Genomic DNA, 144,179 nt, shown 5'->3' on the forward strand with positions numbered 1-144,179 from the left:
GACTGATGGTCGGATATGGCAAGTGTAACAATCGTTAACCAAGTAATAAAGTGATAAGTAGAGTATCGTATCCACAGGGATTGTCCTTTTGTCCAAACAATTCGCGTTACTTATTTTTGTAATATTGACGGTATAAAAGTTTAGTTGCAATTTTTATCTGTTTGCAACAGAGTAAGTTTACCTGTTTTGGTTGCAGAAAAGTAAGCAACAGTTAGGATTTTTCGAATCCCCTCTATATATATTGTTGAATAATAAATGACCGTAATGTCGCGTTTATTTATCTTAGGTAGACTATACAAGTGATGAGGCCGTTGGGACGTTACTAACCTACTTTGGTCTATCCCTCTGATGGCTAACTGCACCTGCTGATCGCACGGTGATCCTTATGTGCGGGGTCTTGCTAATTCAAAGGTAATTGAAACATAAACTTAAATTGGTTTTCCAGTGTTTCCCAAGGCAAAGAAGGCCAAGGTTCCCTTAGGTCTGCCAATCTATGAATCTTAGGACACTCATAACACACTCTCTCTATGCTTTCTTAGTAGTTCTACAAACGGGCAGCCCTAATCTACGTCTACCTTACTAAGGGTTTCAAGAGAATGGTAATATTAAGTTACAGCTTATTTCCTTCAGCTAGGCACTTGTTTCCCTAATTACTAACCAGTTAATTCCTAGGTTCGGTGGGGCACCACCCAGTCTTAATAGTTTTCAGCCACTAAGCACCTACGTCTAGGGTCAACAATTCATGTGGCATCTTTGGCTAATTAATAATCACTTATTTCCTAGATAGATAGTTATCAGTAAAGTGCTATAAATATCAAGATATAAGCATCCAGTTAGTGATAACAATATTAGGCCCTGTCACAACCTAAGTACCTAATCTAGGGTTGAACCTATCACGAAAATAAACTACTTCCAAATAAAACTTAATAGCGAACAAAAGAATAAATAAAATATAAACGATATTAAATTAAATAAATATCCAACAAAAATATACAGAAGTTCATCTTAGAACTCTAACCTAAAAAGATTTAGTTACACATGGTAACTAAAAATAAATTACTAAAGATAAAAACATACCCTGGAAAATCAAGGAGAAGATAGATTCTCTCCTGAAGCTCCAACGTAGGCTTCCTCTTGAACTATCATAGTTCTGAACGAGAAATTCTGAATGATGAAGGCTAGAATTTATAGTGGAGATTTCTAACTGGGTTTGGGCTAAAAATGTGGGTTTTACCCACAAAAAAGAATAAAATTACGCCAGCGCCCCTGCATTTTCAGATGCTTAGGGCGCATCACATATGCCCTAGGCGCATGGTATTGCATTTTCATGCCCTATGCGCATTCTTGTGTGTGTAACACCCCGTTTTTCCCAACTAAAAAAAAATCATCATAAATCAGAGTATTTTAATCACAAACGGAATGTCACATACTTCTTTTAAATCATAAAATGGATAATAATAATTATCTTTCAAATTCAACTTCAAAATCTAAAATCATGCAGCGGAAAATAGTTCAGCATACTAAAGTCTTGGCACGCAGGCCTCATCAAAATCTCATGAGTCTTAGTTCAATATTTATTCAAAAAGGTTCATAAAAGACACGTAAGGAATAGAAGTAAAAGCAAGTCCCCATCCCGTTACGTATCAGAGCACCTAGACACGAGTGAGGAGTCCACTCACGAACACTTCTAGTCTTTATTACCTGCAAGTTATCCATACGAAGGGCAACATTTTCAAGCAGAAGGGGTGAGATTTCACAGTCAATAAATTAAGCATGTAATTCATTAAATGCATTTAGCGACATAAAACCTTATTAACATATCAAACATTTATCACTTAGCATATTATCATTTCATAATCAAATACCATCATCATATATCATCATCATTAAATATCATGTTCAACTTAACACTTGATTCGACAACATGACTCATCTTGACAATGCAACTCTTATTAACTTAACAACTTAACAACTTAAACCATCGTGAACTTCTTGATATGCAAATGCATGTTGTACCATTCAACAACATAAATGAGCGTAATTAGGCTCTTCAACGTGTGAGCATAAAGCTGCCGGGCCTAAAGCCCCCAACGTAGTTTGAGCACAAAGGCTGCCGGGCCTAAAGCCCCCAACTTTAATGAGCACAAAGGCTGTCGGGCCTAAAGCCCCCAACTTTAATGAGTATGCAATGGACTCAATCTTCCTACAACTTAGACAACAACATGAACATCTTATACAACTCCATAATCATGGACAACTTCTTAAATTCTTGCAACTTAGACCGACTCATGCAACTTCAAGACTTTAACAATCAACAGCAGCAACCAACAACAATTACAGCATATAGCAGTGTTTAAAATAACATATCAACATTAAAGGAAATGAATCATGACAACTTATCATCATAAAGCATCATAAATAATTCTTATACATCATTACTACTAATATCAGTCACTTAAACAGACTCTTGGAACTTCTGAAAGTATCCTAAACAACCCTCTTTCTTACTTCTAAGATCAACTCATGACTACACGTGCGAAAGGATCGCATCGGGACAATTTTGGGCAACTAACAGCCTAACTCGCAGTGGCGAGTAACTTTGGTCGCAACGGCGAGCAAAGCGTGCATTCTGGGATTCCTAAAGTCCTTGCTCGCAATGGCGAGCTATCCTGCTCGCAATGGCGAGCTTACAGGTCACTCGCAGTTGGGAGTTGTATTTCTCGCAGTGGCGAGCTCTGGTTCTTAGCTCGCAGTTGCGAGTGTTCTTGCTCGCAGTTGCGAGCGATGAATGTCAGTACGGCCAGAAACCTAAAAATTACAACTTTTCACCTATTTTCATGATTCTTTCATCCAAATAGCATCTAATCAACATTCGAATGTATATCTAAGGTCTGTACACTAATTTTGCATCAATCTAACATCTTTTCATGGTTTAATCATCAAATCAGTCTTTAACCCTAATCCCAATTCTCACCAAAACTCAACCTAATCATGTTAAATTCATTCTACAGAATTAAACCCTTAATAATATTGAAAGTTGGTCTCACCCTTACCCGGTAATAGATCAAAATCAACAGCCTCCTCTTGTTCTTCTCTCTTTCTGACTTTTTCTCCCTTTTCTCCAAAAATGTATGTTCTGCCTAAAAACTTTTCTCAACCTAACTCCTTCTATTTATAACCTCACTTCTAATTTCTCTTTACACCTCTAAAAATACTCTTTTCACATCACAGCCCAAATTCTAATATTTTTATTTTCTTTTCATATCTTATCTTATTTAGTAATAAAATAAGTCACTCAACATAATAATTCACAACATCATATACCTCACATCAATCTTGCAAATCACATAATTCATCTATAAATCATATAATCATATATATATATATATATATATATATATAAATATATATATTAAACTTCGTTGAATTAATTAAATAATTAAGACGGGCGTTACAGTGTGCTTCCGGGCCCAATTTCTCTGATCTTCGTCGTTTTTAGGTCTTCGTCTTCAAATAACTTGCCTCGAAACTTGGGAACAGAATTTCTCCCTATATAAAGTCTCCTGAGGCCTCTTGAATATTCATTCTTGATCTTCCCAAAGTGTTGACAATTCTTCAGATGTTTTTGATTTGCCGATTTGCATGATTTCTTCGTGAATTACTTCAAAAACCCCCTAAAATTGCTATGTTTCGGGAAAACTAGAATTACAGATTCAAATATAGAAAACATTACAAAAGTCCCGAAATCATAAGCAATCGTTCTAATACTCCTCCTTTTTGCTGCTAAAACCTACTGAAATTGACTGAAAAAACATGTTAAGAATAATGTAAGATGACCTGACATCAGGGACCATTGGACTTAATAAGCTTAAAGTTTTCTATTAAGTTTATGGTTCAATAGGTAATTTAATTTATATATGCTTTGCTCTTAATGCTTTTCAACTAGCAGTTGGCCTCATCTTTAGGCTAAGGTTTATGACTTGACTATCCTGTCGGTGTTGAGAAAATATTCATAAATTCCTATTTTAGTTTTAAAGATGAAAAAATATATTTAGATTTTATTTTATAAATGAATTCTGATATTATTGTATTTAACATTTTGTATGAGTATTTTTAGTTGCAGGAACTTAAACTCAAAAGGATTGATATAACCAAGTTCCCTAAAAAATTATTTGAGCATCTCATACAATGATCAAAGCAAGAAATATTTGGTTAAGATTGAATTGGATGAAATTGGACATGCACAAAATTGAGCAGCACGTTGGCATACACAAGCTCAATACAACAACTGGTTTTGAATATTGGTTTTACATGTCTCTAATACCACTTCCTATCCAATCAAATGGTAGCATGCAAGTACAAACAAAATTGGGCTTTAAGCTGTAAAATGGAACAAGAGAAATAGGAAACCAGCTTGCATTGAAAAATATCTTTGTACTACTACCACACAAGCTACTACACGTAGAATTGAATGATACATAGTGAGCTGTTTTGCTCAAAGAATTCTACACGTGAGAAGGAGCAAAGCAAGGATGAATAATATCTTTTGGTAAGCACACGTGGAAGAAAATGAATGGATAAGAACTAAAACAAGGTTCTTTCTTGTTGGCTAATTATGCACATATGGGACCATGGAAAATTTGCAAACGTGAAGAAAGAAAGAGCAGGAACGAGACATACGCTCCTCACGTGGGAGTTAAAAATTATGGCATCTCACACATGCTCACCAAGAAGAGAATTTGCCTATAAATACAAAGCTCTCAGCACAAAGGAAAGTACCGAATTTTTGAGAAAGCAAAGCAATATACACTCAAGCAAAAATACACAAAGCTCTCTCTTTTTATTTCCAGTGAACTAGAAATTGCTCTTTTGTTCTTGAGCTATTTTTAGTAAAGCACTACTCATTTTATTTGATATTTGGTCCAAGTAAGAATTTATTTCTTATTGGGTTGTAAAGCTTGTAGGTAACAAGTGTGTAAACAACAAGGCTTAAATCACTCGTTTGTAGGGATAGATTAGGTAGATCTAGCAAGGGTGATTTGTTCTCGTTTGTTGTTTGGTTGTAAAAGCAAAGGTAGATTTACTCGGTTGCAGGAAAGATCAGTCGGATCTAGCAAAGAGTAAAAGTTACTCATTTGTGTAAAAAGAAGACAAAAGAGGAGTTGTCGTTAACATTACTTAACACAACTACCTAGTGGATAATCTCACAGGATTGTGGGGACTGGACTAACCTATATTGGGTGAACCAGGATACTTCTTGTGTGTGATTTTCTTTTCCCTATCTCTTTTATTTTTGTCTCACACACTTCACAATATTATTTTTATTAATTGACATACTAACCTAATCCAAGTATATATACTTGAGAAATTTTTTATCAGGCATATTTTAAACAGGTCACAATTCAAACCCCCCTTTCTTGTGAAAATATTTTACTTCAATTGGTACCAGAGCACTGCCTCTAAAAAGCCTACGCACCCAACGGTGCAGGAGGAAAAATATCCAGAAGAAAAGTCTCAACACAACCTAAACACCCAACGGTGTAGAAGGAAATTCAAAGCCTAAACACCCAACGGTGTAGAAGATCCAAGAAAAGAAAATATGTCTAAAATAAAATTTATGTCCGAAGGAGGTTCCTCAAACAGACCACCGCTCTTTGAAGGAGCAGACTACTATTACTGGAAAGGAAAAATGGAACTATTTTTACAATCACAAGATAAGCGAATGTAAAGAGATAGGAAGACTGGTCAGAAGAGGAAGGTAAGCGAATGTTATTAAATTTTAAAGCTAAATTGTTTCTAACCATGGCTTTGAGCAGGGAAGAATATGATAGAGTACAAGAATGCAAAAATGCCAAACAAATTTGGGATACACTAAAAATACATCATGAAGGCACCAGTCATGTAAAAGAAACAAGAATTGACATTGGTGTTCGTAAATTTGAACTATTCGAAATGAAAGAAACCGAAACCATAGATGAAATGTATGGAAGGTTTACTATCATTATGAATGAGTTACGTTCTCTTGAAAAGGACTTTACAGTCCATGAGAGAATAAGAAAAATTTTAAGATGTCTCCCAAAATCTTGGAGACATATTGTAACAGCCATAACAGAAGCAAAAGATCTGAAAAAACTCAGATTAGAAGATCTTATCGGATCTCTGAAAGCACATGAAGTTCTTTTGCAAGAGGACAAATCCTCAAACAAAAGCAAAATGATTGCATTCAAGACAAATCTAGAATCACAAAATCAAGAACTAGAAATGGATTTTGACAATCAACAACAAGAACCCGATGAAGAAGATCATCAAGATCAAATCATTCTTCTCACCAAAAAACTTCAAAGAATGATTCAAAGAAGAGATCAAAACAAAAGAAATTTTCCAGCAAGAAAAGAAAACACAAAGACTGAACTTGACAAAAGTCAAGTTACCTGTTACGGCTGCTACAAACTTGGACACTACAAAAATGAATGTCCACTAAACAAAAGAAAATCAAATAACTTCCAATCAAATCAAAGATCCTTCTTAACTACATGGGATGAACCGGAAGAACCAACAAATGAAGATGAACAAGTAGATCTTTGCCTAATGGCAAAATCAGACAATGAAGAGGTAAATCCTGATCCTTGCTCGTCATGTGAAAAAACTGAATATTTGTTTGATAATCTTTTTCATAACTCTCTAATTTTAGAACAAACATGTGAAAGATTGAGAAATGAAAATCTTGAACTAAAAAGGGAAAAAGAAATGTTGGAAAAAGAGAACAAAAATCTGATTGAGAATTCTAAATCAAAAGAAGTCTTTGAAAATAAAAATGACTCTCAAAAGGAAAACATTATTTTAAAAGAAAATGTTTCACAACTAAAAAATGATATCTCAAATTTTGTTAAATCAACTGAAACATTTCAAAAAATCATGGGATCACAAGTAAGTGTTTTTGATAAAGCATGTATAGGGTTCAAAACTAATCAAAAACAAAAACTTTATGAGAATTTTTTTATTCCTGAAAAAGGTACAAAAACATGTGAAAAATACAAATGTACATATTGTGAAAAATATGGACATCTTGAACCTTTTTGTTTCAGAAAAAGAAAGAGACTTGCTTCACAAAAATTGAAAAATAGTTATTCTCATATTCATAAAAAGGAAACTCGTAAAAACAACACTAACCATCAAGGACCCAAAAAAATATGGGTACCTAAGGGATTACTAACTTCTACTGCAGGAATGTCTCATAACAGTCAAGAAAAAGCCTTGGTACTTGGACAGTGGATGCTCAAGACATATGACTGGAGATAAACAAAGCTTTCTCTCCTTCACTAAAAAAGAAGGAGGATTGGTAACCTTTGGTAATAATGAAAAATCTCGGATTAAAGGTATAGGAGTTATTGGTAAGATAAACTCCGCAAAAATTGAAAATGTTCAATATGTAGAAGGATTAAAACATAATTTGATTAGCATCAGTCAATTGTGTGACAGTGGTCTTGAAGTAATATTCAAACCTCACACATGCGAAGTAAGACAAATATCTTCAGGAAAAATCTTGTTTACAGGATCAAGAAATAAAAATGTTTACACTCTATACCTAGATGAACTGCCTGTCGAATCATGTTTTATATCTCTTGAAAAGGATAAATGGATTTGGCATAAAAGGGCTGGCCATATTAGTATGGAAACAATTTCTAAAATATCAAAACTTGATCTAGTAAGAGGACTTCCTAAGATTAACTATGAGAAGGATAAGATATGTGAAGCATGTGTCAGAGGAAAACAAGTCAGAAGTAGTTTTCCTCCAAAAGATTTTATTTCAACAAAAAGATCTCTTGAACTGCTTCACATAGATTTATTTGGACCTATCTCAATAGAAAGTCTTGGTGGAAAAAAAATATGGCTTTGTAATCGTTGATGATTTTTCCAGATTCACTTGGGTTTTATTTTTAAAACACAAAAATGATTCTTTTGAAGCTTTTCAAACCTTTTGCAAAAAAGTTCAAAATGAGAAGGAAACTAACATTATCTCGGTAAGAAGTGATCATGGAGGAGAATTTGAAAACGCCTCTTTTGAACAATTCTTTAGTGATAATGGGATATCTCATAATTTTTCTTGTCCTAGAACTCCTCAACAAAACGGAGTTGTAGAAAGAAAAAATAGAACTTTGCAAGAAATGGCAAGAACCATTTTAAATGAATCAAATGTTGAGAAATATTTTTGGGCAGAAGCCATAAATACATCTTGCTATATTTTAAATAGAGTTTCAATAAGAAGAGTTTTAAACAAAACCCCGTATGAACTCTGGAAAGAAAGAAAGCCAAACATTTCTTATTTTCATATCTTTGGATGTTATTGTTATATTTTAAACAACAAAGATAACCTAGGAAAATTTGACTCAAATCAGACAAAGCTATATTTCTTGGTTACTCTGTTACTTCAAAAGCATACAGGGTGTTTAATTTAAGAACAAAAGTCTTAGAAGAAAGTATGCACATAAAATTTGATGAGTTTGAGGAACTTGAGACTCAAGAAAGATTGAATGAAGAAGATGAGGAAGAAAGTCAAAACAATCCCAACATCGAAAATTCTCTCCAACAACCATCAAATGAAGAAGTATCTCTAAGTCCTCCAAGGTCATGGAGAATTGTGGATCATCACCCTCAAAAACAAATAATTGGTGAAACCGCAGATGGAGTAAGAACAAGAAGATCCTTTCAAACAAATGACTTTGCAATGATATCTCAAATTGAACCGAAATCAATAAAGGAAGCAATCATAGACGATTCATGGATCGAAGCAATGAAAGAAGAACTACATCAATTTGAGAAAAACCAAGTTTGGACTCTTGTACCTAATCCTCAAACTCAATCCATCATTGGTACAAGATGGGTATTCAGAAACAAATTAGATGAAGAAGGAAAAGTGACACGCAACAAAGCCAGATTGGTAGCTCAAGGTTATAATCAACAAGAAGGCATAGACTACGATGAAACCTATGCTCCTGTGGCTAGACTTGAAGCCATAAGAATCCTTCTTGCATATGCATCACATAAATGCATAAAACTTTTTCAAATGGACGTAAAAAGTGCCTTCTTAAATGTTTTTTTAAACGAAGAAGTTTATGTTCATCAACCTCCAGGTTTTGAAAATTTAGAAAAACCAAATCATGTGTTCAAACTAACCAAAGCTCTTTATGGACTTAAACAAGCTCCAAGAGCTTGGTATGAAAGATTGAGCATCTTTTTACTCAAAAATGGTTTTTCACGAGGAAAAATTGATACCACACTTTTTAGAAAAACTGACAAAAATGATTTATTAATCGTACAGGTGTACGTCGATGATATCATTTTTGGAGCTACAAATGAAAAAATGTGTGATGATTTTTCAAAACTCATGGAAAGTGAATTTGAGATGAGCATGATGGGAGAACTTAAATTCTTTTTGGGATTGCAAATCAAACAACATAAAGATGGCATTTTTATTTGTCAGGAAAAATATGTCAATGATCTTCTTAAAAAATATAAGATGAATGAAGCCAAAATTATGACTACTCCCATGCATCCTTCATCAAATCTTGACAAAGATGAAAATGGAAAAGATTTTCCTGAAAAAGAATATAGAGAAATGATTGGATCACTTTTATATTTAACTGCTAGTAGACCTGACATTGTTTTTGCAGTTGGTCTATGTGCTAGATTTCAAACTGCACCAAAAGAATCACACTACATTGCAGTTAAAAGAATTTTCAGATACCTTGTAGGCACTCCAAGTGTCGGTCTATGGTATAAAAAGGGAACACACTTTGACCTCATGGCATATTGTGATGCTGACTACGCCGGAGATAAAATAGAAAGAAAAAGTACAAGTGGCACATGTCAACTCCTCGGAGAAGCTTTAGTCAGCTGGTGTTGTCGAAAGCAAAGTACTATAGCACTATCCACCACAGAGGCTGAATACATTTCCGCTGCAAACTGCTGCTCTCAGGTATTATGGATTAGAAATCAATTAGAGGATTTCTCTTTCAGGTACGCAAATATTCAAATATTATGTGATAATACCAGTGCTATAAATTTATCAAAGAACCCCATTCAGCATTCCAGGTCTAAACACATCGAAATAAAACATCACTTTATTCGTGATCATGTGAATAAAAAGGAAGTTGAACTTTTATTCATTAACACAGAAAATCAATTAGCTGATATTTTTACAAAACCTTTAGTGGAAGATCGGTTTTTATTTTTAAAAGAAAAATTAAAAATAATTAAGAATCCATGTTTTATTTAATCAATTTTTTTTTACGTGAACTTTTGATTTTTACAAAACCTTTATTTTTTTAAATGTATATTTTGAAGTGTTAATGACTTTTAATTGTCTTTCCTACCTTCACGTGAATTAAAGAAGGAAATTCTTTAATTATATTTCTCTTAGCACTCATGCTTCAAAACCAATTTTCTTCTACCATCACACTCGACCAGATTGTTTTGTATATGTTTGTTTTAAATTTTTTAATACTGCATTTTTTTCTTTCCATAAAAATCGTTCCTTTACTCCACCTAATTTTCATTTGAGCTAATTTCTCTCCTTTTTTATCTCAACTCACCTATATCTCTCTCTTCCATTTTCAAAACACTAATCCGACAAGATCCTTTCCCCTAAACAAATCTTGACCGTTCATTTCTTTGATCTCCCCTTAAACAAAAGGCTAACCTAAAAAATTCATCATTTTCTTTTCTGGTTACGCAGACATAACTCTGCGCTTAACATCAACTCAAAACCATCAATCTTGTCCACTCCACCAATCCTTCTCCTCCCCATAAAAATCCTTTCATCCATAGTCATTCACCTTATTCTCAAAACCTAACCAAATGGAAAACTCAAAACAAACCCTCTCTGAACTTCTTCTTTCGGTTGATCAAACCACTCTTTCCTCTCCTAATTGTTCACCACCATCGACCCCTCCAGCTTCTTTCACCTATCTCTCTGAATCACTCTCCATTCCTTCAAACATCATTCTTAAATCACACAAGGATCCTTACTCTTTCTCACCACCAAAAAGCATCACAACTTCAGCTCCAGTGAAAACTGAAACCTTTGATGAGTTTTTCAAACCAACACCAAACGACAAACCTAAACAATCCTTCTCAAATGAACTCAGACAATCCATTCGACTATCAACTAAACCCTCAAAAGTTTCCTTCATTGATCTTGAAAATGAATCAAACTCTTGCATCCAAGCTCAACACCCTGCCAAACGACTCAAAACATCTCCCTTAGCCTTTTTACCGTACGATCGAAAAGTGGCCAAGAAAGAAAAATTGTTGGAAGATATCATCTCAAAACCTGTCAACACTAAAGAAAAAATGATCTTGAATCCTTATCTAACAAACCCAGCTCCTGGAATTTTTTCAAGACCTCTTTGCGAAAGCAAATCCTTTGACTTTGAGGATATGAAATCTAAGAAAATCGTGATTGATGATGTAATGACCAGTATTGGGTGGAAAGAGTTTTGCGAGTTAGATGAAGTAATCTATCCAAATCTTGTTCAACAATTCTACTCATCTGCTGAAGTGCTTGAAGGACATGATGTTATCATCTGCTTCATGAATCAAACTCAAATCATTGTAACCACTGACATCCTTGCTAAAGTTCTCAATATACCTAACTCTGGTGTAAAACTGTTTGGAAGGAAATGGTATGATAAGGTTATTTCTGACAGGAACACTGTGTTAAATGAGTTTTTTGGTAATGTCAAGCCAGCCAAAGACTTTGTTGTAACTTCTTTGAAAAACGAGTACAAGATTCTGCATAATATATGCACTCACTGTCTCATGCCTCGCAGCAGCAACAGGTATAGAGTTAATGATAATGATCTCATGATCTTGTATCATTTAACTCGTGGAAAAAGGATCAACCTTCCATATTTGATCATTAGACACATGATCGGTGCAATCAAAGACACAAAAGGGAACGGTGGTCTCCCCTACTCTATGGCTCTTACCAAAATTTTCCATGAATTCAAACTTTCCTTCATAGGCGAAACAACCGAAGAGAATCTAAAACCATTCAATCGTAGGAACATCGCTCACATCAAACTTCATGACGGTACTGAAACCCTAGGTTTGCATCAGATTCCACTTTCACAAGAAAAATTTCTCAAAGAGGAAGAAGAAGAAAATCCACTCCTAAGTCTCGTGAATGCAGTTATCGTGGAAAGTCACTTGTCCACACAATCCGCTCCTCTAGATGTTCCTAACACTTATCATCACTTTGTTGATCCAAACGTCTCAACTGATCTTAAACTGTCATTTGAAGAAAATGTCGAACCAACTCCTATTCCTACAGTTCCTCTGCCTAACTGCGAAAATTCTGCTCTGTTTGGTTCCTCTTGCTTAAACAGGTTCATTCATTCTCCAAAGGATGACAAACCTCTTTTGAGTGATATTCCCATTCCTTCGCATTTCAGCTCTTTTGACAGCTTTAAGTCCACTGAAACTTCTCCAAAAAGGGATACTCCAATCGAACCAACAAACTCAATCATCTCCAATGAGATGATACTTGTTGAGGTTGCCTCTCTTCGAGGAGATGTGAACAATTTGCGTGAGTGCTTTGTGTCATTCATGTTTCAATACTTTGGCATGTCTGCTCCTGCTCCTGGCTATGATCCTGGTTCTTCATCCAACCCACCTCCAAATCAGCAGTAGCATGCTATGTCTATGGTATCTTGTGCTATCTTTTTGAAGATGACAAAAAGGGGGAGAAAGCAAAGCAAGTGTCTTACGTTAATACTTGCATGAAATGAATTTGAAAATTTGAAAATGCCCTTTATATGTTTTGGTTGTAGACCCTTAAGCACATGGGTGCCTTATCCTTTAGTATTTATATGTCTTTCTGTTTCTAGCTAAGAATCTTAGAAATGGTCTTTTGTACTTTAGCAGGTTATTGCTAAAAATGGAATCTCTAAGTTATATGTATTTTGGTCCTTATCCATGTTAAATGCAAGTTCTGAATGTTCTAATAGTCATTTAGCCTATGTAATAATATTTGGAACTTTAATGATTTATGCATCTTAAATATTCTATCTTTGTAAAATACAAGTCATTCTGTTCTAATTAGTCACTTAGCTTCTTTGATTAACATAAATATTATTGTTAAGAAAAGTATGACTATGTTTAAAAAAAAAAAAAGGGTCCCTATCATCCTTTTCAAATCAATTCGGTAAAAAGACTTGTTGTATCTTATTAATATAACTTAATTCTTTTTACAAAGAATATCAAATTGAGGGGGAGCCTAGTTTTTTTTTTTAAAAAAAAAAACAAGTAATCCTTTTCTTTTAAAAAGACCTCAAAAGATTTGCATCAAATTGAGGGGGAGCTTAATCGGAACACATTTATAAATCAAATTCTAATATATTTTGTCATCGTCAAAAAGGGGGAGAATGTTGAGAAAATATTCATAAATTCCTATTTTAGTTTTAAAGATGAAAAAATATATTTAGATTTTATTTTATAAATGAATTCTGATATTATTGTATTTAACATTTTGTATGAGTATTTTTAGTTGCAGGAACTTAAACTCAAAAGGATTGATATAACCAAGTTCCCTAAAAAATTATTTGAGCATCTCATACAATGATCAAAGCAAGAAATATTTGGTTAAGATTGAATTGGATGAAATTGGACATGCACAAAATTGAGCAGCACGTTGGCATACACAAGCTCAATACAACAACTGGTTTTGAATATTGGTTTTACATATCTCTAATACCACTTCCTATGCAATCAAATGGTAGCATGCAAGTACAAACAAAATTGGGCTTTAAGCTGTAAAATGGAACAAGAGAAATAGGAAACCAGCTTGCATTGAAAAATATCTTTGTACTACTACCACACAAGCTACTACACGTAGAATTGAATGATACATAGTGAGCTGTTTTGCTCAAAGAATTCTACACGTGAGAAGGAGCAAAGCAAGGATGAATAATATCTTTTGGTAAGCACACGTGGAAGAAAATGAATGGATAAGAACTAAAACAAGGTTCTTTCTTGTTGGCTAATTATGCACATGTGGGACCATGGAAAATTTGCAAACGTGAAGAAAGAAAGAGCAGGAACGAGACATACGCTCCTCACGTGGGAGTTAAAAATTATGGCATCTCACACATGCTCACCAAGAAGAGAATTTGCCTATAAATACAAAGCTCTCAGCACAAAGGAAAGTACCGAATTTTTGAGAAAGCAAAGCAATATACACTCAAGCAAAAATACACAAAGCTCTCTCTTTTTATTTCCAGTGAACTAGAAATTGCTCTTTTGTTCTTGAGCTATTTTTAGTAAAGCACTACTCATTTTATTTGATATTTGGTCCAAGTAAGAATTTATTTCTTATTGGGTTGTAAAGCTTGTAGGTAACAAGTGTGTAAACAACAAGGCTTAAATCACTCGTTTGTAGGGATAGATTAGGTAGATCTAGCAAGGGTGATTTGTTCTCGTTTGTTGTTTGGTTGTAAAAGCAAAGGTAGATTTACTCGGTTGCAGGAAAGATCAGTCGGATCTAGCAAAGAGTAAAAGTTACTCATTTGTGTAAAAAGAAGACAAAAGAGGAGTTGTCGTTAACATTACTTAACACAACTACCTAGTGGATAATCTCACAGGATTGTGGGGACTGGACTAACCTATATTGGGTGAACCAGGATACTTCTTGTGTGTGATTTTCTTTTCCCTATCTCTTTTATTTTTGTCTCACACACTTCACAATATTATTTTTATTAATTGACATACTAACCTAATCCAAGTATATATACTTGAGAAATTTTTTATCAGGCATATTTTAAACAGGTCACAATTCAAACCCCCCTTTCTTGTGAAAATATTTTACTTCAATTGGTACCAGAGCACTGCCTCTAAAAAGCCTACGCACCCAACGGTGCAGGAGGAAAAATATCCAGAAGAAAAGTCTCAACACAACCTAAACACCCAACGGTGTACAAGGAAATTCAAAGCCTAAACACCCAACGGTGTAGAAGATCCAAGAAAAGAAAATATGTCTAAAATAAAATTTATGTCCGAAGGAGGTTCCTCAAACAGACCACCGCTCTTTGAAGGAGCAGACTACTATTACTGGAAAGGAAAAATGAAACTATTTTTACAATCACAAGATAATCACATGTGGACCATAATTGAAAATGGAGACTATATTCCATATGATGAAGATCTGAATGTAAAGAGTAAGGAAGACTGGTCAGAAGAGGAAGGTAAGCGAATGTTATTAAATTTTAAAGCTAAATTGTTTCTAACCATGGCTTTGAGCAGGGAAGAATATGATAGAGTACAAGAATGCAAAAATGCCAAACAAATTTGGGATACACTAAAAATACATCATGAAGGCACCAGTCATGTAAAAGAAACAAGAATTGACATTGGTGTTCGTAAATTTGAACTATTCGAAATGAAAGAAACCGAAACCATAGATGAAATGTATGGAAGGTTTACTATCATTATGAATGAGTTACGTTCTCTTGAAAAGGACTTTACAGTCCATGAGAGAATAAGAAAAATTTTAAGATGTCTCCCAAAATCTTGGAGACATATTGTAACAGCCATAACAGAAGCAAAAGATCTGAAAAAACTCAGATTAGAAGATCTTATCGGATCTCTGAAAGCACATGAAGTTCTTTTGCAAGAGGACAAATCCTCAAACAAAAGCAAAATGATTGCATTCAAGACAAATCTAGAATCACAAAATCAAGAACTAGAAATGGATTTTGACAATCAACAACAAGAACCCGATGAAGAAGATCATCAAGATCAAATCATTCTTCTCACCAAAAAACTTCAAAGAATGATTCAAAGAAGAGATCAAAACAAAAGAAATTTTCCAGCAAGAAAAGAAAACACAAAGACTGAACTTGACAAAAGTCAAGTTACCTGTTACGGCTGCTACAAACTTGGACACTACAAAAATGAATGTCCACTAAACAAAAGAAAATCAAATAACTTCCAATCAAATCAAAGATCCTTCTTAACTACATGGGATGAACCGGAAGAACCAACAAATGAAGATGAACAAGTAGATCTTTGCCTAATGGCAAAATCAGACAATGAAGAGGTAAATCCTGATCCTTGCTCGTCATGTGAAAAAACTGAATATTTGTTTGATAATCTTTTTTATAACTCTCTAATGTTAGAACAAACATGTGAAAGATTGAGAAATGAAAATCTTGAACTAAAAAGGGAAAAAGAAATGTTGGAAAAAGAGAACAAAAATCTGATTGAGCATTCTAAATCAAAAGAAGTCTTTGAAAATAAAAATGACTCTCAAAAGGAAAACATTATTTTAAAAGAAAATGTTTCACAACTAAAAAATGATATCTCAAATTTTGTTAAATCAACTGAAACATTTCAAAAAATCATGGGATCACAAGTAAGTGTTTTTGATAAAGCATGTATAGGGTTCAAAACTAATCAAAAACAAAAACTTTATGAGAATTTTTTTATTCCTGAAAAAGGTACAAAAACATGTGAAAAATACAAATGTACATATTGTGAAAAATATGGACATCTTGAACCTTTTTGTTTCAGAAAAAGAAAGAGACTTGCTTCACAAAAATTGAAAAATAGTTATTCTCATATTCATAAAAAGGAAACTCGTAAAAACAACACTAACCATCAAGGACCCAAAAAAATATGGGTACCTAAGGGATTACTAACTTCTACTGCAGGAATGTCTCATAACAGTCAAGAAAAAGCCTTGGTACTTGGACAGTGGATGCTCAAGACATATGACTGGAGATAAACAAAGCTTTCTCTCCTTCACTAAAAAAGAAGGAGGATTGGTAACCTTTGGTAATAATGAAAAATCTCGGATTAAAGGTATAGGAGTTATTGGTAAGATAAACTCCGCAAAAATTGAAAATGTTCAATATGTAGAAGGATTAAAACATAATTTGATTAGCATCAGTCAATTGTGTGACAGTGGTCTTGAAGTAATATTCAAACCTCACACATGCGAAGTAAGACAAATATCTTCAGGAAAAATCTTGTTTACAGGATCAAGAAATAAAAATGTTTACACTCTATACCTAGATGAACTGCCTGTCGAATCATGTTTTATATCTCTTGAAAAGGATAAATGGATTTGGCATAAAAGGGCTGGCCATATTAGTATGGAAACAATTTCTAAAATATCAAAACTTGATCTAGTAAGAGGACTTCCTAAGATTAACTATGAGAAGGATAAGATATGTGAAGCATGTGTCAGAGGAAAACAAGTCAGAAGTAGTTTTCCTCCAAAAGATTTTATTTCAACAAAAAGACCTCTTGAACTGCTTCACATAGATTTATTTGGACCTATCTCAATAGAAAGTCTTGGTGGAAAAAAATATGGCTTTGTAATCGTTGATGATTTTTCCAGATTCACTTGGGTTTTATTTTTAAAACACAAAAATGATTCTTTTGAAGCTTTTCAAACCTTTTGCAAAAAAGTTCAAAATGAGAAGGAAACTAACATTATCTCGGTAAGAAGTGATCATGGAGGAGAATTTGAAAACGCCTCTTTTGAACAATTCTTTAGTGATAATGGGATATCTCATAATTTTTCTTGTCCTAGAACTCCTCAACAAAACGGAGTTGTAGAAAGAAAAAATAGAACTTTGCAAGAAATGGCAAGAACCATTTTAAATGAATCAAATGTTGAGAAATATTTTTGGGCAGAAGCCATAAATACATCTTGCTATATTTTAAATAGAGTTTCAATAAGAAGAGTTTTAAACAAAACCCCGTATGAACTCTGGAAAGAAAGAAAGCCAAACATTTCTTATTTTCATATCTTTGGATGTTATTGTTATATTTTAAACAACAAAGATAACCTAGGAAAATTTGACTCAAAATCAGACAAAGCTATATTTCTTGGTTACTCTGTTACTTCAAAAGCATACAGGGTGTTTAATTTAAGAACAAAAGTCTTAGAAGAAAATATGCACATAAAATTTGATGAGTTTGAGGAACTTGAGACTCAAGAAAGATTGAATGAAGAAGATGAGGAAGAAAGTCAAAACAATCCCAACATCGAAAATTCTCTCCAACAACCATCAAATGAAGAAGTATCTCTAAGTCCTCCAAGGTCATGGAGAATTGTGGATCATCACCCTCAAGAACAAATAATTGGTGAAACCGCAGATGGAGTAAGAACAAGAAGATCCTTTCAAACAAATGACTTTGCAATGATATCTCAAATTGAACCGAAATCAATAAAGGAAGCAATCATAGACGAGTCATGGATCGAAGCAATGAAAGAAGAACTACATCAATTTGAGAAAAACCAAGTTTGGACTCTTGTACCTAATCCTCAAACTCAATCCATCATTGGTACAAGATGGGTATTCAGAAACAAATTAGATGAAGAAGGAAAAGTGACACGCAACAAAGCCAGATTGGTAGCTCAAGGTTATAATCAACAAGAAGGCATAGACTACGATGAAACCTATGCTCCTGTGGCTAGACTTGAAGCCATAAGAATCCTTCTTGCATATGCATCACATAAATGCATAAAACTTTTTCAAATGGACGTAAAAAGTGCCTTCTTAAATGTTTTTTTAAACGAAGAAGTTTATGTTCATCAACCTCCAGGTTTTGAAAATTTAGAAAAACCAAATCATATGTTCAAACTAACCAAAGCTCTTTATGGACTTAAACAAGCTCCAAGAGCTTGGTATGAAAGATTGAGCATCTTTTTACTCAAAAATGGTTTTTCACGAGGAAAAATTGATACCACACTTTTTAGAAAAACTGACAAAAATGATTTATTAATCGTACAGGTGTACGTCGATGATATCATTTTTGGAGCTACAAATGAAAAAATGTGTGATGATTTTTCAAAACTCATGGAAAGTGAATTTGAGATGAGCATGATGGGAGAACTTAAATTCTTTTTGGGATTGCAAATCAAACAACATAAAGATGGCATTTTTATTTGTCAGGAAAAATATGTCAATGATCTTCTTAAAAAATATAAGATGAATGAAGCCAAAATTATGACTACTCCCATGCATCCTTCATCAAATCTTGACAAAGATGAAAATGGAAAAGATTTTCCTGAAAAAGAATATAGAGGAATGATTGGATCACTTTTATATTTAACTGCTAGTAGACCTGACATTGTTTTTGCAGTTGGTCTATGTGCTAGATTTCAAACTGCACCAAAAGAATCACACTACATTGCAGTTAAAAGAATTTTCAGATACCTTGTAGGCACTCCAAGTGTCGGTCTATGGTATAAAAAGGGAACACACTTTGACCTCATGGCATATTGTGATGCTGACTACGCCGGAGATAAAATAGAAAGAAAAAGTACAAGTGGCACATGTCAACTCCTCGGAGAAGCTTTAGTCAGCTGGTGTTGTCGAAAGCAAAGTACTATAGCACTATCCACCACAGAGGCTGAATACATTTCCGCTGCAAACTGCTGCTCTCAGGTATTATGGATTAGAAATCAATTAGAGGATTTCTCTTTCAGGTACGCAAATATTCAAATATTATGTGATAATACCAGTGCTATAAATTTATCAAAGAACCCCATTCAGCATTCCAGGTCTAAACACATCGAAATAAAACATCACTTTATTCGTGATCATGTGAATAAAAAGGAAGTTGAACTTTTATTCATTAACACAGAAAATCAATTAGCTGATATTTTTACAAAACCTTTAGTGGAAGATCGGTTTTTATTTTTAAAAGAAAAATTAAAAATAATTAAGAATCCATGTTTTATTTAATCAATTTTTTTTTACGTGAACTTTTGATTTTTACAAAACCTTTATTTTTTTAAATGTATATTTTGAAGTGTTAATGACTTTTAATTGTCTTTCCTACCTTCACGTGAATTAAAGAAGGAAATTCTTTAATTATATTTCTCTTAGCACTCATGCTTCAAAACCAATTTTCTTCTACCATCACACTCGACCAGATTGTTTTGTATATGTTTGTTTTAAATTTTTTAATACTGCATTTTTTCTTTCCATAAAAATCGTTCCTTTACTCCACCTAATTTTCATTTGAGCTAATTTCTCTCCTTTTTTATCTCAACTCACCTATATCTCTCTCTTCCATTTTCAAAACACTAATCCGACAAGATCCTTTCCCCTAAACAAATCTTGACCGTTCATTTCTTTGATCTCCCCTTAAACAAAAGGCTAACCTAAAAAATTCATCATTTTCTTTTCTGGTTACGCAGACATAACTCTGCGCTTAACATCAACTCAAAACCATCAATCTTGTCCACTCCACCAATCCTTCTCCTCCCCATAAAAATCCTTTCATCCATAGTCATTCACCTTATTCTCAAAACCTAACCAAATGGAAAACTCAAAACAAACCCTCTCTGAACTTCTTCTTTCGGTTGATCAAACCACTCTTTCCTCTCCTAATTGTTCACCACCATCGACCCCTCCAGCTTCTTTCACCTATCTCTCTGAATCACTCTCCATTCCTTCAAACATCATTCTTAAATCACACAAGGATCCTTACTCTTTCTCACCACCAAAAAGCATCACAACTTCAGCTCCAGTGAAAACTGAAACCTTTGATGAGTTTTTCAAACCAACACCAAACGACAAACCTAAACAATCCTTCTCAAATGAACTCAGACAATCCATTCGACTATCAACTAAACCCTCAAAAGTTTCCTTCATTGATCTTGAAAATGAATCAAACTCTTGCATCCAAGCTCAACACCCTGCCAAACGACTCAAAACATCTCCCTTAGCCTTTTTACCGTACGATCGAAAAGTGGCCAAGAAAGAAAAATTGTTGGAAGATATCATCTCAAAACCTGTCAACACTAAAGAAAAAATGATCTTGAATCCTTATCTAACAAACCCAGCTCCTGGAATTTTTTCAAGACCTCTTTGCGAAAGCAAATCCTTTGACTTTGAGGATATGAAATCTAAGAAAATCGTGATTGATGATGTAATGACCAGTATTGGGTGGAAAGAGTTTTGCGAGTTAGATGAAGTAATCTATCCAAATCTTGTTCAACAATTCTACTCATCTGCTGAAGTGCTTGAAGGACATGATGTTATCATCTGCTTCATGAATCAAACTCAAATCATTGTAACCACTGACATCCTTGCTAAAGTTCTCAATATACCTAACTCTGGTGTAAAACTGTTTGGAAGGAAATGGTATGATAAGGTTATTTCTGACAGGAACACTGTGTTTAATGAGTTTTTTGGTAATGTCAAGCCAGCCAAAGACTTTGCTGTAACTTCTTTGAAAAACGAGTACAAGATTCTGCATAATATATGCACTCACTGTCTCTTGCCTCGCAGCAGCAACAGGTATAGAGTTAATGATAATGATCTCATGATCTTGTATCATTTAACTCGTGGAAAAAGGATCAACCTTCCATATTTGATCATTAGACACATGATCGGTGCAATCAAAGACACAAAAGGGAACGGTGGTCTCCCCTACTCTATGGCTCTTACCAAAATTTTCCATGAATTCAAACTTTCCTTCATAGGCGAAACAACCGAAGAGAATCTAAAACCATTCAATCGTAGGAACATCGCTCACATCAAACTTCATGACGGTACTGAAACCCTAGGTTTGCATCAGATTCCACTTTCACAAGAAAAATTTCTCAAAGAGGAAGAAGAAGAAAATCCACTCCTAAGTCTCGTGAATGCAGTTATCGTGGAAAGTCACTTGTCCACACAATCCGCTCCTCTAGATGTTCCTAACACTTATCATCACTTTGTTGATCCAAACGTCTCAACTGATCTTAAACTGTCATTTGAAGAAAATGTCGAACCAACTCCTATTCCTACAGTTCCTCTGCCTAACTGCGAAAATTCTGCTCTGTTTGGTTCCTCTTGCTTAAACAGGTTCATTCATTCTCCAAAGGATGACAAACCTCTTTTGAGTGATATTCCCATTCCTTCGCATTTCAGCTCTTTTGACAGCTTTAAGTCCACTGAAACTTCTCCAAAAAGGGATACTCCAATCGAACCAACAAACTCAATCATCTCCAATGAGATGATACTTGTTGAGGTTGCCTCTCTTCGAGGAGATGTGAACAATTTGCGTGAGTGCTTTGTGTCATTCATGTTTCAATACTTTGGCATGTCTGCTCCTGCTCCTGGCTATGATCCTGGTTCTTCACCCAACCCACCTCCAAATCAGCAGTAGCATGCTATGTCTATGGTATCTTGTGCTATCTTTTTGAAGATGACAAAAAGGGGGAGAAAGCAAAGCAAGTGTCTTACGTTAATACTTGCATGAAATGAATTTGAAAATTTGAAAATGCCCTTTATATGTTTTGGTTGTAGACCCTTAAGCACATGGGTGCCTTATCCTTTAGTATTTATATGTCTTTTTGTTTCTAGCTAAGAATCTTAGAAATGGTCTTTTGTACTTTAGCAGGTTATTGCTAAAAATGGAATCTCTAAGTTATATGTATTTTGGTCCTTATCCATGTTAAATGCAAGTTCTGAATGTTCTAATAGTCATTTAGCCTATGTAATAATATTTGGAACTTTAATGATTTATGCATCTTAAATGTTCTATCTTTGTAAAATACAAGTCATTCTGTTCTAATTAGTCACTTAGCTTCTTTGATGAACATAAATATTATTGTTAAGAAAAGTATGACTATGTTTAAAAAAAAAAAAAAGGGTCCCTATCATCCTTTTCAAATCAATTCGGTAAAAAGACTTGTTGTATCTTATTAATATAACTTAATTCTTTTTACAAAGAATATCAAATTGAGGGGGAGCCTAGTTTTTTTTAAAAAAAAAAAAAAACAAGTAATCCTTTTCTTTTAAAAAGACCTCAAAAGATTTGCATCAAATTGAGGGGGAGCTTAATCGGAACACATTTATAAATCAAATTCTAATATATTTTGTCATCGTCAAAAAGGGGGAGAATGTTGAGAAAATATTCATAAATTCCTATTTTAGTTTTAAAGATGAAAAAATATATTTAGATTTTATTTTATAAATGAATTCTGATATTATTGTATTTAACATTTTGTATGAGTATTTTTAGTTGCAGGAACTTAAACTCAAAAGGATTGATATAACCAAGTTCCCTAAAAAATTATTTGAGCATCTCATACAATGATCAAAGCAAGAAATATTTGGTTAAGATTGAATTGGATGAAATTGGACATGCACAAAATTGAGCAGCACGTTGGCATACACAAGCTCAATACAACAACTGGTTTTGAATATTGGTTTTACATGTCTCTAATACCACTTCCTATCCAATCAAATGGTAGCATCCAAGTACAAACAAAATTGGGCTTTAAGCTGTAAAATGGAACAAGAGAAATAGGAAACCAGCTTGCATTGAAAAATATCTTTGTACTACTACCACACAAGCTACTACACGTAGAATTGAATGATACATAGTGAGCTGTTTTGCTCAAAGAATTCTACACGTGAGAAGGAGCAAAGCAAGGATGAATAATATCTTTTGGTAAGCACACGTGGAAGAAAATGAATGGATAAGAACTAAAACAAGGTTCTTTCTTGTTGGCTAATTATGCACATATGGGACCATGGAAAATTTGCAAACGTGAAGAAAGAAAGAGCAGGAACGAGACATACGCTCCTCACGTGGGAGTTAAAAATTATGGCATCTCACACATGCTCACCAAGAAGAGAATTTGCCTATAAATACAAAGCTCTCAGCACAAAGGAAAGTACCGAATTTTTGAGAAAGCAAAGCAATATACACTCAAGCAAAAATACACAAAGCTCTCTCTTTTTATTTCCAGTGAACTAGAAATTGCTCTTTTGTTCTTGAGCTATTTTTAGTAAAGCACTACTCATTTTATTTGATATTTGGTCCAAGTAAGAATTTATTTCTTATTGGGTTGTAAAGCTTGTAGGTAACAAGTGTGTAAACAACAAGGCTTAAATCACTCGTTTGTAGGGATAGATTAGGTAGATCTAGCAAGGGTGATTTGTTCTCGTTTGTTGTTTGGTTGTAAAAGCAAAGGTAGATTTACTCGGTTGCAGGAAAGATCAGTCGGATCTAGCAAAGAGTAAAAGTTACTCATTTGTGTAAAAAGAAGACAAAAGAGGAGTTGTCGTTAACATTACTTAACACAACTACCTAGTGGATAATCTCATAGGATTGTGGGGACTGGACTAACCTATATTGGGTGAACCAGGATACTTCTTGTGTGTGATTTTCTTTTCCCTATCTCTTTTATTTTTGTCTCACACACTTCACAATATTATTTTTATTAATTGACATACTAACCTAATCCAAGTATATATACTTGAGAAATTTTTTATCAGGCATATTTTAAACAGGTCACAATTCAAACCCCCCTTTCTTGTGAAAATATTTTACTTCAGTCGGTGCCCAAACAAGAACACTAGTAAATTGCTTATTATCTAAATTAATCTCTTTTAATTGAATATAAGTACGATTGTTAGGGTTATGACTCATCTTTAGGGGAACGTCGCAATTATAGCCTTTGTTTGGGCAAAAATACTCGAACTTCTCACCGTTACATCACAACGTCATACCTGAACTCTCGTTTATCAAAGCATATCATAAACTAATATTAAATTGAGTTAGTTCCAACAAAGAGGGTATATGGAATTAAAGGAAACCATAATCATAGTTAAATTTCTGAATAAAAATCCAATTTCGCATGGCGCAAGACAATTAAAAACTTGCAAACCCATTAAACTCTTTTACTCTTTTTATTCAAATAAATTTTGTTAATTGCTAAGTTGAATGACAATCCTTGTTAAGACCATAACTTACTATTTAATCACTTGTTACGATTTGGTGCAATTGCAAATTCGTCAATCAGTCCCAAATCATTAGTCGTTTTGGTGAAAAAAATTGTCCCAAATTAAAAGTCTCTTTGCAATACCAACGAAGCAATAATGTTATTTTTCTTATCATACCCTTAACTATTTATTACTTTTTCTTTTTTTCAATTCTTTAGATTATCTTTCCAATATCATTAATAAAAGATAATTTTGTAAAATTACTCGTAATTCTTTTTTGGGAAATGCTTGCATGTGTCCTTACTAAAGATGGAAATTATATATTGCAAATCATGCCAATTTATTTTTCAAACATTTGATATTTACTTTTTTTTCAATAAATACTCACTATTTGTAAAAACTTTATCATGTGCTTTTAGGACACATGTTAACATAACTTAAAACAATTCACATATTCAAACTATATTAATTTCACATCCCTTATACCATTACTAGAAAGAAAGAATAACAAACTAACATTAAAGTGATTTATGACTTTGAATTAGAAAGATTGAATAAATAATCATAGAAGATATATTTTTATAAACTTAAATTAAATGAAAATAACAAAAACAATACACTTAAATAAAAAGGGGGACAGAATATAACCCAAAAATAAAAATAAAAAAAAAAACTACATGAGATAAAACTAGGGGTGGGAATAGGCTAGGCCGAGCTAGGCTTTGCAAAGCCTGAGCCTGGCCTGTCAAATTTTTTTAAGGCCTAAGCCTGACTTACGGCCTGTTATAGGCTTACTTTTTAGGTCTGAATCTGGCCTTCTAAAAGTCTGGTACGACCTGTCAGCCTGTTTAAAAGCCTATTTCATATGAACATATTTAAATAAGCAATGTGATCTAAGTTTAAATAGACTAGCAAACTAATATATCAATTAGATTAAACTCTCTTTTGATAATCAACATGAGTTTTTAGGAAATTTGACTATATATAGTATCATATTTCAATTCTAGTTCATAATAATACATTTAGATATGCAAAAAATTAATGTATACTAATGAGCGTAAATTACTGAAAAAGTTAACAATTTTTTATTTTAATTCAAAGTACAAAATATAATATAATAATAAATAATATTATTCATATTTACTTAAATAGCCTGGCTTAATAGGCCTACGAGGCTTTTTGAATGGCATGTGGTCTGACCTTTTAAGTTAAATAGGCTTTAAAAAAAAAGTCTAGGCCTTCTCTATTTAAGAAAAATAGTCTGGGCTGACATGACCTATCGTAGGCCCCTGTAGGCCGGTCTGGCCTATTCCCATTCCTAGATAAAACTAATAAATTTCGATCCTAAGAAAAAACTTAAGAGAAAATAGGACATGTAGCAAATCTGTATACAAAGAAAAACCCATAAAAGCCTGAGAGTGGACCTGAAAAGAGTGTTACTTTTCCCACCCTATAGATTTCTCGCGTGCCCAATTTTTTTTCCAAAAATACCTCTGTCCGGATTTTGTTTTTCCGAATTACATTGTTAGGATATCCAGGATTTTGAAATCCGGAATGCTCTTTTTCCAGAATTTTTTGATTTTAGCCTTTCAGATTCGTATAATAAAATGTAAATAAACATAAAAAAAAACAGAATTAAAAAGAACACAAAGATAAAAAGAAATCATTTTATTAATATATGAATAATAATTACAATAATGTTGAAGTTTTTTAAGCTTATCACATAAGAACCTAAAACTATTTCTAATCTCCTAAGAGCCTAAAACAAGCTCATTTTATTAATATAAACAGAAAAGTAGAAAAGAAATGAAAAAACCACCAGATAACATACCTCCCTAGAGTAAAACTAAATCTAGTTTTGCCCCAAGAGGGTTGGTCAAATGGGGGGGGGTTGCTACTGAGGTAAGGTTTGTTTTCCGGGTGAAAAAGACATTGATGGTCAGCATGACACCCAGACAAACCGTGCTTCGTTGCAGCGCGTTGCCTTCCCCGTTGACCAGTCATATAACCCTTGATTTTCCAAAGTAGCCCCGTTTTATAAAAGGCCAACGATGAAAACACAATGTGAAGAAGGAAAAGGAGGAGAGAGTGTGATGGTGTGAAGAAATGTGAAACTTTGGATGCTATTTATAGGAAAACAAATTGCCTAGCCATTAATTTTGGTCAAAAACGTGTTCAGAGGAGTTTTACCAGCCATTAATGCTGGTAAAAACCTTTGAAAACTTGTTTCTTGTGGTGCATACCACCGGCCAAAACAAACTGATGCAGTTCGGATTTCATAATTCGGACAACTCTAATGGTTTTCGGATTATGTAATCCGAATTTTTACGATATTGAGGCAAACTGAAGGAAGTTGCGCACCTTCTGTGGGGTGAGGGATATTCCGGATTTTATAATTCGGACAACGTTCATGTATTTTGGAATATAAAATCTGTAACCCCTCAGTTTATTTTGGCTGGTGGCTTTTCACCAACGGTTTGACCGATTAGTGGAGCCATTAATGCATTTTTGGAGGTTAGCATTTAAAAAACGTTTTTATTGGCCGGTTAGTGTTTCTGTATTTTAGTTTCCGGAAACACTAACAATATGGTTCAGATTATATTTTCCGGACCAGGGGTATTTTTGGAATTTTTGCAGGGCGCAGGAGAACACAATAGGGTTGGAAAAGTAATACTCACCTGAAAAAGCCTGAGTGGGCCTGAACTGACAACCCATAAAAACATAAAGAATTTTGCTCTCCACCCAGCACGTTTTGCTCCCACCCTGCAGCCGTTCCATATTTACCCTTGCGCATGTTAACTAACGCAAGTGTCAAACACTGCATGAGTTAACTTGCGTACACATTAAGCACTACGTGAGTTAACTCACGCACAGTCTGTGCATACAACCAGCAGAGTTGGAAACCTCTTTTCTCCCTGTTTTTCCAATCACTCTTTCATACATTCATTCAAGAACAGAATTTTCATCATTCATTCAATAATACATTCAATCAACATCAACTCATAATTATATTACGAAAAATAACGGGATAAAATAAGCGAATAACATAACGGATAATGTCATAAAAACGCTAAAAAGCGTAAGTGTAATCGGAGTACAACGAAATCCAACAAAATGTCAAACAAAAAATAAAACTACACAAGTCATAAAACATAAAAGCCAAGTCATGCTGGTCCATCCCGTGGACTCCTACTCCTCCTCCGCGGTGTCGGCATCTGCTCCAGCATGCTCCACTCAGACTGTATGCCCTGTATGATGCGAAGAACCTCTGGATTACCAAACACATCTGGATGCCCAAGTGCACTGTCCACTCTAGCCCTGATGTTGCTGATGATCTGGTATGGGTCCGGAGGATGTCTGGCCCACTGCTGCTCAACAAGAACCTCCTCGTAAGCAGGGACAGGATGAGGAGGGGCATCAGCTGCGTAGTCAGGAATGGCCGCAGGGGGGTTCACAATAGGATGTGATACTCTAACGAACCATTTCATGTACCCCCTAGTATGAGCCCATGGCTGGTTATCCGGAACCGGATGACCCCTCTGTTGATGGTTGAGGACATGTAGAGCAAACTCAGTGAAGTCATGGGCCACATCATCCGCCGCAAGATCCTCTATGTCTGTAGGAGGCCTGGGAATTCTCTGGACATACCCGTACTGCCTAAGAACCCGCTCTGGCAAGTGACGGACCATCCTGTCTTTGCCGGCCATGATCCATCCTGAGTACCAGCATATATCCTGAAAGGGCGTGAGGTGTCGTCGTCTCTCGTACGGCATCCAGGTGACATGAGAAAGGTCCATCGAATCAATGGCAGCTCGGTAGTGTCCCGGATCAATAAAGCCCCTGGGAGGTTTCCATTTACTCACAAGCGGGGAAACAGTAGGGTCGTAGGCATCATCATCAATCCTCGGAATGATGTTCGAGAAGTGCGCCAAAGTCCATCCCTGCAAACACAAAGAAACAAATATTTATATTACCGCAAGAATTATACAAACAACTAAACATTTACGATCCAATAAGTAAAAAAGAAGAAAAACAATTATTACCACAAGCAATGTCATGTAACCGCCAATGGAGGCCACAGATGAGTCGGAGGTAAGAGATAACTGGTCATATAGGAAAGCAAGACCCATCCCACCCCATGACCAGTTGTCCAACTCGTCCATATCTTGCAGCGCAAGCAGCCAAAGCAGATTAATGTTTTTGCTGTTCTTGGCGGAAAAAATGGTCCAACCAAGCAAGAGCAACAGAAACGCCTTAACGCAGGCTAATCTAACTACAGCTCGCTCGTTCTCCTCCTCCACTGTGTCAACCTCAATAAGCTGATTACACCTATTCAAGAGCTCCTCATATCGCCTCTTCAGTACACCAAAACTGATGTGAGAACCACCCTGTTTTATCAGCTCCTTAGCGGCATCCTCCTCTGTAAACAGTAGGTCTGTCTGCATCATCTCTAACCCCTCCTCACGGGTTAACTCTCTATCAGGAAGGAGTCTCCCAGTGATGGGAATGCCTAGGAGACACGCCACATCATCTAGTGTGATGGTCATCTCTCCAACAGGTAGATGGAAGCTGCTGGTCTCCTCATGCCATCTCTCTGTCATCGCACAGACAAACCCGTGAGATATGTTCTCATACCCACTTGTCAGGAGGGGAGTCAGACCGGACATATTCACTTCACTCCAAAACCACTTATTTTGTTCCCCCGGAATAGGCAATGCCAAATTTTTAATGCTCAGCTTCTTCCCGTGGGAGATACCTTTCACCCTATATTTTCTTCGAAACTGAAATACAAAAACAAAACACAACAAACAATAAGTCGTTAAATAAATAATAAGTAAAACAAACATTAAATATATGCTAACATAAATGTTAATTCTAACATTAAATAAGTAAAATAATAATTAGAATAAGTTGTATAAATAGTAAAAGAAGTAAAATAAACACTAAGAAGTAAAATAAACAACATTATACTTACATCGGCATCAACCCATATCCTACATGCCACATGTCCACCAAAGTTAGGTAAAAGCGAGAGTTCAGAAGGCCCCCCTGCATAGCCGTCCGGACCGGCCTCGTACACCACCCTCGGCACCCCCTGAAAACGAGGCTCGGGCTGCTCATGCTGCTGAGGCTGCTCAGGCTCATCCTTCTGCTGAGGCTCCTCAATAACAGGCGGCTCCTCAACAGCAGGCTCCTCAATAACAAACTGGTACTGGTGAGGTTGAGGCTCATGAAACTGATACGCATCATGCGGTTGCTGATAGACGTCATAATGCTGCTGATACTGCGTCGGGTCCATAGTCTGGGATGGACCCGTCTGGGACGTTGACCCCCCTGCAGCATCATCTCCATCTCTAGCAAGTCTCGTGCCCCCACCTCTCCCTCGACCAGCCATAGGAGGGCGTAGTGCTTGCTTCTCCCTCCGTGCACTACTAGTAGGGGCAGGTCTCCCTAACCTAACTCTATCAGTCCTATTCTGAGGCGGCTCAGGCGGTCTCTGAGACGTATTCCTCCTAGACATATCTGCACAACATTTAAAGAAGCAAAAAATCAATGACACATTTTCACACGGACATTGTGTCATTTCTAACAATTCAACAACAACACTAATATTTCGACAGTGTCATTTCAATCCAAAAAAATTAACAATTTGCTACCACATTGCAGTCAAACATGTTATAATAAAAATTAACAAACCATATGCTAACTAATTTGATAAGTCACAATCTAAAAAACAAAATAATTACCATTGAGACATTTTACCAAACACTTGGTGTGCAATTTTCAAACAACTACCTTAATCTAACAATTTGTAGACCCTAAACTACCACATTCTACTCTAAACAACTTCTAAACAACAATTCCTAAGTTAATTCGTCACTAACAATCATCAAAACTAACATGCAAACCAAATTTATAAAAACCTAAAAATGTCATATTTCTTAAAAAAAAACTAAAATTTCTACAAGTTAAATGCAATTAAGTCGGGTAATCATCACTTACTTGATAATGTGGGAGAAATTGGCTTTGAATGGTGCAAGAATGATGAAAATCGGATATGGGGGGAAAATTTTCGAAGTAGAGAAGTTGGAGAAATGAGGGAAATGTGTTTCTGTGTTGCTGATAAATGACTTAACTAACGCTGCGCAAGTTAACTTGCGCAACGCATGTTAAGTCACGCATAAATCACAACTTGCGCATGTTAAGATGCGCAGCGTGACTTAACTTGCGCAGGGGTAAAAATGGAATGGCTGCAGGGTGCGAGTGATTTGTGCTGGGTGGAGAGCAAAATTCAAACATAAAAAAGCTCGTTACCCGAATAACCAACCACCCAGATCGGAGTGACGAACTCTTTATAAATAGAGACACACCCCTCTTAACTCTCACATCATCGTTTCACCTCAACAAACACAAACATAAACAAATCCATTTTCTTTCACAATCCTTCACTTTTTTTTCTCTTTCTTGTGTATGTCGAGAATCTCTACTCAACACTATTCAAAGACACGTGTCTTTGTTCCTCTAAACTTGTCCCTATCTCTCTCAGTGTCGTATCCAAGACCCTGGTCCAGGGGGTGCAGTAGACAAATAATGTAAATTTTTGATATGGATTCGATTCAATAAAGAATCCTACTAGTTTTTAATAATTTAAAAAAAAATATTATTTTTTTTCTCCATTAATTTTTATTATTGTAAAATTCATTTTTTACTAAAAAAAAAGTAAAAAACCACCTTTGGTCAAATTTTTAGAAATAACACACCTTTTTTTTTTTTGACAAAAGAAATAACACACCTAGAAACTATATTTTTTTTTTTTAAAGAAACACACCTAAAAACTATTATTTATGCAGCTAAATGACCTTAAATAAATTACACACATTTTTTTTTTTTTGAGCAAAATATAAATTACACACATAGATGAATGTGTAGTTGCAAAACTTTTTCAATTTATTCAAAAGACCTGACGCCATACCTCTTCTTCTTCGTCCTGCGCTTCTGTTTCTCTTCAGCAACTACTTCAATCCTTCTATCTTATTTTGTTTTTGCTTCCTCGTTTTTCTATTGACACTGTGTCTGTGTGTGAGAGAAACTCAAGGTGCAATTCTAACTTTCTCTCTCTAAAACCCTCTTTCGTTCTTTCTTCTCTAACTAAAACCCATCCATCCACACTGTAACAAAAGGAACATTGCCGTTATTTAATTTAACGACCCTTCAATTTCCAACAGTATCGGTAAGTTTTATTCCTCTTTCTTTGTGTTCTTCTTTCAAATCACACATTCTAGGGTTTTGTTTTTTTCTTAATTAGTTGTACGAGGTTTCTATTGCTTCCTACTTTGTTGTTTGGTTTTGTTCAAAGATGAATTCTGTTGGAAATTTTATCATGTGAAAATTGAACCTTAGAAAATGTGTTTCTAGGGTTTAATGTTGAAATTGTAATTCTTTGTAGAGATTTAATTGTTGACATTTGATATTATCATAAATTAGAAGAAAATGTATTAGTGTAATGAAAACAAGATTTAATTCGTGGAATAGAAAAATTGAAGAAGGAATGTTAGGGATGGTACATAGTTGTATGAGCTGCGTGCGTGCGTGCGCTATTGTTACGTGATTGGGTCTAAAGCCGGGAGCTGTTGTTGAGCAGTTGTGAATTGGTTAGGAGTTGGTTACAGTTATAAATATAGTTGGAGAAAAGATTAATCAAAATTGAAGTTTGAAGTTAAGGGGTATGAATGGACATGACATGTAGTGACAAACTTTATTCGCAACATAGCTACCAGTTTTGTTATTTGCATATTGGAAAGCCCCAACCATCGATCTGTACTGAACATGGAAGGGTCAGAAAAGTAATTTGCACCCTCTTTAGCCGATGCCAAATAATAAAGTTGTGATAAATAATCAAGCTTTTCCGAAATTGTGAGTAGGTATTTAAATCGGAAAACGGCACCGGAAAACAATGAAGATTAGGGTGCCAGTGGTCTTGTATCTTACCGCAGAACTTGCAATGGTTTGAGATTAATGAGGTGGATGTTGTGGTAGCTAGGATATTCACAGGTCATTTTAGATCAATGACTCCGATACCATGTTATGTAGGATAGAAAATGTAAGAAAGCAAGAGAAAACTTGGAAGAGTATTTTCAGAGCAACTGCTGTTTATTCATACCTGTCTTATCTATGCTATAAGAACCAAGATAAATAGCAGAGCATTTAAATAGTTAGTTACAAACAGTTACAGTAGTTGGTTATGAACAGAAGCTTATAACATCTAACCAAATAACAAAATCTAAAAGGTTCAGGTAACAGAAGGAAGTTATTACTAAGATATTGCACGTTCAACTAACAATTACAAATAAAAAAAAAAAGCATCAGAGCTGTGTTACGTAACCTTGATAGTAGAATACTGCAAATTAAAGAAAAGTCCTCTATTTCTTGAACTGACAAGTGGTGTTATGAGCACTCTCAAAGATCTTTTCTACCAAGAATGGATGAATCAATACATTTAAGCAAAGTTAAATTTGGTAGTTTAAAATGATGTCCTTGTTTCTTTATTTTTGTGTTTTTTTTTCATAAAAAAAAAATCAAGTACTGATGATGACCTTTATCCCTTCAATCAAAATACAGTTCTGGGAGGTACCAGTGTTGTGGGATATGAAAAATCTGCTGTAGCTTCTGTTTCACTCTATCGATTGGACAGGGAAACTGACATGGAGGTTCAAATTCATCAACTTGAGCAAGATGCATACTCTGCCGTCTTGCGTGCTTTTAAAGCTCAGTCTGATGCTCTTACTTGGGTGTGTATATTTAGTTAGTTCCCTCTGTATCTTTTATATTATCTTTATATTGGTCTTGTTTTGAAGAATTATAACCTGTGTTTTATTTTTATTTATTAATCAGGAAAAAGAAGGTTTGATAACTGAGCTCAGAAAAGAGTTAAGGGTTTCAGATGACGAACATAGGGAGCTTCTTGGCAGGGTTAATTCCGATGAAATAATCCACCGCATAAGGTATTGTATTTGTAATTATCTGACTAGTTGTAAATTGTAATGTCTGCTAAAAATATCAAAAGTTTCAGATTCTTTTTTTTCTTTCACAATGTTATCTGATGTGAAATGCTATCAGGGATTGGAGACAAACTGGCATTTACCAACCTCCAAGGCGAACCACATCTCAGCCCGTTCATGACATTTCACCCAGTCCAACCGTTTCAGCTTCCCGCAAAAAACCGAAGACATCACATTCGGTACTACCCTCTCTTGTTTTATATGTGATGTGAGCATTAACAGCGCTGTTAGTATCTTTGTACTCATGCTGCAATTGTATGAGATGGTTTTAATAGCCGGTGGCTAAAAGTCGACTTATTCCATTCTACTTAAATTATTTACTCAACTATTACAAAGAAAAGTAATTTATTGATGTCCATTTAGTTTTTAATTCTACCAAATTTTGCAGGGTCAGTCATTGCCTGGTTTGTCTTCAGTGAAGCCTGTACAGTACGCTTCTACTCCCACTGGGGCTAGGCATTTCGCAAATCGCAATTCTTCTAGTAATCTGCATGCACCTTCTGATCCATTGATTGGGAAGAAAGTTTGGACTAGATGGCCTGAAGACAACCACTTCTATGAAGCTGTCATAACTGATTACAACCCTGCTGAGGTATGTTTAGGTCTTCAGAACTGTCAAAATCCATTATTAACATGTAGATATATTACGAGGTTAGTGTTCCTTGTTGGAGTTTTCTCTGGGTTGATATAGTATTGTGTTTAGGGTTAATTATGCGGATTGGTCTAATTTGTTTTCTCATTTAAGATGCCTTTTTTCTAATGTTCAAGTATAGAAAATCATCCCCCTTTTACCTAGATGTAATGAAAATACTCAAATGTGATTAGGGTCCGAACCTCGAAGTGCAATTTATATTAATCATCTCAAAGAAAAATTAATAACTCCTTAGGGAACTTTTACCTATGAAGCACCGACAAATACACGACGTGGACACCAGACACACCTTTGATCAGAAGTGTTTGTGATATATACACTTTTACTCATTTGTTTTTAATTCTTTGCAGGGCCGGCATGCTTTGGTTTATGATATTTATAAAGCGAATGAGACTTGGGAATGGGTTGATCTCAAAGAGGTATTTATTCCCTATCTTTTGTTGCATAGGGAATAAAGCAAATAACATTGAATGAATAAAGCAATAAATTAAGATATTAATAAAGCAAAAGAGACTTGGAAATGGGTAGAACAATAATTGATTAGGTTTTAACCATTACTTACATCAAATGAAGCACCAGCAGTTAACATCAAACTGTGTGGCACCTCGCTCGATGGCCATTTTCTCCAATGCCCTTCAAGCATAAGAGTCTTTTCCTCACTTATATGTGACACACTTTTTTCGCTTGCTTGTAAACTCATACCCTACTTGCCTATGATCCCACTTTGAGAATAAAGGATCACTGCTTGAACAAAGATTATGGCCAGTTAACATTACAGCATAATCCATTGTAAATGAAATGAAAAGAAACATCATGACTCAAACTGAATTTTTGGATAGAGATGTTTAAGCAGATATAGGTTTAAATGCGGTAATGATTTTAATGTGCTTACACCCTTGGACGTTCTGAATATGAAAACTTTTTGTGCAAAATAAATCTTGTTTATTATTTTGCTACAAGTTTCTGGTTCAAATGAGCTAAAAGCTTATTGATTGCAGATACCACCTGAGGATATACGATGGGAAGGTGAAGAACCGGGCATACTACACAGAGGTGGACATAGCGGGCAAGGTCGTGGAGCTAAGAAATTCTTTGGCCATGGTGGTGATACTTTAGGTGCTGGAAGAGGGAGAGGACATCCAAGATTTCAATCTAGAAAAGAACTCATGCCGCCACAAAATGGTATTGGAAATAGAGTTCCGGACGAAATTGAGTTGCTGAACACAGATTCATTAGTTAAGGAGGTAGATATGACTTGCCTAAGAAATCTTATTGAGAACCGGGTGAAAAGATAAGGAAGTTCTTTAGTTTTTAATGCCACTTATGCTATATAACAGGTGGAAAGGGTTTTTGCTACAAGTCATCCAGATTCTGTGGAGCTTGAGAAAGCAAAGCAAATGCTGAAAGTACAGTCACTAGCCATCATGAAATTACTTATTATCAACTTTAATGCCACATGGTTATTGTTCATGTTTTCTGATTATTGATTGTAATGTTTTATAGGAGCATGAGCAAGCTCTCGTTGACTTAATTTCGAGGATTGCAGATGCATCAGATGGTGAAAGTGGTAATAATTAGATGTCTACATAATTTTGCTTCATACGTTTTGTTCATTGAAACTCAACTTGTATATTGAAATCAACTTTTCTGTTCATGACAAGTTAACGAAAGTTTACTGTTGTTATTGAATGAAATATAAAATATATCATTTTGTAGTGTTGTCCACAAAAACATATTATAGCAGTTCTCCAACTTGAAAATAGACAATAGCTTTTCTGCATTTTGTGTCCAAACCTTGCAAGGAGTGTGAAACCAAGAAAAGGGGAAGTGAGAGGTCAAGATAGTAATCAGTGGACTAATCATTATGGCTAACGTTTGAATTAGTTGCATCGTAATGTGATTGTGTGGAGAAAAGGCAGCAAAAAATTATGAATTATGATTTCTTGTAATTTTTTGCTAGCCAAACTAACACTGAGTGCATATTTGAGAATCAACAAGTGGTGTGTATTATGTTAAGTGGTGGCTTTGTTTGCACAATTGGTTATGCATGCTTGAGGTGTCCATCAAGTGTTAAGGATTAACTCAATAGATTTGTGGCGTATGTTTTTCACAAGTAATTATCATGGTTGTAAATTGCGTAACTATTTTTTTTATTTTTTGCCATATAACAGATGGAGAACAACCGTATTCGCATGGACAATTAATGGAAAGAGGATTAGAGCACGTAAATCAGCTGCATGGTGGAGACAATCGTGACCCTGGAAGATGATTGTTTGCACTCTTGAAGTCTCATGTAGAAGTCTGACTGTGGGTGAAATGTATATGCAACCAAACAGCATAAATTGTTCAAAGATAGTCCTCTTACATATTCACTTTCTGTCATTTTAATTTTAATTTACATTACTTAGACTTTTTTCTCTGAAAATGCCCACATGTGCATTCTGTGTTCAGTTACAATTAAGGATATAGAGACTCGTTTAACTGGCACATAAATTGTTTTATCTGAATGCAAATGTAAAATGTTAAAACTGAAATGAAAAGTAGTTTGGTGCATTTTTCTCTCAATTTGCTTCACTTCAGAGCCTGTCAAATGTCTTGAATCCCTTTCTAAACCTTTAGTACCTGCGACACAAGTATTGAGACCATGGAGAGTATAAGAATATGCATGTAGAATGGAAGGAAAAAGGAAAATGTATGTAATATATAGATTCATAAAGCTAATTTACTGTGCAATACCCGAGAGCTTATAGATGAGTTGACATGGGTCTCATCTACCTTTACCAATGTTCTGGGTTCGAATATAGCCTTGGGTATGCAGCAACGTTAAAAAACTTAGAGAATTAGTTGTCCATTTAAATCCCACAAGGTTCGAGGGATTAGTCTTTGTTGTTGCACGTAGAGGATGACCGATTTATGCCAAAAAAGTTGACCGTGCAATGATGCTTCATCTTAAAGTTGCTTAAAATGGTTTGACATTAATTTGTACGATAATAGAGACTTGCATGTGTGGCAAAATCTACCTCATGTGACCCTTGCGAGAATTTGATGTAGTTGTTAAGTTTTAGGGGTATTCTAAAATGCATATAGAACAATTTTCGGGATTTTAATTAGCTGCAACTACAAAGATTGTGCATCTTCCTTACAGAGATTTGGCTAATCTATTTCGATGTAGGCAATTTTCATGTAGTCAATCCGACTTAGCATTCCACCCCCATAACACTGATGGGTAGTGGTGGTCTGCTGCTATGCTAAAGTTTAGCAAAATGATACAAGAAATTTATATACATAAAAGCTCAAACAAAGTTTTAGCCCCTAAGCATTAGATTGTTACTAATGAATTATTGATTGTTACTAATATTCAACCTCAATATCTATAAAGCAAATAAGTTTTAGCCCCTAAGCATTGGGTAGAGGGAGAGTACTAACACAACAGGATATCAGTCAAAACAACTTGCACAGAGGGGAAACCTATAACAGAACACAGCCTGCGCACAAAATTGTATAAATGAAGTCATCTACAAAGTGCGTAAATGGTTGTTGAAAATATAATAAAGAGTGATGAGTAGACGACTGGGTTTGGCCGTTTTACATAAGAAAACGAGCAAGTATAGAGGGGTTGCACAACCCTATTTCGTTGCTTCGGGATTTTAGGGATAAAAAGATCAAAAGTTCCAAAAAAACACAGCACAGCTATCAATTGTGGGTAAATCAGGTTTTTAATGTGGCCACTACAGCAGTTATTAGATTGTCAGCGCCACTGCTCGTCAAAACTGCAATGTTACAGGTTCTTGCACCACACTATGTAGCGATAGGGGACATATCTAACTAATAAGGTACCAAAATAATGATTGAAACATTCAAAATCAATATAGTAGATGCTAGCAGCACTATCAGTAAAATCAGTAAAATTGATAGCTGTGCTGACAATCTAATAACTGCTGTAGTGGCCACATTAAAAACCCGATTTACCCACAAATCATTAGAAGTAGATGCTAGCAGCACTATCAATTGATGGGAATTGAAGAACTTTAATACAGAAGTAGATGCTAGCAGCACTATCAGTAAAATTAACCATGAGAATAGAAGGCATTCAAGGCAGCAAAAGATCTACTCCTAGAGTCATGAGAGCATGAAAATACTATCTGATTCCATAAGGATGAGTGACAACAATTGGGAATAGTCGCAATCGTCAAAGTTAGTACAGCAACTATGAACCTTCATCATCATCATCATCATCATCATAGGAATTAGTCCTCCTGAACAGAGGAATGAAGAATACCATTTCATTCTACTTTGTATGATAAAGTTGATTCTGTCTGAATCTGAAGGATTGTTATTATATTCACTTCCCTATCCATCAAGATTTGTGTGCTAATTACTTTAAATCCAATCAACTCCTCCCAAATGGATTGTTAAGCTAAGCAATTTATGAAACAAAAACAATCTAAAACAAACAGTTTATCTATGTGGCACGGACACTTCAGATTGAAGGCGTGTTCAGTATCTGACTTATCGGTGCCCGGCACGTTCAATTACTTTTATTCTGTCAAATTATTATTGGTGTCTACGTGTCAGTATCAGTTAGTGTTTCATACAAGTTTACTGTAGTATAAACAATCTATTTGATAATGGATAGCAAATCTAAACAATCAGAGACCACATAATTTACCAAATCTAACATAAAATGTAATCAAAAGATAAGAGCAGTACCTGAAAATTGAGCAATTCCAATTCCAAGAGATCTGTGTTGTGTTTTGTTATGCTGTCGGTGCATATGAAAATTCAAGTCCCTATGATTGAATCCATCACAATTCACTTTTTTTTTTCTTTGATGGAACATTCAAGGCCAAATACAAGATTCATTGGTTAGGTAATTGATGATGGGAATTGGAAATCGGATACAATGGATTTACGTTGTAAATATGAGTGCAAGTCCAAACCTATTTTGTAGAGATAATTCTTTTTTTGAGGGGTTGTAGAGATAATTCTATCTACCGATAATTTGTGTTCAAAATAATTTCAACCGATAACCAAATTGGTACTCAATGTTCAAACACTACTGTACGTATTCTCATGACCCCACAAAAGCTATCATTTTAACAAAAATAAATTGTCTCACTTTATCTTTTTTGAAGAAACAAATAAGTTTCTTTTATATATAAAAGTTTTTCTTATATTACCCCTTACTTTTTATTAATATTTTTTTTATCCTTGTAATATCTTTTTTTAATACTATTCATGAAGTGAACTTTTACAAATTTTTGTATCATAGAAATCTCTTTTTGTTTAAGCGTTGAGTTGGATCAAGCTTAAATGTGATAGAACTTATAAAGAGTCGGTGGATCTTGTTGGATGTGGTTGTTTGTTATGGAGATTGGTACGTGTGATACTCTGCATATTTAAATGTGTAGTTTATACGCAAGAATGGATTTGGCTCAGAGGAGGAGTAACCCACCTCATTGTAGAAAGTGACTCCAAGTTATTGATTGACATAGTCACATGGAGAGGCAATCTTAATGGGGCCACCGGCATCTTAATGTGTCGTATCTAGGGGTGTTCAGAACCGATCCGATCCAAAAAAAAACCGCCAACCGATCCAAAAAAACCGAAAACCGCAAAAAACCGATTTTTTTCGGATGTGTTTGGGCCATATAGATTAAAAACCGACTGGTTCGGTTCAGTTTTCGGTTTATAACTTAAGAACCGGACCGAACCGAACCGAACCACACTTATTTTAATTTTACTAGACTCTTCTACTACTCTAGACCGGTCCATTACCATTTGTTAACTTAAACTCTTCAATAATTCACCAATCACCAATGAATTTTGCTGTTTAATTCATTCACACATGTTTAAGAATTAGATAGTCCATTTCTTAATCCGCCAACACTCCAAACGCTAATCAAAAGTTTCTTTATTAGTTGGCATTGGTTTTTATTGCTACAGGTTACAAAAGTTTTTTTTATAATTGCATGATATTTGCTTAATAAATTGCTATAGGCTATATAATTATATGAAAGAAAAAGTTGTTGCATATGTATAAGGAATGTTTGCAGCAACTTATATGTACACAGTGTGTAATCTATGAAGTATAAGGAATGTTTGCAGCAACTTATATGTACACAGTGTGTAATCTATGAAAAAAGAAATTATAATAAATCTTACTTATACTTTATATGTGTACAACAAAGGAAAAAGCTTCTATCAAAATTATTTTTAATAAGAGCATTACTATCACTTGTTTACAATTTGGATAACCGAAAACCGATCCAAATTAAACCGCGTTAAATTGGATCAGATCGGTTCGGATTTATTTTTTAGCACAAACCGAACCGAGCCGAACCGTACATATTTTATTTTTTGGATCGGTTCACTTTTTGCCTCATAACCGAGCCGAACCGCACCGCGAACACCCCTAGTCGTATCTAGGGGTTCATAAACTTGAATGGTAGACCCAGATCAAGCGCACGTAGCGGAAAGGAAATAGAGTGCAGATTGGTTAGCTAAAGCCTCTCATAGAGTCTTTATTTGATGATCCTTATTTGAGGATTGCATGTCTAAGAATGTGTTTAATTTTTTTTTATATTTTTTTCTCTTTGCTTCAGTTTTATGGAGGAGGTGAGCTCTTTATGCATATGATGAAGAGATATGGTGAGAGGGAATCTCCACGATGGAAGCCTCTCATAGAGTAAACGAGAGTAACTACTTTGTGGTTAATCAGAGAGATTGACTAGACAAATCATCACATAGAAAATCCATTTAGTAGCAAATTCCATCACTCCCATCCCATGACCATGTGTAAGTTATGCTAATATCAAATTTTAAGAACCATATTCCTCTTATTTCCTTTAGACGTGTGTTCCATATAATGGATTTATTCGCATGAGACTATGATATTGGCCAATGTATATCTTTCCTCACCAAAGCCAGAGTGAATGTAATAGATGCGTTTGAGGCATAACAACCACTTTCATACGGTTGGCAAACACCTTGAAAAGTAACCTATAAGCTATGTTGCATAAGGTGATATGGATACGAGTATTTAGTTTCTCATCATGTTAGGATTTTCTACATATGTTATCAAGATCATATATTTGAATCCTTTACATCCATAGAAACAGTGAACGTGTCTAGACACTTGCAGAAAACCGGATTCCTCTAAAAAAAAATGGTAAAAAGTAGAGTTGTACATGGTACAAGAGTGATTTACTTATGCATGTTAGACAAAACCTCATTCAGGGTAACGAAGAACTTGAGACACTACATATTTGAATCCATCCTTCTACTAATTCAGATGTGCCACAATAACCCAAACATGGTATTATCATTTCTTTAATCATGTGGAATTTATGGTGCTCTAATAACAAACTGATTTTGAAGAATGTTCATATCCCTCTAAATTCCTTAGGCACTAAACTCAACTCTGAACTTAAAACCAAGATGGCACGAGTCCATTTTTATTTTTCTTATGTAACAATTAATAGAATTCAAATGTACTTTACCTAATTTTGAAGATGAGGTTTAAAAAACAGTTGGCAGCATTTTTTGAATTTTTCAAATTCAAATGGTCTATTTCCCTCTTACTGAATTATAAAATATTGCCAATAATTGTCTAATTTGCAGCCCTCCATTATTGCAATAGATTTGTCTTATCTGATGTAGCATCTATCTTAATTCATGAACAGAGTAAACATTTAAATTTCAAATGTTACATTATCAGTTATCAATTCAAATTTGATTCCCTTCCCTCTATATTTCTGAACGGAAAATCTTAAGAAATAAATGTAGAAACTATATCTATAATAATCTATTTATTGCTGAAAATACACACAGCACTATTCCTACTGCACAAGTGCATATTATATTGTCAACCAAATCAGCATAATTATTACCAGATCTGAATAATGTTAAGAGACAATAAACAGCTAAAAATGCACGATTTCGAACTGCCATTCAATGGTTCGAATCCAGATCCTCGTAGATTTGGATAGAAGATGCTTCTGTCATGACATAGTTTGCAATCTTGCACCATTGGACTTCTTTGGTCCCCAATGGATGAATTATTTTTCCATCAAAAATGTGTCTGATTAGCTCATTAATCTCATTTGAACAAATAAGCATCCACTGACACTGCAGATTTCTTTCAAAAATGGCTTCACTTTCCAAAACGCAGAAACGTAAAAGGAAGGAATTGCTGTGTTCAAAATAAAACGGATTGAGTGCATTACCAACCTTGAAACAAAATGCACCCTACATTTCTAATGTGATACTTATATCTAAAAAGTGATAAACAAAACCAATTTGATTTCAATTTTGTTCCATCTCTATAGCTGAACTTAAAACCAATGCAGAAAATCACTTAAAACCATTGAACTTAAATATGTCTCTAACATTTTTAGCAGAAAATCATTCAACATTTGTGATCTCTTATTTAAAATTGAAAAAATAAAAACTAAGAACAAGCCTTGGATATGATAAAACCAAATCAACATATTTATATCATCATCATCATTCATATCATCATTATTCATATGACAATAAAGTAAATTTGCAGTTCCAAAACTGACACTAGAAATTTGTGACAGAAAAAACACAATGCTACTCCACCTGAAATATTATAAACAAAATTGTAAAATAAAAGCACGGTTCAACAAGAATTCAAACGGACTTGGATTCTATCTTTCTTAACCTAACAGCCTGCAATTGACTGCATCATAAAGCCGACTACATCTACTTTGAATTCAAGCTCCAACAGCGGTGGCTCCCCTCAAAGCCTTCTCCAATTCCTTGCTCGCATCAGCCTCAGTTGATTTCCCAGGATAACCACTAAAATCCGACCCGGTTTTCTTCTCATTCTTTCTCCCCTCGAAGCTTTTCCCTCCTCCAATCCTTACACTAGCGAATTCTCTCCGAAGATCCTCCACAGCATTCCTCAGCAATCCATTCTCCGCCTGCAAAACCTCCATTTGCCTCTTAACCGCAAAACACGTCTCGGCCACATCAGCACTTGTCGGAACACCAACTCCAGCAGCACCAACCTTTCCTTTCTTCAAATTCTTCAAATCCCCACACTCCGCGGGCAAATGTTCCACCCCGATTTTATCCATCACAAGAAACGGAACCCTTCCAAACGCGCTTTCGCCCTTAACCTCAGCCGGAACCCTAACCCCCCACCTAAAATTCACCGCGGCACGTCCCCTAATCGGAACCCTAGTCCTCGCCGCAACCTCAGTCCCTGAAAACAACCCCGCAATCGCCCCAGCCGACGGCACCTTCCCAACACTAAACCCACCAATCACCGGCGATTCAACAAACTCAAATTTCGCCTCATCATTCCCCAAAACGCCACCGTTTTGCGGAAACGCATAACCCTTAACATCTAAAATCGAACTCTGAGTTTTCTTAAAAGAAAAATCCCCAAACCTAGGTTTAAAATGAAGCATGAAAAGCGGTTGAGGCGAACCGGTTTTATCATTCCGGTTCAGCAAATTGAACTCGCAACTCATCAGCATAGAACTCGACAACGGTGAACCGAACGGTCCAGTACCGGTTTTCACGATCAATGAAAACGGGTTTTGTGAGTCGTTGGGTCGGTAAGCGAGTTTCAACGTTGGACCGGATTGGAAGAAAGTAGAGAGATTAAGTGTTAATTCTTTAGAATCACCAGCTACGATTCCACTTTGGAATGGTGTTCCTAGAATACTTAAGGGTACTTTGGCTCTTAATAAGGGTTTCTTTTGTTCATCACGGAATTTGAGTGAAGCCTTCATTTTGTTGTTGAAAGAGAAGGGGAAAACCTAAGTGAGATTTGAATTGGGATTGGGGTAAGGGTTTTATTTTATAGGGTTGGTTTAGGGGAAATTTTTGAATTGGAATTGAATGTTTTGAAGAAGGGAGAAAGAGATTAGGGATACTTGTTGGGAGAGATCACGCCAAATATTATCGGATTCATTTGGGTTTGGATGGACAGTGAAGTGATGTGCTGTGAATTCACTGTGGAAATTGGGAATCTGTAACGCTGCTTCTTTAGCTGACTCCGCGGGTCAGTTATTGTTTATACATTTTTTTTTTTTTTAAGAAAAGTTATTGTTTATACATAGAGTGGTTAATTCTCCTCTTGTTAGTTGATCCTCTATTTTAAATTTTATCCTCTATTTAATTGTTTTTTTTATTAGGAATGATATTTTGACATCCAATTTTTAACAACTATTAAGGACAATATTTTTCCTCTATTTTTATTGGACAATAAGAATAGAGAAAGAAAAAGGAAGAGAGAGAATAAAAAAGTATAATGAGAGTGTGAAATATAGTTGTCACAAAAGTTGTTGAAAATTGGATGTCAAAATATCATTCCTCTTTTTTTTTTGTTCTATTTGATAAAAGGAATCTATAAGTTAACTGATGACCGACAAGATTACTGATAATCGAAAAGTTAGTTTATGATTGATAGCTTAAAAGCTATTAATTTTAAATTAAGGTGTCTGGTAAATTTAGTTGGAATAACTATAAAATGACCTAAAAGTACATCACAATTTAATTTTAAAAAATAAAAAATATGTCAAAAAATAATAATATAAAATTGAAATTAATCTTGTATGAGTATCCGTGGGTTTACTTCTTAATCTCTTCTTCTTTCCTACCCAATCCCTGACAAAAAGCATGAATTTGATAATCAAGAAGCACCACCCCGCGCAACGCCGTCTAGAAAGCATCGCTCCTCACTACATCTCGTTGTCCTTCACTGGTCATTCTTGCCGTCTCCTCTGCACCACCATCTTATAAAAGGTCTTTCATCAATTCTTAGTCCTCTAGTACGTCCAAGAACTCACATTTTCAGTCCATTTTTTCCTTCTCTCCCAATTCCTCCTCTCATAATCATCAATAACTCTTACAATGGAGGCTTTATTGTTCTTCGTTGTTTTCCAGTAGATCGACCCTTTTGCGAGGTTTTTCTCAATTTCGCGCCCTTACTGTTTTCAATTTTATGTTGTCGTTTTCGTGTAATCAATATCGTTTGTTATGGGTCCATGATGAAGAATTTGTCCGAGTATATCCATACAATCAGGGTGGACCTCATTCGCTCCTTCTCGATAAAGTAGAATTGTTTGACAGTTTTAACTCTGGTTGTGTCAAGGTCGGCACGTTTTGTGGCGATCAGTGAGCCAATCAGCACGTGCTGCAATAATTCTTACTTGTGGGGTTTCCAATTGAATTATTGAGTTGTTCTCTTTATATTTAGTTTGTCTATTAGCGGTTCCTTTGGGTTCGCGTTTTGCTATTTAAGGGTAGTTTGGGTGAGTGTAATCTTCATTCTTTTCTCTCTGCCTTTAATATATATGTTTGTGGGTTTGTTCCCAAAGATGAAGAAGTCAATCGATTTGTTGTCTGTTGTTGTTCTAAGGTCTGAGTCATGGAAAATTAGGGTTAAGGTTGTTCGAATTTGGAAGGTTCCATCATTTTTGAAGCAAGGGAAGATTAATTTGCTCGAAATGGTGCTTATTGATGGCAAGGTGTTTTGTATTGTATCGGTTCACATCCATTGATATTTTAACATTGTTTTTGATGATTTTATTTTTATGAAATATCTTACTTACTAAAGCTTGTCAGGTCAAGCTAACCCTAACCCTAAAGCTAGCATTTTCCCGCTCATTCTAAAGCTTGATGAAAAGAAATGTGACATTCCGTTTGTGTTGAGAAACTCTGATTTATTTTACGAAATTTTTATGTTGGGAAAACGGGGTGTTACAAAAACCAAAGTTCAATCATGCACAAGCATTTTGATTTTGAAGTATAGGTTTTCGTTTAGTCCTATTGTTGATATGCGCAGTCATTTCGTTGAATACGAGTACTTGGTTGGTAAAGTTTATTAATTATTGTGTTGGATTGGTCTTTTCTTGGTATATTTTATTTAGGGTGATTTCTTTTTGTGTGTTGATTGTGAATAGATGTTATTGGGCTAATTAATGGGATGTCTGAAGAGAGGGAATATATTATGGATGGCGACTAAGATGATTGTTCTTGAGATGACTAATCTTAGGTATGGTGTTTTGTTTTGGTGCTTTGGTTTTGATTAATTTTTATATGTTTTGTGTGGTTGATTAAGTTTTGTCATCTGTGTTTTTTGTAGTGGTAAGTGTAACAGCCTGATTTTTGTCAGATTTATTTTATTTGTTTTTATGTGTGATTACTTGTATCTGTGTGTATTTTATTCGAGATTATTGGATTCTGGCTTAAGAATAGTATTTTAGTCATTTTAGACTTATGGGTATTTTGGTCATTTGATGAGCGAAGGTAAATTAGTTTTTTTTAAGAAGGTTATTTTTTTGTGTTTTAGTGAGAATAGTTATTTTTACTAAGATAGAAATAACTAGTTGTAATAATTTAGAGATATTAATTATCCGGTGTTTTAACGGTTTAAGTAAGTGCAGTAACTTTTTGAGAATTTAGTGACATGAGTTTAGAGGCTCATTAAGCTTTAACCTAATTTAGCCCAATATGTGGTGTATATAAGGATATCCCTTAAGAGAAAAATTAGGTCATTTCTCATTATCCCAAATTGTCATAAACATATATATATATATATATATATATATATATATATAGAGAGAGAGAGAGAGAGAGAGAGAGAGAGAGAGAGAGAGAGAGAGAGAGAGAGTGGTAGCAAGAGAAGAGCTTAGAGGAAAGAAGACCAAGAGCTTAGGAGAGGTGAAATTCAAGAGCTAAGGGGAGAGTGAAGTCATAGTTAGTGTTGGTAAAGCTTTGAGGTAAGGGGGTTGGAAACTTATTCTCATAATCACTTTTCTTCTTGCTCTAGCTTATGATTAATTGATGAATTGATGATTTTGTTTGTGAATTTCGTGCTCCTAATTAGTGGGAAATTATGTGTATACTAAGATTTGTTGAATTGGTGAATTAACATGTTCCTAATCATGCTTTTGGTTTATAATAAGATGTTTTTGTGACTTTTGCTTAAAATGATGAAAAATCATGATTGTTGTTGTTGAATGATGAACTCATGACGTGTGTTCTTGCTATGTTAATGGGTATATGGAAGTAGTGAAATTATGTTGATTGGTTATGTTTAAGTCTTATTTGATTGAGTTAAGTTGCGATTGTTGTTGAGACCTTTGATGAAAATTGGCTACTGTGATATTAGGTTCTACGATTCAAATTGAGTTGTTGTGCCTTTTCTATACTACTGCTTGGTCACTGTTGTTCTCTAATTTCAAACCAATTGTTTTGGCATCAATGCCCCATGGTAGTCGATGAATAGCGTGTGCCTTTGGATAAAGAAATTTTAATTCATTGGTGTTTGATATAGCCTTTCAAAAATCTTTGTTTTCTTTTATTTTCTCTTAGTGCCTTGCTCACTTACTCGCGTCATGGTTATGAGTAAATTGGTGTGAAAAGAACTTTTATCCAGTGATACAACTTTCAGCTATGCCTACTAGATTTTTAATAAACATGTAAATTATAGATGTACTTGTTTTGTGAATCAATGCACAATGTTTAACATGAGACCACTGTGCATGACTTTTGGCTATTTGAGAATAAGTAATTCATCTCAATTCAAGTCATGTATGTCCTTACTTATTTTTTTTTTTTGGGAAACCGTAATTTTCTTTTTCTTCTATAAAACAAAAAGAATTCTCATATGTGCTAAAAGTTAATGCTATCTATTATGCCTTTCAACAATAGTATAATTTGTGTGATTCTGCTACGTGTTCTTTTTCTTCTCCCTTCCCATTCCAATTGAAAATTAGTTTGTCTTAAATTGAAGATATGTGACTTCAGTTTTCTTCAAAATCATAGGAAAAGTAGCCGGTCCAATCCCTTGTTATCTACTGTGTTAGATATTTAATTATGTGTTCATTTAGTTTGAGAAGAAAAATATAAATAGATAAACTTTACTGAAAATGAGTTTAGGATCTCAAAATTTGTAATTGACTTTGTATTCATGTTTACATGATAGAATGATGATGAATTAATGTTGTTTGAGTGTTTAATGTGATGAATATCATGATGTTGTTAGATGTCCGTTATATGTGAAATGTGAATTTGGAACCTTGTTGCTTCTTTGAGATGAATGTTATTGATGATGATTTTGGTGTTGGTGATTTGTAATGAAAGGTGAATTCTTACATGCAATTTGGTGATGATACTGATGGTGGTTGCATGTATGAAAGGTGTCGGTGTTCATGTTGGTAAATTATTGTATGAACGTATGCATTGTGGTGTCATATATTCATGCATTCATAAGTGTCCAGAGGCGATGTTTTGAGGCGATGTTTATGATACAATTTCGTATCAAGAGGCGATGTTTTGAGGCGACGACCTTGACGATGATTCAGTACCACATGCATATAAAGTCGTGTCTAGGCGCATTACATACATTCATTAATGTTTAAATGTGCTATGTTTGATATGTGTTTGGTGAACCTTGGTGAATTATGTATATCGATGAAATTTTGGTGATTGCATACTTAGTGAAATTTGGTGATATATAAAGGTGGGAAAGTACACTTGTTATGATATAGCACACTTGTATGATTAATGTTGAATAAATGACGATGAATCCTTGTGAACAATGTGATTAGACGTCGTTAATCATCTGAAATTGGTTATGTCGTTTATTTACATTTGATTATTTTTTAATTGATTTGAATGATGTCTAACCCCCAGTGGTCGTTTGGTTGACCGCCTGCCTTATTCTTATGAATGGGTAGACGGTGTGCAGAATTAGTTGCTTAGCTTGCTTGATAAGATGCTTGAGGATAGCGGAAGCTTCCTCCTTTATCTGCTTTGGAGTTTAGTAGTGCCGACTCTAATTAGGATATCGAGTCTTACTTTTGTCGTTGCTTTATGTTGAGATTTTTATATGATTGTTGAGATATTTCTTATGTTTTGAGCCTTGTTATGGCCTTTGAGATGGTTACTAGATGTACTTGAGAATGATTGTATGTCTCTGAGATTTTTATGTTGATTGTTGAAATTTTTCTCCTGCGATGTTTTTTTTGAAACTGAATATTTGTATGTCTTGAAACGAATGACGACGTGATGTCTAAACCTTTTTTTGGATATTTATTATTTAAAATCGCATGGTTATTGCTTTCGGGGTTTAGGGCGTTACAGTAAGGTTGAGTGTACTTTGTTTGGGGAGTATGTCGATCTTTTGAAGTGTTTGATTGGTGAAAAGTTGGATGGATTGCGGGTGTTGATTATACAATTTGCGAAGGTTAAGATATTTAGAGGTATGTTTTGTATATTTAAAGTTCAGTTTCAGTATATTTTTCATTTAGCGCTAATAGAAAATCCTTTAGGTTAATGTAGATAAAGTTTCTCTTCAAAATGTTAAGAGTGAAATTAGGATTTTCCTTGATCTAGAAGTGCCTGAAACTTTGTCCTTGAAGAATGAGTATGTTGATGTTCAGGTTTATATAGTTGCATGTTTCGTAATTGTTATGAAATTTTTATCTTTTGTTTTCATGCGTTGGTTATTTTTACCAGGATACCTGGTATTGTGTTTCAGTCATCTAAACATGTGGATTTAATGAGTGGATGGTCAAAGTCGTCTCTTGAGAATGTGTTGTTTAGTATGTATCCTAAAAAAAAACTCTTACTCAGTTGAATGAGTTTGTTGATGATAGTGTTTTTGTTGAAAATGCGGTTGTGAGTTAATTTGTTGAAGGAAATGAGTGGTGGTATCCTACGTGTAAGTGTCACATGGGTGTGACTCCAAATTCTAGTTCTTATTATTGTAAGGGTCATTTTCCACAAGGTTCCTAGGTAAGCTGCTAGTTATTGCTATTGGTGTTGTTTTATGTTAAATCTTATTGTTTTTCTGTTGATTATCAGTATTATAGTTTTTCAGGTATAAGTTGAAGTTGATTGTTGAAGATGGCACTGGTGATGCAGTCTTTGTTCACTTTGATAATGATGTTCATTATTTGGTTGAGAGGTAGTGTTCTATCTTCGTGGAAAATCAGCTTCCACCAGCTCATAACCTCCAGTCCACCGAAAGAACGCCAAAAAAGCCCAAAATCAAACTTGAACAAAAAAATTGACTCCCGATCTCGAATCAAAAGTGATCCGCCCACCAGACTTCAGGACTAAACCAGATGGGCGCCCCTAACCCCCGGTTCACTAGAGAATCACCATAGTCAGCCAAACAAGAATGCAGCTAGAGGCCGACTCCCGATCTGGAAGCAAAAGTAACCGGCCCACCAGAATCCAGCACACGATAAGTAATACGCCAACGTAAAAATTGATATACCAACAACACTAATGGGTAATACGCCAATGTGAAAATTGATATTTGGTTTAGGTTCGATCTCCAACCGGTGTGTTGAAAAAAATACTTGTTAGAAGATATCAACCCTTTAAATGAATTTCAGTTACTTTGATGAATTAATCTTCACAATTGCGTGTAGAGAATACTTTGTTTTCAATTAAGATTTATTGTAGTTAACACAAAAAGTCAAACTTTTTTCGGTGCAAAGAATTGAAAATATTTTCTGTTTAAACCAATTGATTGAGCTCAAATGATTAATAAATTTCCATTATTTATGTCATAGAACTTTGGAAGTATCAATATGTTGAACCGTGGTGGGTTTTAGAACAATGTCTCTTTTTGATGATAACAGTGTATGAAAGAACAATTAGGTACTTTAATGTGAGTTCAAATGTACAGGACCATAGAATTAAATTCTAACTTCAAATTCAAGTAATTGGTTCTAATACATCAAGTTATGTACGTAAAGAAAACATTTGCTACTCAAGAGAAGCTCTGATGTCTAAGAAGATTATTTGAAGAAAAATCAACAAAAAGTCAAAGCTCTAATCAGAAGTTGCATCAAGCCTTAGAGACTCCAATAGAACCAGATTTCGATAAGAACAATTTCTGATGGACATGTCAACAATCTGGAGGACTCTGACCAGTTTTATATTATTCTAAAAGAACGTTGCTTTCAAGCTATGATCGTACTGTTTATATTCTTCTAACCACGTGTCAAAACAAATATTTGTAGAGAAAGAAATATGTATATTAGTAAAATGATTTAAATTGATTGATTCCCTACAAAAAAATGTGTTATTGGTATTAATTAAAATATTACCTGCATAAAATATTTTTAGCTATATAAAAAAACAATAAATCAGATGAGTCATGTGTCACGTGAATGCAACACAGTTTAAAAATATACATATGGCTAACTGATATTGAATTTTTGTTTTTCTCAATACAAAATAAATCATAAAAACTAAATTCGATGATAGATTAGAAATGTTGTTAATATTTTTTTTAAAACATGAAATGTTGTTAATTTTAAAGCGACAAAAATATATTTAACCTTATATAATATGCTATTGATATTTTGTAAATGCATAAAATTATTTCTAAATTTTATTTCTTGTATTATTAATTTATTAAATTGAAAAAACTATTTGATTGTTATTAAGTATTTTTTTCTTTAAATTTTGTAATTTCCATTTATGTTACTGAAATACTTATTGAAATTTTATCATATATTAACTTTTTACTTAAGGATAATTTTGTCATTTATAAAATTTGTAATTTCCATATATACTAAAGAACGAACTGATAAGCTGAGTTCGAAATAATAAAAAAAAATATGAAAATATTTTCGGCGCCTTAATTTTAATCAGACTCATTTCAAATTACATAGTTATTACATATGAAATTTTTTTTGGCGCCTTAGTTTTACTCAGATTCGTTTCAAACGAGTGTTTCCAACATTCATTCTGCTAATCAGATATACTTCCTTCTGTCAATCAGATCTACTTTCGGACACTTTCCATTCCTTCAAACAATCTTCATTTCGATTGTGGATAAGCTAAGCTGATGGTAATTTCCCTTTCCCTGATTTTCATTTATGTTTCATATTCAAAATCATTATTTTCTCTCTGTTAGGTTTTCTGTTAGTTTTACCTTCATTTGAATTCATGAGTTGATTGTTTAGTATCTTGTAACTTCATAGTTTTTCATGATTTGATTGTTTAATTTTACCTGCATAATTTTACCGGTCACTAAATAGCACAACCACCAAAGTTTCTTCTGATTATTTCAATTCATAATTTTAAGTGTGGCCTTGTTTGTGGGAATGTGGAAAGGAAATTTGTTGGTTGAACTCTTATATACAAGAAACATGAAACAAACATTATTTAGTAGTGTGACCTGCAAAATTATGTAGGTTGAGTGGGAAAAATTGTGCCATTAATATTACCAATTTCTTATTGTTGCAGTACTAATACTATTGCGATTGATCTTATTGTCTAATTCTAAAGTTAAAATATGTTTATGGTATTATTAAGGGGGTGATATCTTGTGCTAGTGATTAATTTTTAATTTCTTTTATATACAGATTAGAATTTTCACTACAAATAATCAAATTGATGTAGGTTAACATTCATATGAATTTCACTGAAGCACTTTTGTATCACCATGGAGCAGATGGCGTATTAAGCAGACAAGCAAATGACTATTTGGATGGTCTCCATCGGGGAAACCACGCCCAATTCTATGTCCTTCTTGCTGCAAAGTTATCTCAAGAAACAAAACCTCTTGTTAGTAGATTGACGGCTGCTTCGCTTCTCAAAGGCTTGCTCATCTCAGAAGTAGAGAATGTTGATGTATGGGTTAACATGGAACCATCATCTAAAATGCAAATATATCAGTGTTTGATAGCTTCAATTTCATCTCCTTTTGTTGATGTTAAATCAGTTACGTCTGAACTGTTGTTACAAATTGTTGTTATTGAGTTATGTAAGAGCAATTGGCCTGAAGTTTTAGACATTCTCTTAGAAAATTTTCACAGGGTTTTAGACATTCAGCAATCGCTGAAAACCACTCTTGAAACCATCTGTTTCTTTTGCGAGAATGTCTCAGCTAATATGGTACACCAAGAAGGTGTAAACTGTAACGCCCTATTTCTATTAAAGCGATAAAACACGTAAATATAGCAAATATTCAAGAAATAGACGCTATGTCTCGACAAAATCCAACAGACATGCATATAAAATTCTCAACAGTCGCGGCGGAATATAATTCATATATCACCAAAATTACATGTCATAAAACAACACAAGTCATAAAGGTATTCTCCGAAATCCGACAATGGATAAAACTCCTCAACATAAATGATACATAAATCCAAAGACAACTGACACCTAATCAGAGCCTAAACCTAAGACTCAACAACTGACAACGGAGATTAGCTCCAGCTATCCAAGCAAAGCATCAAGCAACTCACCGAAAGCCAACTAATCCTGCACAGCGTCTACCCATCCATACAGACAGGTAGGTGGACAAACCACTAGGGGTAAGCTTTACATTAATCATAATCAATAAATAATAATTGATATGAAGAAATCAATTCAATTCTCAAATAGATTGCATGAATAATTAACTTCCATATATACATTCATACGAACAATCCAAGTATAACAATCAAGCACTCATCAATCACATTTACCATCAACAAACATCATTCACATACCACAATAAGATATCATTTCGATATGCAATGCGCATATACTTGACACATATATGCATGTGGTACCATAACAACAACATTAGATGCCAACTGCACATCTATGTAAGAGTACACCTCCTCTTACAATCAACTATGTAAAAGTACACCTCCTTTTACATCTCAACATATGACTCAATATGATATGATGCATGGACATATAACAACGACCCGATAATGCACAACTTCAACATAACAACTACCAATAACAATGTAAAAGTACACCTCCAATTACATTGACTAGCTCAACAACATTTGCATTATCAAGTATTCATGTCCACACATTCAACAATTCACAATTCAAGTAAGAGTCATCAACATGGATCAACCTACATCGACATTAACTCACAATATCTCACAACAATTCCGTACACTTTCATAAATCAAGTAAAGTGGGACAATACAACATCTCATGATAAACCGCATACTCAACCCTCAACAATCATTCACATACCTTCATCTAATCATATAAGACTATTCATGAAAGATTTAGAAGGTAATTGGCTTCCAAGAACCATTTTCGGCAAAGTCCGTATAAAGTGTTTCGGCCACGGGTTTTCACCATTTTCGCCCCAAAATCGAACATTTGAAACCTTCAATTGTCAAAAATAATCCGAGGCATAACCTGAGGCTCTAACACGTTGAACTCACTCGTTACACGACATTTGAATAAGTTTTGAAATTGATTTAAAAAGGTTTTTCTCAAAACAAAAATGTCTTAACAACAACAATTCATCTCTTCCAATTCAACACAATTCAACAACAACAACTCAACATAATTCATACCCAATTCATGATATGACATTAACAACAACAATCATCAACACACATAAACAATAATTAAATAAATAATAAAATAAATCTAGCGAAAAATCGGGCTGTTACATAAACAAAATATTGTTGGCTATTGTGAAGGCCATGGATTCTGTCCATGAAAATAATTTGGTGCGATTGACAGCTTTACAAGCATTTTGTAAAGCAGTTTGTTTTGCAAAGGAACAAGTATCACATGATGAATCAAGGTCGTTACTGGTCAGATTAATTTGTGAAACAGCAATTTTCCCTGAATCAAGCATTCGTAATGCTGCCTTTGAATGCTTAATTTCAATGACATCGGATTATCAAGAGAAACTGACACCCCATGCAGAGGAAATCTTTAAATATACAACCAACAGTTTGCTGCAAGATGAAGAGTCTATTGCAATCAACACAATTGAGCTCTTAAGCGTAATGAAGGAAAATGATAAACGTTTGCTTCTCAAATCTCAAGTTGAATATCATATTAAGTCAAGCGATTTTTTCCTGTTGGATAGGGGTTGTTAACTTTTAGTACCATTGTTGCTTGAATTAATGGCAAGACAAAATAACAATGAGGAAGTTTGGAGTAGTGCGAAAGCAGCTGACACTTGTCTAACATTGGTAAGTGAATTAATTTCTGACGGGATTCTTAATCTAGTTTTTCCATTTATTCATACATTTATCACATCTGAATATTGGAGGCAGAGAGAGGCATTTTTCTATGCATTTGGATGCATTTTGGATGGCTTGTCACACAAGAGTGTAATGCCAATCATGGATAGTGCTTTACCATACTTCATAGGTGAAATGTATAAGGACCCGGATCAACGTGTAAGAGATACAATTGCGTAAGAGAAATACTCAATCATTAATGACACAACAATACTAAACTTTTTTTATGAACAATCAAAGTAGAGGCATTTCTACATGTTAAACATCCATTTGTCTCGCCATATGTATGACAAATCTTCATTTCCCAATCCATTTCCAATAGTTTTCGAGTTTGCTGCACTAACTTGATTCCCAATACACCAATCTTTGAATTATTACAATGCTTTTTGTTTCCATTAAAGTGTATTAATTTCTTTTACTATTTCGATATAATTGTAGTTGTCAGATTTATCAATTTGATACATTAAATTGCCTCTAACAAACATTTATTAGTAAGTGTTAAAGAACAATACTCAATCATTAACGACAGAACAATACTAAACTTTTTTTATGAACAATCAAAGTAGAGTCATTTCTACATGTTAAAATTCCATTTGTCTCGCCATAAGTATGACAAATCTTCTTTTCCCAATCCATTTCCAATAGTCTACGAGTTTGCTGCACTAACTTGATTCCCACAACACCAATCTTTGAATTGTTACAAGACTTTTTGTTCCATTGAAGTGTATTAATTTCTTTTACTATTTCGATATTATTGTAGCTGTCAGATTTATCAATTTGATATATTAAATTGCCTCTGACAAGCATTTATTAGTAAGTGTTAAAGAGCAATACTCAATCATTAACGACACAACAATACTAAACTTTTTTTATGAACAATCAAAGTAGAGTCATTTCTACATGTTAAACATCCATATGTCTCGCCATAAGTATGACAAATCTTCATTTCTCAATCCATTTCCAATAGTCTATGCGTTTGCTGCACTAATTTGATTCCCACAACACCAATCTTTAAATTGTTACAAGACTTTTTGTTTTCTTTGAAGTGTATTAATTTCTTTTACTCTTTCGATATTATTGTAGTTGTCATATTTCTCAATTTGATACATTAAATTGCCTCTAACAAACATTTATTAGTAAGTGTTAAAAGTAATACTCAATCATTAACGACAGAACAATACTAAACTTTTTTTTATGAACAATCAATGTAGAGCCATTTCTACATGTTAAACATCCATTTGTCTCGCCGTAAGTATGACAAATCTTCATTTCCCAATCCATTTCCAATAGTCTACGAGTTTGCTGCACTAACTTGATTCCCACAACACCAATCTTTGAATTGTTACCAGACTTTTTGTTTCCATTGAAGTGTATTAATTTCTTTTACTCTTTCGATATTATTGTAGTTGTCATATTTCTCAATTTCATACATTAAATTGTCTTTAAAAAACATTTATTAGTAAGTGTTAAAAGCAATACTCACATATTTATCTAACACGTTGAACTCACTCGTTACACGGCATTTGAATAAGTTTTAAAATTGATTTAAAAAGGTTTTTCTCAAAACAACAATGTCTTAACAACAACAATTCATCTCTTCCAATTCAACACAATTCAACAACAACAACTTAAAATAATTCATACCCAATTCATGATATGACATTAACAACAACAATCATCAACACACATAAACAATAATTAAATAAATAATAAATTAAATCTAGCGAAAAATCGGGCTGTTACATAAACAAAATATTGTTGGCTATTGTGAAGGCCGTGGATTCTGTCCATGAAAATAATTTGGTGCGATTGACAGCTTTACAAGTATTTTGTAAAGCAGTTTGTTTTGCAAAGGAACAAGTATCACATGATGAATCAAGGTCGTTACTGGTCAGATTAATTTGTGAAGCAGTAATTTTCCCTAAATCAAGCATTCGTAATGCTGCCTTTGAATGCTTAATTTCAATGGCATCGGATTATCAAGAGAAACTGTCACTCCATGCAGGGGAAATCTTTAAATATACAACCAACAGTTTGCTGCAAGATGAAGAGTCTATTGCAATCAACGCAGTTGAGCTCTTAAGCGTAATGATGGAAAATAATAAACGTTTGCTTCTCAAATCTCAAGTTGAATATCTTATTAAGTCAAGCGATTTTTTCCTGTTGGATAGGGGTTGTCAACTTTTAGTACCGTTGTTGCTTGAATTAATGGCAAGACAAAATAACAATGAGGAAGTTTGGAGTAGTGCGAAAGCAGCTTGCACTTGTCTAACATTGGTAAGTGAATTAATTTCTGACGAGATTCTTACTCTAGTTTTTCCATTTATTCATACATTTATCACATCTGAAGATTGGAGGCAGAGAGAGGCAGTTTTCTATGTCTTTGATGCATTTTGGATGGCTTGTCACACAAGAGTGTAATGCCAATAATGGATAGTGCTTTACCATACTTCATTGGTGAAATGTATAAGGACCCGGATCAACGTGTAAGAGATACAATTGCGTAAGAGAAATACTCAATCATTAATGACACAACAATACTAAACTTTTTTTATGAACAATCAAAGTAGAGTCATGTCTACATGTTAAACATACATTTGTCTCGCCATAAGTATGACAAATCTTCATTTCCCAATCCATTTCCAATAGTTTACGAGTTTGATGCACTAACTTGATTCCCACAACACCAATCTTTGAATTATTACAAGACTTTTTGTTTCCATTGAAGTGTATTAATTTCTTTTACTCTTTCGATATTATTGTAGTTGCTAGATTTATCAATTTGATACATTAAATTGCCTCTAACAAACATTTATTAGTAAGTGTTAAAGAGCAATACTCAATCATTAATGACACAACAATACTAAACTTTTTTTATGAACAATCTAAGTAGAGCCATTTCTACATGTTAATCATCCATTTGTCTCGACATAAGTAGGACAAATCTTCATTTCCCAATCCATTTCCAGTAGTCTACGAGTTTGCTGCACTAACTTGATTCCCACAACACCAATCTTTGAATTGTTACAAGACTTTTTGTTTCCATTGAAGTGTATTAATTTCTTTTACTCTTTCGATATTATTGTAGTTGTCATATTTCTCAATTTGATACATTAAATTGCCTCTAACAAACATTTATTAGTAAGTGTTAAAAGCAATACTCAATCATTAACGACACAACAATACTAAACTTTTTTTATGAACAATCAAAGTAGAGCCATTTCTACATGTTAAACATCCATTTGTCTCGCATAAGTATGACAAATCTTCATTTCCCAATCCATTTCCAATAGTCTACGAGTTTGCTGCACTAACTTGATTCCCACAACACCAATCTTTGAATTGTTACAAGACTTTTTGTTTCCATTGAAGTGTATTAATTTCTTTTACTCTTTCGATATTATTGTAGTTGTCGTATTTCTCAATTTGATACATTAAATCGCCTCTAACAAACATTTATTAGTAAGTGTTAAAGAGCAATACTCAATCATTAACGACACAACAATACTAAACTTTTTTTATGAACAATCAATGTAGAGCCATTTCTACATGTTAAACATCCATTTGTCTCGCCGTAAGTATGACAAATCTTCATTTCCCAATCCATTTCCAATAGTCTACGAGTTTGCTGCACTAACTTGATTCCCACAACACCAATCTTTGAATTGTTACCAGACTTTTTGTTTCCATTGAAGTGTATTAATTTCTTTTACTCTTTCGATATTATTGTAGTTGTCATATTTCTCAATTTCATACATTAAATTGTCTTTAAAAAACATTTATTAGTAAGTGTTAAAAGCAATACTCACATATTTATCTAACACGTTGAACTCACTCGTTACACGGCATTTGAATAAGTTTTAAAATTGATTTAAAAAGGTTTTTCTCAAAACAACAATGTCTTAACAACAACAATTCATCTCTTCCAATTCAACACAATTCAACAACAACAACTTAAAATAATTCATACCCAATTCATGATATGACATTAACAACAACAATCATCAACACACATAAACAATAATTAAATAAATAATAAATTAAATCTAGCGAAAAATCGGGCTGTTACATAAACAAAATATTGTTGGCTATTGTGAAGGCCGTGGATTCTGTCCATGAAAATAATTTGGTGCGATTGACAGCTTTACAAGTATTTTGTAAAGCAGTTTGTTTTGCAAAGGAACAAGTATCACATGATGAATCAAGGTCGTTACTGGTCAGATTAATTTGTGAAGCAGTAATTTTCCCTAAATCAAGCATTCGTAATGCTGCCTTTGAATGCTTAATTTCAATGGCATCGGATTATCAAGAGAAACTGTCACTCCATGCAGGGGAAATCTTTAAATATACAACCAACAGTTTGCTGCAAGATGAAGAGTCTATTGCAATCAACGCAGTTGAGCTCTTAAGCGTAATGATGGAAAATAATAAACGTTTGCTTCTCAAATCTCAAGTTGAATATCTTATTAAGTCAAGCGATTTTTTCCTGTTGGATAGGGGTTGTCAACTTTTAGTACCGTTGTTGCTTGAATTAATGGCAAGACAAAATAACAATGAGGAAGTTTGGAGTAGTGCGAAAGCAGCTTGCACTTGTCTAACATTGGTAAGTGAATTAATTTCTGACGAGATTCTTACTCTAGTTTTTCCATTTATTCATACATTTATCACATCTGAAGATTGGAGGCAGAGAGAGGCAGTTTTCTATGTCTTTGATGCATTTTGGATGGCTTGTCACACAAGAGTGTAATGCCAATAATGGATAGTGCTTTACCATACTTCATTGGTGAAATGTATAAGGACCCGGATCAACGTGTAAGAGATACAATTGCGTAAGAGAAATACTCAATCATTAATGACACAACAATACTAAACTTTTTTTATGAACAATCAAAGTAGAGTCATGTCTACATGTTAAACATACATTTGTCTCGCCATAAGTATGACAAATCTTCATTTCCCAATCCATTTCCAATAGTTTACGAGTTTGATGCACTAACTTGATTCCCACAACACCAATCTTTGAATTATTACAAGACTTTTTGTTTCCATTGAAGTGTATTAATTTCTTTTACTCTTTCGATATTATTGTAGTTGCTAGATTTATCAATTTGATACATTAAATTGCCTCTAACAAACATTTATTAGTAAGTGTTAAAGAGCAATACTCAATCATTAATGACACAACAATACTAAACTTTTTTTATGAACAATCTAAGTAGAGCCATTTCTACATGTTAATCATCCATTTGTCTCGACATAAGTAGGACAAATCTTCATTTCCCAATCCATTTCCAGTAGTCTACGAGTTTGCTGCACTAACTTGATTCCCACAACACCAATCTTTGAATTGTTACAAGACTTTTTGTTTCCATTGAAGTGTATTAATTTCTTTTACTCTTTCGATATTATTGTAGTTGTCATATTTCTCAATTTGATACATTAAATTGCCTCTAACAAACATTTATTAGTAAGTGTTAAAAGCAATACTCAATCATTAACGACACAACAATACTAAACTTTTTTTATGAACAATCAAAGTAGAGCCATTTCTACATGTTAAACATCCATTTGTCTCGCATAAGTATGACAAATCTTCATTTCCCAATCCATTTCCAATAGTCTACGAGTTTGCTGCACTAACTTGATTCCCACAACACCAATCTTTGAATTGTTACAAGACTTTTTGTTTCCATTGAAGTGTATTAATTTCTTTTACTCTTTCGATATTATTGTAGTTGTCGTATTTCTCAATTTGATACATTAAATCGCCTCTAACAAACATTTATTAGTAAGTGTTAAAGAGCAATACTCAATCATTAACGACACAACAATACTAAACTTTTTTTATGAACAATCAATGTAGAGCCATTTCTACATGTTAAACATCCATTTGTCTCGCCGTAAGTATGACAAATCTTCATTTCCCAATCCATTTCCAATAGTCTACGAGTTTGTTGCACTAACTTGATTCCCACAACACCAATCTTTGAATTGTTACAAGACTTTTTGTTTCCATTGAAGTGTATTAATTTCTTTTACTCTTTCGATATTATTGTAGTTGTCAGATTTATCAATTTGATACATTAAATTGCCTTTAACAAACATTTATTAGTAAGTGTTAAAAGCAATACTCACATATTTATCTAACACGATGAACTCACTCGTTACACGGCATTTGAATAAGTTTTGAAATTTATTTAAAAAGGTTTTTCTTAAAACAACAATGTCTTAACAACAACAATTCATCTCTTCCAATTCAACACAATTCAACAACAACAACTTAAAATAATTCATACCCAATTCATGATATGACATTAACAACAACAATCATCAACACACATAAACAATAATTAAATAAATAATAAATTAAATCTAGCGAAAAATCGGGCTGTTACATAAACAAAATATTGTTGGCTATTGTGAAGGCCATGGATTCTGTCCATGAAAATAATTTGGTGCGATTGACAGCTTTACAAGCATTTTGTAAAGCAGTTTGTTTTGCAAAGGAACAAGTATCACATGATGAATCAAGGTCGTTACTGGTCAGATTAATTTGTGAAGCAGCAATTTTCCCTAAATCAAGCATTCGTAATGCTGCCTTTGAATGCTTAATTTCAATGGCATCGGATTATCAAGAGAAACTGTCACTCCATGCAGGGGAAATCTTTAAATATACAACCAACAGTTTGCTGCAAGATGAAGAGTCTATTGCAATCAACACAATTGAGCTCTTAAGCGTAATGATGGAAAATAATAAACGTTTGCTTCTCAAATCTCAAGTTGAATATCTTATTAAGTCAAGCGATTTTTTCATGTTGGATAGGGGTTGTCAACTTTTAGTACCGTTGTTGCTTGAATTAATGGCAAGACAAAATAACAATGAGGAAGTTTGGAGTAGTGCGAAAGCAGCTTGCACTTGTCTAACATTGGTAAGTGAATTAATTTCTGACGAGATTCTTACTCTAGTTTTTCCATTTATTCATACATTTATCACATTTGAAGATTGGAGGCAGAGAGAGGCAGTTTTCTATGCCTTTGATGCATTTTGGATGGCTTGTCACACAAGAGTGTAATGCCAATCATGGATAGTGCTTTACCATACTTCATTGGTGAAATGTATAAGGAGCCGGATCAACGTGTAAGAGATACAATTGCGTAAGAGAAATACTCAATCATTAATGACACAACAATACTAAACTTTTTTTATGAACAATCAAAGTAGAGTCATGTCTACATGTTAAACATACATTTGTCTCGCCATAAGTATGACAAATCTTCATTTCCCAATCCATTTCCAATAGTTTACGAGTTTGATGCACTAACTTGATTCCCACAACACCAATCTTTGAATTATTACAAGACTTTTTGTTTCCATTGAAGTGTATTAATTTCTTTTACTCTTTCGATATTATTGTAGTTGCTAGATTTATCAATTTGATACATTAAATTGCCTCTAACAAACATTTATTAGTAAGTGTTAAAGAGCAATACTCAATCATTAATGACACAACAATACTAAACTTTTTTTATGAACAATCTAAGTAGAGCCATTTCTACATGTTAATCATCCATTTGTCTCGACATAAGTACGACAAATCTTCATTTCCCAATCCATTTCCAGTAGTCTACGAGTTTGCTGCACTAACTTAATTCCCACAACACCAATCTTTGAATTGTTACAAGACTTTTTGTTTCCATTGAAGTGTATTAATTTCTTTTACTCTTTCGATATTATTGTAGTTGTCATATTTCTCAATTTGATACATTAAATTGCCTCTAACAAACATTTATTAGTAAGTGTTAAAAGCAATACTCAATCATTAACGACACAACAATACTAAACTTTTTTTATGAACAATCAAAGTAGAGCCATTTCTACATGTTAAACATCCATTTGTCTCGCATAAGTATGACAAATCTTCATTTCCCAATCCATTTCCAATAGTCTACGAGTTTGCTGCACTAACTTGATTCCCACAACACCAATCTTTGAATTGTTACAAGACTTTTTGTTTCCATTGAAGTGTATTAATTTCTTTTACTCTTTCGATATTATTGTAGTTGTCAGATTTATCAATTTGATACATTAAATTGCCTCTTGTTAGATAATAAAGTATCGGGCTATGTTATTGGGCCTTTATATTAATAAGTTAGAGTCCATTAGGTTTATTATATATTCTCTTATAACATTTTGTAAAATTAAGCAATTGATATTCTAATGAAACCCTAGCCGTCGTTATTGTTATCTCTCTTTCTCTATTTTGTATCTGTATTGTTAACATGGTATCAGAGCCGGGTTAAGGATTGCGATGTGGGAATTTGACCCAGGCCCACGCTAGGCGTGAGGGTGGGTGTTGAAATTGGTTTTGAAGTTGTTTGTAGTTTGTTGTTAGTCCCACATCGCTCAGGTTCCCGGGCTGTCGAGTGTATAAATATGCTTGAGTACCCTCCTCCTTTGAGCTAGCTTTTGGGATGAGTTCCAAGCTTATGCTTATTTAACATGGCATCAAGAGCATGGTTCGATCCGCCTTGAACTCGTTGTCGCTTCCGCTGTCGAGTTCCCAAATGTTTGGGAACGTGTTTGCACCGTTTGTGTTTGCACTGTTTGTCTCTGTTGTTAAAAAAAATAAAAAATAAGGTGTGTTTCGTTCGATATACTTTTGTTGGAGTCTGTGATTCTGTCGTGTTATTTGGTTTTGATTCAGTTGTTATGTGTCTTTGTTGCTCCATTCATGGTGTTTTGCTGGTTCTCGTTGGTTTTTTTTATTTATAAAACCCACAATCTGATCAATTTTTGTTATTGAAGGTGTTTTTTGTCATTTTAAGTCAAAGTTGTCGAAAAAAAATAATTTGATTCTTGGGTGAGTTGCATGCTTCCTTCAATTGATATTTAGGCTCCTTGGGATTGTTTTTTTATTTGCAACCGTGCAATTGGTATATAAGCTCGTTAAGTATGCTAGAATATTGGATTTGGTTTAATGAATTTGTAAAAGGAATAGAACATCTTGGAATAGCCTATATAGTCTATGCGGCTTTGGTTGCATATGGACAGTGATGAATTAGTATTTTGACCTATCAGTATGGTTGTCTTTTTGTAAGTCTTGGGATGTGGGTGTTTTTATGTTTGAGTTTTGTGTTCGAATGAGTCTCAGTTTTCTGTTTTATTTGTTTGAGTCTAGTTCTCTATTTATGGGTTCGGATTGGTTTGTCAATTTGTCTTTGCATGGTTTGTTTGGTTCAGTTTGGTTTGATTTGGATTCGCTTGGTTCAATTTGTTTGGTAGTTTGATGAGTCGAGTGCTCACAATTTGGTTTCTTCTTCCCCCTTTTTGATTCTTCAATTTAGTTGTTTGGTGAGATGAGTTCTCACACTTTGGTTGTTTGGTGAGTGTGTGCTCACAATTTGGTTTCTTCTCCCCCTTTTGATTCTTCAATTTGGTCGTTTGGTGAGACGAGTTCTCACACTTTGGTTGTTTGGTGAGTCGAGTGCTCACAATTTGGTTTCTTCTTCCCCCTTTCTGATTTTTCAATTTGGTTGTTCGGTGAGTCGAGTGCTCACAGTTTGGTTTCTTCCCCCCTTCTGATTCTTCAATTTGGTTGTTTGGTGAGACGAGTTCTCACACTTTGGTTGTTTGGTGAGTTGAGTGCTCACAATTTGGTTTCTTCCCCCCTTTTGATTTTTCTGATTGATTGCACTTCTGCCCCCTTTTGATTCTTCTGATTGCACTTCTCCCACTTTTGATGATTCTTTGGTTGCTCCTCTATTGGTTCTTCTGTATGATTGCTTCTCTCTATCGATTCTTTTGTTTGGATGGTTCTCTTTTTGATTAGTTGATTGTGATGGTTCTTGCTGCTCTCGCTATGAAGATAACTCACTTTGGTTGATGCTCTCCATTGGTTTTGTTACCAGCTGGTTTGGTTTATTTTTCTGGGTTAATTTGTAACAAGCTTAAAGCTTAGTAAGCTTCAGCTTGAGGGGTAATGTTAGAACTTTATATTTATTAGCATGTTTCTTCGTATTTTGTTTGACAAACTCACGATGCTTCTTGGTGATGCATCATGAGTTTGAGGGTAGGTGTTAGATAATAAAGTATCGAGCTATGTTATTGGGCTTTTATATTAGTAAGTTAGAGTCCATTAGGTTTATTATATATTCTCTTATAACATTTTGTAAAATTAAGCAATTGATATTCTAATGAAACCCTAGTCGTCGTTATTGTTATCTCTCTTTCTCTATTTTGTATCTGTATTGTTAACAAACAAACATTTATTAGTAAGTGTTAAAGAGCAATACTCAATCATTAACGACACAACAATACTAAACTTTTTTTTTATGAACAATCAAAGTAGAGCCATTTTTACATGTTAAACATCCATTTGTCTCGCCATAAGTATGACAAATCTTCATTCCCAATTTTCATAAAATATAATCTCTAAATTATTTTATGTCAAAATCACTTTTATTTTAATCCGTAACAAATGAACCCTTATTTTTTATAATTTTCTTTTGATTAAAAAATGAACCCTTATTTTTTATAATTTTCTTTTGATTAAAAAAACAAAAAAAACCGGTGTCCTCGAGATTAGTGACTTTAATCCAATCCAATACGACACCGTTTCATTAAAACTAACAACCTCTCCATTCCACGTCACCATTTAGCTTCTTCTAATTTCACCATCATCGTTTTCTCTCTCTCTTGGTTAGGTTTTTCCATCTTCCTCACTCACACTTTCACCATTCTCAACGCTCTTCACAACCACTTCGTTTCTCTCTTCTCTTCTCTTCTCGTTTCTTCATCATTATCACTATCTCCTTCTTCTTCTCACCGTTTTCCGACGCTAACTTCAACGAACGATTTCTACTTTTTCACTCTTCACGGTACGATTTCTTCATCCGAAACGCTTTTCACGTTTTCTTCACGCATCGAATTAGGTTATTTATCACTGTGAGTTTTATCAGTTTTTTTTTAATTTTTTTTAATTTTATGTAAATAGATATTATAGATGCTTGAGTTTTGGTGAATGCAATGGCGTCGAAAGGTCCAAGGTCGAAGATTGATCCTGAGTATAAAGCTAAACGGCATAAGGTTAGTTATTGATTTTAATTTCTCTGTTATTTTTTTGTTTTATTTTTAAAAAAATTCGGTTTCATGCATTATTTTGATGTGGAATGATGTATATTGTAGTTGATTATTTTGATTATTTTTTGCTATGTTTGTTATTGTTTCTTTAATTTTGAGACTTGGCTTTTTTCGGTTTCATGCATTATTTTCCTCTGGAATGATGTATACCGTAGTTACTGATTTTGATGAGTTTTTTGCTATGTTTGTTATTGTTTCTTTAAATTTGAGGCTTGGTTTTTTTGGTATTTTGGAAATTTATTTCGGCGGATCGCGTAAAAATATTGTTTGTTCAAATTCCGCTACGTGACAGTGCTATAGCTGCTATTTGACAATAATTATGTATTGCGCTTTTTGGTCATTTTGACATATATACTAGTGTTGTCAATTGTGGGTAGCGAAAAATATCTGTGTGTTCAAAATCAAATTCTGCTACACTATATAGCTATAGAGCTGCTATAGCCACTACTTGACAATACTTTGTATTAGATTACGTATCGTGTAACAATAGTGGTTTGTTAAAATTCTGCGATATTATAACACTATAAAGCGCTATAGGTGCTATTTGACGACACTGATTTATTTATATTCAACAAACGGGTGAAATTAGAAATTAGGGTGCAGTAAAACTAACTGATATAAAACTTATTGAGATTGGTGAGTAGAATTGTTTGATGCAAATAAGCACAGAAGAGATTAATAGAGATGAAAAGGTAGAGGTATGGAATTGAGGTTAGGTTTTCGTTGTGTTTATAAAAGGTGTGAAAGTGAGTGATTGCTCTTTAATATGCTAACAACATAGGTTTCTTTGGATGAATCTTTTGCTTTATGGATTAATCCATTTTTTAGTATGAAAGGGTGATATCCTTTCCCTACGTTAAGGTTGTTTGGGCGAGTGTGTGAAATTTAAATTGTTGCTTTTGTGAGAGAATTCAGTGCAGGAAGGAAAGCGAACATAAAATGAAAGGAAGTTATAATTATTATAGGGAGCAGAGAGAAATTAGGATCTGCAAAATTGATCTGAACACCATAGCAGAATCTGACAACTCCATAACAGAACAATAGACTAACATATCTTGTTCCATGACATCTGTAACTAAATTCTGCACTGTATACATGCAGCTTAGTTGAGCGCTAAGCTAAACTAATTGCAATGACATGAATTGTAAGAAGATATTGTTAACACCAGTGGTGGAGTCAGACATGCGAGCTTTTGCTGATATAACTTGAATATACTTCGGTGTTGAGCATATAGATGAGCTTCTCAATAAGGGAAGACTAACTTCGTCATCCTCAAAGACTAGAACCCTAAGGCAGTGGTGAAAATTTGTTAGAACCTATGATGCCTGGATACTTCAAAATAGGAGAAGTATCTGTGTCGGTTACTGATACTCCTAGGATACTTACGGATATGTATCCTCGAAGTATCAGATTGTTTTTACTATTATTTTAAAAATTATATATTACTGAATACGTTTGAGACACTTCATGGATACTCCTAAGATACTTTCGGATAAGTATCATCTCATTTGCTTTAACTGAAAGTTATCTTGATTAGGATTGTAGCAAAACATTCAAACCAATCACGAGGAGCTAGTTTGAGCCCATGGATTCCTTCGTTTAACTTGTAGACTAGGGGTTTGTGTGTGTCTTCAAGTGTAGGGGTTGGTGCATGTGTATTTTAATCTAGGAAGGAATACATTGTTAACATCTAGTTTTGCGATACTTGGATATGCCATTTGTGATTAGATTAGAGCCTTTCGTTGACATCTCCATAATTTTGTGGATTGTTGTTTGCATTCAATCTTAAAGTTTTCTAAGTCAAAATATGGTGTCAAGATCTATTACTTAGTCTATTGATGGAGATCCCCCCTTTTGGGATGGGGTCCTAGTAGATGCAAGAGCCCTTTGGGTTTGAAGCGTGGATTGTAATAGGCTTTCTTACCATGAATTGAAATTTCACTTGTTTATTAGAAGAATGGGTGCAACATGATCGAGCTTTCGTGGTCAATACTCAATAGGGGTTTCGATATCATGTCATGAGCAAACTATTCCAAAAGCTTAGGATGATAACACATGAATTGTTTTATTTTATATTTCTAGTACTAGATATAAATTTCTCTGTCAATCCTTACTCCTTGTGCTAGCTTTGAGGTTGAGTTAGACACAGCCCCTTGGTAATTCAACTATGGTATCAGAGCCTCTCTGGCCAATGATTGAGTTGAGTTAGATCCTTCCCGCTTGTACTCTTCTAAATAAATGTTAAATTTAAGCACAATGTAGGTGGGCATCTGCATTTTCCAAGCTTCAAGTAAGGGGATGTTGCATGAGGAGAGGTGTTAGATATAAAACCATTCATTTGCTTTTACCCAACAACTTAAGCTTTTGGGATAGTTGGTTCATGATGAGAGTTATAAGAAAGGAGATGAGAAATACTCACCCAAAAGAAGAAGAAAGAAATCATCAAATGGGAACTTTTTATTATTTTATTTTTTGCCAGTATTCCTTGCTTCCCATTTTCTTCTTAAATTATTGAATTTTGCCGTGTCAGGCTGTTGAAGCTTCAAGGGAGCCTAGACGACCCAAAACTCATTGGGACCATGTCTTAGAAGAGATGGTGTGGCTATCAAAGGTACCTACTTGTTTCAACTGCAACATCTGAAATGATTTCTACGGTGTATATTTTAGTTTATATGATTTTGCTTGCTATGCTTTTTGTTTCGCAGGACTTCGAGTCAGAGAGGAAATGGAAATTAGCTCAGGCAAAGAAAGTTGCTTTAAAAGCCAGCAAAGAAGGCATGTTAGATCCAGCTACAAGGGGTGAAAAGAAGATGAAGGTTCTGATTTCTCTTCTATAAATAAATTGTTTACAGAAAGCTTTTAATCGTCACTGTGCACGTTTTTTTTTACCCCCACTGCACTGTTGTGTGATGAGAACTGCATCTTGTACAGGAAGAAGAGCAGCGGTTAAGAAAAGTTGCACTAAATATTTCTAAGGATGTTAAGAAGTTTTGGACAAAAATAGAAAAGCTGGTAATATGAATTATTAAAATGATTTGATTGCTGGCATCATTTTCATGATTGCCCTTTGATGTCCTTCATTTCATCCTTTATTGTGTTCCTAGGTTCTTTACAAGCATCAAATGGAACTTGATGAGAAAAAGAAAAAGGCACTTGACAAACAGCTTGAGTTTCTTTTAGGGCAAACTGAGAGGTAGTTTCCTTTTATTTTTGCTGATTTTCTTTTGCAATAACAAGCAGTCTACTTGGCTCTGACATTTTTTTATTTCAAATTTCTTTTGTTTTCAGATACTCAACTATGTTGGCCGAGAATCTTGTGGATGCTAATGCACCAGCAGAGAAAAATTCTGCAGAGCATCAGATGAGTTTTCAATGCAAAGATATAGGCGGAGACATTATCAATGAACCTAAGGAAGCTAATGTTGGTGGGTAGAGAGATGTAGCCTTAAAGTTACAAGTAGAAATTACTTCCTTCTCTAACTTCTCAATCCATTTTGTAGCAGAGTATAAACCTGATGCACCTGATCATGATGAAGAATATGATGTACAATCTGACGATGTATCGGTATTTTTTTTCTTTCCTGAAGACCATTCTCAGATTCTTTACTTTTTTGACATGTTTGCCTAAGATTTTAACTTGTCTCTCAGACGCCCGGATAGATTTTCTACTTTATAATATTTATTTTATTTATTATATCAAGTGCATGCCATCATCATTATTTTGGAATTTATTACAGAACACTGACAGGTTCCTATTGGTGCCATTTCACTCTGCATGAGCTTTAAAATGGCTTTGATGTTTTGTTAATCTGCCCATTGTTTGACTGAAATCCATATTTGTTGGAAAAACTAATACCAGATTCCTGCTTCATATGTTTTGTTACTCTGCACATTGTTTGTTCGACTGAATCCATATTTGTTGGAATAGTTATTACCAGATTCCTGCTGCATGATAATGGAAATTGATCGTGCTTTGCCTTCATTCTGACATTGAAACAAATATTTAGTCTGCTTGCTAGTTTAGATATATAAGGTTCCACTACACAGGTTTATTTTGGCTGTTTTACAACCAGAGATAAAGCTATGTTATTTTGTTTTTATTTTAAAAACATTATTTAATATGCTTTCTGTATTTTCTAATTGTGACATATTTAACTTATTCATATATTATAACGTCATTTGATTCATGTAGTTGAGTCCCTTTAGTGGGATATAAGCTTTTTGGTTGACTTCTAGTTGTTAACTTTGTTTTAAAAAAATAGGGGAAGTGGGAAATTTTATCAGTTAAAAGTGGCACTAATGGCCATTTACAACCGTCCCCGAAGGGATTTGAGCTAAGTACCTTGAAGCTGCAAGGCTAAGCTTTTACAACTGAGTTAGCACCTTAAGTGTGAATTTTCTTTTCTCTTGTTGTTAACTTACCATGTGCTAAAAAAAATTGTATCTTTAAAACAACATTATGTAATAGGATATCTGCATTTTCTAATTAGGAAAATTTTAATTTAACCATCTGCGCATGAAAGAGTATTTTGCAACCATCATTTTTCTATTGGAAGTTGAACAACACCATTACCGTCTTTCTCATCTGATTATCATGTTTATTGTTCCAAATGGGTGAATACTGGTCCAATCTCATATATGGACTTAATATTTTCAGGATGATGATGAGCAAACGCTCGAGGAAGATGAGGCTCTTATAACTAAAGAAGAACGGCAAGAGGAATTGGCAGCTTTGCACAGCGAAATGGATCTTCCAATTGAGGAGTTACTCAAACGTTATGCTGGAGATAAAGGTGATTTTTCGTGATAAGAATTTTTTTCTTTTTTTTGACAGAAGCACAATTAACTCATATCATTAAGAAGAAAAGGTTCAATACAAGTAGGAGAATACTCAAAAACTTGGTGACTAGCCATATTTTCTTGTCACCTGATAAATTTCACCTCGAAGTTGGAATTTATAGATAACTGGTTCTTAATAACAGAAACTATTGCATAAAACTCAGAAGCTCCATGTGGTTGCGTTGAGAGGGCGTTAACCAAAGTACTAGAATCTGATTCAAAAATCACTTTACCCCACCCCTTAGCACGGGCAAATCGGATAGCTTCCAAAAGGGCCATCAAGTCTTCCTCTAAAACCGACATATGTGCTTGCTGCCACATCGTTTGCGCTGCTACAAACGTACCTCCTGATTCACAAAGGCAGCATCCCTAGGATAAGAAATATTCTATTTGGTAGAGGGATAGGATATGAAATTTTTATTATATAAACCAACCTTTTTTTCATTATGGAATTCTTTGTTGTTCTCACTTAGTGGAGGGCAATATAAACGATATAAAAGTTTTACTTAGCGATAGCTAGGATGGTCAATATATACCTTTTTTAAAAGAAAACCATTTGGTGGCCAGCTCTGACGCAGTATATCTAGTGTGATTACCTTAATAGACTGGATCATTTATTATGCCATTGGTTTCTTTGCAATTAGGAGAATTGGCAAGGCAGGAAAGTAGTCCAGAGAGTAGTGAAGATGGTGGACAAATAGTTAGAACTGGTGATCCTGATGGTCAGGAAGAACTTGCATCAGGTATGCGGTCTTTTTAATTTGCACAAGTTATGAACCCACTTAGTGGGATAATGCTTGGTTGTTGTTGTTGTATGCTTGTTTCTGACATAGGCATGTCTAATATATGCAGAAAATGGAGATCATATATCTATCAGCGAAATATGTACAAACGACTCCAGCACGGTCCTCGGTCGACGTTGTGTAAGTTGTATGTGTTTAATTTCACCGCGTTGAATGGCATAGTGAGTTAAGGGCTTAGTGTAATGCTCAGTTTTTAATTACAGGATGACAGTAACGGTGATGTAGCTACACCAACAAATAATCTATCTCAAAATGAGGTTCATCAATCTGAAAATCTCAAAGAGGTTCCCAGTGAGACAGCCAATGAAAATGTTCCATTTGATTTTTCTGACGAAGAGGTGAAATTTCATTTTTCTTGGCAAACATTTACGCTTGATCCATTTTTGGTTCAAGTTTCATTTTTGTCCTCTTTTTTTTTTTTTTTTTTTGTTACAGAGATATAATTCCCATTTGTTTTAGAATTGCTGCAATGCTTTCAAATTGTCAACTCTATTTGAGACACTATGGAATTTTCATATCAGCTCCTATCGGGCACCTCTTCATAATTCATTACTCATATCAATTATGATATAGAATAAATCCATCAGACAACTCAAGTGTCCATCTCTGTTTGATGTCTCAAAAGTCCATATTTGTGTTGACTTCATCTCCCACTGTTCTCTCTCTACCTTCCTCTCTCTCTCTCTCTCTCTCTCTCTCTCTCTCTCATGGAATTTCATTAATTAAGAAAAAAATTGGGAGATTAGTCACTTTAGTCCCTGAATAGGAAAGGAGTCGTCACTTTAGTCCCTGAATGCAGTTAAATTGCAAAATAGTCCCTGAATGTAGACTCTATTAGTCAATTTAGTCCCTGAATGTAGACTCCGTTAGTCAATTTAGTCCCTGAATGTAGGCTCTGTTAGTCACTTTAGTCCCTGAAATTGACCAACAGAGTCTACATTCAGGGACTGCTTTGCAATTTCTCATCATTCAGGGACTAAAGTGACTACTCCTTTCCTATTCAGGGACTAAAGTAACTAATTCCCCCAAAAAATTACTCCAAAATGACATCTTATTTAGTTCTTCAGGGATGGGGAACCACGGGCCAATTATCAAAAGTACATATGACTTCTCAATGCTGTTAGAAAAGAAGAAATGTTCATGCTGTTAGTGCATAATTATTGTTGAATTAATCCATGACTAGTAGTATTTTGCAACTTGACCAACCATTGTTCTAGTTCAGCTGTTCTCTAATTTCAATTTTAGAAAATATCAAGTTCATCTGGTCCTTTTTTTTTTTTTTTAATATATATTATCTTTTTTTAAAATATCACTAATGATACAAATTACTGGAGAACTAGATTGATTGGAGTACTTTTGTGAAAGTAGGCTCTAACCTGTGAGGCAACCCGGCCGACTGTATCTACAGATTTTATCTCAGGTTGATTTGGGCCAACTCACATACATGAGAAGTATAAAAATGTATTTCTCATTTCTCATAAAAAACATATCGCTAATATCTCTGCTTGGATGTAACCATAGGTGCTCTCACAGCTCACACTTGTGTTAAGCCCGTGGTGGACCAACCTGAATGGGCCAGGTTGATCCGTTCTCACAGATCTAGATTCAAGTGTTTGAGTGAATATAGTGAGACCAACTATGTTACTCCATAATGTTGCACTTAGATCTTTGACCTGCTTTACTTATATGTACCACACATTTCTGTTTCAATCAATATGAGCAATATTCTTCTTGCCTCCAATTTATTAGTTATATTTTTAATCTGAGTTTATATTATATCAACAATATCTATCCACTTCCTCACTCCTAAAATATTTTACCCTTTTAGCACTTTTCTTTTGCTATTATCAGCTTCCAACTACTTGCTTATGCTAACTGTTTTGTTGGTGTGTTATGAAATATTGTCAGGAAGACGGTGACTTTTTGTTTGGCACAGAGGATAAGGTACAACTGTGTGTGAGGACATAATTGTCATATTTCCATGTTTATGTTTGTTTTGATTGCTTTTGATCACCAATGAGGTAGATGTTGTTGGTAGTTACAAATGATGATTTTCAGCTGTATGTCTGAGCTGTGCTAAGAGATTTTCATAGCAACCACAACTGCTACCTTATGTCCTGGAAAACGTCAACGTTTTATATTTAATTATAAGATTGAAATAATACCTGAAGTTATGAATGGTATAAGGCTATTGGTATCTCCCTGTTTAATTGCACAAGTGATGCATAGGAACTTACATATACTTTAAACTCACTGGTGCTTACTACAAACAAGGCAGCTGAGGATGTGGGACAATATTTTTTTTTTTTTTTTCTGAGGGGGGTCAGTCTAATGTACTACAATTTGTGGAGAAATGTTCCTACATAATCTTTGACAGCATATCAATTATCAGCATATAACATTATCAATTGATATGAGTAGACGGATAACTTGGAGGTGGGTCCTAAATATCATGGATCCCACAACCTCAGCAAGGTCTTGGGGCAGTGAACCAAGTTCTATTCCCAAGCTAGATATTCACAATTATCCTAATTACTATTTGTTATGATGCTCAGTGTCCTCTAGTATGTGCAAATCAAGGCTTTGCACATGAAGAGAATCAGAGCTTTGCTATTAATTGTGTAACAGATGAACGGCTAGATGTGAAGTGATCGCCTTGTGACAAGACTTTGCTTCATAAGTTGTCAAATTCAAACGTTGTGTGATGAGTTTTTGCTAGTCAGAGTTATAGTTTTCTTCCATTCAAAATAAAGTTTTTCAGAGTCAAGAATGTGTTAAATACTTGTAATGGATAGTATTTTATATTAAAGAAGCCATGCATAATTTGTTTACCTATCTTGAAGGTTTTACTAATTTACTTGTTTTCATCTCTTGGTTGGCAACCTGTGTCTTAACTTTATTACAATGATCAGGACGATGAAACAACCTTATCCGAGGAAGAAAAACTGGACAGAGTTGATGCAATTGATCCAAAGGATGAGGTTAAGCGCTAATCAGCTTATTTTCCTTCTACGATACTTCTGAATAATAATATTTAGAGTTTAAGAATATTTACCAAAGTTTTCTATCCTCATAACAAAGCTATTATATGTAGATTGCATTACTACAAAAAGAGAGTGACATGCCTGTTGAGGAACTGCTTGCAAGGTATAAAAAGGTAGGTGGTATTCTTCTCTAGTTGTTACTTATGGCTGAATTCGTTATTATTAAAACCATCATTTCACTTTTTTCCTCTTTTACTTTTTAGGACCTGAGTGATGATTGGGATCAGGAAGATGAGTCAGATTGTGCTTCTGCTTCATCAGAAGACCAGCAGAATTCACCAGTCCATGATAATGCTAAGCAGAAAGATCCTGATATTTCTGTGGATGAAGTTATGAATTCCGGTGAGAAACTGGCTACCGTACAGACCCAGGCAGAGCAGGGGGAAGCACCTTGTGAAAATTCAGAGGAAAGAGAAAGTGAGGATATAATTGCTGATGCAGCTGCTGCTGCAAGATCAGTACAACCAACTGGAAACACTTTCTCCACAACTAAAGTGCGTACAAAATTTCCCTTTCTACTCAAGTACTCTCTTCGTGAATATCAACATATTGGATTGGATTGGCTCGTAACAATGTATGAAAAAAAGCTGAATGGAATTTTGGCAGATGAAATGGGGCTTGGAAAAACCATTATGACTATAGCTTTGCTAGCACATCTTGCCTGCGAAAAGGGGATTTGGGGTCCACATCTAATTGTGGTGCCAACTAGTGTGATGCTTAACTGGGAGACTGAATTTCTGAAATGGTGTCCTGCGTTCAAAATTTTGACCTATTTCGGAAGCGCAAAGGAGCGAAAAAATAAAAGACAAGGATGGTTAAAACCAAACTCATTTCATGTGTGCATAACAACTTATAGATTAGTTATTCAGGATTCCAAAGTTTTCAAGCGCAAAAAGTGGAAATACTTGATCTTAGATGAAGCTCACCTCATTAAAAATTGGAAATCACAAAGGTGGCAGACACTGTTGAATTTCAATTCAAAACGACGAATTCTGTTGACTGGTACACCACTACAGAATGATCTCATGGAACTGTGGTCTCTCATGCATTTCTTGATGCCCCATGTTTTCCAGTCACACCAAGAGTTTAAGGATTGGTTTTGCAATCCTATATCAGGAATGGTCGAGGGAGAGGAAAAAGTTAATAAGGAGGTTGTAGATCGCCTGCATAATGTCCTTCGTCCGTTCTTACTCCGTCGATTGAAGAGAGATGTAGAAAAGCAACTTCCAATGAAACATGAGCATGTCATATACTGTAGGCTGTCAAAGAGGCAGAGGAATTTGTACGAAGATTTTATTGCTAGCTCAGAGACTCAAGCTACTCTTGCAAATGCCAATTTTTTTGGGATGATTAGTATCATCATGCAACTTCGTAAGGTTTGTAATCATCCTGACCTATTTGAGGGCCGTCCAATCGTCAGTTCTTTTGATATGTGTGGGATTCATACTCAGTTAAGTTCTTCTATTTGCTCCATGCTTTTGCCTAGCTCCTTTTCTACAGTCGACTTAGAAGGTTTGGGTCTTCGATTTACTCATCTTGACTATAGCATGACATCTTGGGAGAGTGATGAAGTGCAAGCTATTGAGACCCCTGCAACTTTAATTATGGAACGCACTGATAGGGCTGACCTGGAAGTAATTAAGCCCGGACTGAAATGTCAGAAAAAGCAGTTAGGAACAAACATTTTTGAAGAGATTCAAAAGGCAATTTGGGAAGAGAGGATAAGAGAGGCAAAGGAACGTGCAACAGCTATTGCATGGTGGAACTCCTTGAGGTGTAAAAAAAGACCCATCTACTCAACGACTCTAAGGGACCTTGTTACCATAAGGCATCCTGTATATGATATTCATCAAAAGAAGGCAAACCCTGTTTCATACTTGTTCCCATCAAAACTGGCTGACATTGTTCTCTCCCCAGTTGAACGATTTCAAAGGATGATTGATGTGGTTGAAAGTTTCATGTTTGCGATTCCTGCCGCCCGAGCATCCCCTCCTGTTTGCTGGTGCAGTAAAAGTGAGACAACAGTGTTTCTGCACCCATCTTACAAGCAGCAATGCTCTGATATTCTGTCACCACTATTGTCACCCATCAGGCCTGCAATTGTTCGTCGGCAAGTATATTTCCCAGACAGGCGACTTATACAATTCGACTGTGGAAAATTGCAGGAGCTAGCGATTTTGCTGAGGAAATTAAAATCAGAAGGTCACCGAGCTCTGATATTCACTCAAATGACTAAGATGCTTGACATATTAGAAGCCTTCATTAATTTGTATGGTTATACTTACATGCGCTTAGATGGATCAACCCAACCAGAGGAGAGGCAGACCTTAATGCAGCGTTTTAACACAAACCCCAAATATTTTCTTTTCATCTTGTCAACTCGTAGTGGGGGTGTTGGTATCAATCTAGTTGGAGCTGACACAGTTATTTTTTATGATAGTGACTGGAATCCTGCTATGGATCAACAAGCTCAAGATCGGTGCCACAGAATTGGCCAGACGCGTGAAGTCCATATATATCGATTGATTAGTGAGAGCACCATTGAGGAGAATATTTTGAAGAAAGCAAAGCAAAAGCGCGCACTTGATGATCTGGTTATACAGAGTGGGGGTTATAATACTGAGTTCTTTAAGAAGCTTGATCCTATGGAACTATTTTCAGGTCATAGAACACTCTCAATTAAAGATACGCCGAAGGAGAAAAACCAGAACAGTGGAGAAGTTTCTGTAACTAATGCAGATGTAGATGCTGCATTAAAACATGTTGAAGATGAGGCAGATTATATGGCCCTGAAGACACGTGAACTGGAAGAAGCTGTGGATAACCAGGAATTTACAGAAGAAGCCAGTGGGAGACTTGAAGAGGATGAGTATGTAAATGAGGATGATGAGCCTCAAGAGTTGGGTGAATCTGTCTCCAATTTGAATAAAGAGAATGAATTAATGTTAAATGGAGGTGATCCTAACGAAGATAAACTACCCGCTGTTGTTGCCAAGGATGATGATGTTGACATGCTGGCAGATGTCAAACAGATGGCGGAAGCTGCAGCTGCAGCTGGACAGGCTTTATCAGCCTTTGAGAATGAGCTACGCCCTATTGACCGATACGCCATTCGTTTTCTAGAGCTGTGGGATCCAATTATAGATAAAGCAGCCTTGGAATCTGAAGCCAGGATTGAGGACACAGAGTGGGAATTGGATCGCATTGAAAGGTATAAGGAGGAGATGGAAGCCGAAATTGACGAAGATGAGGAGCCTCTTGTATATGAAAGTATGCACCTCTCCCTCCGAATCAATTTTTTTTGAAACTGTTGCTATTTATGATATATTTATGGAAGTATCCAAATAATATATCTCCAACATAGTTTTAGCTGATAAATTATAAGACATGCTATATAATAACCTATAGTTTATGTTGTTCTGCACGTTCATCAGACCTGGAACCATTTATAAACCTACTTAAGTTGCTTGTCCTTTTTACAACAACAACAACCAAGTCTTATCCCACTAAGTGGGTTGCTTGTCCTTTTTAAATGAACTTAAAATTTAAAATTGGTCTAAGGGATGAATTTCTATGCTTGTAATGTTTATTACCATATCAACTTATTCAGCTAATTAGTAGTCACAAATAAACTTCCAAATTTGTTTGTTCTGTATGCATGATACAATTGTGGGATTTACTACTATCTTTTCTTGGCCTGTATATTAGGCTGGGATGCTGATTTTGCAACAACGGCTTATCGGCAGCAAGTAGAGGCCTTGGCTCAACATCAGGTCTGTTGGATCAACGTTGATTTCCTTTTGTTCTCTTTCCTGACTTGTGGTTGTGGTTATGGTTTAATATGTTTGCTTTAATGTTCGTGTAGTTAATGGAGGAACTTGAATATGAAGCTAAACTGAAAGAGGAAGCTGAAGCAGATAAAAAGTAAGTCAGCACTGAACTTTCATTGTCTCCTCCTTCATTGGCTTTGAAAAAAATAATCTGTACTACCATCTCTATGGAAACAAACTTTGTCGCCTTATAATGTAATATCATTTTATGGACTGTGTTTACGTTGAGGGTAGGGTTTTTGTATTAATCCTGGCTGAAAATCTGCTTAGTTGTGATAGTTTGAAATAGATGGAAACAAGGTAACACTAAATATGAAAATACCTGAGATATCTGTATCTTCCATTTTTCAGCAGGACTCAAGCACCAAGTGAGTCAAAGCCCAAGCCTAAAAAGAAACCAAAGAAAACAAAGTTCAAATCTCTGAAGAAAGGATCTCTAACCTCTGGTGTAAGAACTGTGAAAGACGAGCTACGAGCAGTGCCAATGGTCATAGATGACGATGATGTTGTCACTAGTCCTGATTTTGTGTCTCCAAGTTCAAGTATGCATAAAAAACGCAAGAAGTCTAAATTAACAGCTGATGGTGAAGAAGAAAAGAGATCTAAGAAGTCCAAAAAGTCCAAGAGGGATCTTATTGACATCTATGATTCAGATTTAGAATCCAACTCGTTAGATATGCAGGATGAACATGCAGAATCAGATCCATATAAAAGTCTGGTTGTGTCAGAACAGAAAACAGTTGGCAGGAGTAGGATGGGAGGAAAAATAACCATCACTCCAATGCCTGTGAAACGTGTGTTTATAATAAAATCAGAAAAACTGAAGAAGGGAAATATTTGGTACAAAGATTGTATTCCATCAGCTGATTTTTGGTTGCCTCAGGAGGATGCAATATTATGTGCAGTTGTTCATGAATATGGTCCTAACTGGAGCTTTGTTAGTGAAATGCTTTATAGCATGACTGCTGGTGGGGCATATAGGGGGAGATTTCGTCATCCTGTCCATTGTTGTGAGAGGTTCAGAGAATTATTCCAAAAATACGTCTTGTTCTCTATGGACAATACAAATCATGAGAAAATAAACTCTACAGCCTCTGGAAAGGCTCTTAAAGTAACAGAGGTTAGACCTGCAATTTTAACATGTCTTGTATTTCCAATTTTATTATTTGCATGTCATAGTAGTGATCTCGTCTATTTTAACCTATCTTTGTATTGCAAATTTTATTTACTATGTTGTTTGAACTTTAAAGTTGTTTAAAGTTGTAGAGATCGGAAAATATAAACTATAAATTTTAGAAGTGTCTAATCTTCTCGTAATTTTAAAAGAACAGAGAGCTATTTATAGAGGCTTAACTGCGGTCTAAGCTTAACAGAATTCTGTTGCTACTAAGCTTAAAAACTCTTACTGGCAGTTGCTGCTGGACCCTTAAGTTATACACATCAGCTACACGGGTAGTCGGGTACACAGATATAAAGATGTACATATAACAGAAAATCTGACTTTGCTGAAAGAGCTTGATATTTCTGTTCAAGCACTCATCTGTGACCTCTTTTTTGTTTAGAAAAAGGTCATCAGCGAGAGCCTTCATATCTTACACATCTCATCTGAACAATAGTGTGCTGGCTTGGCCTATGATACATCTAAAACTAGCAATACAGCTGTCCCTATGTGGCTCGGCCTTGTTCCGCAACCAACATTCCCCCTCAAGTTGGGTCATAGATGTCGATCGTGCCCAACTTGAATCTTAATTTTTCATAGTTGGCTCTAAGGAGTGCCTCGGTCGAGATGTCAGCAGTTTGGTGACTTGAGGATTGTGCTGAAGGAAATTAGCCCATTATCAATCTTCTCCTCGATGAAGTGCCTATCGATTTCCAACTATAAGTGGCTTTTGATCTCAAATATGGCTGAAGTTTTGTCCACATTTGAGTAGGTCTCCTTGGCTGCATTCCATATTTTATGCAGCAGTATCGTAGTACATGAAATTTTCGTTTGACTCATTTGTCATGGAATTGAGTAACCATGATATCACTAAACTGCTCTTTAAGTTTCCACTTTGCGTGGTTTGGATCAGACTTTGCTGGCTGTTTAGCCTCTCCAGCGATGTAGTTGTCTTTACCTTTTCCTTGACGGTAGATGTGAACAGTTATGGCCCAGTAATGAGAATTGTTTTGGCATGCATGGTAGTGTTTCCAGCCCTGGCTGTGGGCTAGCATCAGAGATGCTTGAGCTTCTCAGATCATCGCCCATGAGAAACCTTTATTTTTCTTGTTACGGATCAGAAGTTCAAAACTTTTGCTCTGATACCATGTGAAATTCTCTGTATTTCTCATTGATATGATACAAAACACATTAGGGTATAAATAACCTAGGGTGTATAATCAAATAAGGAAACTAGTTACTCCAAATTAACTCCTATATTTACAAAAAAGAAAAATTCCACACAATTGCAAATGGAAAACAATTATCGCTATGATACAACTAATAATAACAATATAGCTGACTCTTAGTAACTCAGCCTTAATGGGCCTTTGGAGCGGATCCGAAACCAACAATTGATGGGTAGGGATTATAATTCTGTCCACACTTGAAGCATAATGAGTTCTTGGTAAGGCAGATTACATACATGGTACAACCATGGGGAGCCTCTAGAATTTTTTTTAGAAGCATTCCATATGGTTTTGGGCTCCTCTCCAGTCCTTTCAGAAACTGAAAGCGAGATGATCTTTAGGTACTCTCACACTCTTCACCCCACCTACTAACCATGGTACTAGCCAGTGATGATGTCCCCTGAAATCCTCCTTGCTCCCGCCAATTTACAGAGCTTCTTGTCATTGCAATTAAAGAGAACTTCCGCTCTACCAATTGCACAATAGAAACCATCTTAATTGATTGAGAGGTTCAAGGGTTTACACCTCTAATATGATATCTTTCTTCAACAGTATTGAGTTTAACTGGAATTGTTTACAAAGAACAACAGCACAGGCTCACAGCTACTAAGGGCTATATCCCTATGACTATTGGCACCTCCATGCTTTTTTCACCTTTATCAGACCCACTTATGCTCCTTGCTTAACAATTGGCACCTCCTTTCATCTTGGACCTGCAGGAATAGACTTGTAGGACTTTGGGCTTAGGTTTGGGTCCAGTTTACCAATCAGGGCAACCCTTGAAAGGGATCTGTCTTCTTGCTGTTAATCTAAATAAATTTTAATTCTTTCTCAATTTATTTTCCTCTTATCTCTATATCCTTTATTCATCGATCTGTAACATGGTCTCTTTTTGCAGGATAACATTCGAATATTGTTAGATGTTGCTTCTGAGCAGGCAAATAGAGAGTTATTACTGCAGAAGCACTTTTTTGCGTTGCTTTCTTCTGTCTGGAAGGTGGGGTCACGTGTTGACCGCAGGCAAAATCCACCTGCAACTTGCAATGGTCTCTATTTCGATCAGAGTTTTTTCACTTCAATTGGCCAGCACTCACAAAATCCCCCGATCAAACCCTATGAAAGGATGACGTTTGCTAATTCAGCCAAGAGCAAGAAGTTAATTGCAGCTGCACTGGATGACATGAGAAGTAGGCCAGAGAATGACAACATATTCCTCTCTAACCAGGGTGAAGATATGCCGGTGAGTGCAGATCAGGTGGATATCACTCTGGAGTTCCCGAAAGAGGAAAGTGATTCCTTATCCTCATTTCCATCTGTTATAAAGTTATCAATAAAAGGGGATGAAGCGCCACCGTCTTTAAAGCACACAAGAGATGATCATCTTAAAATGTGTTATTCTGCTGCTGAGAATCGTTTCAGGTACGGTTGAATGCATGTAATGGTTTTTAGTTCATGGTATGATGTGTCGATGAAGTTTGGAGTATCTGATTTAGTTTTTATCATTTATAAACTAAAATTCGGTTCAGTGGTGTGGTCTGTTCAAATTTTGCGAAGAATGTATTAGTTTTCATCAAGTTAAATACTACCTCCGTCTCTAATTATAAGACCCTTTTGATCAAATCACAGGAATTAAGAAAGTTGATATTAGTATTAAATTTGTTTGTAATTACAATTGCTTTTACAGTTTTATTCTTTTGAGGGAGAGTATTAGTTTATGTTTTCAACACAGTATTTATTATTGATTGAAGAAAAAGATAAAATAAATAGGGGTATGTTGGCAACGAAATAATTAATGTTGTTGGAAATACCAAAGGGGTCTTTCAAAAATATTTTCAAAAGGGTCTTATAATTAGGGACGGAGTTAGTATCAAATTATATCTTCCAGTAATTTTAGGTTCTTGTGAGTTGTCCGGCCTGGTTTGCTTCCGTATTTGATTTCCAAGAAAGCGTGTCGTTTGGCAAGGAACGGTTGACATATTCAATTATTCATATTATATCCTTTATTGTTTATCTGTACATTGGAGAATTGTTGGTCTTTTTCTTGGTTCTTCTGTTAAAATGTATGAATCAGTATTGAGATAAAAATTTGTCTGGAATATGATGTAACAACAGGGTTGATATTGGTGGTTGGAGACTGATACCCATTTTAGAGTATAAATAAACTGCTTATATTTAATTTCTGTTACATTGATTTGGTTGGAGACTGATACCCACTTTAGAGTATAAACTGTTTATATTTAATTTCTGTTACATTGATCTGTTGAAGAGATACTTTTTGAGTTTTGACCTGTGTTTTTAACTTCACCCTTTGCAATTATGATCTTGGCTTATACAGTTAGCACTGTAGCTAGTTTGACTAGTCTGCTTTATGGGGAAGATCTGCATTTATTTTCACCAAAGTATACCCTTGTCATGCTGAAATGAAAATATTTATATTCTTTATCCAAGGGTGAATGATCCAATGAAGTATATGTTCTTTTTTGCTACTTCAGACCTCATTGAATTTCTTCATAATTTACACTTGTAAATTCTATGTGTACGTGAAATAAATCTCCATTGTTGCAGTTGGCAATTGTTTACCTCAACAAAAAATTAATTATGAAAATAATGTGGTTTTGATAGATCTGTCAATTTCCCTGAATGCTTAGTTTATGAAGTGTTCATTTTTTTCTTGGTTACTGTTGGAGAGTTTCTTATGGTGCTTCTCTTTTTTGTTTGCATGTTTTTCCCTCAGGGATATAACAAAAGCTTGTGAAGAAGACAGTTCTGGATGGGCTTCATCACCATTCCCGACAAATGATGCAAGGTCTCGACCTGGTTCCAAGATACAATCTTCTGGAAAGCAAAGGTCTTCCATCTCCGACATTACTAAGCTGTCAAGGTCAAAGACCAAAAGAGCTTCAGTGGATTCTAATGAAATGCATCGCCATCAGGCTGAGTTATTGCCGCCAGTGCTGTCGCTTCAGGAACTGACACTGGATCTCCCTTCATCCACTATGGACGAATTTGGATTTAACATGGATAACAATTTCACCTTTGATTTGAATGAGGAAAGTTCACTGGAAAGGGAAAATTTTGGAGTGGTCCCCCATGATTATGTAGCTGAGTTAATCCCAGGCCTTGATGATTGTATAGCATTCTCTGAATATACTGATATTGGATAAGGACCAAACCAAGCCTGAAATGCAGTTTTGTACGGCCCTTTGCTATTTAAGTACTGGCATACACTTGACAAGTTAGTCTTGGTCAGTTCATGAGTTACTGTGGGTTTCAATTGAAATTGTGCGTTCTAAAAGGTGCTCTTCTGGGCATGCCATTTTTGGATACACAGATACACAACCAGGTCAAAGTGAACACTGTTTTGCAGCTTGATTACTCTATGAAGTTATGTTGGCAGCGGATTCTAGCAAAACCAGTTTCGGGATGCAATAATATATGAAGATGCAGAATGCTGCCAATTTAAGTTCTCACTGGGAATTCTGTGTTGGTTTGGCTCTCCTGGATGAATTTAACAACACCATTTACCTGTAGGACGACCTAACGTAGGTACTGATTGTTGTAAATGAAAAGGTAAGAAGCCTTCATTTATGTTTAATCACCCTACCACGGCACATGTAGATGTGCCAGAGATAGTCATGCACACGTATATATGTTCTTAATTGAGGCATGCTTCTGGTTTAGTGCAAATTAGTCCTGTAGTGGTTGTTCATAAATCCCATTTAGGTCAATATTTGATTATTCTAATTTGAACGTTAGAAAATGAGTTATATCAATTGGTCATTTATATGCATGGAGTCAATCCTTAGTTTTTCTTTAAACATAGTTATGAATTTGGAGTCGAAGTGTGGTGCGATTTAAGAAACCTACATATCTCTATATCAGTAACGAGCCAACATTATATCAAAAAATAAAGTCACGAGAGCCAACAGGGTGGCAATTACATCCATTAATCCACCATTCAATCAATCCAGTCATTAATCCATGTAATCAATTCAATCAACAAAAAACTAGTTAATGGATGGGGTTATGTCTTTCAAATATTTTTTAAGACCCCATACTTTAAACAATATAAGGAGTTCATTGGACACAAAATTTAACATGTAAATGCGTTTATAAAAAAGTTTAAACTAAAAAAATAGGTGGTGTCTAGGGTGAGCTATCAAATAAGTGGTTCACCGGTGGATCACTTTTAGACACCATCAGATTAATTTAAAAAGTTTGGATGAGTTAGAGACAAGAATGAGAACACGTATTTCCTCACACAATCTCTACCCCACCCCCTCTCCCCCACTCATCTCTCTGCATCTGTTCAACTTCTGCCCTTCTAGAGATATCAATCCACTATCTGATCTACACCCAGATCAATCTGGGCAGCACTTTGGTGCCATTAATGACATTGTGCCATTAAATCTGGGTCATACAAGCACATTGTCATTGCATCTGGGCCACACAAAACATCTATCTTGGTGCCATTAATGATCCAGATTTAATGGCACGGTGCCATTAATGGCACCAATGTGCTACCCGATCAAATCTGGCCAAAAAATTCTTAAAACTCTTCATTTTGGCAATCAAAACCCTTAATTTCATATCTAAGCATTTCATGAAATATAGATTTTGCACAATAAAAAACCTTACTTTCAATTTAAAATTATATGGCTGCTCTTGCATCTCGAAAGAGAAAATAGATTTTTTTAAAAACATAGATTTTTAAACAAACATATCAAACCTTGTTGTTCCTTCACTTTCTATAGTCATCATTCACATCTTAATAAAAGAAAACAGATTTGCGATTTGATTAAATCGGCTGCGGATTTAGACTTTGCAAGGAAGTTCATTCCTGCTGAATTTCCTTTAGTCTTGTTTGAAATAACTCCCATATCCATAAAATACATCTCAAATGGTCGGGGTGAAAGTTGACCGGAAAAAATGTTGAGACAAGGATAACTTGTTGAAGGGATTTGTGACGGTGGTTATGGAGTCTTGGGAGCAAAAGTGTAGGAGGAAAAAGAAGAGAGATGTGATCTGGATGTACGGTGTATAATACAATCTTTGAGCTTGATTAATCCAATGGCTCTTGTTTGTTGTTCAAAGTGGTTCATCGGTGAGGGACTTAATAGAACCCTCACCCTAAAATCCACCAAAAAAGTATCACCAATTAAAATATTTTTTCCTTTCAAAAAAAATAAATAAAATATAGAAATAACTTTCTTTATAAGGAAAATGCATATTTAAATGTTAAAGAATGTTCCTAGGACAACATTAAGGAAATTAAGAGCAATGTTATATGTCACGACAATAAACTTCACGACTTTGTCACGAACGTGGTTCTACTTGCTTTGCCTGCTGCCTGATCAAAAACCAATCTATATTTTATTATTTTTTTGAGAGAATCTATATTTTATTTATGCACCTAGCGTTTCTCCATGTCCTCCCATTAAATCTAAAATTATAAACTAATAAGAAATTATAGTTTTTTTTTTATGTCTTAAAAATTATGAATCGAAGATCCTAGAGTTAAATTAGAATATGAAATCACTAAAAAAAATTAGAATAAGAAATTATAGTTTTTTTAAGGAAGAAATTATAGTTATAAATATAAATTATTATTATTTTTTGTTAATTTAAAAAAAGTGCAAACATAGATAAATATTGTTTGCTTATGCATATATATTAACACATATTTTAACACACTCTTTAATTGATTAAAATTCACATATATCTCATTAAATCATGTGGATCCTATATAAATTTAGTCGAACTCATGAGAATTTTAACCGATAAAAAATAATATGTTAAAATGTGTATTATTACTTGCTAGCATTACTAGTATATTATTCCAAATTTTGGTTTGCGTGTATTTGTTCACACGCATATATTGCTAATATGGTACTAAAATTTATGTCAACCGAGAACGAAAATGCTGCATGCGTTAAAGAGACCAGTGCAGCATACGAGAAAAAAAAGGAAGAAAAGAAAGTAAAATTTTGATGTTCTTTACTTTACAATATTTTGGTGCAAGACAATATAACTTTAGGTAGTACTCCGTTTCAAATTGAGTCCTGATAGGTGAACACCCTAACGTGGCAAACACCCTCCTACCTCCACACAAAAATATGACATGTGGCAATGTGGGGCCCACACTCCCACAACTCTTTCCAACCATTCTCTCTTTCCTCTCTTTTCACGTTCTTCTTCTTCTTCTAAGCACCCAGATTTTTTATTTTCAAAAAAAAAAAAAACCATATTCTTTCTTCATCAATATCCCCACTCTCTCTCTTGCTTCCACAACAAAATCCATAAATAGTACAGCACAAGAGTAAAAAAACAAAACCAGATTCATCAGCATAACCAAATTTACAACAATGCTTCTAAGTTCTTCAACACCGGTGATGAATCCATGGATTCCACATACAAATTCAAAAGATCCATCTCCTGAACCTGAGTTTCTTAACCAAATTCGGAAATCCAGATCTGTCACTCCGGATGCAATTTTCGGCGAGTTAGTTGAGTTTAGTTGGGACTCCGATTTATTTATGATAGAATGCAACAATGGTAAAGGCGATGGATTTGTTGAACTAGGGTTTTACATTATTGTTGAATTAGGGTCATACATCTTTTATCTCTTCCTCGGTGATTCTTCCATCTGCATCTATGTCAACCCTCTAATCAAAATCAATGTTGGTGATATGTTTATGGAGCATTCAACAAATAGAAGATTGAATCAAAAGAAACACTTAGAAGATCGTGGGTTTAAGTTTTGAGTTTAATTTGGTTTAATTTCTGGGTTTTTGTTAAATCTGTTAATTTCTGGGTTTTTCTATTCCGACGTCGTCACCGTCATTGATACAGAAGGTGGAACTGTTGATGCAGATCTGGGTTTAACTGTATGACCACATTTTTACAAATACGTGACCACTATTTTTTCATAAATTAGAACTTGTCCGTCCTTAGGCGTGATAAACTTGCCGATTGTAAAACAAGTTATTTATGGTTGGAAATGTTTTTAGTGCAGTGATCAAATGAGATTATGCGTTCGATTCGTCTAAAACGAAATTATTTACATCTGGGAAATATAAACTAGCCAAATATATGGTCTGTATGACCACATTTTTACACATGTGTGACCACTATTTTTTCATAAATTAGAACTTGTCCGTCCTTAGGCGTGATAAACTAGCCGATTGTAAAACAGGTTATTTATGGTTGGAAATGCTTTTAGTGCAGTGATCAAATGAGATCATGCGTTCGATTCGCCTTAAACGAGATTATTTACATCTGGGAAATATAAACTAGCCAAATATATGGTCAGTATGACCACATTTTTACAAATACGTGACCATTATTTTTTCATAAATTAGAACTTGTCCGTCTTTAGGCGTGATCAAATGAGATCATGCGTTCGATAAAATGGTTACGCCTTTGTAAAATTGGTTTAAACACATGAAAGAAAAAAAACATGGTTACACCTTTGTAAAATTGTGGTTACACACTTCAAATATTTGGTTATACATAATTTTCCTGTGAAACCAATATTATTTTAAGGTGAGTTATCACTGAAATATCAAAAGTGATAAAATGTAGTGAAAACAATATCATTTTAAGGCATTTTAAGGCGATATATGTATTCGAGTTTAAACTATTTACTCATTGTTTGATGATAATAAAGTGAGGTGAATGATCTTCATTGATTGACTGACTTTAGGAAAACTATCCAAAAATGATCTGCGTTTAACCATTTTTTAACAAAGGTGTAACCACATTTTATTTTCATGACCAAATTGTCTTTATCACTATTTCACATGATATTAAGAGTTCAAGAAACATAGAATCTATATCTTTTGATATTTCAGTGATAAATTTCCCATTGATTTACAATAAATAAGGAATGTTTACAATACCTTAATATTACACATCCAAGTCAAAACATTACAAAGAAATCTGTCAATTATCAAAGAATCACTCATTCTTTCTTGAGCCACTATATCATGTTATGGTCCTTCCCATACACTCTTCATCTTTTCTTCTAGTACAACCAATCCCTCCTCTTTGTTAAACTCGTAATACAAAACCTTGACTTTCATGATTCCAAGATCTTTCTTATCTTTCACCTTGGGTATATCAAGTCATGACAATTGACAACAACCTAAATTGAAGCTTCTTTTCAGTTTGTACTGTACCTGATACAATATGGTTCTCCTCTTCACGGTTCCAACATATTCCTCAAGATATTCCTGAACGTGAAATATAAAATTTGTTTTTGATATTCATCCTAAAGATAGCACATTAACACAGATAACACACCTAATCTTTTATGTTAACATGAGAGACTTACACTAACATGAGCAGTTGCAAGAAAAGAAATAGACATATCAACATAAAAATTCATGGGGAGACCATTTCCATGGATTACAGCCCCTCCAACTTCACTCACAAAAGTTGAAATTGCACCATTAGCCAACTTTCCAATGTTGTCCTGTAAGAGAGGTGAAAGTAACAACCTTTTACCATTCAATTCTATATAGAATAATCATGACCAGTTTTTCTTAAATTTAATCTCTAATATCCAAGTAAGATTGTATGACCTCTCACACCCTTAACTAATAAAGGATTATTATTTCTATGGCTGTGAGAAGCATCTTTGAAATATACATGCTCATATATTTATACAAATATCAAATAGGAAATAAAAGATCAATAGATCAATAAATTTGCACGCTTTACTCCTAGAAAAATCAATAGTTGTGTTAGATCATCAACTAGTAACAAACAAAAGATTAAAGAAAATCCAAATCGCAAACAATCCAAACAACATTCAACAAAAATCATAACAAGGCATCAAGAACATCAAATAAAACTTAACAAAATTTATAATTAAAATGAATCATAAACACAAAAACCTTATGAGCAAACAATCCAAACAACATTCAACAAAAATCGAATGAATCTCCTTTTTATTTCAAGTAATTTTTTTATTCTTATAAACAAATAACTGAAGCTTCAGATGAATAAACTTTAGAGGAAAATAAAAGTCTTTACCTTGAGAAAGTGAAGTAGGAGCAAAATCCGATGGCAAAAGCATATTGTATGGTGTGATGGTGACGTGAAAGCCTACGAAGTGAACGACAACCCGACGACAAAACCCAATTTCTCTGGTTCGTGCTTCGTAGTTATTTTATTGAGAAGGTTTTCCTTTACGGTTCGCAAATCCACGAGATATGTATTCCTCTAGATACACAATTTTGACAACCATGCTTCACATTACTCTACACCAAAGTTTAGAAACAAAGTATACTAAAGAGAACAGGTGCGATTGTTGATAACACATTTTATTTATAAGAGCTCAAAATTTGATAATACTGCCTGCAAGGAAACACAATTTTGAAAACCATGTTTTACATTACTCTAAGCTAAAGTTCAGAAATAAAGTAAAGACTAAAGAAAACAGGTACAGTCGTTCATAACACGTTTTATAGGGACAGTCGTTCATAACACGTTTTATAGGGAAGTGGCCAACACTGCACAAAAAATAAATAAATTTGAGAACGGGGTTTATAACTTGTATAGTAAGATCCTATCCAAATAATATAAAACCATAATTCAACATATTCATATATGCATATAAAATAAGACTGATAAGAAAACACAACCCTAAATCATCCTCAGAAAATTTTAAAACTCAACATATGATGGCATAAGTTCTTGGAAAAGAACATCATAGTGATGCAAAACTCAAACTATAATGGAGTTCATAGAATGGCCAAACCAATTGTGATTATGAATCTATTATAGGCAAAGGCTAATTCCATGACTGAAACCCATGACCTAATGACATGACTATATAACTCTAACCATTGCACTGGCACCGAGGTCCCCTTCCTGGAAGAAAACAACCTAATTGCTAAAAGACATAACTTCTTAAAACCCTTAAAAAACTTCTTAAAACCCTTAAAATTAAAACACTACAAGTAAACAACCCAACTACTAAATATCTGTGCTGAAGAAAAAGGAGTAGAGACATCAAAGTAGCGAACAAAACAGGAACAGAAAAATACAGTGCGACGCACAAACTTCATGTCTGGTCACCCAACTCAATACGCTTACATTTGTGGAGTATCACTAATTACAACATCTCTCCCTGTTTCATGTTTCCCCAATGATCCGATCCCATCACAGCATAATCTTCTGAACTAATAATGATTTCTATGTTTAAACTTGAAATTAACAATGGTGTATTGTTTAATTTGAATCTCTTGAATTGAAAATGAAGATTCAACTTCTCAATGCATAAAAAAGAAAATGGGTATCAGAATCTTACCGAAAATCTTGTCGTAGCTGATGAGTTGTTGCAAACCCTAGAACCTTGCGTGCTTGGATTGCGAGAGAATAAGATAAAAGATGAAAATTATGGCTCTGAGATTGCGAGAGAAGATGATGTTGACCTTGAATCGATTGTGGCTCTGAGGGTTTGTGAGATTGAGACCTTCAAACACGGTTGAGAGGGAGAAGAAAGGGAGATCTAAGAGAGAGAAGAGGGTGAGAAAGAGAAAGTTGTGTGAAATTTCAAAAATACCCTTGCCACATAAGGGGTGTATGGAAGAGTGGTATGGAGAAGGGTGTTCACCAATCTTTTTCCTTTCAAACTAGTAAAAATACCCGTGCTGACGCACGGGTGCATTTATAGTTTTATCAATTAAAATTAAATGCATATGTGACTTACTATATGTGAATTACCATTATCACATTGATTATTTACTAAAGTTTATCTAGTGATTATATTGTTGTTGTAGGGATGCATGTAAAGATAGATAAAATTGAAATAAACATTGAAACATTGGTTACAATAAGAATACAGTACTCGGTTGGAAATATCAAAAAGCATAATATATAATACAACGGTAGATAAAATTGAAAAAAAAAATTATTACATTAAATATTATTAAATACGAAAAACATGACAAACATAACTATTGTTGATTGAAAATTTAAATCTAATTCTGCAACCTGGTTGAAATAAATTGGTTCGACAGAATTTATTCCACAAAGGCCCTAATCTTGTAGTTATATTCTGCATCATAGAATTTTTTACGAATATATTAATTAGCATATATGGAATATAATAACATATATATATATATATATATATATATATATATATATATAATTCACAAGTATTGGTTCCATAATTTTTTATATTTATCATTCATATATATTGGTCCTGTATTTTTATATTTATCATTCACAAATCTTAGTCCCGTGTTTTTAATTTTTATTATTCACAAATATTGGTCCCATGATTTATATATTTATCATTCACAAATCTTGGTCCCGTGTTTTTTTTTTATTTATAAGTCACAAATTTTGGTCTCATGCTTTTTGTAATTTATCATTCAGAAATTTTGGTTCCTTTTTTTTTTTATATTTATCATTCACAAATTTTGGTACGTATTTTTTATATTTATCATTAACAAATCTTGGTTATGTACTTTTTATATTTATCATTCATAAATTTTTGTCCCGTGTTTTTTATATTTACCATTCACAAATCTTGATCCCGTGTGTTTCTTATATTTTTATAAGCATGTGTTTGGTTTCAATTCTAAAGGGTAAAAAGTGATTCCAAAGGTTGTATAATTGATTTTATGATGTTTGGATGATTTAAAGTAGAATTGATTTTGCTTGTATAATTGATTCTACTTGAAGCTACAATTTGTAGTTTTTGGTTTTTACAATTGATTTTATCTTTAAATTATTCTAAAATTTATATCAATAACAACATGGCCCGTGTATTATAATTATTATAAACCTTGTATCAACGAAAACATGTCTCGTGTGTCAGTATTAGTTTAGTTAGTTACAATTTAACCCGTGCATTTAAGTTAATTCTGAAATAGGATCACTTAAAACTTTTCAAGTGCATGATAATTTAGTTTAATCAATGTTAACATTTTAGTGCATTTTATTAATGACAGCTTGTCTCATGCATGATATTTCTATTTAATTAATGCCAACTTCTCTCATGCATTTTAGTAATTTCTGAAACTTTAGTATATACCCACTTATAGTACACGTTTTAGTTGATCAGGGTTCAATATCATTAAAGAACTGTGGTGAGGAGATATTCTAATATTATATAAACGTTTTAGCTTGGTCATTAAAGAACTGCAGTGAGATCAATATTCTAACAATTTGTACCGTGTATCAAAGTTAGTTTAGTCAATGACAACTTATCATGTGCATTTGAGTTAATTTCAAAAAATTTAGTCAATCTCACTTCTCCCATGCATTTTAGTTGATAAGGGTTCAATATCATTTTAGAATTGAAGTGATGTTATATTCTAAATAATATAAACGCTTTAGAAGGAACGATTTTTGTATAAATGACAACTTATCCCGTCAATCAAGGTTAGTTTAGTAAGAGACAACTTATCTTAAGCATTTGAAATAATTCTTAAATATTAGTCAATCCCGCTTCTCCCATGTCTATCATGCACCAATCAATGCCCACTTATTCCATGCATTTTAGTTGATGAGGGTCCAATATTATTGTATAATTGAAGTAAATCGATATTCTAAATTGTAGAAACTTTTTAGCGGGAAGAATTTTTTATATCAATGAGACCTTGTCTCGTGTATCAATGTCAACATGTCCCGTGTATAGTACTTATTTTTAACATTTTAGTTCAGTTAGAAATTTTATTTATATGTGACTTTATTTTCATGTTTATATTGAAGTTGTTTGATGTATCAAAGTTAGTTTAGCTAGTGACAATTTATCCCGTGTATATGAGTTTTTACTTCAATTTTAGTCGATTCCCACTTCTCCCATGCATTTCAGTTATCTACGGACCTTTTGTCAATGTACACTTATCCTGTTCATTTTAGTTGATAAGGGTTCAATATAATTGTAATATTGAAGTGAGGTGATATTCTAAATAATATAAACGCTTTAGAAGGAACGATTTTTGTATAAATGACAACTTATCCCGTCATTCAAGGTTAGTTTAGTAAGACACAACTTATCTTAAGCATTTGAAATAATTCTTAAATATTAGTCAATCCTGCTTCTCCCATGTCTATCATGCACCAATCAATGCCCACTTATTCCATGCATTTTAGTTGATGAGGGTCCAATATTATTTTATAATTGAAATAAAGCGATATTCTAAATGTCAACTTATCCCTTTCTTATAAAGTGAGGTGGTATTATAGATAGAAGAAACATTTTAGCAGAACATTTTAGTGAGGTGCACTTATCTCGTGCATATACGTTACTTATGAAACTTTATTCAATGGTCACTTCTCTAATTCATTTAAGTTATCTACGAAATTTTATTCAATATCCACTTATCATGTGTATTTTAGAATTGATATCACATGTTAGATTAATAAGTACCAGTTTATCCACTTCTTGTGTTAGATAATTATTTTCATATCATGAATGAATATGTGTTTAGTAGCGCATTTCCTTCGATCATTATTATTAGTTGTGATAATATTTTAGATTTATTGGATGATTAATATACTTTTAGTTTATATTTATCACAAAATGATATAGTTGCTCAATGAATTTACAAAGTGATATTGAGTTATCCCCAATAATTGATTTTTTCAATTACGACGATGATGAATTATGCTCTCAGACCCCTGTTTGATTTTTCTTAACTTTATTTAATAATCCATCCATCTTAAAATAATTGTCTTTAAGTAAAATATACCCTAATAATTGATTTTTCTAAATAGCCTTTGTTTTTGTAAAATATTTATCAATTAAGTAACTTGTTGTATGACAAAAACACATAGATTTTATTGAGAAAATTTTGACAAATACTACTTTTGAAATATTAATAAAGTTAACAATTAATTTAAGAATGAACCAAATTGATTGTCCCATTAATTAATTAAGGGTCATGTTAACCAGAGCCCCCGGGGCATTGGTTAAGAAAGCAAATATAGTAATATATGCATTGATAGTTGTGTAATCAATGCGTTAAAAGCTTAAAAAATATCTTTTTTGACTTAGAATTTCTTCTTTTAGCATCCTTAACCAGTGCACCGGGGGCACTGGTTAACATTTCCCATTAATTAATTGGAAATATGTTCTAGTGCTATTTGCCACACCACACGTATTCCATCATCACTCTCTCTCTATTCACTCTCAAATCCTCACATGTCTCACATAATTTTATTTATTTAATATTTTTTTTTGAATGATTTATTTAATATTATTTAATAATTTGTTTAATTTTAACAAAATCCTCACACGTCTCCCATCCCTCACATATTTCCCTTCTCTCTCTCTCTCTCTCTCTCCTGAGACCATCCATATCTTTCTCTTCTCCACCATGAACATCTTTCCGGCGACCAACAAATCCGACCAGATCTACATCTTTCCGGCGACCTTTACTAAAAAAAAATTACATATTATTCATCACCTCATTCTCCTCTTTCTTTCTATCAAATTAGATTTTCAAAAGGAAATTTCTTGAGAATTTCTCATTTTAAAAAATGAGATTTCCTGCCACCGTTTGGATGCACCACCACCACCACTAAACTAATCTCTCAATTCTGTATAAAACGCCCTTTTTATTTCTCCGATTTTGTGGCCACCGTGAGCCTCCACAGCAAAAATCAAAACTTTGCTTACCCTAAACATCCACAACAAAACCCACAAAAAGTAAGGCCAGAGGTATTTTTTTGGAGACAACCACAACAACAATTAGCTTCAGTTTCGTCATCAAACATGCAACAATAACATTCAGAAGATGGAATTTGATGTGATTTTCTCGTATTTTCAAGAGATGTAAGAATACTATTTTGTATATTTATGAACCTGTTTTAGGGTTTTTTAGATCTAATACTACTGGCATTCTTCTGTTCTGGATCTTTGATAAAAAAAGCCTTTTTTTTATTGCAAATTAACTGCAGTTTTGATCTTTTTCTGAAGAAAAAAAAATGAAGACTTTTCTGTTTAAGAACTAAGTAGGTTTGTTTACAGATGAATTATATTTTTCTTTGCAAATAAAAAAAAGTTTTTTTCTTTCAATAGTCAATTCTTATTATTTTTATGATTAAACTTTAAATTTATCACAGGTTTTGTTTCTTTCAAAAATTTCTCTTTTAGATAACTTTTTTTTCTGTATAAATAATAACACAGAGACACCAGATTTTTAATATATAACAGATTTTTTTAATAAATTTTCTCTTTCAATAAACCTCAATTTTTTGTATAAAGAAATATAAATAATATTTAGGCCAACTAAAAACATAGATTCTTTCTAAGAGTATCAATACTCTCTAGAAAGTCAGAACATCAGCTCATCAATCTTTTTTTGTAGCTTTGATCTAGAATCTTCAATGACTGTAACAGCAAAGAAAAATCTATAATTTCCAGTTTATTGCTCATCTCAATTCGGACACTTCCTCTCTCCATTGACATATCATCTGATAACACCTCCCTTTTCTGTCAATCATTGATAAAATATTAGATCCACGGCCATGTTTGCAATGAAGATAAAGAAGATACAAATGAGATGTTTTGTATGAAATATGTTTGTTACTTATCTTTTTCTGCTGTGCTTTTTAAAGATCCATTACTTATTTAGATTTTCTTTTTTTGTTGTTGAGATAATAATTGTAAAATTATGTTAGGACTGTTTTTGGATATTTATTTTTTCTTTAAATTCCCACTTCATTATCTTTCCTATTGCCACGTTTTCTTATTTTGCCTTGTATGTTATGTTGATAAGTTTGAACATGAAAGTGTAGTTTGTTAAATAAAAAAAATTAAGATAGAAATAAAAAAAATGATTATTCTAAGAACCATTTGATAGCTTTGTAAAGAGGAAAGGAATAAATTCTTTTACCTGTCCATGTTCTCTTTTCCTGCTCGTGTTCTTATTTTTTCTGCAGTGAGAGAAATTAAAATGGAGTTGAAAGAAATGAGAGAATAAGAGAGCCTTGGATTAACAGAAATTTTATTTTATTTGGCAGAACATTTGTTGGAGAGTCAAGAACTTCATTTCAAGACAAAATATGCAAATAATGAATATGAACATAAAGGTATGGTAACTCTCTTCCTCGTCATTTATTTATACATGTAGTTTGTTAATAAGTTGATCTGGATTTTTTTCTTACAAAAGAACATATAATATATTTTACAGAAGAAATTATAGATGTTATTTTCAGTTGTTGGAGTGTTTAATTGCATCTTTTTTGCTTCTGGATTCTGTTCAAATCGTTTTGTATAATTTTCATAATGATATAGTTGAAGAACCTAAGCAAGAAAAACATGGTAGTATGTTAAAGAACATATGAACAAAATAATAGAATAATGAAGAATGCATGTCTTTCTAAAAAATTGGTGTTATTGTCATTTACTTACCCGTTTCCTTCTTGGTTTTGCAGAGTTGGAAATCTTTCAAGTTTTCTGCATAAAAAAACAATCAACAGTTAGATATTGGAGTTTAAGATACAAAGGGAGGAGGAAAATGAAGAGATGTAGAGATGTAGAGAGAAAAAGAAACTGAAAAAGGGATAAATAGTGTGAAGAAAGAATGAAATTTGTGGGAAACTTTTGTATGAGCAAAAGAAATTTGAATTTCAAATTTGAGAGCCAAAATTTTGTAGAAGGATTGAAATTGAAAAGGTTTTACTGGTTGAGAAGTGTGATATTTTTGAATGGACATATATTGAATAAAGTAGAAAAGAGTACAAAAATAAGTTTAGTTTAGTGATGTCTGTCGTTGGAAACATGTGCAAATAAAGTAAACCAGAAAACAGTGAAAATAATGATATTTTTAATTGATGTTTTAGTTAAGTGATGTCATCATATTAGAAATTTAAGGAAAAGGACCAGATTTACCCCCAAATTTGAGATGTTTGCATTAAAAAGGGACAAGGGCATTAATAAGTTTTCCACATATGTAAGAAAAAATACCAGATTTACCCCAAAATTTGACACCTTTGCATTAAAAAGGGATAAGGGCATAATTAGATTTTCCACAACATGTTCTTTTCTTATATTAAAGGAGATTATCAGAAGTTTCGGACATTTTACACATAATAAAAAATCTAATTAATTTTGTATAGGAAATAGATATTATGAATTATTTTACAATTATTGTCCTTAATAGATTGTATGGAAAATATAAATTAAAGAATTTAAAGAGGGGAGTAAATTTTTTTTTTTTGAAAGAAAAGAGGGGAATAATAAATAGTTATGAGTATAATAGAAAATGTAACACTAAGAGATTTATAATTTACGACAATTTTTTCTCTCTAAATAACTTATAATTTGGGACGGAGAGTATTTTGGATTTGCAAAATTTTAATGCCCTTTACTTGACTATATTTTAATGTCCTTTACTTGACAGAGGCATCAAAGCCAAACAGAATCAATCCAAAATTGCAAAAGACACAACATGAACAAAAGAAGGAGAAGTAAAAAAGCAAATATTTTACATCAAAGAGGAAAACATATGGAGGTACGGTTGAAACAAATAGAGCAACACAGATTCCTCCGGAAGTACAATTTCAAAGGAGCTTATTTAGTCTAAATGAGTAGTCCAATAGTGTACTTCTGAACAAATGATGAGGACAATTCTCTCATTCTCTCATGACTGAATGATTGAAACCTCACACTAGAAGAACCATCTTATTTTTGCTTAATTAAAAAATCTAGCCAATCTAATCACAAATGATTGTTTAACTAGTCCACTGTGATATTCAAGCAGTTAGGTGGAAATCTTCCTTATACTCTGTTCGTTTCAAAATGAGTGTCGCTTTATCCAAAAAAAATTGTTTCAAAATGAATGTCATTTTCAGTTTCCAATACAATAATAACTTTTTCTTTTCAATTGTACCCTCCAATTAATACTCTGCACACTACTTCAAAGTATTACTTTTAAAACTAACCAATAGTTAATAAGGATAATTTGGTAAAATAACCATTCTTTTTTTTTTTAATCATTGCATTTCTTAATATGTGTGTAAACACCTAAAACGACACTCATTTTAAAACGGAGGGAATATTATTTATTAATTCGACGAATAACTTCAAAAAATGATAATGACTATATGTCAATGAACGGAAACAATAATAAACAAGTTTTTTTTTTTTTTACACAAACAAGTTTAAGGCATTTCATTAGCAATAAAACGTTGAATTAAATAAAAAACACTGTGAGAAGCGTAAGATAAAGTTGCCCTTGCAAGAGCATAAGCACTACCATTTGCTTGACGTCTAGTAAACACAACTTTGTAATTATTGCGACGTAAGAGGAGAGTTTTGCAATCTTGCGTCCTCATTGACATCATCAAGAAATAGTCTGCAATCCATTTCCAATATGAGTTGTGGTGTTCCGATTTATCTAACCAATCAAGTGTCCTCTTAAGCCTCCAACATTCTGTCTTTGTAGCTATCATGACAGCGCTGCATATAACTCCCAAAAATTGTCATGTTGCATTACGGAGGCACGCACCTATGCCTAAGCTTTGATCAGCCGCAAAGATTGTCGCATCTATGCTGCATTTGACTTATTTTTGCGGCGGTGGTCGCCATCTGATATTACTCTTGGCCTGGCTAATAGCATTTGCACTCGTACTGATTCAACACGCTTGCTTTAATCCGTGAAAAATTCAAAATTGACGCTGCAACACATTATCGACCGGTTCATGTTAGTTCTCCAGTAATTTAAGATTGCGTTTCTTCCACAAGCTTCAATTGGTCATAGCAAATGTAACTAGTTGTCCCTGACTCATGTTGCCATATCCTAGTAAGTACATCATTGAAGCTCTCAACACTATCCATCAACATTCCTAGAAGACGCCAAAATAATAGACAAAAGTTAAAAAATGTAATTATCCAACATAATAGTTAAAAATGTTGATATTATTTGAATGTCTTTTTTTGACAGGAATATTATTTGAATGTTAACTATCAACTTATTATTGCTCAACATATTAATTATCTTAGACTTTCATATGCTTTTCCATTCTTTGGATTTGGATCATCTCCTGCCCATTCTCTCATGCTAATCATTCTGCCATAATCTTTCTCTCTCTCTCTCTCTCTCTAAAATGTGATCTATATTCATATATTTTATGATCATGAAATACCAATCATTAATTATTTTCTATTGATTTATGCATGTCAATCATAATATTATTCAATTTGAATTAAAATTTTGGATGAAAATGTGATATGTAAACTACTTGTGTGTTTTCTATTATTTCAATGTGATGATCTCAGTGTTTTAGGTCATCAGGAACTCATCATTATGTAGTTGTTGAATTACTTGCACACTATAGTGAATTTGAATCTTCAATGGTATGTTTATGCGGGAGATAGCTATCTAAAACCGTTTTGAGTTAAATATGCTTCATTATTGAATTCCACATTCTTAAATATGAAATAATATGAAACACTCATATGATCCTAAATCACAAACAATCAAAACTATATGAGTAACTCTTATTTGGATAAACGAATTGAAAGACAGCGTAGAGTGGTGATCACAAGACAAAAAATGACGCAAAACTACACATCTCGGTCGGATGAAGAAGAATAGAGATTAAAGAAAAGTTGACATTTCTATGACTAAAAAACTAGGACCGGTTAGAATAAGTTGAAATTTTTGCCATTCTTAAATCCAATAAAAACAAGTTAATTCATTCGGAATATTTTCTATAAATTGGTAATTTTATGACAAAATTTTCGTAACTCTATCAAATAAATAATGATAAAATTATTTTCAAAAGAAATAAATGAGAAAAATAATAAGTATTCGAGAAAGTTCCTAAAAAAACGTAGCAGATACGCACACACCATTGCAAATTTACTCTATTGTGCTTGCGTTTTATTTTCTTTACATCATAAAAGAAGCCAAATAAGCGTAAAATTGAGTGGGACTACGACATCAGAAAGGGCATAAACTTAGGGCTAAAATCGCACATAATAAACCAGGGGGTCAAAATCACACAATTGAGAGAGTGTAGGGTTAAAAGTGCAATTAAGCCAATAATTTAATTTAAATTTGAATCAAATCATTAAATCAATCTCAACAAACTAAATATCAAATAATCTCAATTCAAATTTCTTTGTAAAAAAACATCTCAATTCAAATTTCTTTGTAAAAAAACAAAATCTCAATTCAAATTTAATTTAAAATATATAGTAAATATAATCATACTTAAGTTGGTAAGGACAATGCATAATATATGCAAAGGTCTGAAGTTCAAACTCCTGCCACCACGAAAGAAAATTTTGCATATATTATGCATTGTCCCTACCAACTGAATTAAGCTCACAAGGACATTTAAATAAAATATACAAAGTAATTATGACTTTTTTTTAATGTATAATCCATTAATGAGAATAAAACCATTACCAAAATAAATAAATCCCTTCCATAAAAATAAAATAATAAATAAATAAATCTCTTCCATAAATATAAAATAAAATCTATATAGAACAATAAATATTTTAATATTTTTTGAAAAAATAGAATCGATATCATCAATATTTTTTTTTTGACCCAATATCATCAATATTTAGTACAGTATAAAATTAGTTTTTTTTTTAATAATGATAAAATTAATTAAGATTTGTTTTTTTTATAAACTAAATTTAAGAAGATTGAGTTAAAAAAAAAAAAAACAAAATTTAAGATTGGAAGAGTATTATAAATAATATTATCCTCAGTGTCTTTTGCTGCTTTGTGTTTTTTTTTGGAACCTTTCTTCTCTTCTCTTCTATCGCCTTCGCTTCTCTCATCTCTTTCCAAACCCCATCTTCCTCCGTTCAATTCATCCTTACGGTTAGGGTTAGGGTTAGGGTTTTGCCTCTCAAGCTCTCTATCTCTATCTAGGGTTAGGGTTTCGTTTCACTTTTTCTTCTTCTTTGGATCTCGATCTACTCCTTTCTCTTACTACAATGGATGCCCGCAAACGAGGGAGGGTTGATGCTGCTGTTAATGGCTCCGTCAAGAAAACCAAACAAGGTTTCTTTTTCGCCTCTTCAAACTTTTTATTTATTTATTTATTTATTTATTTTCTGTGTTCTTGAATTTGAAAGGTGTTTGTGATTCTTGAAACTTGTTTGCAATACTTGTTTAAATCTCAGAAACAATAATAAGAAGATACACTTTATTTATTTATTTTTTAAATTTAGTTGTTGGATTTATGTTTGTTTGGATATACATGATATTTTTGCTTATTTTGCTAAAAATTTCCATATAAATAAAATTGTAATTTTTTTTTTTGTTGCTTATTATGTGAAATACACTTCATTGTTATTGCTCTATGCTTGTCATGGTTATGTGAAATTCACCATATGCTTCTTTAGTTGAACTATGAAGCACAGATACGGACACGACACGGACACTGCTAATAATTTGTTAATAATTTGAGAAAATTACATAATTTAGTGTAATTACAAGTGTCGGTGTCGCGTCAGTGTCGGACACCTGGACACGCCTAATCCGAGGAGTGTCCATGCTTCATAGGTTGAAGCAAATATGCTTCTTTAGTTAAAGCAATTAGCGTCCTGAACTTAAAAAACTGTTTAAGCTATACCCTCTGAAACTCTGTTGTCGAAGTAGTCACTGGAATTTGCTATCGATGGTTTTTTCACTCGTAATGAATAGATTGTAAACTGAAAAACAACAACTTTATAAAAAAAACCTCGTTTTAAACACCATATACATCAAATCAAAGCCAATTACCTTTATCTAAAAGAAACCTAAACCCAAAATTCTAAACCGTAATTGCAACAGAGTTGTGTATCAGAGAGTGTTCAAAGTTTAGGATGATTGCTTCAATTGGAAGCACAGGTGGAAAAATTTCACATGACCCTGAGTTGAAGGTTGATATAGTTACTTTCTTTAATTCAAAAAATATTATTACTTAAAAGAAAGAATAAGATTTTTGAAATAATGTGTACTACATTTAATAATTTAGAGGACATTAACTGAGAAAAGATAATTAATGTTTTGCAACAGAAATGGACTCAACTGGTGTAGGAAGCAAAACGAAGCCTTGTACCAAGTTTTTCAGGTTCTAATCTATTCCTATCTAAACAAATATTTTGAATTAAGCGTTTTAATTGTCATAATTCGTAAAACTAAATTATCTAATTCTGCATCTTAACTGGGTATTCTAAGCTTTATACAGGTACATATTGTTCATTGATCTAATCAAATTGTAACAGAATAATGGTTTATTAATGGAGTTGGAAAAAGATAATAAATTGCAGGAAGATCCATGGCAATGGGAACACTAAATCAAAGATAATTGATTAATTTTCTCACAATACACTGTTCCTTAATTACTGTAAATCTTGCTTTCCATTTAATAATGACTTATCAGCTTTAATCTGTTCTATTCTTGATGAACCCACCTTCCAATTGGTAAGCTATTTACAAGATAATAAAATGGTTGGATCAGGTATTTTGTCCAAATTATGCGTCTGTGTCTAAAAGATAACTTCATGGATTTGTAACATACTTTCAAGAGAGAACTTTGTTTATGCATCTGTCCCCCTATTACTTCAACTAAGTAGTTCTATCAAGCTTTTGGTAAAACATTAGAGGTATATCTGATCAAGATTTTGTTCATTATTTTAAACCGCTCTCACCAGATTGTAATTTTTAAAATCTTTCTTCCCCTTTGCTCCAGAGCGATGGTTGCGTCCTGATCAGCTTTGTAGCATTGGTATTGAAGATATAAAAATCCTTTACGACTGTAAATTTTGTTTGGGACTTACCTTTGATTGCTTGTTCTGTGTTTACGTAGGACTGATGTGCATTTGCAATGATTTGTTTAGTCAATTAAGAAATACGGAATTCTTGGTAGAAGGTTCAATATTAGGAATACGAGTCTATGCTGTGTGTTTTGTTCACATAAATCTGGTTCTTTGTGCTTGTTCTCTACCATTGCAGTGTTTTAGTTGTTCTTTTGAGCAGTAGCTAATCTGCTGTTTCCACTGCTCTGGTCCTGTTCTTTCCTTTAGTTTTTCTTGGTCTTCCTCTGCCTCTTCCCTCCTACTGTTGTACTCTCCTCACTATATGCCCAAACCAGCTAAGCCATCTTTTCTTCAATAGGTGCTACTCCAACTCTCTTTAATACTAACATTCTCTTTAACACTAGCACCACAGTCAAGTCTAATCACCTGTTATGTTGCATCAATTAAAGACTTCTGCATCATGTACAAGGGCTCTTACAACTATTTGAAACAGACACCATGAGTTGATCTGGTTTCATCAACTAAAATCCCATTGGAAACCTACCATTGGTTTTTCTCATCTCTTGTAGCATATTATAGGCAATGATATATGGTGTGGTTTCTATGAATTAACTTATAGTGTAGTGTGTTATCTAACCTTTGGTGGATACGATATGGTTCATCAATTTAACCCTCCCTCTGAAAGAAAACCAATTGTTATAGCCATTGATATGTGGCCATAAGCTAACAAATAACATTCCGATAGTCATTGTTCTGATCCGCATTATCTGACTGGTTATAAGCCAACATAGATCATTGCTTCCATGTGTAATTTTCAACTGTTGGGCACTTGGGCTTGCTCTGATGTAGAGTTGCTTTTTTTAAGCTTTGCTCTGATGCAGTTGCGGATTAACTTGGTCTTTTCATATTTTGTTAACTCAGTTGAGAATAGATATATAGTGTTACATTCCTATATTCTTCTTAAGGTGGAAGTTACTTAGTTACTATGTTTATTTTGATAGTAGTTAACAGGAAATGAAAAGGGGAAGATTGCATTTATTTTCATAACAATAATACTTTGGTATGATGATGATCTCATTGTGTTATGCCATGATGTTTTCTTGTTTTGCAGCATTGCTGGCTGTCCATTTGGTGAGGGTTGTCACTTCTCACATCATGTTCCCGGTGGTTATAATGCCGTTGCCCAGATGATGAATCTTAAACCTGCTGCACCTCCTAGAAATGTTGCCGCCCCACCACCAGTCTCTAACAATGGTTCTGCTGTTAAAAGCCGCATATGTAACAAGTTTAATTCTGCTGAAGGCTGCAAATTTGGTGACAAGTGCCATTTTGCCCATGGTGAATGGGAACTCGGTAAACCTTTTGCTCCATCAGTTGATGATCACCGTCCAATGGCACCTACAAATGTTGGTCGTATGCCTGGTCGAGTTGAGGCTCCTTCTGGTCTAGGCGGTACTAGCTTTGGTGCCAATTCCACTGCCAAGATCAGTGTAGAAGCTTCTTTGGCTGGAGCTATCATTGGAAAGGGTGGTGTGCACTCGAAGCAGATATGTCGCCAAACAGGAGTCAAATTTTCAATTCGAGACCATGAATCTGACCCAAATCTTAGAAACATTGAACTTGAGGGAACATTTGATCAAATTGCACAAGCAAGTAACATGGTAAAAGATTTGCTTTTGACTCTATCAGTGTCTGCCCCACCTAAATCCACCCTGGGTGCTCCTGCTGGTGGTGGCCCAGCCGCACCTGGAAGAAACATCAAGACCAAGCTGTGTGAGAATTTTGCTAAAGGATCCTGCACATTTGGAGAAAGATGTCACTTTGCCCATGGAGCCGCTGAATTGCGAAAGATAGGAATCTAAAATTGACCTTGGTCAGGTGTACTTTTTTCTTCTTTTGTTAGCCAGGGCTATTACTACTATTGTTTATTAATAATATTATTATTAATCTTATTGTTGTGGATTGCTACTTAGTAGTGGTACTGACATGACTTCTGATGTCATAGTTTTACTGTTATCAAGTTTATTTTCGAAGCGACTTATTGTTGTTTGTTGCAAATGGGTTTCTACTTTTGTTTGTTACTACTTTTCCTTTATATATGGCTTTCACAATATTAGCTTTGCTCGTAAGTTTTTTTTATTACAAAACTCAATTAGAGAGAATACTAGCATAACAACTTGTTTCCATTAAATGAAGTTGGTTACATGGATTAGATAACGCCTACTATTTTTTTCCTACGTAAAATAATATCTAGAGTGTTTTTCCGGACGCTTAAACTTGTTGTGTTCTTTGGTCTCTCTTCTTCTAACCTATGCTTGTTAAAACCTTTCTATATGTCTAAACCTTTAATTTCCTTCTGTATTTGTCTTGTATGGTCTTCTTCTAATAGTCATCTATGATGTCATCTTGGTAAAATTGATATTGTTTCACAAAATGCTTTTAAAATACTCCTTCATTTCTCACCTTGCTTGAAACCTTTGATAAACGTTCTCTATCCATGTTGTTTTGTATGATGAACCCAAGGTGCGGACACCATGAGACTTTTGGTTTGCTATTTTCTCTAATTTTCACCTCTTAAAAGTGTTACTTGTTAAAATTATATTTCTAGGATGGATCGGTAACTAGTGCTTGAGGAGATAACAATGGCATGTGTTGAAATCAACATTGAGGATCTCACTTTTTTGGAGTCTTTCTAAACTATTCTGCATTTTCTCAGTTTTTACAAATGACAATGTTAAATAACATTTTAAAAGAATCATCTCTTACAAATTAAAATGCAGACCCTACAACAATAAAACTGGGTGTCGGGATAGAAAAAAGAAGAATGATATTTGTACAACCATTTTTGAGATCTAAACTCGAAAAATTAAAAGATGAGTAGAGATATGAATATTTGTTATAGAGATGAAGAGAACAAAACAAACCAGTCACCTTCATTTCCACATATCGTTTGCATTTCTGTGTCTCCCATAACCATCCTTCCAAAGTCTTTCTTGAGTCTCTTATTTAGCCTGTGATTATCACCATTTTATGTTAGAAATGGTACATTGAGTTTTTTACTATTTACATTGACTTGCCTCTTTTCTAGATTATGTCTGTTACATACTAGAGCTTAAATGTGTTCAGTTTCTTTTGAAAGTATTAAAGCTGAAACGTAGTTTCAAAGATCAAAGATGAGAATGCATACAAATTTGATTTAAACAGAGAAGGATCTAACTAGCAGTTTTAAGTTGACGTGGACTGTTTCTACTTAAAAATTTAACCGTCACCAATTATTTTGAAATAACTTTAAAAAAAAAAAAATCTCTTTTTTGAGATGATGATTGCTATATTTTACGAGGATAGGCAAGAATACGTTAAAAAGTTAAAACTATTATTTCCATCTTTAATGGAAATCAAGGGCTGTTATTCTTCATTGGGTATTCCGTAAGAAACAACATTTTCCTTGTGAGATGAACAACAAAACTTTTTTTGTTCATAATTTTTTTTGGCTATTGAAGTAAAATTAGAAGTTTAAATCGACATATTCTATTTACGTGTTAAAGCAAACTAAAACTAAAATTAGATGTTTAAAACAAACAAACTAAATGAAGAACCGATATCAACTGCAATAAAAATTTAAAAACCGTAAACATCACAACCACACTTTCAATTATTTAATGAAACAAGAAACAGACATAACTTTACTACGGTACAAGATGTACCATGTACTTGTACAACACTTGGTCCCATATCTAAATCTAAATAGAGAGACAAACAACGTGTAACTAGCATTAGTACACGAACATAGAGATTTAATAAACAGAAACAACATAAGCCATGAGCATGACCCTAATTAATTAATACAACACAGATGAACATTGAAACTTATAACTAATTATTAGTAGTAGGTCCACTCCCAGGGGCAGTTCCATGCACATGAACATTATGAGACTTGGTTGTGCCACCAATTCCAGTGTTGGTCTCAATTGGGTGTGAGCCCATCACAACCTCTTCATTCCCATGCCCGTGCCCGTGCCCGTGCCCAGGAATTGTTGATGAGTGGTCAGTGGCCAATGATTGTCCAGATCCATAGTCACCAATGGTGGAGTATCCAGTAGCAGTTTCAGTGGCAGGGCCAGTGGTGGTGAGGGTGTGGGGGTGTCCCTCAGTCACGTGACCAACAGCACTTGCAGACATTTTAGCATTATGCTCACGTGCCTCCTGTTTCTCCATCTCTGCTTGGTGGATCCTCTCTTCTTTCTTGTCTGTTGCCATTTCCTTTTGCATTGGGTCACTTGCACTCATTCTCTCACTCTGTAAAACATTCTATACATTGCATCAATTAGAGTCATGATAAACAAATTAATCATTGATATTATTGTATAAACATGTATAATAAATTATCCTTGAATAAAATATCAATTATTTTGGTTTAAATCCATAGCCCAAATAACCAAAGTGAACCAAAATAGTCATCAACATAATTCTTTTTTTGACAGATTCATCATAATATATAAGAAGCTTTCAAATCATCCTATTTTTTTTTTTATGGGATTCAAATCATACTTGAATATAACTGTAAAAATAAATATAAACTTTCATGAGTAAGCCCACATTTTCCTTTCTTAAAAATCAACAATATTTCACAAAAAAAAATTGTAAATTTCTACATCAATATTGATCATAGGAAACATCATTGATTTTTCACAAAAAAGGATGGTAAATTTCAACATTACCGATTATGATAATAAAGAACATGTTGACAAAAAAGATTCTAACAAGAAAAATGATTAGAAAACCTTTTCCTGGACGGTGGCTTTGGTCTTTTCCAAGCCAGACTTGGCAGATGCGCCAATGTTGGCTGCTGTTTCCTTAATGGTCTCAACTGCTTTCCTTGCTGCCTGCATTTTCACTCTCAATAATAATCACAAATCGAAAAATTCTCCAACTTCTTCTTTATTTCTCTATTGGGTCAGTTTCAAGTTTGAACGTTTTGAGGGAAAACTTGTCTTTATATAGATATTCATGAACCTCTATATTCTTCACAAGTGTCCAACACAGAACACGTGGCAAGTTTCTAAATGTTATTCAGATGAAACTAACTGCCACGTCTCCCAATAAAAGTTTATTATTAGCAACTGCCTTTAGGAGGTTAGGAATTGGCTATGGCCGTATCTTGTGCGAGACTCACTCATCTCTAGATAAAAAAAATTACTACTTTAATGATCAATTTGTTAGAAAAATACAATTTAAGGATTATTTTGTTAAAGACATCCAAGTTAAAGAACAACAAAAGATATTAAACATTCAAAATCTCAAAATTTGTAGTGTATGAAAATAGAAAAAAGAACCTTAACAACCTTGAAATGCCAACACCCCAAGCAACAACAAGGCTACAACCATAAATAGGACACCACCACCAAGGAGAAGAAACAAAGCCAGAGACCCCTTCCACACGCAAGAATTTTATCCACAAGTTTCCCAACCTCAACCGGTTTGGCCAATCATTACGATCCTTTCAGATGGTCAACACAGTTAAATGTCAAGGCAAAGTAAAACCAAGCCTACTCCTAACTCTCTCCCCTAGCAAAATGAAAATAGACTTGTATTACAAAAATAGATTTTGTATACAAAGTAAGATTTCATTATGGTAATAGCTAAATTTTTTTTCACTCACATGAGAATTCAAAAATTTATAGTGTATATACTATGTACTATGAATATAAAAAGATAAATTCAAAACCTAGAATTCGATTTTTTTAGCTCATTTTTGTAGAGACTTTTTAGAATTGGAATTTTTAGCTCATTTTTTTTGTAGACTTGTATCACAAAAAATAGAGTGTGTTTGATAATTTTGGTTCCATTATAGTAATGCCTCATTTTTTTTCCCATTAGTATGTGCAAAATCCCAACGTTTGTAGTGTTATGAACATAATATGTTCATCTCTTGTTTGTCTTGTTCTATCTTTAGCTATTCTTTGTATCTTATCTTCAAATATATTTTAGGCTTAAACGCACTTTTCACCCCCTAACTTTGCATAAGTTGCAATTTTGGCCCCCTATTAAAAAAAATGGCAAAAGTTACCCCCCATGTCTACCCTCTTTTGCAAAACGTCAATTTTGACTTGATCAAGCCTATGTGTCTCGCCACCTGTGTATTTATTTTAATTTTCTATTTTCTTTAATTCCATGTGTATAATTAGCTAATAAAAAAAACAAAAAATCACAAAAAAAAAAAACATGGCACGTGAGAGCTTCACTATCCTCTTCTCCTTCCAAACCAAATCTTCATCTTCCTCTTCCAAACCAAATCTGCATCTTCCCCTTTCATCATCTTCTACTTTTATTTTCCAGCAATTGAAAATTTCCGACCCAAACCTTCATCTTCTCCAGCTTCGTGACTTCTATGTACACCCCATCTTCAACCAACGAGTCTGAATCTTCAACTTCATCATCCTCTGTCACCAATAAAGTCCCAGAATCATCGGTGTCGTTTAAGGTGGTTGGGTTGTGTTTGGAAGCGTGATACAAAGAAGGAGTAAAGTTGATGTTTAAGGAACATGACTTGGGTGAGGGTGTGAAATGAAAAGGGGGGTGAGAGAAGAAAAGGGAGGAATGTGGTTGAGGGAGTAGGAAAGCTTGCGTGGAAACTGGAATCGCGCGCATTGTTGTCTTTCTCTTCTATTGTCTTCACCTGTATATTCTCTTTCTCTTATTTAAGCAAAAACAATTAATTGTAATTGTCGCCCATAATTGATAATGCAGGGTATCTAAAGTCTAAACATTGATAATGCAGGTGAAACAAGGAGTGATTTTATTGTTGCTGGAAATCTATTGTAATTTCATGTTAATTGATTTTTTTTGTTTGTTTTGCTGGATTTGGGGTATGAAGAAAATGAATATTGTGCATTTTCTTTAAGAAATGAAGGAAGAAGATGAATGATTTAGACAAAGAAGATGATTTTCTTGTTAAGAAATGGATGAAGAAGAAGGAACTCACGTGCCTCTCCTTTCTTTCCTTTTTTTTATTTTTTTTTAAATTCTGTAAATACACATGTGGCTTTTTTTATTTTTATTAATTCAAAAAATATCCAGGTGGCGTGCCATGTAGGCTTGACCAAGTCAAAATTGACGTTTTGCAAAAGGGGGTAGACATGGGGGGTAACTTTTGCCATTTTTTTTAATAGGGGACCAAAATTGCAACTTATGCAAAGTTAGGGGGTGAAAAGTGCGTTTAAGCCTATATTTTATAAATGCTTTGTTAATTTGAACAAAAGCTCTTTGATAAATAACTTAAACAATAGTATTTAAAACTTTGTTTTCTGTTTAGTGTCTTTCAAAATGTGGTTTGAGTAGAATATTGTTTTCTATTTTAGACTAAATTATATTAATATTAAAATATGAAAAAACAGTTCAAACCCACCATTGCTTGAGTTTTTCAGTACCTTCATTAAACACTATAACAAGATCAAATAATGTTATATTTGTTAAATGCAAAAAGATTAAATTATGCACCAAAGTTTGCAGATTCTTCTCGCTATTTCAGTTTTTACGATGTTGAATTTATATTTTCTACCAATTTTAATGATCGAATACCTTTTTTGTTGTGAAAAGGTAAGATATAATTACTTTTCATTTTAACTATTAACATGATTCTTATATGAAGTTGGGTTTAAAAAAAAAAGGTGTAATATTTTTGTAATATAGGACATGGTAATACCACCAGATTTATGGGATAATTAAACACAATAAACAAAACTATTTTCTACCGAATGTCATTTTATTTTTGTCATCTTAGAGTACAAAACAATAAATACAAGGTCCATGAAATTATAGATAAAAAATACAGTTATTGGGTGCATGCACAAATAATTTATTAGAGCTTGAGGAATATTCTAGAATATATATATATATATATATATATATATATATATATATATATATATATATATATATATATATATATATATATATTGTACAACTATCTTGGTATATGTACACACCAGCCTTTACGACACCTAAGTTTATACCCAAATTCCACTTTTGGACAATCTTTATCTGTTGTACAAGGACGAGACACTACAATGAAAAAATAGAATGAAACATTGTTACTAAAACATAATAAAATTTCATGTATAAACTGTGAAGTAAAGAAGGAAATTTGAGAAGGATGAATGGGTGGATAATAATAATTGATAACTTACCATCAGTTACACTTTGAGTACAATCAGTTACTTTGGTGACAAGAAACATGGAAAGAAATAGAAACATAACATACACAAACTTTAGAGTTTCAGTCATATTTTTTTCTCTTTGCATCTAAATAGTTTTAAAAACCCTTCATAAAACTAGAATCATCACTAAATTCCTTTTAAAGTGTGTGTTGTGTTTGTCCCTTACATCACTAAAAAGGTAATACAGTATATTTTATAATCATAAGAATAAAATATTTTTTTTTACAAAGAATAAAATATTATTCAATTGACTTTTGATTACATTTTTATCCATTATGCCATAAAATAATTAAATGGTTTTATCATTTATGAAATTTTAAAAAACCTTCATAAAATTAGAATCATTACGAAATTCCTTTTAAGTATATTTGTGTGTGTTTCATAAAAAAAAGTATATTTGTGTGTGCATTTGTCCCTTTTTTTTACACTTAGAAAGAAGTTCATATTATATATTTTATAATCATAAGAATTAAATATTATTTAATTGACGTTTCATCACATTTCTAACCTTTCGTGATAGTAAAGGAATATTTTTTTTTGGACCACGGTAATGTTGAGGCAAAATCCCTAATTTATTTTAAAGATAATAAACCTTAATGATTAAAAAATTAATGGACTTTGATTAATGTCTTGGTATTTAACTTGTGCTCTTTAGTATTTAACTAAGATACAAACAATGTTTAAATCTTACCAAAGATACAAGAAATCAAAGGACATTTGCATTCATGAACTAACTCTAAGTTCAGAAAGTTAGTTCAGAATGTTGCCAGTGAGTTGATCAGAATGTTCAAGTAGAGTTCAGAAGGTTTCTCTTATACAAGCCAATAATCTCAAGAACATTATCAAGATCATGCAAGTCACACGTGACATGAATAAATGTCCAGGAAAGTACATTTGCATGAATCAATCAAACAATAGAGGCATTTACAAGGTTAATGTCAAAAAGGATATTTAATGTTCATTTAAGACTATGAACATTGAAGTACTAGGAATATTCCAATAAGAATATCATCCTAGATGTTGCAATCACTGCACTTCAGTTATGTTTTCACTATTAGGATTGATTACATCAAATACAAGTCTTACAAATCATCCTAAGTGAAACAAATGGAACATTATGATGGTCAGAATGTTCAGCTGTGCACATGCTTTATACTGTGAACAAACAGTAGATGAAAAGTTAAAAAGCAATGCAAAATTGAAGTTAAAAAGCAAAGCAAAAGTGAAGATCTTGTCCAAATCAATCAAAGATGGACACACATGAGATTTGTTATTGTACAATATCATGTAAATCTCCTAGAAGCATGGGCCTGAAGCTGCAGAACCACTATTCTCTCTCCTGCGCACAATCCAATGCAGATCTGGAATAACTTTATCCAAGCAACATTATGATGTTTGTGCAAAAGACACAACACATGAATAATGCCCAGAAAATTATAAGGCACACATTGGATAAACCGAAAAACTCATCATACACTCATAAATGATGAACCCAGATGAAGATCATGATGAACATCAACATTCTAATGAAGAAAACAACAACATTCTAATGTTCATCCTGAAGAACACAACAACATTCAGATGGTCAAAATGTTCACCCAGATTTTCAAGTAAAAGCTAGCGGGGTCCAGGACACATGGCACAAGACCATTGGTCACCCTCTAACGGCAACAAGAGCCCAATAACTCTATAAATAGAGATCAAAAGTTCTGCATTACACACACCTTTGGAAACAAACAAGAAAACAACTAAGATTGTTTGAAGCTCTTGCAACCAAAAATTGATCATCACTAAGATTCATAAAATCTCTAAGTGATCATCAATACTATCTTCTCTTCTTATTCTTCTTCCTTCTCTTATCTAAATTCATTCAAACTCCTCTCAAATTGTAAACAAAGTCTCATTTAGTTTTAGGGGTACTAAAGTGTTAGTTTGAGCAAGAAAGGTGTAAAGTCTAAGTGGGTAACTTAGCCAAGAAGGTTGTAAGCCTGTTAAGGCTTAGAGAATACAATTGTGTATATGTTCAGATGAACATTTTTGTAAAGTGCAAGATTTGAGAAGGTATCTCAAATACCATAGTGTAAACTCTCACAAGATTGTGAGGAGTGGACTAACCCACATTGGTTGAACCACTATAAATTCTCTGTGTGTTATTTTTCTCTGCCTCATACTCTTTATTTCAAGTATACACTACACACACTTACACAATTAATTTACTTTAAACTGTTTCTTACATTTAACCTTAAAAACGTTCTGAAGTTATCATACTTACTTATTCATTCCATGTCAACAACTTCAGAATTAATTTAAATGACATGAATAAATTTTAAAAAGGGTCACAATTCAAACTCTCCCTTTCTTTTGACTATTATCTACTTCAGGTAATGTGTCCCTAGAAATAATGCACCAATGGGTGAGAACATGTTTATGCATACATATAATGTATTATAAAATCAATACTGTGCATAATATTCATTGAGGTAAGGTATACTTTGATCTTTTTATAGTGGATAAAATTCATTGTCATAAAAATATTTAAATAGTTTAAGCATTTACAGAATTTTAAAAAATCTTCATAAACATGCACAATAAACTCTTAAAGTGCAATGTCTTTCTCACTCAAGGGTTTCTTGGACGACTTATCAGTCATTTGTTTAAAATATCTGTTTTCATTTTCAATATTTTCCATTTCCAAAATAGTTTTCACATATAGTTTTAACAAACTAACATATCTTTCTTTTAACTCTTTCAACTCTTTGGATCTAGTTTGAAAATGACTGAGAAGTTCTTTGACAGACTCAAGAAGTTCAGATCTAGTTAGTTTAGAGTATACCACATTTTCATCCTCAAAGTCTGTTCTAGATTCTGCATCAGAAGGCACGGTAGCTACTAATCCCATAGTTACATTTGCCTCTTCTTCAGCTTCATCTTTCTCAGATTCACATTCATTGTCTAGATCTTCCCATGTAGCCATCAAACTCTTCTTGATATGCCTTCTGAAATTGTTGGATTTGATATTTTCTTTCTTAGGTTTTTCTTTTGATTTCTCTTTCTGTAAATCAGGACAATCAACAATGAAATGACCAGTTTTATTTGAAGTTGAAGCATCCCTTCTGACTTCTTTTCTTGAACCTTTGTAACCATTGCTTCTTCCCCAGAACCTCTTGTTTTTATTAGCCAAATACTGAAGTATTTTGGAGAGCATAACCATCTCTTCAACTTCTGGATCTTCTTTAGAACCTCCAGTAGGAGATTCATCTTCAGATTCATTAGCTTTGAGAACTTTTGAAGACTTTCCCTTAGACTTCAGTGCTATAGATTTAGACTTTCTCACAGGTTCTTGTTCATTGAGTCCAATCTCATGACACTTGAGAGAGCTTATGAGATCTTCAAGACTTAGAGTGTTTAGATCTTTGGCTTCTTCAATAGTTGTCACCTTAGGTCTCCACTTAACAGGTAAACTCCTTAGAATCTTCTTCACATGATCAGCAATTACATAGCTTTTCTTCAAAATCTGAAGTCTAGAAACTAGAGTCTTAAACCTTGAGTACATAGTTTCAATGTCTTCATCATCTTTCATTCTGAACAGTTCATATTGCTGAACAAGCATGATAGTTTTTGTTTCTCTGACTTTCTTGTTACCTTCATAGTCTGGACACAAAGAAGCAAACATTGCTTTAGCAATAGATTTATCACTCAGCTTCAAGTATTCTTTGTGAGGTAGAGCAGCAACAAGAATGCCTCTGATCTTGTGATGTTTCTTATAGAGCTTCTTCTGAGCAGCAATGGGTTTCTTCCTATCAACAACAACACCTTCTTCATCCATGACCAAATCACCAACACCATCTTTAAGGATATCTCATAATTCTTCATCTAAACCCATGATATGACTATACATCTTGGTTTTTCACCAAGAAAAAGTACCATAATCATATGATACAACAACACAAGATTGTGAGGAGTGGACTAACACACATTGGATGAACCACTATAATTTCTCTGTGTGTTATTTTTCTCTTCCTTATACTCTTTATTTCAAGTATACACTACACACACTTACACAGTTAATTTACTTTAAACTGTTTCTTACATTTAACCTTCAGAACGTTATGAAGTTATCATACTAACTTATTCATTCCAAGTCAAGAACTTTAGAATTAATTTAAGTTACAAGAATAAATTTTAAAAAAGTCATAATTCAAACCCCCCTTTTTTGTGACTATTATCTACTTCAATTGGCATCAGAGCTCTGACTCTAAGGGTTTGAGCACTTTAACAAGTGTTAGAGAAAATATTCAGGAAAAAGTATGTCTAAAGTCAAATACATCACAAAAGGAGGATCATCTAACAAACCACCACTCTTTGATGGATCTAACTATTATTTCTGCAAATGCAAAATGGAACTCTTTCTCATATCTCAAGACACATACATGTGGGCTGTAATCACAGATGGAGATTATGTTCCAAAGACTGCAGAATGGGTTATAAAAGAAAAAGATACATGGACAACTGATGAAAAAGCTAAGGTATTGTTAAATTCTAAAGTTAGCTTATTTTTATCATGTTCACTAACCATGGAAGACAATGAAAGGGTTGATGAATGTACAAATGCAAAAGAAGTGTGGGACACTTTAAAAGTACATCATGAAGGAACCTCTCATGTCAAAGAAACAAGAATTTACATTGGAGTCAGAAAGTTTGAAATCTTTGAAATGAGTGAAAATGAAACCATTGATGAAATGTATGATATATTCACAACAATAGTGAATGAAATGAGATATTTGGGAAAAGTATATACCACTCATGATAGAATCTGGAAGATACTAAGATGTCTTCCAAGTACATGGAGACCAATGATCACTGCAATTACTCAAGTCAAAGATTTAAACTCTTTGACTTTGGAAGAACTCATTGGTTCACTAAGAGCTCATGAAGTTATACTTTAAGGAGATAAACCAATGAGGAAGGTAAAATCACTTGCCTTAAAAGCTTCTCAAGAATCCACATCAGTAACAGAAGATGATGTGCAAGAAACAGAAGAAATAGAAGATGTTCATTAAGGAGAAGTTGAGGAAGAACTTGCACTAATCACCAAAAGAATACAAAGAATGATTATGAGAATAAATCAAATCAAGAAAAGGTTTCCAAACACGTACAACAACACCAAAACTGAAACTGACAAAAGGAAGTTGAGAAACTAAAAAAATGATCTTACATGTTTTATAAAATCTACATAAACTTTTCAAAATATTTTAGGATCAAAAGTGGAACTGCTGAAAAATCTGGTTTAGGGTTTAAAGATCCAAACAAAATTCTCAAAAGTTTTACTCCTCAAAAAGAAGTCAAAATGAAAATAAGATGTTCATACTGTAACAAGACAGGACATCTTGATTCAACTTGTTTTCATAAGAAATTTATTATTAAGAATAATAAGTTTAATCTTAGTTCAGAACGTTATAGTCTTATTAGATCAGAATGTTCACAAAAGGCTGAGAAAACTAAGAAGATATGCTCTTAATGTAACAAGTCTGAATCCTCAAGACAAAATGTTACAATGAGAAGATATCTCTTAGAAGAACTAACCCTCAATAACCCAATATTACGTGGGTACCTAAATTTTTTATCTTGTCAAATGTAGGTCCTTCCTCAAAGTGCAAGAACAATGTCATGATACTTGGATAATGGCTGTTCTAGACACATGACAGGAAATGCTTTATGACCTTTGAGGAGAAGAATGAAGCATAGTTTTGAAAACCAGACCGAACCGCCGGTTAGACCGGTCCGACCGGGAACCGGTGGGGTGACCGGTTCGAGTCACCTAACGGACCGGCCATGCTTTCGAACCGGCATGAACCGGTGTGACTCAGTCAAACTCGCTGAAAATCGGTGAACCGGCGGTTTTGATGAATCAGACCGGTTTGATGTTAGTACAATTTAATTAAATAATTTTAGTAAAAAATGGCATGTGTGGGTGTAGAACCCGTGACCAGTGATCTGCTGTGTAAATGCTTTACCATTGCGCCGCATAAAAAAACTATTATAAAATACAAAATAATTTCATAAGCATTTTACTTGTAAAAAAAAGTTCAAAAACATTTTATTTGATTACAACTATCACACTTAGTTTTTATTTTTGTTGTAGATGTAAAGTGAAATGTTTTTTAATATTTATTTGAATATGTATTATATCTCAAAAAAAATATGCACTTGAATTCAAGGGACATCTATCAAGATGTTTTTATTTATTTTATTTTATTTTTGGATCAAGATGTTTCTATTTATATTATTAAAATGTGCTTCTGTTAAGTGTAAAAAATATATAATTTTTTGAGATCAAAGTCACTCAGTTCATTCTAATTCAATACAAAGAATCTTTTTTTTAAATACCGAGTCATATAACCGAGTCATCTGGTTCAATCCGATTCTGTCATGCGGTTCGACCAATGGCGCAGTGGTTCAACCAATGACCCAGTTACCCAATACCCTTGCCGAGTCCATCACCGGTCCGGTTTTTAAAACTATGGAATGAAGGATTAGTGACATTTGGAAACAATGATCAAGGTAAGATCAGAGGTAAAGGTACTATAGGTAATACTAACTCTGCTAAGGTAGAAAATGTTCAATATATAAAAGGTTTAAAACACAACCTGCTGATCATAAGTCAATTGTGTGACAGTGGATTTGAAGTTGTTTTCAAACCTAAGATATGTGAAATAAGAAAAACCCCCTCTAACAAACTATGTTTCACTGAATCAAGGAAAAAGAACTTATATGTTTTAAATTTAAATGATATGCCTGCTGAATCTTGCTTTATATCTCTTGAAAAAGATAAATGGATTTGGCACAAAAGGGTTGGTCATATAAGCATGAAAACTAATGCTAAACTTTCTTAACTTGATCTAGTTAGAGATTTGCCTAAGATTAGCTTTGAAAAGGACAAGATATGTGAAGCTTGTGTTAAAGGAAAACAAGTCAAAAATAGTTTCAAAATAACTGCATTTATTTCAACTCAGAAACCTTTAGAGCTTTTTCACATTGATCTCTTTGGTCCAGTACAAACTGAAAGTCTAAGTGGCAAAAGATATGGTTTTGTTATTGTTGATGACTTTTTCAGATTTACGTGGGTTCTATTTTTAAAACATAAAGATGAATCTTTTGAGGCATTTCAAATTCTTTGTAAGAAAGTTCAAAATGAGAAAAGCTCCAATATCATCTCAATAAGAAGTGATCATGGAGGTGAATTTGAAAATACATATTTCAAAACATTCTTCGATGAAAATGCTATTAAACATAATTTCTCTTGTGCAAGAACTCCACAACAAAATGGAGTTATTGAAAGAAAAAATAAAACTTTGCAACAAATGGCTAGAACAATGTTAAATTAATCAAATATTGAAGATTATTTTTGGGCAGAAGCCATCAATACATCTTGTTACATTTTGAATAGAGTTTCAATAAGAATTGTTCTCAATAAAACCCCATATGAACTATGGGAAAACATCAAACCTAGCATATCATATTTTCACATATTTTGGCCTATTGCTACATTCTAAACAACAAAGAAAAATTGGGTAAGTTTGATCCTAAATCAGATAAAGTTATCTTTTAAGGATACTCTACAACTTCTAAAGGTTATATAGAGTATACAATCTAAAAACCCAGACAGTTGAAATCAGTATGCACGTCATATTTGATGAGTATGATGAACATTCTCAACCTAAAGAAAATGAAGATTCTGAAGAACCAACACTTTAGAATGTTGTAAACCAAAACACTGTAAGTACAATAGAAAAGCAGGATGATCAGAATGTTGAAATTCTTCAAAGCCCTACTATAAGTTGGAGAATGGTAGTGACCATCCTCTAGATCAAATCATTGGAAGCACAACTGAAGGTGTAAGAACCAGAATGTCCTTTCAAAATAACAACATGGCAATGATCTCTCAAATAGAACCTAAGTCAATCAATGAAGCCATAATTGATGACTCTAGAATTTCTATGATATGAAAGTTGTTAAGAAATTCTAAGTGTTTGATGAACAATAATTTCAACAAAGTTTTGACACTATTTTAAAATGTTGTAGAGTCCTGGTAATCTTCAAGTCTTCATTCCTTTATATAGGTGTGTGGAAGAGACGTCGTAGAGTTGCCAACACATCAAAGAGTCATTACTGAAGCTTGATCAATCACCAATGATCTGTTGTTTGATTTGGTTAATGTCCTAGGAAGGAATAGTTTGAAAACTATTCCTTGTATGGAGAATTAACTAGCAGAGACGCAACTGTAGCTTGTACTATACGCAAACAATAGTGGAGTAGTGGATGTACAATTGTATTATTTGTCATTCCTCTGACCTCCTTTAGTGGATAAGCATCAAATGCCTTATAATTTATCTGAAATAGCCGTTGCTCCAGGCTTTTGTTCCTTCTGCAAACTTGTGTCTTCAAATAATAAATATAACTAACTCTAGGTTATTCACTTCAGACTCTGACGAACTTCAGACTCCGGGTGACTTCAGACTCTGACAGTTAGCTTCTGATGGTCTTTAGACTCTATTGTCTTTAGATTCATACTTGTAACAAATCTTCTCCCGAAAATTCTTTTGCTCTCAATTGTTCTTCCAGAACCAATATCTTGTTTTAAGACTTATAAATTTTAGTCTATGGTCCTGCACACTTGAACAAATATTAGCATATCTAATTGAATTTTTAATACCTTGTTATCATCAAAACTCAAAAAGGCATTGTTATACACATTTTGTTCCAACAGTCACCATGCGCCTGGCGCATTTGGCATGCACCTGGGCGCTTTATAACATTCACAAGGCGCTTTGTAAACCCCTTTTATGCACAAACAAGGTCTCACCAGGCGTGCCAATTTGTTTACCGGTGGTTTTGGTAAACAAGAAGGCCTGATTTTAGCTATTACGAGAAAGATCAAACCAGAAATCCTAGGACATGTTGTGCATTGGTTTTTAAGAAAAAGAGTGAATTTTCATTAAATTCATAGGTTGGTTTATGAATAAGACGAGTCCGGATGGCGTTTCGACAGAAAAAAAGGATAAAACAAAAGGAAATGCAGTAAATGTAGAATAAAAGACTAAAAGTTTAAAACGCATAAACTTAAAGAAAACGTAAATTGCATTGACTTAAAGTATAGGTGGTTCGACAAATCAGTTTACATACATTCTGTATAACTATTTTCTCTCGTGTCGGTACTTCGAGTGCTGTAGAATTTCTATAAGTGATTTGCGATCCGTTTTCCCTATGGAAAACTACTATTTATACATAGAAAAATAACTGGAAAAGCCAAACTCCACAATCAGCACTCCTTTCATTTTGAAACTGCTAGTCTCGCACGTTTCCGTCAAGGAAACCGCTTCTCTTTGCGATTCATATTCTTCCCGCCTCAACAGTAATTGCTTTGACTTTGACGAACTTGCATCATGGCTTATGTCTTGTCAAACTTCAGGACCACTAGACCATTTCACGTGCTTATGTCTTGTCGAAATCCTTATGTTGAAGAGAGAAGACTTTGATTCCTGCAAAAATTCAACCAATGTTGACCGTATTAAATGAGCATGTCGAAATTGCAGGCTAACAGCGCCCAGGCGCTTCAGTGTAAATTCACTGCTGAAATGCCTGTCTTCTTCGCTCGTTTTGGTGTTTTCTTTAATGTAAGATGTTTTGGAACTTGGGAACAGAATTCCTCCCTCTGTAATGTCTTCAGAGGCCTATTGAATCTTCAATCTTTGTCTTCCCAAGGACCACATAAATCTACAGATTTCTTTCTTTGTCGATTTGCATGATTTCTCCGTGAATTACATGAAGAACACCAAAACATTGCTATGTTTCGGGAAAACTCTAATTACAGAATCAAATATAGAAAACATTACAAATGTCCGGAGACTCGCTCATATTTATAGATAAAAAAAATTACTACTTAAATGATCAATTTGTTAGAAAAATACAATTTAAGAATTAATTTGTTTCAGACATCCAAGTTAATGATCAACAAAAGGTATTAAACACTCAAAATCTCAAAATTGTAGTGTATGGAAATCGAAAAAGATCCTTAACAACCTTGAAATGACCAACACCCCAAGCAACAACAAGGCTACAACCACAAATAGAACACCACCACCAAGGAGAAGAAACAAACCCAGAGACCCCTCCCACATGTAAGGATTTTATCCACAAGTTTCCTAACCTCAACCGGCATGACCAATCATTACGATCCTTTTAGATGGTCCACATAGTCAAATTCCAAAGCAAAGTAAAACCAAGCCTACTCCTAACTCTCTCCCATAGCAAAACAAAAATAGACTTGTATTACAAAAGTTGATCGTGTATACAAAGTATGATTCCATTATGGCAAGAGCTCAATTTTTCACTCACACGTGAGAATTCAAAAATTTGTTGTGTACCTACTATGAATATAATATGAAAACTTCAAAACCTAGAATTAGAATTTTTGGATAATTTTTTTGTAGACTTTTTAGAATTGAAAATTTTTTTGGTCATTTTTTTGTAGACTTGTATCACAACAAATAGAGTGTGTTTGATAATTTTTGTTCCATTCTAATAATGCCTCATTTTTTTCTTCTCCCATTAGTATGTGCAAAATCCCAACGTTTGTAGTGTTATGAACATAATGTGTTCATCTCTTGTTTGTCTTGTTTTATCTTTAACTATTCTTTGTATCTTATCTTCAAATATATTTTATAACACACATTTTAGAGGAATGCTAACAATACACATTTTAGCACATACTTTTCAACACACTCTCTTTGATTTGTTAAGATTCACATGGGTCCCACTAAATCAGGTGGGTCCATATCAAGTTGGTGGGTCCTTTGTGAATTTTAACCAATTAAAGAGAGTGTGTTGCTATCATTTCTCATTTTATAAATCCTTTGTTAATTTGAACAAAAGCTCTTTAATAAATAACTTTCTAATAGTATTTAAAACTTTGTTTTCTGTTTAGTGTCTTTCAAAATGTTGTTTGAGTAGAACATTGTTTTCAATTTTAGACTAAATTATATTAATATTAAAATATGAAAAAACAAATCAAACCTGCCATTGTTTGAGTTTTTTAGTATCTTCTTCATTATACACTATAACAGATCAAATAATTTTATATTTGTTACATGTAAAAAGATTAAATTATGCACCAAAGTTTGCAGGTTCTTCTAGCTATTTCAATTTTTACGATGTTGAATTTATGTTTTCTGCAATGTATTCTACCAGTTTTAATGATCGAATACCTATTTTGTTGTGAAAAGTAAGATAATATTACTTTTCATCTTAACTATTAATGTGATTCTTATATGTAGTTGGGTTTGAAAAAAATATGATATTTTTGTAATGTAGGCCATATTGATACCACCATATTTATGAGATAAGTAAACATTATAAATAAAACTATTTTTTACTTAATTTCATTTCATTTTTGTCATCTTAGAGTACAATACAATAAATACAAGGTCCATGAAATTATAGATAAAAAATCCAGTTATTGGGTGCATGCACACATAGTATATTAGAGCTTGCAGAATATTCTAGAAAAGATATATTGTACAACTATTGTGATAGCACAAGAACTCATTATTTTCAGGTTGACATTTTTACATGTGTACACATTGGCCTTTACGACACCTAAGTTTATATCCATATTGCACTTTTGGACAATCTTTATCCATTGTACAAGGACGAGACACTACAATGAAAAAAGAGAATGCAACATTGTTACTAAAACATAATAAAATTTATTTCATGTATATACTATGATGTAAAGAAGGAAATTTGAGAAGGATGAAATGGTTTGGATCACATTAATTGATAACTTACCATCGGTTACTTTCTTTTGAGGGGTACAGTCAGTTACTTTGGTGAAAAGAAACATGGAAAGAAATAGAAACATAACATACGCAAACTTTAGAGTTTTATTCATATTTTTCTCTCTTTGCATCACTAAATTCCTTTTAAGTATACTAGTGTGTTGTGTTTCTCCCTTTATCAATAAATTTATAATCATAAGAATAAAATACTATTTCAATTGACTTTTGATTACATTTTTATCCATTTTGTGATAATAAAAGGAAAAGTTATTTTTTTGGACCATCGTAAAGTTATTCATAGAAATAATGCATCCTTGGGGTGAGATCATATTCATGTATAACATACTGTATCATCATAATAGTGTATAAATTACATTGAAGCAAGATATAATTTGATCTTTTTATAGTGTATAAACTTCTTTATGTCATAAAATATTTACATGGTTTTGTCATTTATGAAATTTTTAAAAATCTTCATGAGATTAGAATCATTACTAAATTCCTTTCAAGTATATTAGTGTGTTTTGTTTGTCCTTTTGCTTACACATAGAAAGGAGTTCATATTATAAACTTTATAATCATAAGAATTAAATATTATTTAGTTGACGTTTCATTTAATTAACCTTTCGAGATAGTAAAGGAAAAATTATTTTTTTGGACCTTGGTAAAGTGTCCCTAGAAATAATGCACCACTAGATGCGAACATATTTATGCATAAGTATAACGTACTGTAAAATCAATATTGTGTATACAAGGTATAATTTGATCTTTTTATAGTGAATACAATTCATTGTCATAAATTTTTAAATAGTTTAATCAGTTACGAAATTTTAAAATCTTCATAAAATTAGAATCATTACTAACTTCCTTTTAAAAGGAAGTTTCTTTTGAACAAAAACCTACCTTATATTTGAAATAAATGGCATCTCTTACCCCTTCTTTCCAAACGGGCGTCTATTTGATTCAACAACAATGCAGTTATCTTCTCTGCTTATGTTTTTTTTGTACAACCCTCTTTATTACTTTATTGCCAGATCCCAGATTCAATCATTTCTTCTCAATTTTATCAACACTGCGCTTACCTACATAACATGAGATTTTGTTCATTGATATAAAAAACTCATATAAGCAACAATTAAACCCATATGTGATGTGACCCAATCTTATATGGTGATCATTTTTAAGTAACACCTTCAATTTTTAAATTTGTTGAAAATAAGAAAAATAGAATCGAGAACTTGTTGCAAATAAAGGTTACCTATTTGAGAATATTTTTTAATTTGGGTATTTTTATTCTACTTTGAAGGGATCAAGCTTTATTTAGTGGAAGCAAAAAAAAAAAACTTTGTTGAGACTCTAACAGGTTTGTTGAGAATATTATGGAAGTTTAAGTTGAAAAACATGGAGAGAGTGTTGGAACAAAATTTGTTAATATTACCACTTTAAGTTTTGATGATAACAAGGTATTAAAAATGTCAATTGGATATGCTAATATTTGTTCAAGTGTGTAGGACCATAGACAAAAATTTATAAGTCTTAAACTCAAGTATTGTTTCTGAAAGAACGAATGAGAGCAATGAAATTTACAAATGAAGCTTGTGTTGCAAGATAGAGTCTGAAGGAGACAGCGTCTGAAGAAAACAACATCTGAAGAAAATAGTGTTTGAAGTCCACCAGAAGCTGACGTCATCAGAGAGTCTGAAGAACATCAGAAGCTGAAGTTCAACAGAGTCTGAAGACTGAAAACTAGAGTTAGTTAAAAGTTGTTATTCTGAATACATATGATTGCAGAAGGAATAAGAGCCTGGAGCAATTACTATTTTAGGAATTGGATGCTTATCCATTGAAGAGCGCAGGAAAAAGACATAGTACAATTGTACAACCACTATCTCCACTACTCCACTCGTCATGTCTGCAGTAGTACAAGGCTACAGTTGTATCTACGCTGTGAAGCCTATCAAGTTTTACTTTATATGTTTTTGATGATATTCTTTAGTTGAGTTTATTGTTTTATAAATTGCACTATGGTTAGCATGTTAAAGCACCCATCATCTATGTGTCGTGATCTAGGATTTAATTGTGTCTTGTGAAAAAGTGTCGTCTGTCATCTTGTGAGCACACAAAACAAGTGCAACTATTGTAGAGAAATTGGGCATACCACTCCTCATTGCCATGTTATGAAAAAATTAGTTCCAAAAGGCATTATGATGTGGGTACCCAAATTGTCTACCTTTGTCACTAATCCCAAGGACCCAACTTGTGTTGGGGACCTACATCTTACCTAAATAATTTGTAGGAATGCCTTGCAACCTCGCAAAGAAAGTGATATTTAGATAGCGATTGCTCAAGGTATATGACGGGGGACACCTCAATGTTTATTGACTTTACGAGAAAAGAAAAAGGGTTTGTCTCCTATGGCGATAACAACCAAGGTAAGATCTTAGGTAAGGGTGTTGTGGGAAATCCCTCCACAACCACCATAAAAGACGTTATGTTAGTTGACGGGATTAAGCATAACTTTCTTAGCATCAGTCAGTTTTGCGACAATACTCAATGTTGCATAATTCAACACAATGATGGCAAGAATTTTATGTTTAAGGGTTTGCGTGTTGAAAATGTATATGTTCTTGATTTAGATGATGTATCATCAAGTGATGCTAAGTGTCTCATAGCTAAAAATGAAGATTCTTGGTTATGGCATAGACGCCTTAGTCATGTTCACTTTGATTTGCAAAACAAAATTGTGTCCAAAGATCTAGTTGTCGGCTTACCTAAAGTAAAATTTGAAAAGGACAAATTATGTGATGGTTGTCAAAAGGGGAAATAAACTAGAGTGTCTTTTAAACCCAAAAATATTGTTTCTACTTCAAAACCTCTAGAGCTTCTCCACCTTGATCTTTTTGGCCTTTCAAGGACAAAAAGTCTCGGTGTCAACATTACGGGTTTGTTATCGTTGATGACTTCTCTGGATTTACTTAGACATTATTTTTGTCTAGCAAGGATGATACATTTGAAGCCTTTATTAAATTTGCCAATGTAATTCAAAATCAACTTTCTTTAAAAATTATCTCTCTTAGAAGTGATCATGGTGGTGAATTTGTTAATCATCGCTTTGAAAACTATTGTGACGAGTTTGACATTTCACATAATTTTTCATGTCCTAGAACTACTCAACAAAATGGTGTGGTTGAAAGGAAAAATAGAGTTTCGGAGGAATTGGCTAGAACTACGATAAATGAAATGAAACTCCCTAAGTATTTTTGGACGGATGCTATTAACACTGCATGCCATGTCTTAAATAGGATTATCATTAGACATATCCTAGATAAGACACCATATGAGCTACTTAAGGGAAGGAAGCCAAACTTGTCATACTTAAGAGTCTTTGGATGTAAATGTTTTAATTTAAACAATGGAAAAGATAAACTTGGCGTGTTTGATGCAAAGGCCGATGACAATATTTTCCTAGGATACTCATCTAATAGCAAGGAATATAAAGTTTTCAATAAACGGACTCTCGCTGTTGAAGAGTCCATTCATGTTTCTTTTGATGAGACGCTTCCCCAAGAAGTTGGGAAAGGTACTTTTGGTTTTGATATTGCAGGAATAGATACCAAGGAGATTGTCAAGGATGGTGTCCAACAAGAAGCTCCTCCAAAAAAATGAGGACAACAAGGACAAGGAATTTGAGGGAGATTTACAAGAGGATGAAAAACAAGAAATCTCACCATCGTCTCCTCATGATTGGATCACCACAAGAGATCATCCATTGGAAAACGTTCTTGGTGATATTCGAAAGGGTGTAAGTACAAGGTCTCAAGTAAGTAACTTTTGTGGTTTTACCGCTTTCGTTTCTCAAATTGAGCCTAAAACCATTAAGGAAGCAATAGTTGACGAATTTTGGACACTTGCCATGCAAGATGAGCTAAATCAATTTAAAAGAAATGAAGTATGGGACCTTGACCCTTGTCCAAAAGGAAAGTCAATTATTGAGACCAAATGGGTTTTTAGAAACAAGTTGGACGAAAATGGGATTATCACAAGAAATAAAGCAAGGTTAGTTGCTAAAGGGTATAACCAAGAGGAAGGGATTGACTATGAGGAAACCTATGCTCCCGTAGCCCGAATTGAAGCTATACGACTACTTTTAGAATTCACGTCTTGTCTTGATTTTAAATTGTTTCCAATGGATGTTAAGTCCGCCTTTTTAAATGGTTTACTAAATGAAGAGGTCTACATTTCCCAACCACCCGAATTTGAGAATATTGAGTATCTGAATCATGTTTACAAATTGAAAAGAGCTTTATACAGACTCAAACAAGCTCCTAGAGCTTGGTATGAACGTTTGAGCAAGTTTTTGTTAGAAAAAGGGTTCTCTCGTGGAAACGTAGACAACACCTTGTTTAGTAAACGTAAAGGTAAAAATATTTTACTAGTTCAAGTCTATGTCGATGATATCATTTTTGGTTCTACTAATGACACTATGTGTCAAGAATTCTCTAAGTTGATGCAGGGGGAGTTTGAGATGTCTCTCATGGAAGAGCTCACTTTTTTCCTTGGTCTTCACATAAAGAAAACTCAAGACGACATCTTCTTATGTCAAACAAAGTATGCACTAGAACTTCTCAAAAAGTTTGATATGCAAGATTGCAAATCAATCTCAACTCCTATGGCATCCACACTATCCATTGACAAAGATGAATCCGATATTGAGGTAGATGGTAAAAGATACCGAGGTATGATCGACTCATTGCTTTATTTAACCTCAAGTAGACCCGATATCATGTTTAGTGTTTGTATGTGTGCTAAGGAATCACACGTAAAAATAGTAAAAATAATTTTTCGATAGGCTAAAATATGATTTTGGTCCCTGCAAATATGGCGAGTTTGAATTTTGGTCCATGGTAATTTTTTTTTTAGAAATTCATCCCTGTAAATTTTTTTATTTTTTAAAACAGTCCCTGGCCCCACTTTACTGATGATTTAGCACATTTTTGCTTACATGGCATTTACTGACTGTGCAAAAACGTACATGTGGCACATAGGTGGCAATTGCCTTATTTAAAATATTTAAAAACCATTTTAATTAAAATTAAATTTAGTTTTCAAAATTAAAAAAAGGTTTAATTTAAATTAAAAACTAATGAATCAACATGCTCTTCCTCTCTTCTCTTCTTCTCCAACCCTTCTCTTCTTCTTCTGTAACATTCTTCACAATTTTTTCCATCACCATTAAAACCAACCAAAACAACATTCAATTGTAGAGAAAAGGGAGAAAGATACCGAGAATCTGAGTAGCAAACCCATAAACGAAATCAAATCTTATCGCAACAAAAATCAAATCTTAAACAAAATCTCGAATTTGAGTAGCAAGCCCATAAACGAAATCAAACGAACACAGAAACGAAAAACGAGTGAGAACGGTAACGTTGTGGCCGTTGCCGACTATGGCGGATCTGGTGGTGGAGGACGGTGGTGCACGTTGTAGCGCGACGAGGATGGTGGCGGAGGAGTCTTAAGTTGCAGTTGCTTGAAAACAAGGTTTTCTACGTTTCCAGTTCTCTTCCATATTCCAATAGAAGTGATTTTGTCCCTCTTGAATTTGTTTTACGTTGGTTTGGTTGCTGTTAGTTTTTGTTTATGGATTGGAAACAAATGATGTTTCGTCATGAATTGAGTTCATGGTTTATTATAGACGGTGATGTGTTGTTGTGTTTCTTACCTCTACCTGTAGTGCTTCTCTCTTGTTGTTACTATTGTAGATCCAAGATGTAGATGGTCTCTCTTGTTGTTTAGTTCTGTTTTTTTTTAAGACCTGGGCTATGAATTTCTGGACAAAGGGATAAATTTATGAATTTTCCCCCTTTTCTGCTGTTTCTTTAAATTTTTAATTACTTAATTAAACTTAATTGGTTTTTTTAAATTAAATATTTTATTTTAATTCTAAAAATATATTTTTTTTGTCTAAAAAATTGGTTTTTAAATAATTAAATTGAAACAATTGCCACGTGGCTGCCAACTGTGCAAAGTTACACAGTCAGCGAATGCCACGTAAGCAAAAATGTGCCAAATCATTATTAAAGTGGGGTCAGGTGTAACACCTTAATTTTACCACGATAATTATTAAATAATAAGAATGTATTTATTAGTAAGGATGTCACAAAACTGGACATTATATCACAGAATAACAATAAAATATATTTTTTTAAGATAAATCCACTAGAGAGGAAGAAAATTATTCACTGATCACATTAATAAATTCATACTTGATGTTCAATAATCATAAATAGGAGAATGACAAAGTTTCCGAGATTCAACTCAAACTGCAACTAACAATTAAATCGTTATCCCCAACCTTAGTGTTACATGCTTATTCAACTACTAAATAACAGAACTAAACGGAGGGCATCCCCTTATCTCCATCTTTTAAAACGTCTCATAGCTACTCCTTGTCAACCTGAGTATCTGTACTCAAGGTACAACCAACCATACAGAAAACAACACAACAAAATAAGGGGTGAGAAATCCTGCCATAACATAATAATAGGGAAAAACACGCATTTAAATAAATATCAAAATAATATAAACTCCACCATATCTTCACTCTCAACAGTTATTATGTATACAACACATCATTTTCACACTACCAACCACCAAGCACAAAACATCATCATATATATGCATATGGACTCTCCTATCGACCTATATGAATGTGGTACCACACCTACTCATCATTTTGCCAGAGTTATGTTACTGGACTTTCACCTACATATTTTGCCAGAGTTATGTTACCTACATAATTTGCCAGAGGAATGTTACTGGAATTTCACCTGCATAATTTTCCAAAGGTATATTACTGGACTTTTCTCGTCATCAATGCACGACATCATGCTCTAGATTCTATATGAATGTAAAGAATTAAATTCAACAAGTATTACACGTATACACTTAATCACTTAACCCACATATTAATGCAAGTCTCCCCCTAAAATGCACGACTCTAATGCAAGCACACAAAACATCATCACCATTCTCATCATCATCATAGATACACATCATCACTCTCATCATCATCATATATTAACCATCAACACTATCATCATCACAACAACATAGACATCATCATTCTCATCATTATTATAATATAACCTTATCATTTTCCATCGTAGTAATTTCTTTACATATATATAATATTAATCGTCATCACTCTCTGTCACAATTATACTACTCCTCATCAATACTCTCTATCATCCGCTTATATCACCACCTTATCATTAATTTCGTCTTCAACAACTTTCATCACTAAGACTACATTATAATTCAAGGTTTCATTCTCTCGATACTAGTCGTTATTATTATCGTCAACCATTATAACTATTACCTCTTATCCTTTTTCCTATTCATCTTGCTCTCTTCTAATCGATCCCCGTTTTATTCACCGTTGTATACCCTAATTTTGGACCTAAAAATACCTGCTCAAAATGTTTTTCCATTTCTGATATGTGTCTATTACTATTGAGTGATTGCCAATTTGATATTGCTTACCTTGATAGTTTACTATGTTTTAGCTGTATGTTTTACTGTCTTTGTTTTGAAAAATCTTCAATTGTGACTTTGTCTATGTTTTCTTGCATTTCAAGTCATCCAAAATGTTTTTCTTGCATATCAAGTCATTTGGAATTGTCTCTAGTCAATTGCATCTTTTTCTGCATTTTATTTCAATATTATTTGCAAAATTCATAAAAAGGGCAGTTTAGTCATTTCCTGTGCTAAAATTCCTTTTAATTTCTGAAAATTGTCTCTGAGTCTTTTCAATTGGTTTGTATAAGCTCTTGTCTTAATTCATGTCAAAATCCATTCCAAAAAATTGCATCTGAGACATTTTGAGTCAGTTTAGTCCCTAGAGGCATTTTGGTCATTTCACATAAAATTTTGGCAGAGAGGTATTTTAGAATACCTCATTTTTGTAATTGTTTCATTTTAGTCCTTTTGTTGATTTTATTTTTAGTTTCACTTTACGTTAATTTTCAATTTACTTTTTTAACCAATTTTAGTTTAATTGCATTTTAAACCTTAGAGTCTTGTTATTTGCCTTTTGGTCCTTTTTTTTAGTCCAACTAATCTTGCAGGTGCCACATGTCCTTATCCTATTGGTCCAACATCCCTTTCATCACCTATAAAGGTCAAAGTCATGGTCAATGTCAAGAGACTAATTTTTTTTCTTCACAAATACACAAAAATCACAAAACCAATTTTCTTTTTTCCTCTTTCTTCCTCCACCGTAACCAACTTTCCACCACCACTTCCTCCACCGTAACAAACTACTTCCACCACCCTAACTACCTTCAACCACCACAACAACCTTCAACCACCATCAAACTTCATCTTCAACCTCCATAAACCAACCTTCACCTTCAACAATCTTCATCATCAAAAACTTCCAAAATCACTACCGTAATCTCCGATTCGTAACCGTTTCACATAATTCACCACTGAATTTTCCGGCGTTCATCAACAACATCAATTGCGAACTCAAAACCATCACTGGAAAATCACTACTCCACCGATTCATTCATCGTCACCAAATCATGTCCACAACCGAATCACGTTCATCACCATATTCAACATCACCGTGTTCAAATCCAGAAGAATGAGCAGAAATTCGGACTGTTCGAAAAAGGAAAGGCCGGATCGTAGTGAAGAACAGAAGAGAAACGGAATCAACAACAACAACGTTTTCATAATCCATAGCTCAAGAACGAGAATCTCAGCCAGGGAAGAAGAAGTGCTAGAGCAAGATCCACAACCGGTTCAATCTCAAGCAAAGAACGCGAGGTAATCCTTTCCACTTTCTACGTGCTGTTTAAATCCCGATCTAGCTTGTATCTGTGTTCCTTTTCAAATTTCGTTTTCAAGATTGAAAGAGGAGAGAATTTCGGTTCCGGTGGTGTGATTTGTTTTTAAAAAACGGTAAAGTGTGAAATTCCAACCACCGCACCGGAGTTCTCTCCAGTCATCTTCTTCGTTGCGTTTGCCGGGGTGTTTTGGTTTGGTTTCACGCGTTCTGGTGTTTTAAGAGAAGCTTAGATTTCGTTTTATTCTGTGCGTGCCTGTGTACCCTATCACCATGCTCCTTAGGCCTTTGTGGTGTTTAGATCTCGGGTTGATCCATGTGGATCAATCCGACGGTCCCTGTGCACCCTGTTTGATCTTGGATTCTGCATGCTTGGGCTTGGGCCCTGTGAACCTTGTTTCTGCTGTTTCTTTATATTTTTACGCTATTTCTACACTGTTTTTGCTAAATACACCACTGTCGCGTTAAAATTTCATGAGAAAATTCCCAAACAAATTTCTATTGTTTTTCTTGATGATTTTTGATTGTTTCTTGATATTTCTTGCATGATAAGTGCTGGAAAAATATGTGAAAATATTTGTCTTTTGTTAACGCATTTCTTTCAAACTTTGTTGAAAAAACTTTGTTGAAAACTTGCAAAAAAAACTTGTGAATTCTCTTGCATTTGTTTTGGATGATCAAGACTTGTTTCTTGTGACTATTTGCATGTTGAAAATTGTTGAAAAATGCATGAGATTTGTTTGTGATTTGTGTTGCTTTTTGTCCAATTTTGTGAAACGTTTTGCATATTTTGGTTCCAATATTTTGGCTCATGATAATTGGTGCTTGATGAGTAACTTTAATATTTTGTTTGTTGTTTGATTTGGAATATTTGGTGCTGTTTGTGATGTGTGATATTGCTTTCTTGTGTTGTAAATTGTTTGAATATTACTATGTGCAAAATTAGTGCAAAATAGGTCTAAAGTGTGCCAAAACTTTGGAAGCTTCATGTCATATGCTGAAATAAAACTCTTTGGAAATTTGCAAAGGATATGAAAATTATAGGTCATAATCTTGCTTTCATGTCATGGTAAATTTTAGGCATATTTCACCACCTTTTAGTGTTAATTCTCATTGATTTGCTTAATATTTCCTTGCCTATCTTTTCTACCATTTTATGCCTTATATTACTAACCATTTTGTTTCATTGTTTCATAAGCATCCCTCATCATCTTCATCTCACTTTCCATTTCTTTTCTATTGCACTCTATTTTTGGCTTTAATTCATGTGAGATTAAGTTCTCATAAGGGAAGTAGTTTGTATTTAGGCAAATGTTGTAAAAGGACAATGGACTCTAATGATGTACACCGACACAAGCACCGACACATGCACACACATCACATGGATACTTTAGGTGTATGCTTAGGGAATGTATGCTTAGATGTATGTTTAGGAACTTTGAAACTTAGGCAAAAATCCTTTTTTCAAAAAAAACACGAACAACTTCACTCAAATAATTTTCCAAAGAAACTTTGGGATCAAAATCCCATTGAATTTTCCCTTTTATTTTCTTAATAAATGATAAATCAATTGCTAAATACTTAGACTAAAGTTTTGTAAATAAATTGACCAACATCACTCTTTTTCAATTCTCATGCCCTTGAGGCCTCTTTCTATTCTTCAAAATTCCATTTTCAAAAATTAAAATCAACCAACAAAAACAAAAACACTTTTTGGAAGAGAACTACATGGAGTTTGATCCCATAAAAGGGTACGTAGGCAAGGAACCAATATTCCTTCAATTCCAATAAAACAAAATTCAAACACTTTCTTCTCCCTCCAATTCTTGACTTAGTAAACTCTTAGGTGTAAATATCATTTTTTAAATAGCATTTAAAAATAAAGCGCGCGCGTAGAAAGTAAAGACGGTTCATATAGGATACTATAGTCGTTATGGGTGCCTAACACCTTCTCGTAACGAAAACAACTCCCGGACCTCGATTCTCAAGGGTTTTTCTTATTTTTCCCTTCCCAAGAAAAAAATGAGATATCAAAGGTTAAAAGGTTCAAACGTAATCAATGTTTGACACCCAAAAACCAAGATAAAACAACCGTTATCATCATTCCTATTATCTTTCATTACTTAATATACAACTCCTCATCTTCCCTTACATTTCATCTTAACGACCCTCTCATCGTTTACAATCATCTAAATTAGACCTCTATATTCTCTATTCATTTTTACACCTTACCCATTACTATCAAACATTCATATTAAGTTCTTTAACTACATTGGCTCCTTTACTCTTTCACTTAACGGTACTCCTAAACTCATTATTGGCTTAAGGAGATTATGTATAACCTCATCAATTACTCAGAAAAGCACCTACTTCATATCCCCTTTTATGATCGTCTTATACCCCTTTTACTAAATCGTGTGTTTTTAGACTCACCACGTACCCACACTATCTGCTCCATTGAAGTCTTGTCTTGTAAACCTTAGTTAACTGGATATCTTTTCTCGCTGTTATTTTCACCATTGACCTTACCCAATGTTTTAACTCCTACTCACAACATAACCCACTTCATCATTTATTCGTCACCCTAAACAAGATACATCATCAATATTTCTCGTCATTCACAAACATCATTTATTACATCATTCATCATCACCATTCAACAATTATCATCTCAACATAGATTTGCATCATACGACAGTAACCTCTCATCATTAAACAATATATTACGCGAACATATGTACACAACACATCCCTTTGTTATTCATTACTAAATTTGGAATCTACTCTTGTCATTCGTTCCCTCCATTACTACCTTTTTCATTCTATTAGTATACATTATTCTCCATTCTAATTTAAGTGTTTACCTCTCTATCAATATTCCTCGTAGCGTCATCCAAATTATCTTGAGGTAATCACTTCTACTTATGCTCGAACACACTCCCTCATATATATATATATATATATATATATATATATATATATATATATATATATGTAATTTAGAGGTCATTACATTTACTTTACACACTAATGGATTTCTTGAAATCACTACTACTTTTATAGATGTTGAAGAATCCACTAAAAGGATTGTACTGAAATTTCATTAATAACGGATCATGACCCAAGTGCGGTGTTTAAATCATAACTCAAGTTCTAGAGGGACTGATGGATTCCATCCATTGGTAAATGAAAGCTAACACCTTTATCTACATCTTTCATGAATAAACCTAAATCCAATTCGGTACAGAGAAGGGTGGAAAGATTGGTTTCCCTGAACCTAGGTAGATTGCATGACCTTGTTGTCCCCTGTGTAGTACTTTGATCATAACTCACGTTATGGATGGCGTATGGAGGTGAGACCAAAGCCATTGGAAAACTAACATCCATACCTACAACTACAACTTTCATGAAGACACCTAAGCTCAATTCGGAATAGAAAAAGGGTAAAAAAAAGGCACAAAAACGTAACACTCGCAGTTCTGACAGCACGAAGACAAAGGCACAACAAAACAGTCACCCATGAGGGGCTGCCTTGCTGCTCTCAGGCGCTGGCAAGCTGCGCCCAGGCGTGGGCAGGCAGTAGCCAGTGACCTGCGCTGCAGCTCTCTACAATTCCGGTTTTGCCGTTTCGTTAGTAAAAACTCAACCGTTAACCCGATTTCAATTCCGTTTTCATCTACGCGTTCTACTAAATTAATCCTATCATACTTTTCTGAAAAATCATATTTTTACATCCAAAAAAAAAAAATCCCAGAATCACTTATTTTCCAAAAACACTTAAAATCACTTTTAACTCACTTAACTCAATCCCAAAACGCCCCAATTGTCCCTAATTATCACTCTAGGTTTACCCTACTGTTTGGGCATTAATTCCCTCTTAACCTATCCAATTTTACACTCGTTCAGGGTCATGTTCTTAACTCTAATCTCTAAACTAGGTTCCCTTAACAAAACTCTTTCAACAACAATTTTACATCCGTTCATCATAATTTTTAGTGAAACTCTTCCTCATAACAACAATCATAACCTTAAAATTAATTAACCCCAACAACGTCCTCATCACCATCATAACAACACTTCTCCTATAACCCCTTTACCACCACACAACAGAATATTGAACCCTAGAGATGAAGAGATTCTCGATGTTGCTGCACTAGAGTTCCACTTCTCTCCCTCTGCTTTTCTTCTCCCTTTTCTCTGATCAGCAAAACTGATTTTTAATCCCTAAGATTCCTATTTATATTCAGGCTCACTTTTCGCTATAATTGTCTTCCTTTCCTACGCACTACTCTTTTACTTCTCCCCTCCCCCACTTATTATAATCGTACTTTCTACACCCACGTCTCTTTATTTATTTTGTTATGACACTCCTCCTCGTTCCTTTTAATTTTCGCAAAGCACCTCCTACTCCACGCCATTATTTATATTTTCTCAACAATAAAATAATACTCAAGCACAAGCAGCATCAACAATAATATTAATCAAAACTCTACCTATTAAACATCATTGAATTATTTAAAAATAGAAGTGGGGGTGTTACATCAGGGACTATTTTAAAAAACAAAATATTTTACAGGGATGGATTCCAATTTTTTTTTTACCAGGGACCAAAACCCAAACTCGCCATATTTGCAGGGACCAAAAACATATTTTAGACTTTTCGATATATAAGTGGAACCACCAATTTTGGATTGTGGTATCCAAAGGGAAGTTCTTGCTGTTTAGTTGGGTTTTATGATTCAGATTTTACCAGTTGCAAATCGGATAGAAAAAGCACAAGTGGTACATGTAACGCCCATACTAGACGTATCTAGAAAGTCTAGCACGTGCGTTATCTTTAGTACTGGATACATTAAAATTTACAACAATAAAACTTTCGAATGAATAACTATACAACAACGTGAGTTCGTACAAGAGATTACATCTTAAACTTTCCTAATACATAATGTATACATCCTTGAAGATCCACATCATCCGGCATCGGGTACGAACCAACACCTGTCACAGCATCCATTCGGCTACTAGCTTGCTAACCAACCTGATATCTGAAACAAATAAGGATTGGGATGAGACATAATGTCTCAGTGAGTTCCACCTAACCCTAGGCTATAGGCAACCTCAGGGGAAAACCTATCGTCGCCACGTGTCTACATTACAACCTGACGGTTGATTATACATGTGTGGAGTCTTGCTTTCCTAGACGGTAGTGCATGCTAGACCCGTCATAGGCTTACCTTACTTGTTATAGGCTTCTCTTTTTATACGTGTCATGGCGGTTAAGGGGGAACTAAAACCGCAATTCCAAGATACGACCTACGCATCAAGGCCTTCACTTGCTAAGTCATGACACGACTCTAAACCGGACAATTAGGGGAAACCTATGATCGTCGTCGGTATAACTCTCCGAACTTGCTTACTTGAATATGTTGTATCTAAAAACTTTCTTAATCTTGCCACCAAAGTGACTCTTTCTAGCTTGCTAGCTCTTGACTTTCTACTTACTTATTCTTTCTAGTTCTTGACAGTCTATGCCAAGGCTTTATGACACAACATAAACATGTCTAATAAATATGCATAGTCAAGTTCATTAAGTTAGCGTTTAACAAACAATTATAATCTGAGTTCATTTTACGGAAAGCCACGAGTGGAGTAACCCCGAGCGCAATCCCTATATAACCGATGGAACCTATCTAAGGAATAACCAACGGCACTCCTGCAGTGACGTGCGGGATCCTTACGGCTAACCCCATTTACCCTGGTGGAAACCCCCTAAGCCATCCTAGTGTGAGCCACAAGGGACACAACCACTACATCTTGCTAAAGCTTTCTATGTGAATAGATATCTAATCGCTTCACAGCTTTATTAAAGTCTTTAGTCTATGAATGCATGAGTATTAAATCTATATATACTATTTCTTTTACCTCGGATCCTTAAATGATCCCATTAGAGGTAAACTATATGCTTGCTTAACTTTCTATGTGAAGAGACATCTAATCAATTCACGTCTTGCCATACTCGTATGGCACGCTAGTTTCTATACGAAGAGAATGCTCTAAATCACTTTGCATCTAATCAAGCATACTACTCATGCCTAGCATTCTATTCTTTGCTAATTATTCTAGTTCTCGATAACTATACCGAGGCTCTAGTTCTTCCCTTTCTTAATGGTTGACTTGCTACCCGTCCTTATCTTACTATTCTTTCTTTGCCATGCTTTGCTAACTATGCCAAATACTTGCTTTTCCTCAAGAGATCTTTACTTAAAATTAGACAATAGAATCTAGACTTTGAGGGGTTTATTTCATAAAAGACTGCTCGGGTAACACCGGCTTAAAGGACGTCAACAAGACCTGAGGCGAGCAAACAATGCCGTAAGCACTGTCTTGCTCGCGAGGCGAGCAGCATTACTCGCCGTGGCGAGTTGCATTACTCGCGAGGCAAGCTAGGGGCGAGCAGTACCCCTGGTTCAGTTGCCTTGCTCGCGAGGCGAGCTATGACAGTCCAACCCTGCATAAAAGGTGTTCTTGACCCCAAAGCCTCAAAACCAAATATCTTTATGCATAGTATGATTCTAGAGGTCATAAGAAACTTGTAAAACATTTTAATGGCAAGCATTGGTAAGTATAGCAAGCATAACATAAAAAGGGGTGCTCACACACTATATGCAAACCCTACAATTCATTTCTTAACTTACAAGTCAATAACATAAACTCAAGGTGGAAAAACTATCTAAGGAACTCACCTAAAAGATTACACTTGATTCCCAAAAGCTTCCAAGCATCAACTTCCCTTCATGCCTCAAAACCCTAGCTTTGTGGTCCTTATTGCTTTCTTGATCAAACCATCTCACTCTTGCTGTTTTCTTGCAATCCATAACATCTTCATCCTTGCTATCTCATCTCAAATCCAACCCAAAGCTTTATTCAACAAACCCTAGTTCTTGATTTGTTCACATCCATGGCCTTAGCTCACCAATCAATCTTCAATCATCTCCCTCTTTGCTTCTTAACCATGAATAAACCATAGCTTACACCAAAACATGCTTCAACTTCCAACTTGATCAAAACCCTAACTTTGAATCCATTCTTGAAAGATAGAAAAGAGGAATCAAACAAAACCCCAAGCTTAAGAGATGATGAGAAACATAATCTAGGAGCATGCCATAAGAGGAAGTAGTTTTGATGGAGTTGTGAGGTGAGGAGAAGGAGGGAGATCGATGGAGAAGAGAGAAGAGAGAGCTCAAAGTCTTTCTCTAACCAAGAGAGAGAAAGGAAAGAAGGAAAATGAGATATTTTTGGCCCTTCACCAAATAAATATCTTCCTCTCGTGCAATTACCAAATTGCCCTTGCCTTAAGCGTGCTAAAACCGTCTCTGATACTTAATCCGTAATGAGCTGATATTACGTAATAAATATTATCCATTAAACTTTCTTTTCAAAATAAGTTCTCTGGGACGATCGACTGATACAGTTCTGATACTGACAGGCGGGATATTACATGTCATTTGTTTGAAAATTGTTTAATCTCGTGGCATAGTAAAAAGCAACATACGTTGCTCTTTCTACCGCTGAGGCTGAATATGTGGCAGCCAGGAGTTGTTGCTCTCAAATTTTATGGATCAAACAACAATTCCTTGACTATGATTTAAAATTAGACCGTGTTCCAATCAAATGTAATAACACTAGTTCTATTAATCTCACCAAAACCCCTGTCTTACATTCAAGTAGACATGATAACAACTTATGCCTTCAGTCACCAATAAGAAAGCCCTTTTACTTTGTCGAGAAGCTGAGGGATTGAATTTTCCTTATTATAAAAAATTCTATCATTCATTTCATTCTAAATAACCCAAACACACGTGAACCAAAATAAGTCCATAAAAGAGCGTTGCACTTTCGAACCACCTGTCAAGAAAGCAAATTGAAGAAAATAATTTGTGATCCCGAGGGGGTCAACAAAAGAAAAGCTCAGTAAATCACGAAGTTTATATTACAAATAACTAAAAAAAAGAATAATGAGAAAACAAATGGTTTGCCGTTTCCACTTCCCCACACTCACTCACACAATGTTAGGCATCATGAGAGATCACACCGCGCTAAAACAAGTTATCTCTGGTACGTAACCTATTGCGCATAAGACACCAAGTAAAAACAGAAATATATGCCAAATCAAGTATGAAATTGCGTTATGTTGATGTGGCTGCGAACTAGTTAGAAAATGATACACGCCTCAGACCAAATTTGAAATTTGATAGTTTTGATCTTTTCATCAAATATTTGATTTTAAATATGGTGATATGTTACATGTTTAAGTGAAGTTTTTAAGATAATTTTCTTACAATTTCATTGATTTTTCCATCATTAGCAGGGGTGAATCTAGACATTTGGTACATGAGGGGATAAATTTTCAAAGAAACAATAATGCAAACTATATTAAAAATAAGAAGTAACATTGTTTGATACAATACACTACAATGAAAATCGTCTTCTATCTATTTGTTGAAAACGAGCTAAAATGACATCATTGCTAATTGTTAAAATAACATCTCTTTATATATAAGTTACAGAACGGTCTGTTAGCCACTGATCATCCATTTTGTACGTTACATAGGCAGGGGCGGATCTGGACTCAAAATATTAGTGAGGCAACTTTTTTTTTGTCAAATAATTAAATAATATTGTATTTAGTAGGAAGTTATATTAAAAATAGTTGTAGCAATCAAAATTACAAAGAAAATAATCTACTTTCCATTTGTTGAAAATGAACTAAAATTATATCATTACTAATTGTTCTAAGAACATCTCTTTCTGTATAGGTTACAAGAGATGAATCAAATGCTCTTGCATGATACACGTGCATACGGGCGGGTGAGTGTGCTGCACTTTTTTTTTTTTTAAAACAAGTCGCAATTGCATAAAAATTATAAAAATATAGACATGTGTACAAATTGTACAAAAATTTATTTCCGTATTAAATATGAGTAAAATTATAGACATGTGTATAAATTAAAAAAAAATCGGTCCTCATGTAAATATATGAGTTAAAATATAGACACATGTATAAATTTAAAAAATAGGTCATCTTATTAATATACGAGTAAAAATATAGACACATGTATAAATTACAAAAAAATATATCTTCGTATTAATATATAAGTAGAAATATAGGCATATGTATAAACATAAAAAATTAAGTTTGTATTAATATACGAATAAAATTATACAATGAACCGGTAAAATTTTTAAAAAAAAAAAGAAGAAAGAAAAAGGGAGGACCTAGGCTGGTGTGGCACTTGCCACACTGTGCCTTGAAGAGGTCTGCTCCTGTACATAAGTTACTCTTCACAACTTTCATAACTGAAAAAACACGTTCAACACTTGACATTTGACATACAAACAAATATTAACGGCTTAACCTTTTCAAGAATCTGCACATATTTTTAAAAATGATCATATAGAGAGTAACCTATGTACAATACATTACTACTAAAGATCAGAAGATTTTAGATTTCACAACCAAAGTACTTAGTTTTATTATTCTCAATTGTATGAGTAAGCTCAATACAATTGCATAACATAAAATTGAGCACTCTGCATGTACTTTATTTATTAAAAAAATAAATAGAGAAAGTACATGTGTAGCTTTAGCCGCACATAACCTTTAAATGCATCCGTTCCCGATCATTAGACATATACCATATATCTTTTTTTTTAAAGAACATATACCATAATACCATATATGTTAAAACATATCACATCATCAATTTTTTAATAAAAAAATATAATGGAGATACCAAAACTATCGTAACTTAAAATATATGACCACCAAATCCGTATAATGGTAAAAACATGTGTACTGAAATTGGAATTAAGCCAAAAAAAATTATTTCGTTTAAGCTGGTCCTACCTACTGAAATCTTGACCCCTCCTATGCAACCTCAAATAAACACAAATTTTGGCACATTAACTAAAATTCTGTTGAATTACAATCTGGCAAAATGTGAACGTTGATACTCCAAGAAAGAGAGAAGTAAATATGGATGAGGAATTGGGAAAGCAGTTACATATGTATGGCCATACATAGCGGTACCAAAAGGCAGAGTCAAATGTAGACTGAGAAATATTAGGAAATAACAAAATAATGTGATTTGGTATTGGGAACAAAATGAATGATATTTACAAAGTCCAAAAATGATATCACCGTCCATGAATTATGGGGCCTCTTAATTTCATTCTTTGATAGTGACATTCATTTGGAAATTGGGATTGAGCAACCATAGGTTAAATACTCCATCATCTCTAACCCCTCCTTCACAAAATCTCTCTCACACACATTATACAAATATACAACGATTTATAAACCTCTCCTCCAGCTTCAGGTAATTTTCTGTTGTCTTTTCAATAATTTATTTGGTTTAATTTTTTTTTTGAAGGATTATTTGGTTTAATTTGTTGCCTTTGTTTGTTTATGATTGAATAGTTTAGGGTAAATTCTAATGTTATACTCCAGTTTTATTTATATTTATACAACCGTTTCTTTTGATCTAGTAATTTTCGTTCCGTAATCATTTATTTCATGTGATTTTAATGTTAGTTTTTTGTCATTTTGGCTTCTCAATACTTTGTTATTATTCATTCATTTCGTTGAAAATTCTGGGTGACATGAAAATGATCAATTCAATCGTATTTCTGAATAGTGAATTTCATTTGTGATCATAGTTGTGGCTATAATGTGAACCTTAATATTGTGGGATGAGTATATTTTTTTGCAATATTATCACTTATTGGTTGATATTCAAACGGATCAAGTTAGGGTTTTAGATTCAAATTTTTAGAGAAAAAAAAAGGCTTAAAAAAATTCAACTTTATAGTATGACAAATTAGTTATAGATGTTTAAATTGGGGTTTCATATTCACTTTGATCCATTCACAAACCTTGAACTCAGCAAAGTTTTATTTATTTTGCATTTTGTGTTATTTTTACCTTCATATTTCATAAGACCTCCATAAGAT

General features: G+C 33.9%; 11 protein-coding genes and 6 long non-coding RNA genes across 21 annotated transcripts in view; 9 read left to right on the forward strand and 8 right to left on the reverse strand.

The window, feature by feature from the left end:
* Positions 1–11,865: 11,865 nt before the first annotated feature.
* On the forward strand, positions 11,866–12,750 carry LOC146955206 (uncharacterized). Its single transcript, XM_085708143.1, has one exon. It carries the CDS (start codon positions 11,866–11,868, stop codon positions 12,691–12,693), a length of 828 nt encoding a protein of 275 aa, XP_085564269.1. The 3' UTR covers positions 12,694–12,750.
* An 8,598-nt stretch (positions 12,751–21,348) lies between these two features.
* On the forward strand, positions 21,349–22,176 carry LOC146955207 (uncharacterized). The gene has a single exon (XM_085708201.1). The coding sequence runs from the start codon at positions 21,349–21,351 to the stop codon at positions 22,174–22,176; it is 828 nt and encodes a 275-aa protein (XP_085564327.1).
* A 9,499-nt stretch (positions 22,177–31,675) lies between these two features.
* On the forward strand, positions 31,676–37,019 carry LOC146955208 (protein EMSY-LIKE 1-like). Its single transcript, XM_085720685.1, has 10 exons — positions 31,676–31,974; positions 33,363–33,532; positions 33,636–33,745; positions 33,861–33,981; positions 34,191–34,394; positions 34,805–34,873; positions 35,453–35,698; positions 35,792–35,860; positions 35,958–36,021; positions 36,626–37,019. Exons 2-10 carry the CDS (start codon positions 33,446–33,448, stop codon positions 36,721–36,723), a joined length of 1,068 nt encoding a protein of 355 aa, XP_085576811.1. The 5' UTR covers positions 31,676–31,974; positions 33,363–33,445; the 3' UTR covers positions 36,724–37,019.
* On the reverse strand, positions 36,797–39,576 carry LOC146955209 (uncharacterized). Its single transcript, XR_015016531.1, has 2 exons — positions 39,165–39,576; positions 36,797–37,076 (listed from the first exon to the last, which is right to left on the reverse strand). It is a non-coding gene; the product is annotated as an uncharacterized LOC146955209 (long non-coding RNA).
* Positions 39,577–42,924: 3,348 nt separating this feature from the next.
* On the reverse strand, positions 42,925–44,534 carry LOC146955210 (uncharacterized). The gene has a single exon (XM_085720658.1). The coding sequence runs from the start codon at positions 44,222–44,224 to the stop codon at positions 43,196–43,198; it is 1,029 nt and encodes a 342-aa protein (XP_085576784.1). The 5' UTR covers positions 44,225–44,534; the 3' UTR covers positions 42,925–43,195.
* An 8,349-nt stretch (positions 44,535–52,883) lies between these two features.
* LOC146955211 (importin subunit beta-1-like) lies at positions 52,884–55,651 on the forward strand. The gene is made up of 4 exons (XM_085748016.1): positions 52,884–53,366; positions 54,917–55,250; positions 55,332–55,420; positions 55,505–55,651. Exons 1-4 carry the CDS (start codon positions 52,884–52,886, stop codon positions 55,649–55,651), a joined length of 1,053 nt encoding a protein of 350 aa, XP_085604142.1.
* A 10,470-nt stretch (positions 55,652–66,121) lies between these two features.
* PIE1 (SNF2 domain-containing protein / helicase domain-containing protein) lies at positions 66,122–85,301 on the forward strand. 4 transcript variants are annotated; one of them, XM_085720695.1, is made up of 21 exons: positions 66,122–66,349; positions 66,466–66,557; positions 69,142–69,222; positions 69,317–69,427; positions 69,543–69,623; positions 69,716–69,804; positions 69,900–70,036; positions 70,112–70,176; positions 71,269–71,404; positions 72,095–72,193; positions 72,303–72,373; positions 72,457–72,591; positions 74,162–74,197; positions 75,166–75,234; positions 75,348–75,410; positions 75,501–78,567; positions 79,006–79,070; positions 79,163–79,221; positions 79,479–80,247; positions 82,414–82,934; positions 84,250–85,301. In XM_085720695.1, exons 2-21 carry the CDS (start codon positions 66,498–66,500, stop codon positions 84,677–84,679), a joined length of 6,144 nt encoding a protein of 2,047 aa, XP_085576821.1. In that variant the 5' UTR covers positions 66,122–66,349; positions 66,466–66,497; the 3' UTR covers positions 84,680–85,301. The 4 variants fall into 4 exon arrangements, with proteins under 4 accessions (XP_085576821.1, XP_085576829.1, XP_085576825.1 ...); XM_085720703.1 differs by having other exon boundaries at positions 79,482–80,247; XM_085720699.1 differs by having other exon boundaries at positions 70,115–70,176.
* Positions 85,302–89,337: 4,036 nt separating this feature from the next.
* Positions 89,338–92,156, reverse strand: LOC146955213 (uncharacterized). Its single transcript, XR_015016522.1, has 3 exons — positions 91,834–92,156; positions 89,851–89,991; positions 89,338–89,749 (listed from the first exon to the last, which is right to left on the reverse strand). It is a non-coding gene; the product is annotated as an uncharacterized LOC146955213 (long non-coding RNA).
* Positions 92,157–92,158: 2 nt separating this feature from the next.
* Positions 92,159–98,247, forward strand: LOC146955214 (uncharacterized). Its single transcript, XR_015016527.1, has 3 exons — positions 92,159–96,318; positions 97,509–97,577; positions 97,923–98,247. It is a non-coding gene; the product is annotated as an uncharacterized LOC146955214 (long non-coding RNA).
* LOC146955215 (uncharacterized) lies at positions 96,827–98,025 on the reverse strand. Its single transcript, XR_015016529.1, has 3 exons — positions 97,900–98,025; positions 97,382–97,421; positions 96,827–96,978 (listed from the first exon to the last, which is right to left on the reverse strand). It is a non-coding gene; the product is annotated as an uncharacterized LOC146955215 (long non-coding RNA).
* Positions 98,248–102,230: 3,983 nt separating the features above from the next.
* LOC146955216 (zinc finger CCCH domain-containing protein 31-like) lies at positions 102,231–106,317 on the forward strand. Its single transcript, XM_085720712.1, has 3 exons — positions 102,231–102,517; positions 103,517–103,571; positions 105,371–106,317. The coding sequence occupies exons 1-3, from the start codon at positions 102,451–102,453 to the stop codon at positions 106,119–106,121; spliced, it is 873 nt and encodes a 290-aa protein (XP_085576838.1). The 5' UTR covers positions 102,231–102,450; the 3' UTR covers positions 106,122–106,317.
* Positions 106,318–107,876: 1,559 nt separating this feature from the next.
* LOC146955217 (11 kDa late embryogenesis abundant protein-like) lies at positions 107,877–109,819 on the reverse strand. 2 transcript variants are annotated; one of them, XM_085720725.1, is made up of 2 exons: positions 109,041–109,819; positions 107,877–108,555 (listed from the first exon to the last, which is right to left on the reverse strand). In XM_085720725.1, exons 1-2 carry the CDS (start codon positions 109,146–109,148, stop codon positions 108,133–108,135), a joined length of 531 nt encoding a protein of 176 aa, XP_085576851.1. In that variant the 5' UTR covers positions 109,149–109,819; the 3' UTR covers positions 107,877–108,132. The 2 variants fall into 2 exon arrangements, with proteins under 2 accessions (XP_085576851.1, XP_085576845.1); XM_085720719.1 differs by having other exon boundaries at positions 107,877–108,567; positions 109,041–109,233.
* Positions 109,820–112,098: 2,279 nt separating this feature from the next.
* LOC146955218 (uncharacterized) lies at positions 112,099–112,876 on the reverse strand. Its single transcript, XR_015016536.1, has 2 exons — positions 112,446–112,876; positions 112,099–112,320 (listed from the first exon to the last, which is right to left on the reverse strand). It is a non-coding gene; the product is annotated as an uncharacterized LOC146955218 (long non-coding RNA).
* Positions 112,877–115,071: 2,195 nt separating this feature from the next.
* On the reverse strand, positions 115,072–116,301 carry LOC146955219 (uncharacterized). The gene has a single exon (XM_085748023.1). It carries the CDS (start codon positions 116,299–116,301, stop codon positions 115,072–115,074), a length of 1,230 nt encoding a protein of 409 aa, XP_085604149.1.
* A 571-nt stretch (positions 116,302–116,872) lies between these two features.
* Positions 116,873–117,421, forward strand: LOC146955220 (uncharacterized). Its single transcript, XM_085748029.1, has one exon. It carries the CDS (start codon positions 116,873–116,875, stop codon positions 117,419–117,421), a length of 549 nt encoding a protein of 182 aa, XP_085604155.1.
* A 6,547-nt stretch (positions 117,422–123,968) lies between these two features.
* On the reverse strand, positions 123,969–124,828 carry LOC146955221 (uncharacterized). The gene is made up of 2 exons (XR_015016537.1): positions 124,323–124,828; positions 123,969–124,191 (listed from the first exon to the last, which is right to left on the reverse strand). It is a non-coding gene; the product is annotated as an uncharacterized LOC146955221 (long non-coding RNA).
* Positions 124,829–143,391: 18,563 nt separating this feature from the next.
* The window catches only part of LOC146955222 (delta(12)-fatty-acid desaturase FAD2-like), a 3,842-nt gene continuing 3,054 nt past the window's right edge, over positions 143,392–144,179 (forward strand). Inside the window, exon 1 of the mRNA XM_085720736.1 lies at positions 143,392–143,545. The gene's annotated coding sequence lies outside the window, so the exon portion shown is untranslated. The remainder of the gene's footprint in view (positions 143,546–144,179) is intronic.

This window comes from Medicago sativa, chromosome 1 (assembly GCF_051527215.1).
Source record: "Medicago sativa cultivar Bolivia chromosome 1, Bolivia_mono, whole genome shotgun sequence".
Taxonomy (NCBI): domain Eukaryota; kingdom Viridiplantae; phylum Streptophyta; class Magnoliopsida; order Fabales; family Fabaceae; genus Medicago; species Medicago sativa.

Coding starts and splice junctions, on each gene's coding strand:
- LOC146955211 (XM_085748016.1), top strand. CDS start 52,884: ATGAATTTCACTGAAGCACTTTTGTATCACCATGGAGCAGATGGCGTA. Junction 53,367..54,916: donor AGAATGTCTCAGCTAATATG/GTACACCAAGAA, acceptor GCTATTGTGAAG/GCCATGGATTCTGTCCATGA. Junction 55,421..55,504: donor CTGACACTTGTCTAACATTG/GTAAGTGAATTA, acceptor TATTGGAGGCAG/AGAGAGGCATTTTTCTATGC.
- LOC146955217 (XM_085720719.1), bottom strand. CDS start 109,148: ATGCAGGCAGCAAGGAAAGCAGTTGAGACCATTAAGGAAACAGCAGCC. Junction 108,568..109,040: donor AAGCCACCGTCCAGGAAAAG/GTTTTCTAATCA, acceptor TGCAATGTATAG/AATGTTTTACAGAGTGAGAG.
- LOC146955210 (XM_085720658.1), bottom strand. CDS start 44,224: ATGAAGGCTTCACTCAAATTCCGTGATGAACAAAAGAAACCCTTATTA.
- LOC146955219 (XM_085748023.1), bottom strand. CDS start 116,301: ATGGATGAAGAAGGTGTTGTTGTTGATAGGAAGAAACCCATTGCTGCT.
- LOC146955208 (XM_085720685.1), top strand. CDS start 33,446: ATGGAGGTTCAAATTCATCAACTTGAGCAAGATGCATACTCTGCCGTC. Junction 33,533..33,635: donor AGTCTGATGCTCTTACTTGG/GTGTGTATATTT, acceptor TTTATTAATCAG/GAAAAAGAAGGTTTGATAAC. Junction 34,395..34,804: donor CTGATTACAACCCTGCTGAG/GTATGTTTAGGT, acceptor AATTCTTTGCAG/GGCCGGCATGCTTTGGTTTA.
- LOC146955220 (XM_085748029.1), top strand. CDS start 116,873: ATGGAACTCTTTCTCATATCTCAAGACACATACATGTGGGCTGTAATC.
- LOC146955207 (XM_085708201.1), top strand. CDS start 21,349: ATGATCTTGTATCATTTAACTCGTGGAAAAAGGATCAACCTTCCATAT.
- LOC146955206 (XM_085708143.1), top strand. CDS start 11,866: ATGATCTTGTATCATTTAACTCGTGGAAAAAGGATCAACCTTCCATAT.
- PIE1 (XM_085720695.1), top strand. CDS start 66,498: ATGGCGTCGAAAGGTCCAAGGTCGAAGATTGATCCTGAGTATAAAGCT. Junction 69,805..69,899: donor CTTTTAGGGCAAACTGAGAG/GTAGTTTCCTTT, acceptor TTTTGTTTTCAG/ATACTCAACTATGTTGGCCG. Junction 79,222..79,478: donor GAAGCTGAAGCAGATAAAAA/GTAAGTCAGCAC, acceptor TCCATTTTTCAG/CAGGACTCAAGCACCAAGTG.
- LOC146955216 (XM_085720712.1), top strand. CDS start 102,451: ATGGATGCCCGCAAACGAGGGAGGGTTGATGCTGCTGTTAATGGCTCC. Junction 102,518..103,516: donor CGTCAAGAAAACCAAACAAG/GTTTCTTTTTCG, acceptor GTTTTGCAACAG/AAATGGACTCAACTGGTGTA. Junction 103,572..105,370: donor CCTTGTACCAAGTTTTTCAG/GTTCTAATCTAT, acceptor CTTGTTTTGCAG/CATTGCTGGCTGTCCATTTG.